The sequence below is a fragment of the Hippoglossus stenolepis genome, chromosome 4 (assembly GCF_022539355.2).
Source record: "Hippoglossus stenolepis isolate QCI-W04-F060 chromosome 4, HSTE1.2, whole genome shotgun sequence".
Lineage (NCBI taxonomy): Eukaryota > Metazoa > Chordata > Actinopteri > Pleuronectiformes > Pleuronectidae > Hippoglossus > Hippoglossus stenolepis.
Window position 1 is genome coordinate 16,927,042 of NC_061486.1, and position 144,179 is coordinate 17,071,220.

Sequence of the window (144,179 nt, forward strand, 5' to 3'; positions counted from 1 at the left end):
TCCATAAAGGATTAGTAGTATGGATGGATGGATGGATGGATCAGATGCTGAAATAGACCTAAATACCCTCATAGAATTTTTTCCAGCATTTATAAATGTACACTAGCTGATACTCTTGAATGACATTTACTGAACAGTAGCAATAAGGCATCCAGTTTCAAAACAATTTCAGTTATACTTTGATCTGGTTCCTTTCAGAATTTAACACACATTACTAACTTTAACTTACCCTCAATTGTTTCAATCTTTGTTTCAATTATTTGATTATTTTTATATCAGAGATATCAACTGATAACTTATCTTGCAAGTTTTCTTCATTAGGCACTAGTCTGTTTCTATTTGTTTCAGTGTATCTGATTCAAAAACAGGTAGAAGAAACTTATGCTAAATATAACCACAGAGGGAGAGTTACTTTAAAGCTTGAATCTATATCTTATCTACACATTGATGGTGTCAACAGTAAAAAAGCTAGCGTATCTACAGTAACTGTCTTACCTCTGTGGTGTGCAACCAGCCTAATGTCCTTGTCCAATGTTTTTTTTCCATAACTGCTGAAGTGGTTAAAACAAAATATAGAATGGACTAGTCAGCATATATTCATGAATGTAAGTTCCAGTCAAGATAGTTCAAATAGGCATTTGCTTGCATCTTCATTTAGAAAAGATTGATAAATGCAGTTCTACATGAATGTGCCAATTTTAACCTCTGTCAATGGTTGAATTATGCAACTGTAAAAAATGTGTTTTTAATTTACTGATACTAAAGGTAAAAAGAGAAGATGAATTAGTCTGAGAGCGGGAGAGAAAAGCCAGAGATGGGTGGATCATCACATGAGTAGGGAGGAAAAGAGATGGCGAGATGAAGGCAGAGGTTTGTGACCGCTACATTAGCCTCTGTGCTCGTCTCCTTCCAGCGCCATTAGCATATCATTAGAAAGCATCTGAACTCACAGATGTTGGACTCTTAGCCTGGCAGGCTTGCTGAAAAGCCAACACACACGCACACAGGCTCGCCGCAATTCTAGCACGCTCTCAGTGTGCACACACAAACACACACAGACACTCGCTGTGTGAACTCCCAGATGTTTTATGTTGGCCCATGGCAGGATCAGAGGAGAGGAGAATGGAGCTGGCACAGATCTGAATAAGAGAACTGGCTGAGAGATGCACAGAGAGATTCTGCATCCAGCATGTTTAAATGCAATATATTAAAAGTTGCGTCTGCAACAGCAACACATGCCAAAGTCTGTCCACTTATATTTTCCTGTTTGCACAAATTCCAAGCGCTCGTGTTTAGATCTGTATTTATGTGCATAGGTAGGCATACATTGGCATCAGCGCACATTTGAGTGTCAGTGTGCATATGTGAAACACTTTCATATTATCGAGGAAGTGTACAGCCATCTGCCAGCCTGTGGGGTCGGTGCTGTCTATGATCTGTCAAACAGTTTGTATTTAGTCTGCAGTGCCAGAACCTGGGCAGACCATTTAGACAAGGTGTGTGGAGACGCAGGGCCGTCGCACAAGAGGGTAATCATTATCTGACAGGCACCTGGGGATGGCGTTTTTAATGGTTTTGGCAACAGGCCCGGCTAAATCATCTGCCTGTCGGCATCTCCACGGGGTTTATCAAAGACAAAGCAATAAGAACAACATTTTTGACACAGATTGTGTAAAGCCATAAGAAAATACTTGTCCTCTTCATAAAGTATGTTGACAAAAAATGCCAGAGTAACTTACTTAATACAAGAGCGAAAGCAGAGGATTCTGGGATTTGTTGTAGAAGTTTAGAAATTTCATCTATAAACAGAAGAATCTTGGAAATGAGACGTGCTCTGGGCAAAATGTACAGGTAATTTCCTAACATAGTTTTATTTATGGATAAAATATATTCAAAACTGATTTTGGTAGATTGATTGCACAGTGCTACCGCGTAAACCTATATTTTTTATATTATACAGACAACGTAGGAGCACAGACTAAGTTGTAAGGCAGGTGTTTGGCAGTAAAGACCTCTCATTAGGAGTTGAGTGCAGGTTGCTGAGTGTATGCTGCTGTACTTTGAAATTGTTCATTGCCATGGACAGAGGTCCTTGTACTAACATATATCATTAGAGATTGTACAAATACAAATAATGCATATTTACAGCAAACAACACGCTCTTACCATGAAGGACATTGGGAGCATTCAGTGGGATTTTGTGTGTGCAATTTTGTGTGTGTGCATATTTTGGTGTTGAGAGATCATTTCAGGTACAAGCTCTATAGACGCAACACATTCGCTACAGGTAAACACTCCAGTAGTTATTGAAAAACTCTATGCCTTTACTTGCAAAGAAAAAAGGTGGTTACAAAACCTACTGCTCATCCACTATATCAATACCTATAAACTGATACATTTTTCCATTCCATACAATTTAATATACATGTCCAAATCCTCTGTGATTATAATGTACAAAGAATTTTACTGTTTGTAAGGTAATATAATCCTATGAAAATTTACAGAAAACACAACTAAGCATTTTATTCATTGGCAGCTTAGTTGCTTAAATTACTATATAGTATATTACCCCCCCAACACCTCGGTTTAGTGTAGAGATTTTGATCAGGGTTAAAACAAAAAGGTCAGAACAATTGTAATCCGTCAGGAGAATCCACGTTTAAATATTATTTGTGCATTTTTAGTAAGAATATAGTTTTTATTCAACACATGAGACAATGACAGTCTTAACAAATTAAAAGCATCTTGTCAAAACAACAATGAGCACAACTTCACTGGCTTAAATTGTGAATTACTCTCTACTTCGCAAAACCGGCTTCTCAGCCTGACGTTAATTCTCGCCACTATTTATATAGATGCAGCACACTGTCACTGTGTCACTGAATCAAACCATAATACCATTTATTTACAAGTCACTGTTTATCGGCACTGAGGGCGGTGGTGTGACAGGTGCGGGAGACTGAGTGGAGCCTGTGAGCGTAATGCGCACGCTCATTCAGTCAATCATCCCTGCGTTCTATGAAGACCTTCAAAGTTCCTCAAAGGTTTGTGGAATTGCATTGATATTGCTCCAGCCTCGCACTGCTAAGAACCAGCGGCAAAGAAATATTCAATGACACTTTGTCACCCTTTTATTTGCGCTGAAATGTTTAATGGTCAGAAACACAGGGGCCATTAACGTCCACTTTTAATAGAAATGCTTGTTTTTTGAAAATAAAGCTGTATTTTATCCAAGTCCAGGAAAGTTGCAGAATAATTAAAAATGTTTCCAACAAGGAGAGACATGGATTTGCATAACAATGAGAAAAACAACACCCATGACTCTGTTGTATGCCCACTGCCTTCTGTTCATTACTGCTGAAATATTCCATCCATCCTTTCAGTGACAAAATCAAACTGAAGTGGCTGAACGGTTGCTGGCGCATGTTACAAATGCACTGTTCACCATTGACTTGCATTGATCCTCACCTTACTTAGAGTAATGCGATGAGTCCCCAGCTGCAACCTCACAATGTAAAACCATCAATTGATTTGTATCTGCTAATGTTCTTTTTGTCTGTTTCCAATAAGATACAAGATAGCTGCTGGGGTTATGGGGAGGGAGAGAGAACGATAGGATTGGCTGTTGAGGGTATGGCAAAAAAAGAGATGTACTTTGAAGATATAAGGAGAAATGAAATTTTGCCTGATGCGGTGGGTTAAGTTGGACGGAAAGAAAGACTGGGGGCAAAAAAGACATGAGAAAATAAAGGTGAAGAAGGCCTGGTGGATACTGATATTGCGCTAATGATGCGCAGAAGGAAACGCAGGAGGGTTAAAGGAAGGATGTTAAGTGGGGGTGGGGGGGTGGAGGGGAGGGTGTCAGAGCAGGAATCATAGAGCGCACGGCTGAGGTGGAGGATTGAGCGGTAGGAGGAGGATGAGGAGGGTGGGGAAGGAGGAGGTGATGGCGAGAAGGACATTTAGATTGATGAGTCATCACACGCTGGGGATGGAGAAAGAAAAAGAGAAGAATGGATGGATGAATAACCAGAGATGAAAGTGGAGGGGGAGGAGGGCTTCTCTTGTAACCTTTCAAGCAGAAGTGATGACAAGTTGCCAGGATGAGAACTGGCATCGACACAACAACACATCCGCAGCACAATCTGTAATGACTTGTTAAGACTTGAGACAGACAGACAGACAGACGGACAGACAGACAGACAGACAGACAGATATATAGATAGATAGATAGATGGGCGGACGAAGGGGTGATAGATAGATGGATGGATGAAAGATAAGTGGATGGATGGATGGATGGATGGATGGATGGATGGATACATTGTTTATTTTCTTTTCTCTTTTTACCCCTCTCCGTCTTTTTTTTAAATCACTGACTCTTTATCTCATCTCCAAGGTCTCAGGCTGTTGATGAAAGATTCAGATAGGCAGTAATAGTGATGTTGTGTAGATTGAATAACAGTGCTGAATGTGTGTTGTTGCATTGTGCTGTGACCAACAATACAACAACACACATTCATAATGCCATGGATAGATTCACAGGCACAAAATGTGTGATCTTCAATTCTTTGAAATCTGATTCTTAAATCTTCAAATTTAAATATAATGTTACAAAAAGTACAAATAGACTAAAGCTCTCTTTGGGTCAATTGGGTGATATCATACCACATGTTGACTCAAACAAAAAAAAACTAAAAGTATAAAAATGGTTAACATATTGAGTAACAGAGTCTCAACCATGCTCGTATTCATTATCTTGGATTTTTGTTAGCATGTCAATTGCTAATTAGAATGTGATTAGTGGGTTGTCTGGTAATGGCAGGGCTGGCAGTTCAATTCAAATGTTAAAGTATCAATTGGAAAATTCAAACCTCAAATGCTCTCTTGTGTGTGTGTGTGTGTGTGTGTGTGTGTGTGTGTGTGTGTGTGTGTGTGTGTGTGTGTGTGTGTGTGTGTGTGTGAGAGAGAGAGCGAGAGAGAGAGTCAGAATGAGTGAATGTACTGTAAATGCAGTCCATTTACTCGGCACAAACAACAACATAACAAACACAAAGTACGACGATGATGATTCATTTTGATGATGTATTTAGTCACAAAACACAGCATTAACAAATTAAAAATTTGACCTGAAGGGGCCAAGTCGAAAGGTCTGGGGTTCACAATTCATCTTGAGTGAAACATGAACATCTGTAGAAAAATATCATGACAATCCAAGTTACTGACAGCCTGCCCAATATCAGCATTGGATTAACTTCTATCAAAGCTTGTGAGTTTTTCCAATTCCTGACTGTGGTGAAACGTGCTGTAGCTGTTTGAGTCACGATCCAACCAGTTTTGGCAAAGTCTTAAAGGCAGTCTAGATGCAGGCAATGGGCCCGATAGACCCATGTCATGTTTAAATTCTGACCAGAAGAGATTTGGCATTAGTGCGTTACTGCTGCAGTGCCATCTGGACTATAATCTTATTCTGATTAGAGACATTTTGCACCATGTAATTGGTCAAAAGAGAAAATTGGACAGTTTGTGGGTATCATCAAGTAAGATCCAAAAGAGAGGGAGTGATTTCCTCTTTAATACCACTGTCGTGATTTTCACTCAATATGGTTTGAGTGAGAGTAGAAAACATCACACTGTCAATTACCATATTCCTATAGGACTCTTCTGATGGGTCTTTATTACCAAGGTGGTATATTGACTGTGAACCAAGTAATTGACTTTGGTCAATTCAGCAGACAAAGTGAATGCCCAGGAGCCAATGGCTGTATGGATGAATTGATTAACATATATTGAATATAGATCTATTGATCAAAGTTGCTGTGAGATATTGGAAGACAAACAATATTTTTTTATGGTGGCATTATCCATGCGCAATCAGCGGAACGGAAAGGTGTGTGTGTGTGTGTGTGTGTGTGTGTGTGTGTGTGTGTGTGTGTGTGTGTGTGTGTGTGTGTGTGTGTGTGTGTGTGTGTGTGTGTGTGTGTGTTGGTAGTTACTTGCACAATTGCCCGAATCTGTCATTTCATCCCTCACAATCCTTGACTTTGGAAAAATCCTCGCAAGGACAAATATGGATTCAATTTGTACTTTTTTTCCCAACAGACGTCCTGTGATGCATTATCCTTAAGATACAGTAGACATTGGTTCATTCCATCAGCTGGGCTTCACAAGCTAATAATCTGGTAGTTTTATATTTTCAGTTTAATTGATTAGTTTGCTTTGATGGTTTCGTCTACGGCTGGGTTTACTCTGGAACTGGACTCTGGAAACATAAAAATGGGGAAGATCCTATTACAAACCTGGGGGAAGGTCGAGGACAAGATCCACTATCATGATCATCTTCCTTTGAGGTATACTAAAATACTGTATAATCATTTTCTACGTTCTTCTGGGGCGCCTGTAGCTCAAGAGGGTTGTCTGCTAACCAGAAGGCCGGCGGTTCAATCCCTGTCTTCCTCATTCTGAATACCAAAGTGTCCTTGGGCAAGATACTGAACTGCGAAAAATGCCCCTTATGGCTGTTCGGGTAGTGTGAGTGATGTATGATAAAGAAAGTGCTGCACATAGATGCACTTTATGAATATGTTTGTGAATGGATGAATGGCAAAACTGTCCGGTAAAGACTGGTCATCAAGTCTTGAAAGGTACTATTTGAATATATATTGTTTAAATTTTTTCTTTGCTCTTGCTATGTTGGTATGATCGCGTGTTTGTCACAGATCCTTCAAAAATAATCATAAGGAACAATGTTGAAAATTGACCCTCTAAATGTTTGGCCTTGAAAGACTATGATGGGAAATAGTATATTCACTTGGGTAAACGTTTTTTTTAAATGGAACACCTTGAGAGATATGTATTCTGTAATATATATTGTGTTGCTTGCTATTGTATAATTTGTTTCATGATTATGTATATATACTGCTGTTGTAGGAAAATGCTGGATGAGATATACTGTATCCCTTTAAAGATGCTTTTAAACACCCAAAAGTTAACCCTCAGTAGAAGGAAATCATTCCCATGGGGAGATCTCAGAAAAAGTGCTGTGTGAGTACCATCGTGGAGGCAGAGCAATAATTCATTAACATAACTGTTATGTACAAGTAGCTGCTTTTAATTAAGTTAATTCTGAATCACCAGTAATGCCGTTTAAATCTTATTTTGTAATTTCGATTATTTTGTGGCTGAATGGCTGAGACTAAGTTTAAATACACTGACAGTCACGGTTAGTGGTTTTATTGCTCTGGCTGATCTGTGTATACCTATATACTGTTTGTTGCACGTACTAATTAAGCTTGTGTAGTTCTCTTGAGAATAAAAAGTGTAACTGTACCACAACCCACAGCACCATGATAAAACCCACTCAGTAAAAACCTCAGGTCCCAAGTTGGGCTGTATGAGACTGAAAAACCTCAGAGCCAACACACAGTACAAAGTACTTTTCACATTCAGCGAGCGTTCATAAATAAGTAAGAGAGCTGAGTCAATGAACTCCCCTTATGAGACATTTTGTTTCAAAAATCTACATTTGCAGTAATTGTGAGCCAGAAATAAACTCCAATGAATCACCATTAACAAAACAAACAGTCAAACAGATGACAGTGAAGATGGCTTACCTGGTCTACTCTGACAAATTCAAGAAAATGACTATAGATGAACTGGCTGTTGTAAAGATTCAGCACAAGGGACAGCATTTTTTTTTGAAGTTGTAACCAGCAAAAAACTCTCATCATGTTCCTACTGTGAGTTATGGTGTATAATTAATCAGGGATGAGACATTTAAACATGCGTATGTGACGAGACTGGAAGAACTCAGGCTGTGTTGCTGCTGGTTTTGTCTTTTATCATTTCTTTCTCCTGTTTGCAACATGATTAGAATAAAGAATAAAGTTCTACCATGCATTAAATAGTGAGGAAGCCCGGGCTCTGTAATAACAGCATGATGGCATAGGGACAACCATACTTTATTTCCTTGATAATCAGAAGCTGTTCCACTTTTCAATTCAGCCACTCAAGGTTGTAAAGTCTGTACCCATGGTTCAGTCTATATGAGGCGTTATTGCTTCACATGATTACGCCGCAGCCAAGGAGGTTGTGTTTTCGTCTAGGTTTGTTTGTCTGTTAGCAAAATTACGCAAAAAACAATTTCCATGAATTTTGTGGAGGAGTGGGGCGTGACCCATAGAAGAACCCATTACATTTTAGATTCAGGATTTTTTTTTTCACTTCCTTTAACATTGTGAGCATTTTCCAACATTTTCCTTCATTTCTCAGTGAATAATTCATGGATCTTGATGAAAATCAGGCATGTTTAGGGGACTGATATGTTTGTGTGTAATTTGGTGCACATCACAATAATAAAATCTGGAAGTAGTGAATTTAAATTCACAAGCGGACTGTTGGGCCTCAGTAGAGGAATACATTCTAATGAGGATTATTATTAACCCAAATAAATGTATTTAAAACTATTGACTTTGCTAAATTAGTATTTCAAAAGTTAAATTTCAGAAACTAAAAATCACAATATGCATGGTAAGTTTTTGATGTTCCTGCACACATATTATTCTCCCATGGTGGCTGGTTAGACGCCACCATCTGCAAAGATGATTTTGCCAATTAGCACATTGTCAAACTAGAGGCAAGTTAGGAATCAGTGAGATCTCCTGGTGTGGTGTTTGTTTGGAGCGGTACCTGCAGACTGCGTTCTCTCTGTGTAACACGGTATGAGAACAGTGAGGACATGTTCCCCTCCTCATCCTGCAGCCTGCATGGAACAGTGGGGTTTCAGCACCATGGACAGTGTCCGTCAGTCTGCAGACAGCGAGGAGTTGAAACGTGCTGCGTTGGATCAGTGCATTTAAAGTTCATCTGAATAGGGATGCAAAAATTCAATTAGTAACTGACTATTAAATTAATTGCTTGCTATTTCGATAATCGGTCTATCATTTTATTATTGAAACAGGCTAAAGTAGAAACTCCATTATTTCAGCTAGTTAAATGTTAATATTTTCTGGTTGTGATGTGAAGTGGAAATCTTTGGTTTGTGGACAACACAGGACATTTGAGGACATTTTTGGGGTTTGAGAAACACTTTTTTTTACACGATTTTCTGACACTGTATCGACCAATCAATTACTTGATTAATCCAGAAAATAATCAACAAATTAATCGATAATTAAACATAATAATTGATTGTAGCCCTTATTTCAACACAACGTTTAAGTATCCCCTTTAAGTACCATGTTCACACTGATCAATTCAACCAAGCCCATGAAAGCGGATCTATCTATAGCCACGGGGCATCAATAACTATAAGACACGCTCTTTGGTTGGCTGTATTATCTGTTTGGTTCATAAACACAACTTCAAAATGGAATTGGAGACCATCCCTGAGTGTGATGTGATCTCATTCTAAGTAGTTTAATGAACACCCAGTCTGTATAGCAAACAAAATGCTGTGTGAAATGTAAGAAACGTTGAACTCGCCTCCAGCCTATTTGATTTATGCTCTGCAGTCGACCGGGAAAACCCCTCAGAGATGGACAGAGCGCATCTTTCACTGGGACAACCGTGAAGCATCCCTTTCGTTTTGCCATCTGGAGAAATGAGACTGTGCTCTGCACCGTGTAACTGCGCGATCCCAGACCGTCTGTCAGTTTTATACCGACCTGCTACCGGGCAGGATAAGATAAAACCCCCTCTGACTGGGATACAACATAATGAACTCTAGTCCAGTCCATTTTCCCAATTTTATGTTACCGTTTAAAACCGTTAATTTCTGGCTTTGTGCTGTGCTGTTATGGCACTATACTTGTGCTATCCCCGTGGCCAGACGTTTGTGCTCACGAGGTCGTGACGTTGAAATAACGATGGTTTTAGCGGGTCCCCAGGGCGCCATCAGCGTCCTGCAGCTGTAGACGGCTCGAGGTTATACCCTCTGTGTCAGCTGGCCTGCATGATGCTGCTGCTGCTGCTGCTGCTGCTGTGGTGGGACAGTCAGAGTCAGGTTTGGCTGCACAGTGGACCCATGCGTCAGGGTGGATAATGTTTATAATGCAATCAGCTGGGTGCGCAGGCAGAACATCTCTCTTTCTCACAGAACTCTGCCTCAGCATTCAAGACACAACACACCTGGAGTCTCTGAAACACTCTCACATCCCTGCTGTCTCTCTGTCCTGTGCGCAGACACGTGGATTTATGTTGCGATGTGGGGGGTGGGCAGGGACACGGTTTGGTTCAATGCTGTCAAGTGCGCACGGAGACCAGCACTGAGCGCGCAAAGACGCACGCACACTCGCTCAGACCCCCCCTTTTACGCACAAGTCGACCAAGCCTTACCCATAAGACTACAGTTATGAATTTAGTATTACAGCAAGTTGAAGACGGCAGAGAGGGAAGGGAGATCGAGAGAGGGAGACAGGCACCATCTCGTAGAGAGAGAGAGAGAGAGAGAGAGAGAGAGAGAGAGAGAGAGAGAGAGAGAGAGAGAGAGAGAGAGAGAGAGAGAGAGAGAGAGAGAGAGAGACGGGTGCGCGCATGTCCAGTTCCTCCATGCAGACTCTTCTCCCAGCTCGCCAATCATTCTAGCGAGTTTCCTCCTCTCTCCTCGTCTCTACATGTGCACCGGGCGCGCAGCTCTCCTCTCCTGAGCGGACACTGCAGGGGGAACAGAAAACGAACGAACCCCACAATGGAATAGGAATACTTCCGGACAACACGAGGGGGAAGACAACCTCTCTCTCATCTTTCTTCTTTATTCCTTTTTCCCCCCTTCTGACACCTTTTTTCTCTCTGTCTCTCTCTTTCGCACTCTCCCTCTCCGTCTCCCTCGATGTCTCTCAACAGTTTCTGAAAGGGATTGGAGGAACGAAAGAAAGAAAAGAAACATGAGGATTAAAATTTTTGCTTGGCACTTTCTCGGGGTGTTTTCCGCCCTTTGGGGGCTGGCGACGGGGGCTTTCCCGAGCTCAGTGCAGATAGGTGAGTTGGGAGGTTTTGCTGGTTTTTACGCACGGACACTCACATCTGACACACTGCGCCTTTTATTAGTGGGGTTTAGTCGCTGTAGGAAGGGGGGAGTGCACCGGGACCCTTCAGGAACCAAAATACACAAAAATATCACTGTCAATAAATGCATGCAGGGTTTATGTGACAGAAAACACGGGATTATAGACACATGTTTCCCTCGCTCCATCCTCATACCCTGTCTTTAGCCTTCTTGTTCTGTGTCTCAGATGTGTTGCACCTCTGCTGTGACTCATAAGGTTTATAAATGCACTCGAACTCTTTCACTCCATCCATTCTGTATTACATAGACGCCTTTATTTTAAAGGTTGTTGCGTTCATGAATGTTTCAGCAAGCTTTGTTCCCTTCTAGTCTTCTTTTCTTCACTGTTTAGACACTGCAGTACTCTTGCTCTCTCCCTCTCTCCCCCTCTGTCTATCTCATTTCCTCCGTCTCTCTCTCTCATTCTGTATCTCTCTCTCTCTCCCTCTCTCCCCCTTTTTATCTCCCTTCCTCATGTCAGTGCAGGAAAATCCTGTTTTTGATTCATAAAGTTAACAAAATTCAAAATCAGCATCATCAGTGGTTTGCTTAGTGCATATAGACCACACATGCATGGGATCTCTCTCTCTCTCTCTCTCTCTCTCTCTCTCTCTCTCTCTCTCTCTCTCTCTCTCTCTCTATATATATATATATATATATATATACATAGAGAGAGAGAATAGGAATATATTTATATATGTATCTTTCTCTCTCTCTAATGTACACACACACACACACACACACACACACACACACACACACACATTCCTGCAAGCATGTGTGTGTGTGTGTGATAATGAATGCACTGCATCACTCCTTGTGGGGGGCAGCTAGGAGGTCCTATAATGAGATTCAGCTCCTTGACTCTGTCTCCCTACAGCTGCCAATAAACTTAATACGCTAAATATTTTCTGCTTGGCAAACACACACACACTACACACTCCCACTGTTTTTGAAGCATGCATGTGTGCATGAAGAGTGTGCACATGCATTCATAAAAATCCACCCATATCTGCTATGCATACAGCTGCAAATATGCCTCTACATGCATGTACGCCATGTGACTACACACTATTACATTTAAGCATGCCTACATATGTGCACGCGGGGAACATGTATGCATGCACATACATAATATACTGTATAAAGCGTATGTGGTCATGCAGAAGAACACATCCATCCACGCTTCCCATCTTGCCCACTGACCGCCCCCCATAAAACGCTTAAATGTACTTGATCACTCACTTGGCTTCCCAGCAGTTCACTTGAGGAGTCATTTGCATATCTCTGCATTGCACACAAGTCTAATATCAGTGGAGGCACAAGCAGTTGCCTTTTTGTCTATGTGTGCGCGTAGGAGAAAGAGAGTGATAGAGGCAGACACTGACACAGACGAGGGTGTTTGGGAAATTTATTTGAACAACTGGTGCAATACCGAGTCATGTTGGGACACAGGCATGGCCGTGAATGTGTGTGTGTTTGTGTGTGTGTGTGTGTGCGTGCGTGTGCACGCTCTAATGTGAAAATCCAACCCTAAAACAAAAACATGTTTTACTGCAATCCAAGTTCGTACCTATAAACATGAGACTTTGCTGTTAACTAATCAGTAAGTGCAAGACATGCTTTGCACATTACCCACACATATGCAACATATGTTTGTGTGTACATGTGTGTGTGCTCAGTGTCTGGCCTCTGTGAGGTGCATAGAGATGTTTCAGAGAGACACACATAAAGCAAGGAGGAACTCTGCATGAATGAGACACATGCAGACAGACAGGTGAGTGACAGGTTATGTATTGACGAATGCTTCAGTCAATATGTCCTGCCCCCCAACTCCAGCCTGGTTGTCTTTCGTCCCCTCCCTCACTTTCGCCCCTCTCTTGATGCAATGCCAAGGCTTCACAGTCTGCAGGGTGATCCAGCAGAGTCTGATTCACTTCAACTTAAGTCACATCAGACATCGTTTCACTTCCGTCCTAAGTACTGCAGGGAGTATGTGGAAGTGCATGTGGAAGTGTGTTGTTAGCGTTACAAACGAACATCATTCTTTTTCACATACATCGCTTTTTCACTCAACAGTTCCTTTTAGTTTATGAAAGAGCTTTTCTAGTGTTGATGACCACTCAAAGGTCTTTTCAGTACAGTTTTGCCAGTCGCCCATTCACACGCACATTCATACAGAGCATCTATCATACATCAAACTGCTGAGGCAATATGCAGTTCAGTATCTTGCCCAAAGACTATTCTGCACGCGGAATGGCATCGAACTGCCGACCCTCTGGTTAGTGGGAAACCCATTCACCACCTGAACCACAGGCAACCTTGCCAATTGCCTGAATTAATTTTGCATGTTTTGCTATTTTATATTTTCTTTTACTGATGTCAGCTCCAACTACATTGAAATCATTGATTGGGCCTGAGATGATTCCAAAATGTGTAAAAGCGTTTCTCAAACTGTGGCATTGATCTGCCACTCTTTACCAAGGACACCAGATCTCTCTCTTTTTCTTTCAAGTTTTACCTCTCCTAACCTCATCCTCTTAAAACCTCTAACGTCACCTTCACTATTTCTTATCATCTCTTTTCTCCCCTCTCATTCTTATTCTGTCAGATGGACCATATTGATGTATATTCTCATTTTTAAAGGCCAACTGACACTTAGCACTCACCTCCCTTTCCCTTTCTTTTTTTTATGGCCCGGCGCTACTCCTTTATTTAGCTGACACTTTTTGATCTGGCCTTCCTCCTCTGATTTCTTTTATATTCTCCCCTACTCATTATCTCTTTGACTGCCTTCCTGTCGGCTTAGTTGTTTCTCTTCTCTTCTCTTCTCTCTCTCTCTATCTCTGTCTTTTTCTTCAGTTTCATCAGTGAAATGCACAGTGTGGGTATCTGCAAGTGTGTCTCCACTCATGTTTATATGCGTGCGTGTGTGTGTGTGTGTGTGTGTGTGTGTGTGTGTGTGTGTGTGAGAGTGAGGATGTGCTGAAAGACAAATTACCTTTTGTGACAAAGCTAATGAAGATCTTGGCATTCTTCTCTCCCTCCCCCTCCTCTGTTTTCCTCTGCCCTCCCTCCCAATCTGTCTTTCTCTCCCCGCATTACTCTTCTTCCCCCTGTCCGTCTCTCCATCTCTCGCCACGCTCCCACCCCACCCCTCTCTGCCCTACAATAACTCACTTCCTCTCCTCTCCGTCATGCTCATCTCCTCCTTGCCCCTTCTCTCTTTGTCCCTCTCTCCAGGCGGGTTGTTCATTAGGAATACTGATCAGGAGTATACAGCGTTTCGACTTGCTATCTTCCTTCACAACACCAGCCCAAATGCTACGGAAGCGCCCTTTAACCTGGTCCCGCATGTCGACAACATAGAGACCGCCAACAGCTTCGCCGTCACCAACGCATGTAAGTTTTCAAAGTGAGAATTAAACAAATATGTACCTCTTTCTTTCTCTCTACCTCTGTGGGACTACCTCTCCATATTTGTTTCTCAGTCTCTATCTATTCTACTCTCACAACGCTGCTGGATAAAGATTGGTCTAACGAGGAATCCAAGTTATTTAAGTGATAAGATTACGATTTCATTATCTTTGTCACGCACAATACAGCAGCTGAGTTTTCTGTGTCATGTCGCTGTAATGTTCAGGCGATGTCACTGATTAAGTTTGCCAACAATTATGGCCCCACACTGTTTTTTATTCATACTTTTTGCCCGTCCATATGTTATTCTCATTTATTTCCACTTAGCACCATCCATCCCATCTGCAAAAAAGATAATGTGGCCCATCACAAAATGCTGCAGCTTATTACAACTATAAAATTAGTCTCAGAAACTGTTGCAGGCAGCGGTGAAAATGAGTCCTTTGTGTTCAGAGCGGAGGGGAACAGTTGGTACTTGTGTCCTGGCTGATCTTTTGAAGGATGACTGTCCCCGTCTGTTGTTTGGGGCTCGAGATCCAATCCTTCACACGTCCTCTCGATCTGGAAGCCTGCGAGAGGGACTGTTTGTACTAGCAAGTCAGTGTTTACAAGGCTGCTGTGGGCAGCCAAGAGATGAACAGAAGTTTGAAAAATGTTATAATAAACAAAAATGTATATTATGAGATAATAATCCATCCATGCGTCATCTATACCACTTAACCTTTCGAGGGTTGTGGGGAGAGCTGGAGCCAATCCCAGCTGACATTGGGTGAGAGGCAGGGTTTACACTGGACAGGTCGCCAGTGTATCACAGGACCGACATACAAATAACCATTCACACTCACACGGTCAATATAGAGTCTCCAATTAAACTATCCCCAGTCTGCATATCTTTGGACAGTGGGAGGAAGTTAGAGCACCTGGAGAAAACCCACACAGACACAAGGAGAACATTCAAACTCACAGAAAGACCACGGTAGAACCAAGATCAGATACGGAAACCCTCTTGCTTTTAGGCGACAGTGCTAAAAAACACACCACCCTGCCGCCTGAGATGATAATATTTGTCACATTATATATGAATTCCTGTTAAATAATTAATGTTAGTGATGTCATAGAAAACCGCATCGGGTTTCTCATGATGCCTCAAAAACATTTCACGGACTAGAATGGCACCTAATAGAGAGTATTCTTCTGCCAAGGCCCAACAGTCCCCTTAAATTGAATCACGCCGCACCAAATTGCACACACTCATAAATATCAGTTTCCTTAATATGCCTGATATTGTCATCACGATTCATGAATTATTCCCTGGGAAATCATTGAGAATGTAAAAAAACGTCCATCTCGCAGTGATAAAACATCAGCCCCCATTGTTCATGTTCCTTGGCCCGTACCCCACTTTTTCACCAAGTTTCAAGAAAATTGGTTCAATTGTTTCCGTGCATCCTGCTTAGAGACAAACAGCAAAAAAAACAACATGTCCTTGGTGGAGGTCAACTAGTTGGAGGAGTTGAACTAGTTGAGAAGTCTTTGGCCCATTTAGACTTTGAATACTTAGTTTCAACTTGCTTTGACACATTGTACAACAGACATTGGTCTGTTTTGTGTTAGAATATTAATGAATGAAAGAATAAGAACTAACAAACATGACACGCTGGGACATTTTTTCGTCAACAACATTATCTCAAATAGATTTTATGCTTATTTAATATTCTTTCTCAGCGCTCTCTGCTTTCAGCTCATCCCACACTTGCACTTTTCTTACACTGTAGTGTGAATTTCTTCACAGGGATTATGGTCATTTGTTTTCCATAGTAACACACATGGCTGGTGGAAGCAGGTTACAATAACTCTATTCTAACAGTCTGGTGGTTTGGGTGCCACTTGTGTGCCACTTGGGTGCCACTTGCACCAGCACTTGTTGAAAGCTGCACACTTTACTGAAAATGATCATCTGATTATATTTTGTAATCACAAAGAAGATTATTCATTATTCTTTTATCTTCCAGGACTGTGACATGTTCAGTTTCTTGCCTTTTAATTACAGTCTAACAGTTATTTGCAACTGTCTGTGTCCTCACGTGACAGAAGAGAATTGATTATTTGTTTTCTGACATCTGCCGAGTGACACTGGTGAAAGCCACTATAATCTAAATGCCTTAAAAGTGGTTAGCTGTATCTCTCTCTGTGTGTGTGTGTGTGTGTGTGTGTGTGTGTGTGGGTGTGTGCGCTCCCAAGTGTTTTCCCCTTTTTGTTTATGTTTATGGTGGCAACAATCTCTACAGGATGCCCTCTGCGTAACTCTCTTGCTCATCTGCTTCCTGGTGAGAGAAGTGCTGCATGAGGGGAGATGAATGATCACTGTGTGGTGGCAGAGACAACAGGTGCTGTGCCAAAAAGTGATCGTCTGCCAGACAGTGATGGCCATTCTGTGGGAAACTGACTTTAGTGAGAAGTATTGTTGCCTTTAAACTGGTACAAAGAACATTAAACTGAAGATGAAATAATGCCAATGTCAAAAGGATAATTACAAAGAAGTAATTGCTTTATTTTATATATGTAACCCATCTGGAAATCATGTTAATTACAGCCCTACCCTCAAGTATAAAAGATATAGACTATCAAACACATATACACCTCAGAAACAATAGTATTGCCTATTTTCAATGTAATGCCTGATGACTGAAAACACTTCTTTGGCCACTGATGTAATTATTTGGTTACATACATAGATTTATCAGAGACATAGAGTTAAGTGTGTGTACAGGCTTTGACAGTTATATCCAGATAAAAGCAGCTGTAGACGTTTACAAACTGGGCAACACAAGTGAAAGAGACTGCAAAATCACCTGTCCTTCCTGTGTGCGCATTACGCATGGGAGGGAGATCAAGGTCAGCTCTGTGAGGGGGTTATGTTGATTAAAGAAAATAGCATGAGGACATGAAAATCTGTTTGTCCTTTGCTGGGAAAAAATTCAAGTTGTTCAGTGGTTTTCATCATTGTAGGGTGTGTGTGGCAAAGGGCTTTTTGTTCTGTGCTGACAAGCTGAATTTCACATTGTATTGTATCGCATCATATTGTGTTATCGTGTCCTTCAGACCATACGACTGCACCGCATCCCCTCGTCAACACTGTCATATGGTTGGTCTTACTTTTTCCTATCTTGCTTTTGTGAAAGTGATTACACTCTGATGTTTTACCTCCATATCTCATCAAACTTTAACAACTCAATGTCAATGTCAAGTACAGAGCAGGAACAGAATCAATACAGTATATCACAACAGTGCAGTCCTTCTCCTTATGGTATAGTATCAGTGTGTTAGACAGGATACTTCAATTTCCTCCAAGTTGTATAGGAAAGCGGACACAAGTCGCTCTACTGTCAAACAAGGCTACTGAAAAGAACAAGAAACGGTTCACCTCAAAGGGCCTCGAAGTCCACAAGACTTTAAATATCACGTGGCTGTTGATTTGTGTTGTTTTATGTATTATTAAAATGAATTTAGGGATCTTACATCCCTGGAAGGTCTGGTTAGAGGATTTTAATGCAGCCAAATGCAAGTCACAAACAATCATAAATCAAATCAAACAGCGTAGTGATATTTCCATGTTTGTTGTCTCCCACCCACTGCCCTGTCGGGCCACATGAATGAACCTTCAATGGTTGGAGTTAATAGACCGTGCGCCTCCTCCCACTCAAAAAGAACCCTTCCATGCTGCATCCCGTGGATCAGTGTGTGAGGGAAGGTTGACATCAGGTGGCTTTCTTGTAACGTCAGGGGAAGGGGATGAATTTTCACTTGTGATGAGGGAAGGGCTGTGCCGAGGGGAAAAGGTTAGACACAATCATTTCTGTGAGTAAAAAACAATCCAGCAGGTGTTTTATAATCATGCGCCCACACCTTTAGCTGAATGAGATATGTTACAATGGACGACAGAAACTTTGCCCTCTCTTTCTTCTCTCAACCTTATTTCTATTACAGTCTATCCACTTAAACCGCAGGGACCTGTCAGTGGCTTAGTTAGAAAGAAATCATGCTTTACCATGTGCAAGATATTGTGAATGTTTTTACGGTGCAGCCATAAAAACATTTGGCAGGTCTTGGGTTTTAAGATTTAAGCAAGAGTAAACAACAAGGCTCCTATGAAGAGTTGGAACAACATGTTACAGAATTAGTATGTGACACTGTGTGTGAGGAATATATTTTCTTAAGCTACTCTGAAGGAAAGATGCAGAAAGGACAAGGTCAGCAATAATTTGTTAGTGTCCGCAAATCACATTAACAGGCCAACATCAACATGGCCTGTTGTGTTTATTTGCCTACCAGTATCCCAGTTATGAGGCTTATCCCGGTTTTATGCCCTGTATATCCTGGTTATTTTTAACTGTGTGCTGATTGCGCAGTTCGTGGTCAGAAACCGGGATAAGATGTATACATGCATTATGTATTATTATTATTATTATTATTATTATTACATGCACCAGTATCCCACAATATATTTGGCCACTGTGGTTTTCTGAGTCACTCTCATATACGACGTCCTGCTGTTGTAAATACTCAAGAATCAATGCACCGAATGTGGATGAAATATAAAGACAATTTATCCCTGTTGGAGTAAAGTTTGCTAAAAGCCAAAGTGCCTTGTATGTTTGAGGAAATTAGATATCCTGTTTAAAATGTATTCATGACCCAGTTTTAAAGATTTATGTCTTCATTTGAAACACATGAGGGCTTAGAGCCAAAGGTGAGTGACGTCAGAGAGCACTGAGAGACTAATAGATTGTTGGCTCATGTTGAAATCAGTCCAATTTACTGTAAATGATCGAACTGATTGTCATAGCTAAGATTGTTGGACCAATCATCGTTATTCTTTTGTCTTCCAGGACTGTGAGATGTGTCTTGAGTCTGACTTAACGTCTCTTGTTGTAACTGTCAGTCTTCACACTGGTGAAAGCCCCACTAATCTAAATGCTTTTTATGTGGTTAGCTGTAGCTTTGTGTGTTTATCTGTGAGTGCTAACACTTCCCTCTCCCTCTATTTCTCTCTTTTCCCTCTGTCCGTCATACCTGTACATGTCATAGTCTGGAAATAAAGATGGACAACAAGATTGTTCCCCAAAAGTGAACGTGAAGCATGGCTGGCTAAAGTATAGGTCATAAATCCAGCCTCCTCTTTGTTAGTGGATGGGACATAGACCAAATTATTCAATCCATATGCATTAGATGGAGACGCGTCATCCATCTTTATGTACAGCCTTTTGGCCGGTTAAGGTTTAGGGTCAAGCATTTAGTTGTGATGTATAAAGTTCGTGTAATACGCTAGGGAATGCCTTATGCCAATGAGTGTCCTCACTAAGAAGCAGTGCAAGAATATGTGTGTGTGTGTGTGTGTTTTCTCGTTTTACTTTAACTTTCTTTTATTTGTCCTTTTCCAGAGATTCTACTTTCTTATATATTGTCTGTTTACCTTTCTCTCGTACCTTATACACACACACACACACACACACACACACACACACACACACACACACACACACACACACACACACACACACACACACACACACACACAGAGTTACTGGACCACCAGAGAGGTATTGTGAAAATGAAGCTCTTCCATGTGAACCTCCTGCTCTCTCTCTGCAGGAGACTATATCTTTCTCCATTTCTCTGTCTTTCACCCTCTCCCGTGTCGCCCTCATCTCTACGGACTCTGTCTCCTTCCTCTGCTCTCCTATCCTTTGTCATATTTTACTGTCCATCTTCTCCTCACAGGCGTGGTGAATGGATCTCTAAATTAATCCCTGACTCTTGCTCTGGGTGCTGAGCAACGCTCCGAATTAGAATAGGGAATTCTGCCTCTGACCTTGGCCAGTTCCTCTCTATTCTAGTATTCAGGAAGCGTGAACGGATCATAAAAATCCCTGGTCCTCTTTGCTTTTTCCTATTCACTGAGGAATACAACCTTTTTCTCTCCCAGGGTCACACATCCATAAATCCGCTGCCGCTGTCTATCTTCCTTTGTTGCTTCCTGTGTGCACGTGGATACCCCTGTGTCTTTATGTTTTGTAGTATATAGATATCTGTGCGCTGTAGATGTGTACGTCTGTGTATGTGTGTGTGACTGTTTGATGTACCTCTGCCAGAGAAGCACAGTATTCCACTGGGCTCACGACTGTTACTCTATTCACTGGCTCATAGAAAATAAGGCACATGAATCTGCACCATCAAAAGCTGCAGTGAATGTGTGTGTGTGTGTGTGCGCGTGTGTTTGTCTGTTTGTGCGTGTGTGCATGTGCAGTGACATTTATGTCCATGCGTGTGTCACTGAGGTGCATGGGTGATGAGTGTGATGAAGAAAGTGATATGGGGAATAAGGGACGGAGGAGAAAAAAATGGAGAGAAAAGCAATTCAAACAAAGAGGTGGTTTGTGGTGCCAGAGAGACTGGAGGAGGATGATGATGATGATGATGATGATGATGATGATGATGATGATGATGTGCTACGGCTGTAGGATGATATGTTATTTTACTTTTTAAAGCCACACTAACGAGAGAAAAATGTTTAATAACCTTAAAATATTTCAATTGGCAACACACAAATGAAAGTTTTTTTTAAATTTAGAGTCAATTGTGTAAAAAAACTTTTTAGTTGAGCAAACTTATTATCATTACCAGTTGAAATTATTTTTTTTAATTTGATTTTCTTTTTTCAATGTAAGACAAATGATAAATTCTATTCTATTGTGGACTGTGCTGCACAGCCATGCCTATAATAATGATGATGTGTGGTGTGGTGGTTTAGAAGCTTGATTATTGCGGTGATGCATAACCTCATTTGTCATCTAGAGGTAGAATAGATTGTGCCAATAGTGAATCATTCACAAATCTATACCGTTTATGTATTATTGACTGCCACAGATTGCATCTAGATGTAGGCTGCACCTGATTATCTGACTGAGTGAAGCTGTTGGAGTCAGAATCTCCTGGAGCGTTCAGTCTTTTCTTGTCCTTCTGTTGTTTGGAGTTAAGGGCAAAATCTACTTGGAGATATGTTGGAGATAAAGAGTCTGAATAAATTTTAGACCCAGTTGTGGACACCCCAACCTTCAGGTAATAGAGTATGTTATTACACATTTCCCCTTTTAAGAAGTTTCCACATAGCTCTGTGTCGGTGTGCGGGTCAACTGGATGTGTATCTATTCCTGTGGTCACCTCCGTGATCTCTGACATGTTACTCCCCTCTTGTTTCTTTTGGTTCAGACTTTGCCTCCATGTACGTTGAAAAATATTTTCGGTGGATTTTGGTCACTTTGTTTGCACTTTGGAAGTACAGGTAGACAGGAAGTGAGCCTAAAAAGTCATTAGCGAAGCGGCTATTTTATTTAATTCAGTTGTTTGATGTTGTTCATAGTCAAACTGTGTAATTGTATTATTAAATATAAATAATATAAAAAAATGTTCAGCCAGTTTAACACGTTGTTCAGTTCAATCATATTATTTTTCTCGCAAATATTTAACCGTTGTGGGAGAATTTATTATTACATCATTCACATTCATTCATGTGATAATATAATCGACATTAGCAATTTGCTTTAACTTACCGATATTGCTCAAGGTGCATATTCCACAAAACAGATCTATCTATCTGTAAAAGAAATGCATTCTGTGCGTTGAACACAGGGGGGCAGAGTCCTTGTGTGAAACAGAATTACGGGAAACAAGTGAAGCCTTAGACTCTCAGATGAATTGTCGTACAATTACTTCCATTTACACACTGACCAATCACAATTTGAGTTTGTCGACATTATCGTTTCCTACAGCTCTGTTGTCTTGTTTGTGTTGTGTTGTTTTTTCAGGGGATTCTTCATCTTTGATGTCTCTTAGCACTTTGCTGTGTGTTAAAGATGCCAAGTAGAAAAACACTCACACAACTCTATTTCTGTGTTGACAAGTAAATGGATGCCTCTGTGGTGATTTAGTTGTTAATTAAAAAAGGTGTTAATGACTCTAAAGACACACACGCACACACACACACACACACACACACACACACACACACACACACACACACACACACACACACACACACAAACACATTTTCACATCCTCCCTACATGTCCACGCTTTGAGCTTTGATCAAATAGATTTGTTGTACACCCTGCTACAAATCTGTGGTACCCACCCACCCACACACAAACACAAATACAATTCATTTGACATCCCTCCCTCTCTCTCTCTCTCTTTCACATGTGTACATTAATTTGCCAACCTGTCCATATATATTTCCGACTTCCCTACATGCAGCATTCCTCTGTACCCTTTCCGAGGCCACTACTTTCATTAAACAGCTCAGTCATCTTGTAGATGGTTTGAGACGCTCGATAATAGCACTGTACCGTCATCTTTATCGCTGACGTTTTGCATGGTCATACGTCTTTTTAATGGCCACACTGGGGGAAATAGAATGAAATGATATCTGAAACCGTGGCAAAGGAACAGAGATTTACATCGCGGCGAGCCTTCGTTTATTCATGTTACCGTCCTGCGGAAAGTGCTGGGTGACTCCGACTAGGCCCTCAAGGCTTTTCCTGGCATCAAGACGCATCAGGGTATATGTTTCAGAGTAATAGAGAGGTAATAATGGATTGATTTCAAACTGCCTGTTCACAGATGCCTTTACTGGAGCCTTATTTTCTGTCACCAGTTAGTGATAACACTGTGTTTTGATCGCTTTATTATATGATCAAATTCAGTGGTGAATTTTATCACATGAAACACATGTGGTAAAGAGCAACAGTACATACAGAGAAGCACTGCAGCTCGGTAGATATATTTCTATGCACATCGCATCTCACATCGTGTCGTGAATCCTGCGCCTACAAGCTGCAGAGATGGCAGCTCCACTGAGGAAGAGGTTCAAAGCTGCCTCTTGAATTAAACGGCTCTTATTTCATCCAGTCAATTTAACCACTTCAAAACTAGCAGTTTTACAGAGTATCTGGACTCGACTTCGCAGCAGTGTTGTTGTTTTACTTGTAGGAGTTCGTCTGACGTCCTAGTTGTCAGAGCTGCACAGACAGGACAAACAATACGGAGAGGATGAAAGGAAGGAAACAGAAAATGCTGTAATTCGGCTACTGCAAGTTATGAAATCAGTGAGAGTCTGACTTCTCTCTCTCTTTCTCTCTCTCTCTCTCTCAAATGCACACACACACACACAAACTTGCAAAGCTGTAGAGGTCATACACATGTAAATGCTGCAAAATTAGCTTTCAAATGCTTAAGGACTGAAAGTGAATGTGTTGGCTTGACTACAGCCACTGCACCTCTAGTTTCCCAAGAATGTATTCCCCCTGAACTGCCTCCTAAATGTTCTTTAAACATCTTAGAATCGAATTGTGAAGACTGATAAAGCTATTGCTTTCAGATCTTTCTCATAATTAGTTTAATTCATTGTGTGGAGTACTGTAGCAGAGTAAAGCTGTAGTAAGGAAAACCCAACTGTATTGGCAATGAAGGATTTGTTTCTGCAGAGAAATATCTGGACGTTGTCATGAAATATTCGAGTTACTCACGGATTGTGTTTCAGCAGTACCGAAACCCTTCACTTGAAGGCCAAGTGTTCACAAACGCAACCCGCAACTACTAGGAGCAATGTAAAAAACCCAGGACTCTATTTAAATATAGAAAACATGCTTACTATACAAACCAGAGATAGACTGTTGATTTTTCTTTACTAGCCCCATAACATTGGCTGTTGCCCAAGATTGAGTCTTTATTAACGCTAAATGTACTTTAGCTTAATATGTGGCATTAGTGGTTGAGTATCTCACCACAGTATTCGTTTTCACTCCTTATTTTTATTCCTTTGATCACTAGTGACGACCGACATGCTATTTCCAGTGCGTGCGCGTGTATATTACTGCTCATGTGGAGTCCTGTAAATGCTCCCTGAAGAATCGCTCTGTTGTGTCGTTTCATTCTAGCCTCAGCGGTAATGACCAAATATCAAGCAGTACTGTTAGACCATGTCCAAATGAATAGGTTTGCTCCAGGTAATCAGATTTAATTTAGTGGTGTGATAAAACCGACTGATTCTCAGTGCGTCTCACTTCTTTCATTAAAATCTCCGCTGCCACTACTAGTGCTGAGGGCTGCGATGCATCGGCAGCATTAGACTATTGTATTCAATAATATTTGTCAACAGCATGTTTTGTTCTTTATTAACGATTGTGTGTCCTTTTTTCACAATATGTGAGACCTAGTTGTTGCTGAGCGTACACAGTATTCCCCATGTTTTGTTCTTTAAACACAGTGCTACTTACAGTGTGATACTTAAATGTGCTTTTTGAGCTGTGAACTAATTGTAATTTAAAAAAAATCTTTGACGGAATAAATAAATGTTGGTTTTAATATTACATTTAATACCACATTTATTAAAATAAAATTCTACATTTGCCACCCACTGTTTTGAACCGTCTTGGACCCTTCAGGGCCAAAGCTTATGTAGAGTTAATCATTTGGGACATCTCTCCGTCGTGACATTTATAAATTAAAAAAAAGTTAAACACCGTCTAATCAAACAGGGGTCTTGTATAGTTATGAATCAAAAGTACATTCTCACCTGTCTCTGCAGATCCCCTCAGTTCTGCATAGCTTTTGTCTTTTACTTCATTGTTTCGGAAACAGTCATCGCTCTCCCTGCATCAGTTTTGCCCACCAGTTTCTTTCAGCTCTAACACCACAACGTGCACTCCACCACCAAACAACCTCGCTTAGCAACTAGCTGCATGTGGAGGATTTAGCAGGTCAAGAGCCAGATAGTCCCCTGATAAAACAATGGAGAGCTAAAAAGAGAATGAATATTGAACTTATGTTCATCAGGTCGGCAGAAACACAACTCAAATTTAATAATTGTTCTGCTGCAGATCTGAATCTTAAAAGCTGACAATAGGCCAGTGTTGTGTTTTCAGCTTGAAATTACACGGAGCCCAAGTGGCCACCACATATGACATAAGCCTACATATATGCCTCCAATTACATTTAAACCTCCAATAAACCTCCATATATGCCTCCAATTACATTTAAACCAAACAATTGTGGTACATTAACATGGATCTAACATCCCAAATATGTTTCTACAGCAGATATCAGCTCGTAATATTTGTTCATAAACTGTAGACGCACAAAAACCATCACTTGTTATAGTGACGCCAATGAAGCCATTTAGAGACTAATGCTTATACTAAAACTGCACTGAACGTCATTAATGAATTCTTTTTTGTGATTCTGCAGTTCCTTGAGGCGAGAGGAGACAGAGTGAGTCTTTTCGCAGGTTTTATAGACGACCTACGCCTGAAGCTGGCTGAGTTGAATCCTCCCACAACCTGCTGTGGTGCTTTGTCTGGTTCATAGAGAAAACACTTTTATTAACCGGCTGTGGTCAAACAGGAAGAATTTTTTTCAATCTACATATAAATTTCAGGTCAGGCTGCTTCCTCTACAGCTGTTTGTTCAGCCCTCCGTACTAATGAAGAGTGAATGATATTATTAGCGCATGCAGTACAACTCAGTGAATACCACTGTTCCCTCAAGGTAATGCAACTTCACTTGGATAAAAAGGCAGACTGTGTGTCTTTAACACACAAGCTGACCCACACCTACACACTTGCACGCACACACCCCCACACATAAGAGCCTCAGCCTGTCTAATGTGTTTCATTAAGACCTCTATTTCCCCACTGGGTATGATAGCTGCGCCGTAAACAGAAAAAGGAAAAAAAAGGTCTGTTTCCTCCTTGTTTGTTTTTCACGCTCTGGAGTTTGGGAGATGAAAAGCATGAGAAGAGATGACAGTGGATTTTAAGTGTTACGCATCGCCGTAGCAAAACACAGGGATGCTTATAGTGAATGGAGCGCTGTTCGCAGTAATTGTCTGCGACGTCTTTTTGTTGTTCTTCACTGTCTCGGCTTAGCTGCCATTGTTTTCATGTCCTGATCAAAGCGTTTCCACTTGCTCGACTTTTTTCTCTTTCATTCCCCGCTCTTTGCTTTTTTACACCCAGAAGCACATGCATGCACTTGCACATAATCACAAACACAATATTGCGCTTTGCTGTTGTCTCACTTGTCTGCCCACCGCTTTCTGAATAATATATTTGAAAAAGCAGTTTTCTGCTTTTTACTTGACATTTCTTCTTAATTATAATGGTCACCTCTCTCTCTCTCTCTCTCTCTCTCTGTAATACGTAGACACACACACACACACACACAAATTCTTATCCCTATATCCTCGTATGTGTTCGTATCCATGGATTTATGATGCGGATGAAAGGAAGGGCATTAGTTAATATTGATGAGTGCTGCCACTCAGTCTTTCTCACAGAGGCTCACTTAGAGATGAGAGGTGTGACCTTTACACACACACAAACACGCACACGCACGCACGCACACACACACACACACACACACACACACACACACACAACCAAACTGACAATTGCAAACAAAAAATACCCAAAAACCACCCACACAGGTTCAGGTCATCCGTTGCTGAATTATTATCACAATAATTGTATGCGTGTGTGTATTTCAAACCTTAAAGCCAGTGTTGGCCTTGAACCAATTCATTTTTTCAATGGCCCATTGGTATTCATTGTGTTGGATTCCTTTGTAACCAAGAGGTAATTCATCACACTTACAAATAGGAAGAGACAGAGCAGGAAATAAAGCAGCTACTAAAGAGATCACAGCTGTAAGAGGCCTCGTATGACTGGAGAGAAACACTCATTAAGAAGAAGGAAGGTATTCATGAATGTATGAACACACACACATACAATTCTTACCTGACAGCATTTGTATTCTTAAGCTCACCAGTTTACCTTCTGTGTTCATGCCAGTGTGTGTGTGTGTGTGTGTGTGTGTGTGTGTGTGTGTGTGTGTGTGTGTGTGTGTGTGTGTGTGTGTGTGTGTGTGTGTGTGTGTGAGAATGACTGAGTGAGAGAGAGAGAGAGAGAGTGTGTTTCTGTGTTTCAAAAGTCACATCACGGTTTGCCCACTCACATTCTGGCTCGTCTTGCTGAGGTAGTGGAGTGCATCAAATAACACACACGTACACAAAGACACACACATGCACATATACACACGCACCACAATCGATCTGGGTCTTCAGACAGACAGTGATGGATGGACAATCCCTTGCTTCTATTTTTACCTCTGACACTCTGTGTGTGTGTGTGTGTGTGTGTGTGTGTGTGTGTGTGTGTGTGTGTGTGTGTGTGTGTGTGTGTCTGCCTTCTCATCTTCACAAGTATAGAGACATGAAGAAAATCCCTTTATCACAACACAAACCGCAGACGAGTCTGTACGTCTGTGCCAGGAGGATATTTGCAATAGTCTGTGTTCCATGACTAGTGTGTGTTTTACACACCCAGCAGGTTTTTCCTGGCTGAGCCACGTCTCTCTTGTTCGGCCTCATGACTCTGGTACATCTGAGACAGCAGTGAGACACAGCACCGCTCGCTGCCTCACAAGGAGGCTCCTGAGTGTTTTACTCTTTTTTTTTTTAAACTTCTGTGATCAAACAGAAACACGTCGAAGCACAACACGGTGAAGGGTGACAGAAGGCTGGGTCCTGCTTCAGAAGCGTGTGGCTCTTGGTGCTTGGATATGCAATGTTAACGTTCCACAGTGTGTCTCGTTGGGATTTCTCTTCAGCATATGAGCGTAGGCACGGCATGTTTGTTTTCCTGAGGGTTGCCTGAAACATGAATAAAAAAACATTGGTTGTGCAGGGGCCTAATGATTTCACATACTTACTGAATATACTGTATGATCGCTTTGTCAAATATCAAGTATTATTTTAGATTTAAACTTAAACAGTGCAGTAACTGATTAGACAGTAACTGTGCCTTGTCCAGCAAAAACATGAAATATACTTTAATACTTTAAAAAACAATAAGGTATAAAGAATATATCACTAAGCGTGCACTCTCAGTATGGATAAGAGATCATTTTTATAATCATTTTGCTTATTTTCATTAGTAATATGTGTGATTTTATACAGTGGTTTTACTACTTTTGGTATTAGTATTATGGAGATTCAGTGCAACGTGTTACTCGTGTATAGAGAAAAATGGTCTGTTGATATATGGCATAAAACTAAATTACCAAAACTTATTGTCCCATAAAGAATATCTGATCCTCATGTACAGCTACATTCAGGACCCAGTAGCCCTGGAGACTGGCTCCACTCCAGAGGAACACAGACTGTGTTTTGATGAGTGAGCTCAGCGAAGTTGAGAATGAGGTTGAATTTTGTTTTAGTGTCCTGTGTATAAGGACTTAAGTGATGTTCTGTTTTTAGTAAAATTTCCTCCAAGTGTGCTGATGTTTTGGTTGGATGATTTTGAAAGGCTTGATTTGTGCTTCAGGAAGGGAAGTTTTGTTTTTTTGCAGATTTTATTTGCGAGGCTCCGGGAAAAAAGGCTGAATATTTTACTTTAGACCGAGCTGTAAAATAATTGATGGACTTCTGCAACTTTACTGTTGTTTTCGTATAAACCCATGAGGGTTGGGCTCTGTGTGCAAGTCAAAAAAGAAGAAAACAAATAAAAGTTAAGTTAAGTGAAGTTGCTGAATTCTTCTTCGACCAGTGGTAATGGTCACCCTGCTCATGATCTGGGGGCTTACATTCGTTTCCAGTCACCGATTCTCCAGCTCCTTCTTTTAATGCTGAGAATTGTAATTCTGAAACTTATCATAAGCCAGTCACAGTGAATAAAGTTTTTTTATAACGTGATTGAGGACTATCATATAAAATAAACTGAAGTGTGACTCCAATGACTCCATTTAGAGAGAGTTGGGAAATGTAAACTAGCTGAGCAGCCACATTACCTCTTGGCAGTGCAGACTGAGTTCAGAACAAGGTCAAAGTCTTCCCATCTGGGGCCTTTTTAGTTGGACGAGTCACCAGAGGGGGCGTGCTAAATGGGATCACCAACTGCCCGCAGGACTCCACTGCTGTTGTTTGGTTTTTTTCCCTTCTCCCTCTGAATTCCTCAAGGTAGAGGGCACTGCTCACTGTCCGCTCCACATTAATCTGCTGGCTCTCTAATTATCTAAAATATCACAAGAAGAGGAATTTGTATGTCTAGGATTCTGCCTCTGTTTATAGCCTGTTTATAGCCTGATTCTGTTTATAGCCTGTGTCCATCCATCCATCTGTCTGCTGTCCATTAAACTGTGGTTTAATTCAAGAAGTTGAACACCGTTCATTAGCAGCTATTATTGTCTGTGTCGGTTGGGCAGCTGGAGGGAGACACTCTGCTCTCAAGCCCTTGATTGAAAAAGCTTTCAAAATACAGTTTGTAATTACACATATAGAGCTCCCATAGGTAAACGTGAAAATGGGTGTGATAGCGTGTTCAGTGTGTAAAAGACGGAGCCCATTACTTTTCTTTGTTTAATTTAGCTCTGCAGCCTCTTTCTTTCTTTCTTTACCACAAAGTATTAAGGCTATGTTGAAGAAAAAAGACATTTGGAAAAAATTATATTACGAAAGTAAAGTCAAAATATTACGTCAATAAAGGTGACATTTTAAAGAATACATTTGTAGTATTACAAGAATAAAATCATGATATTACGAGAAAAAAGGTGCAAGATTAAGTTCCGAATTTTCTGAGGATCAATGAAACAAAAACATCTTTAGGAAATAAGAAGAACCTGTGATAGTTTCACTCACGTGGTTTGTGAAAATTGTGATTAAGTATAACTAAACAAGACGCTCCACAATCCTTATTTAACATATCTTCTTTCTTGAAATATTCTGACTTTGTTCCCGAAATATTCTGACTTTATTACATAATTATGTATTTATTGATTTTATTCATTTTTTTCTGTTTTGTCATGCATTGATTGCTGGCTGTACAAATTGCGCCTAAGGTATAATAAAGATTTCCTGACCAGTTGACATGACTGACATTACAACTTTTTTTCTCCTAATGTTACAACTTTTCTCGTAACAAAACCTCTTTTTTTCTGGAAATAGTATTTATAAGTTTGTTTGTTTGTTGCTTTCTTTCTTTCCTTTCTTTCCCTAAGAGAAATATTGAGGAATATCATCTCAGACAGCTTTGTTGGTGTTTGTAAGGCAGTAGGTGAGGGTAGACGGCAGAAGATTTGGGTCAGGGATGTGTTTGGTGTCTGCTTGAAAGGGAGGGAGGGTTGTGATAGAGAGAGAAAGAAGAAAAGAAAGATAACAGCTCATGGCGCTTTGTGTGTGTGTGTGTGTGTGTGTGCGTACAGTTCTTTGTCGCCATTATAATCGCATCTATTTTCTCAGTGAAAAGCAAACAATGTTTACCTGCTGTGTGATGTAACACACTGTTCTGTGCATGCTTCTCAGCAGTATATGTATATGCATGATATGATAATTGTGTTTGTGAGTCATGAAAAGGAGCATTAACCACACCTATCAGCTCTGAGTTGGTAGGGTACACTGTGTTTTATCATGGCAGTGATACAGACTGTGAATTACTGGCACTGATTAAACTCTCACTCATTCACATAAGTATAGACATGCACAAACACACACACACACACACACACGCACACACATATCTCTCTTTGCTCATTCTCCCACAGGCTCTAGTCCTCACACACATACTCAAACACAGACACACAGACACACACAAACACACACACACTCACACACATGGTCATACGCTCAAGGGGATGATAGGGTGATAGTACAGATGGCATACTGGAGTAATATTCTCCATATGGGAAGGTAATTTCGTCAGAGCAGTCTAGTGGGGAGAAGGAGAGAGGGAGATTAGATCTGCAGAGGGAGAGAGAGGCTTCATTTCTGTAGTACATGGCCACAGGATCATACAGGACTTAATTTAGTAATTTAAGATAATTGCTCTTTATTTTATAGCAAGAAGATGGTAGTAAATTAAGTATTAAAAATAAAGCTAACACAGCTGTAGGTATCCATTTAGCTATGTTATGTTTAATCTGTATAATATTCATATCCTGCTGCATAGTGACATGTAGCAAATATCTTTTAAATAACAGACGCAGAAACATGTTTTGAAGTTGTTCATCAAGGTCAAAGCCTTAAACAATAAACAAGAAACTAATAATAAATATGAACTCTATACATACAGTGCTCTCAAAGTCAAACAATGACTTTCATGGTGATTAGTTCTGTGTTGTTCCAGTGGGGCATCTCAAGATTAAGGAGACGGTAGAGAAAGCACAAGTGATGAAATAATGCACATTGAAGCTTTGTCTCCACTACTGCAGATATTTCTTTGAACAGATGTTTTCCCCTCTGTTTAAAAAAAATCACTGTCCACACGACCTTCATTTGACAAAATATCTCTTTCCAGACGAGAACACAAATACGACTAAAAAGGCTCTAACAAGAATGCCGGGCCAGTAGGTGGCGTCTACATCATTGATCCGTCAAGTACCAGAGAGGTGGTGCAGTGATGCTTAATATAGCTGCAAACTTCTAATCAGACCTAGCAGTGCTAGAACATAGAGAAACCGGAATAAAGCTGCCATTGTTTTTGCTGTTTCTGGCACGCGCTTAAGCATTAGTGGGCATGTGTAAAGTTAGTTCTGACATCATCGTTTCCCATATGCTCCCTTTTATATAATCTGCACTTTGGATGGCGTTTGTAAAAATCTCTATGTTAGGGACTTAAATTGCCGTTAGCGTGTGGATGAGAGGCCCAAACGCAAAGGAACAAGTTTGTTTGGCAAAATATCTGCATTAGTCTGGACAGGGCATTAAATGCACACATACGAACAATACATGAATACAAGCTAAAAAGGAACAAGTGCTACAAGTACAACCCTCCCGAAACACAAGCTAAAAGCCTATTCAGAGAGCTACAGTTTGATCATGGCTTGGAGGTAAGAAGGTGCTGCTCCTTCCATTAGCCTGTAGACCAGCAGCAGAGTCTTGAACTGGATGTGAGCTGCACAGGGGGAACGTAAACATGCTACGACTGATGACCTCAGACCGGGTGGTGGCTTACGGGTTAGCACAGTCACAAATACCTGCGAGAACACAGGTACATTCCTGAGCATGTGCCTCTTTAAGGTTGATTTCAGAGTCAGCACCGTGGAGAGCTCCTCCACTGGACTGTACTATTCAGTCAGGCTCACAGGAACTCTGCTAAAGTAACTGAGCCAAAGATAGACTTTGTTGTCCCAGTGGAAAGTTTGCTTCAGACATCACAGTGTCTGCAGTTATAAAAAAACAACAAATACATTCATCACACTTTCATCTACACAAATAAAATGTACAAATAGTGCAATATAAAGCAGTGATGAATGACATCATTCACATATTTCAGCTTAGGTGGTATTTGGGGCTTTGATAGACAGAGGGCAAAGGAGTGTTTCACACCTTGGTGCCTGCGGAGGGGAACCCTGTACTGTCTGCCTGACGGGAGGAGCATGACATGACAAAGGTCTTCTATTCTATTCTGTTTCAAAGGAGAGGTATTATCAAATTTAACATCTTCATATGGTTTTGGTTCACAGGTATTCTTATAAAGTATTATTATATGATACTGTCCCCACATATTTCCAAGCTAAAATGAATCCAAATCCTCTGTTCGACAAAAACTTCATTAGACATTTTGTTTTGAGAAACCGTCGGGTTATACCTCCTCCCCGAGCTTACTAGATAAAGATTATTTTGTGATATTTTTTATCATGTGGCTGTTGGATATATTGTAATTACTTTGAGGATCTTTTACTGAAAAACCTGGCCACTCTGCTGCTTCTCCCACTAAATATATCAGGAAATATGTGTCTGTATTTCTGTGTGTCCCTCAATTTTCTCAACAACCGCTCAGCTGATTAACTTCAGACTTGGCGTGTGGATTGCTGACGACCCATGAAAGTGCAGTATCAACTGTGAAGTGTTTTGGACGAGCGCTTCTTGAGACTCCAATCACCATTGTTTTGCCTCTTATTTTCACAACATAAATGCATGTTTCTGATTGGCTGCATAGTGTTTCAGCGTGGAAATGAAAACACTTGTGTTTTTGACTGGTACGTTTCTTTTAAAACCACTAAACTTAGATTTTGCCCCGACCACATTTTGCTGAAAAAATCTTCTTTAATGCATTTGTTGTTTGTTACAAGTCTATCTTGCAGTCTGTGTAACCACTCCAACAATATGAAACATAGCTTTATAGTCTCTTTTTTAAGGTATAAAACATTCGATAAAAAATGTGCAGACCCTCTCCTACATGTCAGATAGTAATAGAGACACTGAGTGTCATTACTCTGCATACTCATCCAAATCACTTCCACTTTTGTAGAAACAACTCAAAAAGACTGGAGGCTATAGATTGTCGGATCTTTTTATAGAGCAAATCTATTTTTCATGAGAAGACTTCCGCGTTTCGAGCTCCAAAGACCTTTTGAGTGTTTGCCTGCTGTGGATGTTACATACAGAACAATGCTGCCAACTGAGAGGCAATGAGAGGCGCAGTCACTGAATACACACATGACACTAACTACACTTTAAGCTGGGAAACATGTCCTTCGATTTTTTGTGTGACATGATGGGATTTTTTTTTCTCTCCGGCAGAATATAGGCGGCAAACCCCAGCATTAACTGAACCTCCTGCGTTTGTGCTCATCCGACCATCCATCTAAACGCGTGTCATGTCCTGCACACGTCTTTGCACATTTGTCTCCATATTTCATGTCGTGCGTTCAATTATGTGCCCTCTTTGTTTGTGGTTATCTGCATACAAACAGCTTAGCCTGAAGAAAGCGAGAGACTCAGTCATAATCGAAACACGGCTCCTGAAAGCCTGATGTGCAGATTAGGCTGTGAATGTGTGTCTGCACATGTGTGATGATGTGTGTATATTGTTGAAGCCCAGTGGTGTGTGTAAATAGCATGGTTTCTGCTATAGGGGAAATACTGAGGCTGACCTATCTCAGTGCATGAATGTTAGATGGAAACACTTTGTATCTGCTAGAAATGAACAATTCATTAATTGAGCCCTGCAATTAAGACGCAGAAAGATATGAGCACTTTATTTCAAAATGGGGAAAAAACGTTGTTGATGCTGGTTTGTTTGTTTATCTGTTTATATGTTACATCCGACATTTCCGCCAGAGTTTCAAAAGGCCTAACCTGAAATACCAAGAGGCTTTTCTTTCAATCCTGCACAAGCTTTAACTGCTCATTATTTCTCTATATCTTGTTGTGTCATCAAGCGATTGATAACTCCTGTAAATACTGTAAAAACTCCTATTGGACGTTATAATGTAATATATGTCAATGTAATGCGACCTGATGGACAGAATTCGCCAAAGCCTGTTTGATGTGGTTTTGGTATATTTAATTTAAAGTTAGGAAGTTTGCGCTGTTATGTTGTTTGCACTGTTAAGGGGTTTGTTCTGTTGCCTGCACCTTTAAGGAGCTGAGTGGCTACCATGGGGCAGGAAGCATCAGGGGGGTTGGAGGCGGATGTTTTGATGAGACCAGGAGGTTCTGTTGCCAGTAAAAGGTCATAGGAATAAATACACACCGGGAGGTGCAGCAAAAGAGAAAGTTCCAGACTAGTTCATCCCAACGGCTACAACACACATGTGTTCGTTCAATTATTGCTTCCTATGAGTATAGTCTGGTGGATGTCAGAATGTTGTTGTCCATGTAAACATGTCTTTTGTCATGACTTTAAAAACTGTGAGTATATCGAGTTTATGGTTTGTGTAGCCCTCGTAAAAAGGCAGAGCCGCAGCACTTAGGACAAGTGTCTTTGTTCTCTCCCCTCACTTTAAGTTCATGAACACTGAAGAAGCTGCTCCGACACGGTATATGCATTACTGTCATTCACTGTTATTTTCATCATTGTCTGTGTCTTTGCTCATATCCATTATGTCAGGAGCTCATAGAATTTATCCTTTTTTGTTATCATGACTGAAAGCTTACTTTTTCCAACATTATACAGAATTGAAATTAGATTTGGATTTTCAGGACCTTGCACTTTTTGACAGTGTTCTCCGTTCTCTTTCGACAGCTTTCAGTACTTTTTATGCAGACTTGTAAACTTTCTCATCGCTGTGATGCCCTTTTCTGTCCATTCTATCCTACTTTATTATAAAGGTTTCAGCCGTGATCACTTGAAAACACATTTTTTAATTATTACATTTGCGTTCACTCTATGTTTTGCATTACTTTTGCGTGACCTCACTATGAAACTATGATAACATACTGTAGTTAAAACACATATTTGTTTTCAGGCTTAATCAGTACTTCAAGAAACACCCAATTGAAAAAGACATAGCAGTGGAACAGATGCTTTAAAAAGTGAACTTCAGCAGCTCTCTAGTGCGATTCTCAGCGAAGCAGTGAATTGTTGCAAACTAATGTACAGATCTTATATACTGGATATAAATATACACTCAATTTTCCTCAAATTTTTTTCTCTATAGGAATTAAGCCAGGAATTCCCTTATTTTGAATCATGTAGCTGCACTCCTTCATCCATTGGAGACCTTTCTGCACAACCTCTTCTACATTTAATCTTCATCCAGTGAACAGCTTCACTGGAGCACTACAGATCGCGTCAGTGCCTTGTTCAGGGGCACCTCAGCAGTATCGATGTTGAGAGAATTAAAAACACCATCTATTTCTTTTGCCTACAGCCACACTTGCACCAGTCATCCTCCGTGCTGGGTTTAGTTTGACATTTAAACATGTTTTGCATGGTTAATTCTCTTGAGTTTCTGCAGCCTTTTAAATGACTGTTCAGTAATAACAACCCCGGGTTTGCAGTGTGTTGTCGGTGGGAGTGTTTGACCATCGCGCTGAAACTCCGCTTGTTGAATTCTCTGGATGAAAGGCCCCAGTAAAAAAAAGTCTAAAATATGAATTGAGATATTTTGTAAAGGAAAAGGGGGACTGAAGAGCGTGCAGCAACCTTTAGAGACATTTGGAGCCAATTCATTATTCCTTCACCGAGAAAGGGCAAGATAAAAATTGCACACATAAACCAAAGACAACTTACAAAATAGATTAGACTCTCAGTCATGTTTTAGAGGTCAGTTTAAATACTTATGTGGGATGTGAAAGTTTTGGAAAGATTTCTGCAGAAAGCTGAGGAGCAGAGTTTGTCCTTTATGTGCAGTCCTGTCCAGTATAAGGCTGAGACGCAGGAAAGCCCTTAGAACCATGACCACCACATGTTTCCAGACCTCATAGAGCTTGTGTGTTTTATTATGACTTTTGTGGTTGTGTTTGCAGTGTTTCACTGACGCTGTGAATTATTAGTAGGTGCATCTGAGGTTATGATGGTCTGTTGCAGTGGAAGAAGGGAAACTAACAGGCACAAATCAATGGTGACTTAGATATTAATGATAATGATAATAGGAACGTGTGTGTGTGTAGTGTGTGTGGTCCAGGTATTAGTCATGTTGTGGGGACCTAAATCTGTCTTCCTAATGTGGACAAAAACCAAGTCCCTATAATGTCAATCATTACTTTTTAAGGTGAACATATATTTAAAGGTTAGGTTAAGTTTAGGTGAAGGCAAGTAGTAATTATGTTTAAGGTTAGAACAAGCCTCCAGGACATCAATGTAAGTTCATGTTAAGTCCTCAAGACACGACTGTGTGTGTGTGTGTGTGTGTGTGTGTGTGTGTGTGTGTGTGTGTGTGTGTGTGTGTGTGTGTGTGTGTGTTCGTGCATGTGTGTGTTTAACTTTCATCTGCAGAGGTTGACTGTGCTTGGGGACACGGACTGCTCACTGGGCTGCTTCCCTGTGTGTGTGTGTGTGTGTGTGTGTGTGTGTGTGTGTGTGTGTGTGTGTGTGTGTGTGTGTGTGTGTGTGTGTGTGTGTGTGTGTGTGTGTGTGTGTGTGTGTGTGTGTGTGTGTGTGTGTGTGTGTGTGTGTGTGTGTGTGTGTACCCAGGGGGACGAAGTGTAGTTAGACTCAGAGGAAAAAGAGGGGGAAAGGTTCTGTTCTCTAACACAGTCCCATGTCTCGTCACTGCTTCCTCTCTCATTTTACTTTTTTAAATTCAGGTGCTTTAAGCCTTGTGAGCCAAAATGGTTTCTAAACATTCCAGGGATATGAATGGAGCAGAAGACATATCTTGCCGTGTTGCCTCTGATGATTTGAATTTGGTATGTTGCTGATTACATCATGCTAATCACTCAGTGTGTCTAGTTTATAAAGTGCAAACCAATTAAAAATCAAGGCAATCACAATGTTTGGCAAACAGACAAGCGCCCTGTAAAATACCAATACTAAACAATATTGACACCAATGATCTTTGGTTTTTCCTTCATGCCTTCTCACAGCTCCCTGCAGTATGAGCATGTATTCATTAAAGGTAAAAAGAAAAGCAGTATATTATTATAATAGATTAACATGTTCCATCTGATGTAGTTACAAGTGAGCAATGGTAATTCAGGGCCCGTAGAAGAGCAATCCCCAAACGTAATGATCATGGCACATTACTTCACGAAATCTAACTCCCTCTCCAGCAGGGATGTGGCAGTTTGACACAAATAAAAACACCAAATAAATACTTATTACTTTCCAGATAACGACCCCATTATCCCAACCAGGTTGCCTGGTTGACCTGCTGAAACATGAGGCTCTATTTTAACAACGTAAGCTCCCGATATAAAGCACAAGTGTATTTAATCTCCAAATCCATGTTTGCTAGTTTGACAGCAGGAAAAAAAGGTAGCTGCAGGCTTGTACTTAGTTTCTTGATGATTAATTAAGAAAGTGTGGTCTCTTAATTAATCATTTTGGGAATAGCATTCAATAAACCAATTGATTGATATGATAAGGGTTGAGCTGCCTGGTAGTCAGAGGAAATGTTTTTCTGCAGAGGACACACCATCTGTGTGTGACAAACAGAGTATACGTTAGGTAGGTCTCTATCACAATCTTCACAGTGATCCATAAAATAACAGGCTTTTGTTGAGCGATGGTTTTACTCAGAATAGCAATGCACCAACATACAACTGAGCACAACTCGTTGTAAGACGCTGAGATGGGTGCAAGTGCATTTGCTATTTAAATGAGTTAAATATCCTGACAGGAAAATGACAACTTTCTGAAACTAATAACGACACTTGCATCGCACCACGTTGCACCAGGTGTGAGATAGAGCCCAAGATGTTTCAACATACTGTAGATCTGACCAAACAATTCTAATGGTGACTTGCACTCCTCTATTTCCTAAAATGTTTTTTGAGATAGAATCTCTCTGACCGTCGCTCTCCTCTAAATAAAAATCACTAGTGTGTTTTCTATCATTTCAGGGGAGAAAACATTGCTTTTCCACTTAATTGGTACATTCTTTTATCTCAGGTTTACCAGTTGCATCAACCTGAAATATTATCAAGCAGGCTAATTACTGAACATCAACTCTCCACCCTATAATTCAGCACATTACACAACATTATTCAGTGATAACTTTTTAATTAACGTCATCTGTTGTACTAAGCAACATTTTTAAACCACTTTCCCAAATTGTTCTCTGGAGTTCACTTTAGTCCTGCACAGCTTCATTAGCATTGTCATAACCAGACAAGTTTTGTTCACTCGTTGTCTTTAATGATTAATGTTTTGTTTGTGGATTCCCAAACCTTCTGTCTAAGACAAGCTGTGTTTACCCAGACTGGGAGCTCAGCACACACACTAACACTAGCCACAGTCAGATGATGTAATGAGTGTGTCAGTGGATACTTATAAACCTGTGCACATAATTTCAGCCTATCCCTAATGGTGCTATATATTTTTATGTCTTATTATATCTTATTGTGGCTGTGTACGTACCTGCTATTTTGTTTTGTTTGCTATAGAGCAGAAGTTTCTGACCTTTTAGCCCCCGACTCCCATATAACTGTACCGGGGACATACGACCCCATTATCCCAAAGGATATTGATTTGAGTGAGTTCGCAAACAATCATCTACCTGCAACCTTTACTGTGGAGCTGTAAAGAAAAACCTGCTGCAACTTTGCAGATAGTCGTTAGTTCGTTTTTGAGTTAGTTTTAGTTTTTCAGTCTCGTTGTTCCGATACCGATACTACCAGAAATGCTGGGTCTGGCATCAGCTAGTATGCAATATTAGTAGCATATATTAGCTTCACTCAGATAAAAATCTCAGTTTTCTTTTCTTGGAAGTTGGCAAGTGCTGCTTTTAGAGCGGCGAAGAAGAAGTGTTTTCCGGTACTGTAGCGTTAGTGAGAGCTGGATAAAATGTCACCAATTTGGCAAAAGTCCCTCAGGTAAGATGTGGAGACAAAGGAACCTAGAAGACTGATGATTATTTGCATGATTTTATTTTCATTCTAACTGGTCTGTTAAGTTAAATATGATAATGATTATAGTTTTTGAATCATTTTTTATCTCTGTGTCTATGTATGTTTCTCTCATACATTTGAGTAAGAAAACATGAAGGAGAACATGTAGAATTGATCCAGATTCATAGAACGACAGTGATGTTAAACTGAAGGTTGGAGAAGCAGAGTCAGCTGAGGAGCAACACTCCAGAGTTAGTGTGTGGGAGCAGGAGGCTCATCATTGAATAAATACAAACAAATAAGATTTGGTTCTTTTAATTAAATAGCTGCCTATGAGACTCTTAGGGCTTGTGTCCACCAAGCACCTTTTTTTTTTAAAAGCTAGCAGCAACACTCAAGATGCTCGGGGAAAGTGCGAGTCACGGTTCCTACTGTTGCTATGCGACGATGTGAGACTCCTGGAAGCACAGACCTCTTTGGGTAAAATTGTTTTTTTTTAACTTTAATCACACTTGCACATTGGGAAAAAAAATATGCTCAGCTCTTAGCACTTTGAGAAGCATCTTTTTTTTTCTTTGCAAGCAAGGAGGAAATGAGGCCAGTGAGGACGGCTTCAGATGATGGGCTGAATTGTACTGCAAACCTCATACATCACGGAAATACATTTTCAAAAAATATGGCGTGGATGTTTGGAGAGTGAAGCCGTTTATACTGCACCTTATGCATTTTATAAAGACCAGGAGCAGTGTAGCATTATTCGGTAATATAATTTCTTTTTTTCTGTTTTTGAGTCAGTTTTATTTTATTTTTTTTCCTTTGAGTTTTGATTAGTACTAGCATCACAAATGCCAAAAATGCAAACTCCACCATCAGAGACTATGCAAATCTATGTACCAGTCTGATACCCTGTCTTTCAAGTAGATTTGTTTCAAACAGATAAAACTGCAATTGTCTTTTCCCGGAAATCACTTCTGCACTGTGATGTACGGCCACTACTTAGTACTGTTTTTAGAATGGCGAAGAAGAAGTGATCTCCGGTAGTGTAGCATTAGCCAGAGCTAACTAAAATATCAGCAATCTGTCAATATTCCACGCTGGCAAGTTCCACAAGTATAACTGTGACATGCACCATATGCAAAACTTCCGTTTCAAGCTAGTTAAAAGAAGTAATTTTTGTGCATTCATTTATTTATTTGTGTTCTTTTTCAGATATGACTGTCAAACTAGATAATAAAAGAGGTTTTATGGCATTCATTGTTTTCAAAGGGTTTAACCTGTGCCAGGTCGTACAACAATGATCGCAATCATCACTCCTATAAAGGGTTATCAACATACAAAATAGTATCAAAATCGGTATCAGGGAGAGAAAACTGGTATCGGAACATCTCTCTTTTTGATTTGAGTAGCCTGAAAGTGGAAAAGCAAACCACAGTTTTAAAGCACTTTTCTACCAGATAAAGTGATTTACAGTTTGCCTCTCAGTCAGCTGCAGATTGCAGTGCAGTTGCTGTGTAATACCTGGCAATCAGAAACAATCTGGGGTTCAGTGACTTCAGCTAAATGACACTTCAACACGAGGACACAAGGTCAAATCACCAATCAAAGTTTGTTTTATTGTATTGTTTCTGTGGTCTGAGAAATCAGTTGGAATTGAGTTGAACTGAAAAGCAAACAAGTAGAATTTAAAAAGAGATGTACTAATGAGCAGATAGAGGAAAAGGAAGGATGGAGAAGACAGAGGAGACAAGCGGGAGAGTGAGATGGATGGACTGAAAGAAGAATGAGGAACAGCGAGGTGAGGAGTGAGACAGCAGGAGAAATGGGTGGCGGGGTGTCATTTCCTCTGTTAAATTACTGCTCTGTTTATCTTGGGAGCACATTCAATCACTGCAGACCTGCTGAGCTCGAAGGGAACACACACACACACACACACACACACACACACACACACACACAACACACACACACGGACAGGAACCATATTTATTACTTTTTAGGACATTCCATCTAGTAATATTCTTCCCTTCATCGTGGTTGTGAGGATGAAAAGGGATACACGTAAAGTGCACACACACACACACACTTGTAAATATGCATACACTTGTAAATATAACGACCTTGTTTAGTCTGGACCCTCTGACTTTTTGGTTTAGTCTGAACCAAAATATCAGGTGTAAAGGTGCCTCGGACCATGGTCCTGACCAACGGATCAAAATTCAGTCCGACCCAACGAGGCAGTCTCGATCTGAATCAATCTGAACCTTTCTTTGATTTGTTTGCAGTGTGAAAACCCTTTTTTGGATAGTATGGACTTTCGCACCAACTGCAGGAAGTTTAGACAACATTAAACAATAGAAGAAGAGAAGGAAGTGGAAGTCTCTCAGAGTCAGAACAGAGTCAGAAAGAGTCAGAGTCACCCAGACTTGCAGGACTAAGTTTTTTGCTTCAATTATATGTTTAAATGACAAGGACGTTCATATGTCGCAAAGACATGAACCTTGGTTCGGACTCAGTATCTCTCTCTCTCTCTCTCTCTCTCTCTCTCTCTCTCTCTCCCTTCTCTCTCTTTCTCTCTGACCATACAATATTTTATCATCAAAGAGACAAGGTCAGAAATAAAACGAAACCTTGAGCAACAGAGCCATTTAGTCAAGAAACAGAGGGCAACAGTGGTTTCAATGTAAGAGAAGGTTAAATACAATTTTCTCTGACAGATTCTCTTTCTGTTGCACTGTCGCCATCATTATAAATCAGTCAGTAGCAAAACTTTGTTCAGAAGTACTGCAAAAAGTAAAAAATAAATCAAGGTTGGACAGATGTGCGATCCAACAATTCCTGTGCCAACAATGAAAATGGGACAGATAACCTTCATTGTCTCTGAGTTACTTCTCTTACTTGCTGTTTCCTAAGCTATACAACTGAGCTATTGTTTCCTCCGGGGAAAACACCAGATGCAACACTACCTCTGACATTGGACACTAATCCAAATCCTCACTGCTGCCTTCAACGTTTTAAATTAGTAGGAATTTGGCCCAAATTGCAGCTAATGTTTCCAGACATCTGCACCAGTTGAATCAGCAAATGCTCATAAATGAACTTTGTTCCTGTTCAAGTGACTAACACACCTCAGGAATTAGAACTAATGTCCATCTTGAGGAATAACACACAAGGTCATGCACACAAGAGAGAACTGGATGTTTTCCATTTTAATCAATTTATAAATGTGAAGGACAACTTTGATAAGTGTCTTAGAGGGTGGATCTTGACTCGAGCCCGACAGACTGCGTTTATACATACATTTTGAAATGATATTCGGGTTCAGGACAGGCTTTTTCAGGTTATTTGGGCTATCTACTGGATTTTCTACGCTGCATGTGACTGTAATCAGGGAAAGCAAATACATCAAATATGTATTTTTAATTTTTAAACCCTGACTCTGAATCTTTTGTCCATCATTAAAGTTTTTGGAACAGGTTCTTTGGAACAGTGTTCCTTGTAGCATATTAAAACTGAACCACTGACATCCTGTAGTAGATCCTATGGACTAAGAAGCAATCGGAATAATTTCACAACTCCTTGATGAGAAGATTCAATTCTCTTTGCTCCTGACCGCTTCTCAGGATTTGATGGACCCAATGTTTTTTTTTTCTTTCTTTGTGAAGGAACCACAAAATCATCCTCCCTGCTTGAGTCCACTTTTTCAGAAGGGATGTTTATTTATATTTTTATTGGATGACGGATTTAAAAAATACATATGGACTTGGTGTGCAAAGACCTTAAGACTGAAGAACTGTGCTTTATGATATTTATAGCATCTGGTGCTAAGTAACATCTTTATGCTCCCAGCCCTCCTGCTACGTGCCTGTTTTTGTATGATGTATCTGACATGGCCTACAGTTAGTAATCTGTGGAATCCCAGAACAGAACACTTCCCATGTTTAGGCGCAGCAATCACAGAGGCATTTCGAAACAGAGGCATCCGTTTCAAAAAGGCCTGTGCGCAAACCATGTCGAGCAAAATGGCTCTATGCACCTGGGGCTGTCGGGCCCGAGTGTGGAATTGACAAGTGGAGAATATTTGAAGGGTTATGCACGGCTACAAAACTGCAAGGAAAATAAAAGGCACATCACAAGAGAGGAGTGCATGCCAAGTGTGCCGTACCAGAGGAAAAGTAGGTTTCTCTGTGTGAAGGCAGATGAAAGCACGGTACTTACATACAGTATGAGTCAAGCATAGTGAGCGAGTTTCTCCTCCCCTCCTCGCTTTCTTCTCTTCTCCTCCTTCCCCCCCTGTCTGCTGTGATGAATGGTTTTGATATTGGCCGTGTGTGCCTTTCTTTTCTTGCTCTGTGTGTGTATGTGTGTGTGTGAGGGTGTGGGTGTGGGTGTGTGTGTGATGAATGACTGTGTTCCTACCGGACAGGCCCGCAGGGCTTTAGCTACTGTTAGTAGTGCTTAAAGATGACTGGAGTAAAAAGGCTCTCTGTCACATCTTTCTCTCTTTCTCGCTCTCTCCCCCTCTCTCTCTTTCTCCCCCTCTCTCTCTCACACACACACACACACACACAGATTAGCCCTGTTTAAAGGGCTGTGTCCTAGGGGTATGCAGCACAGCACTATGACAGGTGACATGTAGTTTCCCTCTATCGCTCTTATCTCGCTCTTCCCTCCCTCTCTTCCTCCATCTATCTTTTATCTCTATGGCTGCAGACCTCATTGGAGAGGCAATGCAGCACATTGTCAATATAATATATGCTGCTTCAAACGTGTGTGTGTGTGTGTGTGTGTGTGTGTGTGTGTGTGTGTGTGTGTGTGTGTGTGTGTGTGTGTGTGTGTGTGTGTGTGTGTGTGTGTGTGTGTGTGTGTGTGTGTGTGTGTGTGTGTGCATGTGCATGTTTGAGTGCATGTTTAACTGGTATATCATGTTGTGAGCAGATATACTGTGAGCCACATTTTTGCCGTGAGCCTTTTTGTGCCAGGTTCAGTATTACAAGATTTATAAGACACCTCAGTGAACACAGGTCCTCAGGACATTTTTTAATAATGTTGCCATGATAACGAGCCTTGTTTTATTCCTAGAAAGGCCATGAGAGTTAGAACGTTGGGATGTTTATTGTAACTGCAGCTTGAATGTTTTTCTTCCATGATGACACATTGATTTACTGGAACCGGCCTAACAGACCCAAATTAATATTTACATAACAATGCCATTGAAAACCTCTGTCAGCAAACTTATCATTCAAGGTTCCAGATCAGGGACACTCCATCCATTTGATTAAAGTGAGTTGTAAATACAGCAGAAAAACCGCTGTTAATGGTCTGTAGGCCAGAGCTTTTTTGGTGCATTTTGTTGAACATATCAAGGAACAATAGGGACTTAGTATTTTTATTCCTTCATAATCTGACAGACATGCAGTCTGTCTATTGTAGGTGCTATATGAGAGCTGTAGTCCAAGGCTTTTCTGCTTGTGGTTAATTAGTTGAAATCATCTGAAAATCTTATGACAGCTGTTTGTGCTTAGTATGCAATAGATTGATTTAGCCCTTCACGCAGCTCAGGGCTTACGGGACCACTACTGGTTATAGCAATTTATATACTGAAAGCAGTGGCATTCATAAGGCCACTTTCTAAGGGTTTCCACAGGGTCTTTAAAAGTCTCAGATTTAATAATCTGAATTTTAAGCCTTAAAAAGTCTTAAATATGTTAAAATATCTATGTAAAATATCCCATGTATATACTGTCTCTGACTGTAGATAGATAACGTTGCATTCGGAGAGTTATTCTCACTTATGGGGAAATGTAAGTTATTCTGGGACTCTTTACATAGGTCTTCAATTAAACTGGTTGAAACGTGCAAGCATTTGTATACATACCGCTTTCACTCATCCCATTCACACTGGGGCAGTGTCTTGCCCAATTGGTGGACAGAAATTGAACCATCGGCAATCAACCTGCCAATAAGCGGATGACCTGCTGGACTTCTTGAGCCGCCCCCACACTCACTACAAATCCAGGAAATATAGAGAAACTCTTGACTTCAGCAGTTTTGTGGGTAGTAACTTTTTTGTCTCTTTGTAAAAGCAATGACTGAGCCCAACTCTTGTCACTGTGTGTGATTGTCTGTGGAAGATGAGCCTGATGTTCCAACTAATGTGCTGAGCGAAGAGATATGAACTCCAGACGCTAATGAGACGTCACCGCACTGTGTTCATTTCCCAATGTCTTTACAGAAAAGAGAATTGCTGATTGGCCGTATGCATGGCTCATTGGACTGAGATGGTGCTAGCTACAACCAACATCAATGTTCAATCGCTTTTGCATGTAATTCCCTCTCCCCCCATCTTCTCGTCATACTCCATTTTCACTGTTGACTAATGCAGAGAAATGCAACAAACTTAATAATAGGATGTGATATTTGAAGCTTGAGATTTCCCTAATGTGCAGGCCTTCACACCACATCACAACAGGTTATTAAAATATACAGAGAAATCCCAAAATGGCTATTTACGAAATGTCAATTTCACAGTCTTGCCACCAATTTGGTATTTACAAAGCAATGGGCTTTTTGCTTTTTTCCAAAATATGACTTTCACTTAAATGATATTGGGCAGAAGTCATGAATGTTTTTAAATTATCAGTCTCACTGCTCATACAAGCAGAAAATAAAAGACAATGGATTCTACATCCATTCTTTTGTGATATCACAAGGCTGGAGTATTTCCGAGTATAAATTTTCTCTATCACGTTAGAACATACAAAATAAAAAAGACATTCACGCCTAAGCACAAATGGAAGTAGTTATTTCATGTGAGATGCAAGTCTCTGGACTGCGAGAAAACAAGTTTCTATTCCACCAATACATTGTCTAAGAAATAAGGAATTGTTGCTCTTGTGGAAATATGTCTTTGACAGGGCGAAGTGCTTGTTTATAGTAGTCAGGGTGAACAGTGGGAGAACGAAACACAACACCATGACAGCAGAGAGCGGGGTTCAAATCATGCAAAGTCATGCTGGCAAATACAGCACTTTGTGTAAGGTTATAAAAATATCAGCCAAATAATCATTTCTTTCATGCTTATCTCAATCTTGCACCTTTTCCAGATTTATGTGCAGCATTGCATATAATTGAAAAAGAGATTTGGTTTTGCTGCTTTGTAGTATATAAACACATCGACAAGACAGATTGGGACACACATTTTATCTATTTTATATAACTGTAGGAAAATATCAAAATATAAATTTAATCAAATATTGATAGTTATAATGGGTTCATCAATCACTACAGGAGATGAAATGCTAGGGGTCCTAGAGTTTCTATGCTACTGTGTTAAGTTTCTTACGGTTTCTGGTCCATTTATTTAGAAATTCTCTGGCATTTCTGTTTACTCCAGAACAGTGGCGAGTGTTATCATGTTGGAGTTGGAGCTGATAGATGTTGAACAGCAATGACTTTTTCTTAAAGAATTGCAATGAAGAAAAGAAAGACGCCGGAAAAGATGGTCTGTATGACCATTAAACCAAGTGAGGCTAAGCAGGAGATTCCAGAAATACTGTCTGCGGGAAATGCAATGCTACCAAGTGGACCAATCACAGCTTCAATGTGTAGTTACATTTTTGGGGAGGTGCACGTCAGGGTATGGCCTAGGGTTCTTTGTAGGGTACACATCTACGCGTCGGCTTAGATTAAAACTTTTGGAATTGGTAGTGTAGATCGCTGTCCCTCCTCTGCTTATAACATCATTCTCTCTCCATGTTCGAGCTTCAATTTGTAGGAGCTCGTTGTCCGTATACTCCTGCTTTAACAGGTAGAGATGGCCATCACAATGAAATGCTTCATTGTCCACATCAGAAAAAGTTTCAACCATAATAGTTATTTTCAGTAAAATTCAAACTCTTCTCTTCAACTCTCTCTTTCTCCCTCACATTTCCATCCCCTTCTTCCTGCAACAAGTCTCACAAGACTTGAGAGTGAGACATCTCGTTGAGCGAGACATGTTACGTTTCCAGACTCTTAGCAAAGACCCAGAATAACAATTTGAGCCTTTTATTGGTGAAAAAATATATATTTAATTGACTGTCGCAGTTGCCCTGTAAGATTAAACTGTTGCTACTGCCTCCATGTCATTCATGGCTGCCAGCGGAGGTCATCTACTAAATGAATTCCAAAAGTTATTGTATACCAACATTTATCAAAATAGGGCCCAAGTATTAAAAAAAACGAGATTTCACTTTTAAATTTTCATTTATATAATTTTAAACTGTAAAAATGTAATTTGTTAAAATCATCCTCAAATGGGAAATACGTTGTAGTCGATTGCCAGTGAGGTTTTTCTTGCTTGACTAGAGTTCAGAAGAGAGGAAGCCATATTAGCATATTCACTAACTGCAACCCCCACCCACCTCTTGGGCACCTGCCCTCATTTTACCCAATCACTTCTCTTTTTCTAAGATGCTCTATTCATTCAGCCTGAGGGACAGGGCCTGGAGGAGCAGAGAAGAAGAACAGGTGCAGAGTAGTGGAAAGATGTAATCAAAGAGAATAAACAAGTGACAGTGGAGTGTGGCAGTCTCACCCAGGAGCCTTTCCTCCCACCGTCCCTCCACCTCTGACCTCATATTCAGCCCTATATTCCCCACCCAAAAAAATATATATCCTGGATGGCCTTTGAGGCAGATCTGTGCAGTTTGATACTAAATGTGTGTATTTGCTGTTTTCATCTCCACACACACACACAAACACATAGAGCTGTTAGAGCACTTAACGACTAATTTCCAGCCTTTGCTGACGTGCTGGGTGGCAATTCCCTACTTTCTCACTCTGCTTCTTTGTGAATATCTACTTTCAGTAACCGATTGCTCCTGCCCGCGGTCTCTGCAGTGTCTGGCTGGCAGGAGTGCGCTCTCCCTCTCGTCAATGTCAGAGCCCCCTAGTGGGTTTTGGAACTGTTCTCCTCCTTTCTTGCTCTTTCTCTCGCTGTCCTGGTCTTTTTTCCTTCCTTCACGCAGAACAGCCCAGGCTCCCCGTCTCTGTTTTGTGAAAGAATAGAATACAGCAAAGCACACAATACCTGACCACTCTCGATAATCAGTTGCCTGCTGATGACGCTATTGCGGCTCAGTTATCTTGTAAACCTCGAGCTAGTGGAGAGGATCAGATATGAAATCCATAAGGTGGCTGAACTCCCTTGCCAGACTATTGATTGTGAAGCTGTATCTTTTATCTTGTCCTTATAATGCTGCTGATGAGCACACTTGAGGCCTGGTGCCAGTAGTAACACCTCACCAATTAAACACTGCATGCTGGCATTTTAGATATTTTAAATGCATCCCATTAAACCGGATGGAAGCCAATTACAACACCCATTAGTGTAGATATAACAAGCATATTTATTTTGGAAAGAAACAGTGTAATTCTCCAAATGTCATTCATGGATGTTGTTTTGGCTGAAAACAGCTCAAATAGCTCCAGTGTATTCTTCTTATTTTGGCCCATATTCTAATGAAACAGCGAGCATGCTCTCTGAATGAATATTGATCTTGAGGCTTATAGCTTGTCACCGTAAAATTGCCTCTGAAGATGGATGACGAGTTATTATCTGGGTTAAGAATAATTGTCTATATTTATCTGGGAATGGCTGTATTGTAGGGGCATGTGTTAAATTGTTTCAGATCTAATGAAAGGTGTTATTGAAAAGAAATGCTCAACATTTGTATGTCTGACTCTACTAGATTTATATGTTTAAGGAAAACTGTATTATCGCTGTAGTTGATAACATTTCTTCTCTTCCCTTTGAGGTGCCGGAGTTATTTTTTTGCTTTCAAGTTGCTCCATTGTTCCTTAATCCATGTTATAGCGTAGGGGAACAAATATGAAATCCATACTGTGACTGTGGTCTCTGCCAAATACAATTGATCTCCTGACTTTGTATTGTCCTTATAATCCTGTGTACTTGTGCACAGGTGCTATTGTCAGTGTAAAACTATTGTTTCACACTTTAACAAAAGGACACTCATATTGATGTGTTTTTTCTGGAGAACACAGTCACAGTTTCAACCAGAAATGCAGCGACAGGCTCCTCACACGTTGTTATAAATGATTCAAGCGAGAACAGGAAACTGCATTTGCTGTATTTTGGGGGAGCTGTTCATGTGTCCTTAAATTGCATTCTTTCTAAGATAATCTACAAAACAAAAGACTTTCAATAATTTAATTTTGCTTGTTGTAAGTCTTTAGCCAGTACTTAACTTTGTATAGGAATGTTCTCTTTGCTTTTCACAATGAAGTCTAGACATGATCTTTTGTTTTTTACAATGCCTCTGGTCTGGAGAGCTGAGAGCGGCTATCATACACTAGAGAAAATAGGTAGTACTCAGCGAGCAAGTACCATCCACCTATAGTGAGAGCAATGCCTCTGAAATTACTGAACAGAGAGAGCTCCCCATTCTTCTCCAATGAATGTTCAACTAACCAACGCTACCAAGAAACCCAAGGGCATTCAGATACATTTTAAGGGCAGTGGCTCAATTCAAAAAATGACCCCCCCACCAAAACTTTATGGAAAGATCCTGATTTTTGTTTTGTTTGGTTAACTCTCTCACAACTTCTTTCTGCCTTTGTCAACTCCTTGTGGAGGACAGTGTGGGTGTAAACAATTTGCAACACCTCTGTGGCTAAATACTTCCGCTAATCAAAGTCGGCAATTAGCTCTCTGTCTAAGTGCATTCTGGCAGCAATTAAACTTGCAGAGAATTATCAGCTGACTCTAGAGCTTTTCAGTGCCTTTTGGAAAACTGTCTATTTGCTTGAATCAATGTAGTGTGTACTGCTATATTTTTGTTAAGTAGCCAAAGTAGCATTGCAGTTTTCTTCGAATTTTGTGTATTAAAGTGCCCCCCCTCCTAGTCATTCTGTAGCAGTAGTATTTGTGCAGGAGGTTTTCAATATATCCTCTTTTGCCTCCTACGCTATTGCGTGAGACACTGTTGTATTTAGTTTTGTTAAATTGTAGACATATAACAAATAGCTGTTGTGTTTTCTTTGCAATGTAGGCCTCAGATTGTGCTAATCATTAGCTAGCTTAGCTATGGATGGAGTCTGATTTTTATTGATGTTTCCGAGTTGCGCTATTTTTGTCAATCACGTCTTAAATACACCAGAAAGGTTGTGTTGTGTTAAGTAGAGGACTTAACGCTGTGTGCTAGCATGCTCCAGTGCCTCCTTCACTCCAGGGAGCCTCGATGGAATCCAGCTGTTGCTGTTTTTTGTTCGCATGTTTTTGCTTTGCACAAGAGCAAATCGCTTCTCCTGCTTTCTTACGATCAGGAAAATCTGTTATTCTATGAACATTGGTCAAACTTTAAAGTGAATGGGAGATGACACTCTGGAGTAGTGTATGTCACACTCAGAACACACATGATCAATTGAGAGAGGAAGAAAATGCTCCCAGCGCTGTCACTTTTGTGTTCATTTCTTTAAGAGTGGATTTGGACTGTATACACTTGCTTCATGTGCTTCTGACCATGTGCTTAGGTTTTTAGGATAGAGCACTGTAAGTAATTTAATTGTCTACATTCTTTCATGTTAGCGCAATGGTTGCAAAAGTCACATTTGTAAGTAAACTTTAAATGTCGATGAAGCCATGTCGATTTTTTATTCTACGTAAGAAGATGTCTTGGTTCTAAGAGGTCCTGTAATGTAGGGGCCCTCTGGAAAGACATTTTGGGAGGTGTGGGAAAACACTTCTCTAAGAACTGAGTTACTCTTGATGAGATTCCAGTTTGAGTTTAGTATCCTTTTCAAAGGGTTTTACACACCTAGAGAGTATATACTTCTGTGAGAAAGTAAACCTGGGGATTTTTATTTTATTATTTTTAATAACTTTGCTTTTCTGTAAGCATGCTGGACAGTTTGTGTTTGATTCTGTTCAAATAGTCTGACAGAGTTATCGCCTGCTTTTCACACTCTTGATCTGTGTCAAAAATACTTTGAAGATGTTAGAATTGGCCAAAAGCTGTATTATTTTTCAGCCAACTGGCGATGGAATGCGAAATGATCCACATTCAGCACTGTGTATTTTTTGTCAGTTTGCTTCCTATACACTGGGGTATGAAGCTAAGCATCCCCCTCATTAGGAATAGTACATTCTGGGAGATTCATATAAATTTAAGAATATTCGGCTTACACTTATTATTTCTGTGGTTGGTTTTCAAGAAGCAATAAAACAGTTCTTCCTCAGAACCAGTCCTAATCAATAAAATATAGTCAATATTCCACCCCCACCATTTTTATCTGATATTTATCACTACATTTATTTTGGAAAACGAAATTCTTTTACCCATAAGCCTAAGAAAAGGCTAGCATAATAAGCAGCAAAACACATCGCCATAACAGTATCCCATTCTGTCCATTCTGCAGTGAGCTGAACAATAAACTAAAGACGAGGCAACAAGCCTATATCATTTTAATATTTATGGTCCACGTTTGTATGAATTTTATTATGAAATAGCCATCTGACTAAAATCTTTTTAACTTTGTGAAGATTGCTTTGATCTGTCTTGGCTTGAGACAAACAATCTCACCCGTTCTTAAATGCTCCATTGCAGCTTTTTTTGTGAAGTGTGAAGGTCTGAAATTTTAAACAAGCTTAAACTAAATAAACATGGGCTACTTCTCTATAAGTTACTACTGTGTATAGTTTAAATGTGAAATGCCAGTGTAAAGCACTTGGCAATGACTGTATCACTAATAATGTCGATCATAAAGCATATTAATGGCTTTTACCCTCCTTCATCCTTGGTCTGTGCTACACTGTTGGTCACCCTGAGCAATACCAGGACAAATATACAAAAAGTCTGAAAGTTGGTGTGTGTGTGTGTGTGTAGGGGGGGATTATGCTTGTTTTGTGTGTTCAGAATGTGTGACAATATCTGTATCTGTAAATATGCAACCTTTTATGTTGTGCTGCTGTTTAGTAACAATGAAATCAGGAGCAGGTTTATCTGTGAGCATCTGTTCTTGCTGTCACATGAAAATAACACCAGAGAAGCAATTAAAGAACTAAGAAATCAGTCTGTAAAGTATTGTATAACTTAAGCAACACATTTTCTTCCCCATTATGCAAGTTGGACATAAATCTCAATTTGAAAATAAAGGGGGGTAAAATGTATAAGAGGGCTTTCCAGATGAATATGAAGTGAATCAGCCAGCAGCAGGGGCAGCTGCAGAGGGAGATGCATTAAGGATGCAGGCTGGACATGCTGTGTGGAGTAATGCAGATAAAGACGGGCTGTCTGAGAAAGATTTATGAAGAAGTCTGTGCGAAGACAGAGCAGCTTGACAGACAGAGCGAGCAATTAAGAGCCCGAAAAAAAGACACAAACCTGTACACAAAAAACAATCGAACATATGGAGATGCTGAGAGAACAAGCGAGAGGAGGCAGTGAAGGGTAGAGGTAGAGGTTGTCCCTGGAGATCTATTGTGTCCGATGCTTTTACTGTGGCGATGATGCACCATGCCGCCGGTCCACTCCTCTCATTAAAGCTTTATGAAGCAAGCTTAGCGCACGTTTTATTACAATGACGCCACTGCCTGGCAAATTCAGAGCCTTGCGGCGGTGACGGCGGTGGAGGGTGTTGCGGAGAAACAAGCCCGTCGAGAGGTGCATCAGACAGAGAAACAAGGGAGATGAACAAGTCAGAGAGGCAAAGGCAGGATCAGAAGGCAGAGATAGAAAATAAGGGAATAAGGGAGTGAAGAGGCGGGGGACAGGGGGAGGCAGCGACGAAAGAACAAGCGGATAAATGAAGAACAAGACGTACATAGAGATTTTTGTTATGTGCTCTGGGCCTGTGTACTGTTGCAGATGGCTGTTTAAAAATAGAATGGTTGGGGATTAAGGCTGTCAATATTTCCTTTAGTTGTGATGGAGGCCCAGGAGGTGGGTGAGAAATACAATTTGCAGACAGTGATGTCACAAACTGCATCTAGGCCAGACGTTTTAGTTTAAAAAGTTAAAAGAATACGTCAAAGTCAAAAGTTGGCATTGGAGCAGCACATTAGACTGTTCCCCAGAATGTCAGTTCACATGTGTAATGCTTTTTGCTTCCTTCGATTTTTGCTCCATTCCCCAGAACAGCTGATCCCGCAAACACAACTTAATTTAAATCAAGTGAATTGCATTTTCCATGACACTGTTGTCAAAGAAATTCAATTGTATGTTGATTTTCTTTTTGTCCTTAGACAGTTTAATGACATAATTTCTCTCAGCCAAGAGGCGTCTTTTCTTCTCCAGTAAGCTGCCATCGTGAATAAATGCCAAGTATAATTATTCCTGCGTGTTTCCGCTGTTTGCTACAAGTGTCGTCATTTCCCTGTTATTTTGATTTTAGATAAACGTTCGCCTCTCACCTTCTGAGCACTAAATTATAACGTCAGCTCCAATGATGCAGTGTAAACATCTTTGTGCATGCTGGAGTGTTCTGGTGTCTCAGTTGAATATAGCACCTGTCATTAAGTAGTTTATCACACGCAGTCTCATCTCAATAACCATCTTTCCATCTTGTTGTGTTGGTTTATGCTCTGAAGTGTCAAATAAAAGCGGGAAAAGCCATAAAAAAAAAATCATCTCTGAGGACACTAAGTACGTTGACTTTGAGGACACCGTGACTCAGCTCCTTCTGAATGACGCATGCTAAGTGCATAGTATGCTAGTACTCTGAATTGAAGACATTTAGCTCCTGTCATAATCAGAGACTAAATCCCTGCCTTATCGCTTCCTGGGTGCAGAGGCCTCGACTTTGTTTAATTGCCACAAGCCGAACCGTCAAAAGCTGCATCTCCCTCAGTGTTTAGCCCCGCGGAGGCTTATAGCTGACAATGGAATTACTCTGAGTCCCACGAGGAGGGAGAGAGGGAGGATGAGGATGAGGATGAGGAAAAGGAGGCAGTCGTAACGGAGGAGACGCAGAAATGTGGATGGTGGGAGCAGAAAGAGTAGGGATGGATGCAGAGTCTTCCCCTGAAAACGAGAAGCGAGAGAGGAAATGGCCTGAAATGAGGTGATTCACAAGAGAGAGGGAGAAAGAGAGAAAAGGTTAAGCTGTGATTCCCAGGCTGTTGCCCAAAGCAATGTCTGTCTTAATGGTTACGCCAGTGTGAGATATTACATGTGGGCCGGACGGTGAACTATGACGCAGGAGAGGAATCACACTCAAAACATACCTGTCTGAAAGAATCTCGCTGAAAGGATGAATGGAGGGGTGGGAATAACAGGATGAAAGAGCATGGAGGCTAACAAAGAGATGCTGTGAAATGAAAAATGTCATTTGCTTAATTCTTGGAAAGTTTTGTGCACATTTTGGTTGATTTACCAGCTTTTTTTCCCCTTTTATTTTTTGTTCAAACACATTTTGGGTGAACCAGTGCAGATAAATGTCAAACCAAAGCAGCCGACAATTTTTGTTGAAGTAAGATAGTGCAGGACGTCAGTGCCTCTCTGTCATGGATGAAAGCTTCAGGGTGTTTGAAGACTGAGTTGCAATGTTGCTGTGGAAATGACCGGAGCTCGCAACTCAGTCAAGGGTTTTTTATCTTTTTGTGTGTGTGGGTGTGTGCGTGCGTATGTGTGTGTGTGTCCATGCATAGATGAATCTTAAGGATGTTAAACTTTAAGCAGGTGGGGTTATTTGACTGTAATTTCCTTCACAGCTGTATAAGCAGCCGTGCCAGTTTTGGCCAGTGGGAATGATTTTATGCTACTAAGAAAAATTTTAAATTGCTTGCCGTGGGCTCGAAGTATAGTTCTACTGTAGACTGTGTATAAAGATGGACGACACGTCTGCACTTCCTCCCACTATCTAGAAATGAAGCTGAAATGTTGCGGGTCGAAAGCTGCCTTCTTGCAAATTTACAGCCTGAGTCTTACTGTGGGGATCTGGAGATGGATCCGCAGTATCGAGATACACCCACTTGACCAATCGCTAGTCGGTCTCAGCTGTCAATCTTGGCGTTACACCCTGTTTTTGTATCATCGTATAACTATTTAAAATCACCTTTACTGGAAAAATTTGCATTTGAACAAACATCAGTAAATGACAGACGCCATTCAAATTTGTGACATGTATTTTGGATTTATTCTGCTCCATGTCCCTTCCACTAACATGGAGGAGGCAGGCTTCAAGACCTATAATGCAGCCAACCACCAGGTGGCGATTGAGACGCTTTGGCTTCACTCTTGTGGTGCTGACATGTCGTCCATCTTTATATGCAGTCCATGATTTCTCCACATCTGCGTGCAAATGTGTGGGCTCATGCTTCATACCTACATATGAGTTTTATTGTTTCGGATAAAATATAAGTTGTCTTGTTTGTGGGTCTAATTTGGAATGAAATGTTAAAGCTGACACATGGTGGAGCTGTCATTCATGTCAAGTGGTTGACATGTTTAACCAGATTCCACAGATAAAAGGAGTCATTTACAAATTCAATACAAAGCTTCGAAAAACTTTAGATGTCTGCTTCTGATTTACTTTAATTGAATCTCCTTTTTTTTTTTCTTCTTCCATCCTGATCCCTCTATCTCCAACACCATCTCTCCTCGTCCCCACATCAGTCTGTTCTCAGTATTCAAGGGGGGTATTTGCCATCTTCGGCCTTTACGACAAGCGCTCGGTGAACACGCTGACGTCGTTCTGTGGGGCCCTGCACATCAGCCTGGTGACACCCAGCTTCCCCACCGAAGGAGAGGGCCAGTTCACCCTGCAGCTCCGGCCGTCCATCAGAGGGGCTTTGCTCTCACTGCTGGACCACTACGACTGGAGCCGCTTTGTCTTCCTCTACGACACAGACAGAGGTAAATTCATATTTTATCAAAGAGCTGCTGATACAGAATTAAAATGCCGAAGAATTTGACTGCTTTGCACCCAAGGCTAGGCTTATAAAGATCCAGTGAATCCAACTGAGGCTGGTTGGTCCTTAAATTATATAAAAGTGCCAAATTAAAAAAATATGTTATGCTGCCTGTCCGTATGAGAAGAGATACGACCATTTCAAACGATGAAGCCATCACTGCCCATAAACTTTCACGCATCTTTTATGCTTGCGTACATGCAAGCAATACATCAACTAGAGGTCAGCATTGAGTCAAGAGTTTCAGACAACAACATACATGACGATGGTAAAGGAGGATGCGATAATGTACCTTTATTTAGATGCCTGTAGTTTTCTTACCCACTCTCCTCAAAAGGTTCTGCCATAGTAATAATTTTTTCCTCGTGTACTATGGCCGTCTCGCTTGAACTATTAGCTACACTGCCCCCCCAACAATTTACGATGGTACTGCTCCGTTTTGTCTGTTCCATCCATATCCATTAGCTTTCGGAAGACATGCACAAATACAGACAAAATAAACGCAGAACACAAGGCTCTGCTCATTTCCATATAGTTATCTAATGTTGAGCCTAAATGAGCCTTTAATCAGTGAGTTCTGTGGCCGAGGGACAGAAATGCATGAGTGGAAAAGTTTAACTAGTGTTGTTGTCACTAAGACCTAACCTTAAATTATCTGTTTTCTACCCCATTTCTCTTCCTTGTTGGCTTTAAAGAGAGACGTCAGAGAGGGATTTGGGGGAAATATCCTAAAAGAGGCTGTAATTTAGGGTATTACAGTCTACGGTCATTGTAATCGAACTGTTAAATTGAGTAAAAGTGCAGCAGCATTGTGTTGTGATGGCACTGCCAGAGATTCATGAGCTCTGCTGTGATAACAAGAGCTAACTGGGTAGATCTGCTGTCTTCAATCCCTGGGCCTAAATTCAAAACTCTGTTACAGAAGATTAAAATAGATTTCCAAATTAGTCTGGTTCAAAACACTTTCTTTGCATGAAGAGTTGGCCCTTAATTTGGGCTCGTAGGGAAGCGGCACGCGGAGAACAATATTAGAATATCATCGAGTTGTGATCATCTTGTAAAAAGTCTGTTTCCCAGGGATTGTTTTGGCCTTGATTTAACTCCCAAATGAAGCCTTGTTTTCTCACAGATTAAAACACAAAGGCAAGAGCTGCAATATTTCCTGATGGAAAGATACAGCTGCAGAAACAAAGGTGTAATTTGGCACTTTTTAGTGAGAATCTTGGGGTCGGCCTCAACTCGTATAGTTTTAACCTGCCTTTCATTTAACTATCCCACGTACCATGTGAGGCAGGCACAGCTGAGTCTCAGCCTCTAACTGCTCTCATGGGAATTCTTGGCACGTTATCTCTCTCTCTTAGTTTCTCCATCCCCCCCACACACACACACACACACACACACACACACACACCCCATCTCTCTCTCTCTTCTCTCTCTGCCACGCACATATGCAGACACACAAACAGAGTCTAATTTCCAGCCACAGGGAGAGACACACAGGTCAAACATGACGCAGCGTCCCCAGACCACAGAATAGTGGCGTGTCCGGGAATCAGTGAGCAGCACAGTGTATGTGTGTGTGTGTGTGTGTGTGTGTGTGTGTGTGTGTGTGTGTGTGTGTGTGTGTGTGTGTGTGTAGTTCAGTGTGCTTTGTCTGTGCCTCTGCCAGCCTCCCTCTGGTCCAGGTTGTCTGGGTTAGTACCCAGGGGGGAGACGAGGGAGCAAGAGAAGGAGAGAGGGGGAGCAAGGGAGACAGGTAAGGTGAGCGGAGCTGGTGGAACTGCCAAAAGGAGAGGAAGTAAAGACAGCATGCGAAACGAAGGGAGGAGGAGACAAGCAAGGTGGAGGGGGGATGAGACAAGAAGAGGAGATTGGAAAGGTAGATGGGAGGCAGTGAAGGGGGAGAAAGGGTGAAATTACAGAAAGGGGGAGAAAGAGGACAGACAGGATCACAAACCTCTGGGGATATACAGTCGTGTATAGCAGGGAGAGGAAGAAGATTGAGAGAAAGGGGGGGAAAAGAAAAAGGAGAAGGGAAATGGAGCGAAGGACGGATGCATAGAGTTTGGGCTGTGCTCACCCGTGACTTGGCCGAGGCAGGGCCCTTCATTATAGGCTCCCATCAGGCCCCGCTGCCGGTAATGTGGTGGAAAATGGGCAGTAACTTTGTGATCTGTTTTATGCTCCCTGCTCTGCTGTGCTCCACACACACACACACACACACACACACACACACACACACACACACACACACACACACACATATACATATCCAGATGTGCATAAATTCACATCCAGTAGATAAATGTATGTGCGTGCCTGAATGAATGTAAGCACAGATGGTACAAACAAAACACATAAACAGCTCACCGGCAAGTTCAACCCTTGACACAAATACAGTCATTTAAACTTGTGTATTTTATCACTGGGAAGACTGGGAAGGTAAAAACACAATCACACAACACAAAGAATAACAGGCTCCAATTCTTTACTATGTCAAACACAATAAAACACACATCCACTTCCACACCATGATTACTGAGGCTTCAGATGTGCTCTTTGCTTCATTTTGTACTGTTGCACTGTGTGTGTGAGAGAGAGATATTGTGTTGTTGTACACGTGTGTCACTGTGTTTTATGCAGACGTTTGCTCTGTCGATCTGGGAATTTCTCTTCACGCGGATGTGACTTTGGGTGAATTGTGACATTTTATGTCCTTTTTATCCAATTCGCATAATATCTCATGGCGCATGTTTCGGATTACAATCATTATTGTGATAAAAAAATACACTGTGTGCCAATACTATGAATAAATAATGCTGTAATAGTGAGTTATCTTTCATTGTCATATTTTTCCCCCTTGATTTGACCTATAAATCCTCTCTGGCCCAATATAGCCTTCACCTAGTACAGCACTAACTCTTTCTTTCTCTTTTTCTCTTCCTTTCTTCCCTGTTGTCTAGGTTATGCAATACTGCAGGCAATTATGGAGAGAGCAGGGCAGAACGGATGGCAGGTCAGGACACACACAAACACGTGCATTTTTGGAAACAGACCAAACAAACACAAAATCGCTCATAATCTCCTGCAGCATACATATGCAATTGACCCAAACCACACACGCTGCATACACATTATTCCATTTAGTTTTTTGTGGTTGCTTGCTCGCATTGCTGTATTCCTACATGCCGTTTGCATGTATATGTATATACACGCATTCATTCATGTATGTTCACTCAGGTGAGCGCAATCTGTGTGGAGAGTTTCAATGAGGCAGCGTATCGCCGGCTCCTCGAGGACCTGGATCGACGTCAAGAGAGGAAATATGTCATCGATCTGGAGCCTGAGAGACTACAGAACATCCTAGAACAGGTAATGGTGTAAAAATATTAACCAAGCTAAGTTAGCTCACAACGTTAACCATACAGCTGCAATCTAATTTCCATGTGACACAATTTTTTTTGTCAAAATAACAATTCAGCTTTAATACATCAAACAGTGGGACAAAAGCAATAGTTTAACTACATCCATCTGATCATTGTTTTAAGTGCTAACAAACAAACCATTGATCCTCACATTCAAACCTATGCCCAAGAACCCAGAAAAACCCACAGGGGTTCAAACCCAGAACACTCTGTGAGGAGACAGTGCCAACCACTGCACCACTGTGCCGCCTGTAACTATATCACGCTGTTAATGCTTGCTATAGTGGTAGTACTTTCACTTAAGGAGTATTTTACAATGTTGTAGTGGTACTTGCACCACTTATATAAACAATGCCAATCAATCAAACAAAGAAAAGACATGGTTGAAATTAATTAAAAGCAAAACCATAAGAATATGTAATATAATCAGAGTTTGTTCTAAATCTTTGGTGCATAACTACACCTCAATCAAAATGAAGAGGCCCAAACTGATTGATATTTAAATCAGGTACAGATGATTAGTTTTCATTAACTGATAAGAGCAGGAAACGTCAAGCTTCCTCCACTTGGTTCTGGCAAAAAAAACTCCCCACTTCTTATTACTGATACGAATATGTTAGTGTTTCTTATTCTTATTAAATAAGACATTAGAAAATGTTATTTCAATATTCTTTCAGTATTTTTACCATAACTTCATGAATGTTCCAAATGAATCAGGTGGGAGTTGTAGCTCCTCAAAAGATTCACAGAAAGGCAGCATTGCATGAAAGCGTTCATAGACTGTCTGTACTGTTCACTCAAAAAGACCCAGTGAAGAAGGTGTGGCGCACTGGAGGCGAGCCTGCAGCAGGAACTGGCTCAGAGAGAACAAAAAGAGCAGCAGGATGAGATTCAAAAGCAACTAGAGGAGATCAAGAATTGACCGAAATGCATCGGCTATCATCAGCTTTTTAATGTATCTGCATTCATATTGGCCAAAATGACCTAAAACACTTGCTAAAGGTGTTGCTGTTTGTGCTCGGACTGTAAACAGTGCACAGTGAATGGAAGGTGCAAACTTGGTCCAGATATCTGGTGTCTACACCTAAAGCCCAAAAATATTGGCTGTTAATTCTTTGTCAAACGATCGGCAGTGGGCTCCGAGATTGCAACCACACAGTGACACATTATTACCACCTTCACCCACAGTCAACCGGCTGTGGTTAGTAATGAACATGAGAGGAGATTTGGTAGCATTTAGAGTCAGTATTATATCACTAATTGTTGTAGTATAGCATTGGTTTGTATTTTCCACTGTGTTACTGGTGCGTGTCTGCCTGCTGTCGGCTCCGGTCAGCGAGCTGCAACACAAGTCCTGATGCTTTCTGACATCTGGAAAGAAAACAAGGTTTGAGATTTCCCCTGCAGTTGTGAAATGAAAAATGTGGCTTCCCCAGCAGCCACATCAGTGTGTTATTGCAGTAAACACACCATACTGTCCACTTCAGATTTTGAGCCCGTATGAACACACACACACACACACACAGCATATGCACACACTCTGACAATTTATGCTTGTCCAAGTTCATTAGATTATCTGTCTTTTTTTGATGGTTAAGGCTCGAGCTCTGACAGGTGCTGCAGATGTGTGTGCATGTGTGTGTGTGTGTGTGTGTTTGTTTGAGTGTGTGTGCCCTTTGACTCAGGTTTCAGTGTGACATCCCATTGGTTCTGCCACCTGTCATAACATCTGATCCTGTCTGCACATCGGACAAACTCAATGTCACAAACATTTACACACATGCAAGAAAACACGTACACACACATGTTCAAGCTTCTATCATTGTGAGGACATTCATTGATTTGAATAATCCCTAAGGATCTAACACTAACTTCAACAATCACAACTACTTAACCCGACTTTAAACCTACTTGGAAACATAACAGCGGTTTGAATGTGTGTCAGAAAGTGGGGACTGGTCAAAACATCCTCACTGTTCCAATGTCTAAAACTCAATCTGGTCCTCACAATGCTGGCACATACAAGCACACACACACACAATGTACCCTGACCTTAACACAGTGTTTTTCTCTAATTGGACAAGACGTCATAACTTTCACCATAAGTCTGAAAATTAAACGTAACCTGATAGACATGCAGACATACACTCATACACACACACAAAAACATTCTAATCATGCAATCATAAAACACTAATACTACTTATACATAAACGTATTAGTACATGCTACAAGCTAGAGACAAACAAGCATGACAATCACACAAACACAGAAGCTTCTGCAGTACATGCACATACAGCTACACAATCACACATCAGCAGCAGCATCCTAGACACAGACTGACAGACTGTTTTTTAATTGGCTTCCGTGGTGACTGAACAGACAGACGGACACACACGCACATCCACGCGCACACACACACACACAAGTGTATACTGAGAGGCGTACAGACACAAACACACACTCCCATCACAGTGGGCTCTGCTGTGCTGGCATTGGCTAGTGTTCCTGCTCTGAGACAGACACTGCTCTGTTTGTCTCGCCCTGCCAGCTGCGATCTGAGTGGATTGGTGTGTGCGTGCATCTGTCTGTATCAGTATATAGCTGTTGATATGTGTGGGTGGAGGAAAGAAAAATCCAACGTGAGGAAGTTATTGATTAGGTTTATGCACCATGTTAATACACAATGCGCCATATTTCACTCTATCCCAACTGTATAACCGGATAAAATGATGAAACCAAAAACATCACCCATTTCAGTTTGACTTCATGATGGCGCCAATGTAACACAAACACAGCAGCAGGAGCAGCACACGAGACAGAGAGGCCGTAGTAATTGTGCTTTACAGGGAGCATGTATTGACAGTGCATGAAGTGGAACAGAAAAGGTGTTAAGGTCAAGGCTGTGTCAAGTGCCACTGACTTCGTGGACTCTTTTATGGTTTTAGTTATCTGAGATTCACCACATACTCACCAGGCTTTAGTGGCAAAGGTTAAAGGGAAACCTGAAAATGTATTTTTCTAAGTGTTCCCCCCCAACAGTATTTGCTAATACATAAGTGTAGATATTTTTATTCTCAATTTGTATTAGACATTGATTGGTTTGTAGACTGGCATCTGACATTGGCACGTTGTCAGTTCGACTATTGTATTCGCAAACTTTTCCGATCAAAGTGAGAAAAGAGAAAACGTTGTTTTTCAGTTTGAATAAGGAGAAAATGAATTGTGACCAGCAAAATTAACATGCTCTTCATTCAAACATATCAATATTAGGTGAAGGCTGCAAGCATTCCTCTGAGCCGCTTCTCCATCTTTCTCTTCTTCTATTGTTGAACGCTGTCTCAACATCCTGCAATTGGTCTGAAAGTGAAGCACTTTAGATATTCCAAGAAACAAATGCATATGAGTCAAAATGGTCCCAACAACCGATGAGGTCACTGCAGGCTCATCTCTACCTCTGCTTTTAATCATGATAACCATATTAACAAAGCAACGGAGCCAGAGATTGGTGCAAATCTCCTTCTTCTGCCCTGTGAATTTCCTACCTTGGACCCTAAAAACTTTAAAACGGCTATTAATTGATCATGAATCCTGAATCTCCGTGGTTTGTTAAACTACATGCATGTCATTGAACTGAACACCATATATCTCTCCCTGTGTTTCTTCCAGGCTGTCAGTGTGGGGAAACATGTGAAAGGTTACCACTACATCATGGCAAACCTGGTAAGAACCCTAAATGTCGTTGCTGTCAGCTGATATTTTGAGATGGATGTGAGACTGTGCTTAAACATGAAATCCGACAGCAGTTGTTTGAATCTAAAAAAGGCTGATAAATATTATAAATGTGAAGCTTTAAACCAACTAGAATCTGCCATGATACAAAGTCAAGACCCTACTTACCCCTGCTGCAACATTGGATTTGTCCTAAAGCTGTAAATTGTTCTTAAGCTCCTAGCAGAAAAAGCAAACCATGTTGCCAAGCACCGTGTTTTTAATATTCCCACCAAATTGCAAATTTCCCTTCTACGTCAGAATTTGCATATTACCATTAGTCTCTCCTTGACAGAGCCTCAGCTGTAGGACACCATGAAACCATGTCAGTAGATGAAGTATTGCTACAACCTTAATCCCTGAAATCTGTTGAACAGCGGGTCGCTCAGGGACTGTGAAAAAAGGGGCCACTGCGCTCAGGCCAAGCTACCCAGGCTCTCAGAGCTTTTAGCAATTAGCATCCATCAACCCAGGATAACCCTCACATGTCTTTACTCCCTGCCTGCCTCTGTCTCTGGCCATTTCCCAAATGGATCCCACTTCACGACTACTTCACTGTGAAGTGTTGCACTGCATGGAGTCACACTCACAGCTGTGCAAGTCACTCCGTATTAAGTAGGGTTATAAATAATCAGGTAAACTGTAACAATATGTGGAGTATGATAACGTCAGCAAAGGGGCACAAACTCTTCTTTCTATCTTTCTTTCTTTTTGTCTCTCTCTCTTTCCTTCTTTCTCAGGGTTTTAAGGACATATCTCTGGAGAGGTTCATGCATGGTGGGGCGAACGTGACTGGTTTCCAGCTGGTGGACTTTGGCAGGCCTATGGTCATTAAATTGATGCAGCGCTGGAACAAACTGGATCAGAGAGAGTACCCTGGATCTGACAGCCCACCTAAGGTGAGAACGCATCCTTGAATGTAAAGATTGTCATTTGGAAGAGCAGTGGTTGCAATATGGACAAATATATTAAGTGCACACACATACACTCATATTTGGTTTGGTGACACGTCTTCTACTCTATGTTCCGTCTTCTTTTACCAAATTCAGTGTCTGTTTTCTTTCATTCTCCATGTCTCTTCCTCTGTCACTTTTGTGTGCTTCTGTTTACCCTCTTTGACTCTGACCTTCTTCTCTGTATCCGTATTTGTCCCTCGTTCCTCCCTCAGCGCACCTCTATTGACTGGCTACTGATCTGCAGCCAACCGCGGTTGATTTGAGAATATATTAACTGGAAATATGTCCAGTCCACCTTCTGATTAAAAATGCATCACAATGCAGCTTTTTGTCCCTTGCTCTCTTGGCTCATGCCCACGTGCATGCAGATATTTTCAGGAGATACACACGACATAGCAACATAAAAATGTGATGATAAGGTCATATTGCATCATTACAGGTGTGACATTTGTCACCCAGGGACCTGTGTTAATGGACCAATCATTATTGTCGGATTCACCTGATGAATTCTCATTAGCAGATGTCAATTGTCCCCTAACATTTACTCAACGTTCTGTATGTTAAATGATGTAGCATTTTGAGAGTGGAAACCCAGTAGACATGTTTAGATACACAAACTCATGGCAAACACAACTGTGAGTGTTTACACCTTTCACAACAGTAAATATATTTGATAAACTGTATTCAAACATTCTTTCCTTATTGCAACCCCACAAGGTTGAGCTTTCCCTTGTGCTTTTTGCAAACAAGGAAACAATGATGAATGATTTAACACGATGACGGGAAACCAGATACCACCAGTGACAACAGCTGCCTCCAAACTGCTGTAGGCTAATTGGTGCTGTGTAAAAACTGAGCTCAGTTAGCCTAGGGCCATCTCATAGCCTCAGGCCAAGTAGAACTAATAATGTGCATTGTGAAAAGCACGGACTTGTCCCTTTTTGCATCAGAGACTGGATTTTGAGCTGTAGCTGCTTTTAGCCATCAATCAAAAATTCTTCAACCAGTGACTCTAGACTGGTGTGCCTTGAAATGAGCTCTTGTGTGCCTGGATAAATAGTTTCATGTAATGAAAATGATCAGTGACCATTTCACTTTCTACACATTTCCTCTGATTGTGCAAGTGGTTGATGTTTGTGTTAGCATACTTAATACATAATCGGGCATCTGTTATCAATAATTGTCCATGTGAAAAGCATTTAATGGTTGCCAGACAACATTGCAAAGCTCATCTTATAAGTAAGATATCCATGTCCAAATAGACCTTAAGCTACTGTCTTAATATTTAGTTTCAATTTCTCGCCTCATTTGTCAAGAAAAAATAAGGAAAGAACTTTTTTGGTATGTCATTACTCTGCCTCAGCTATGTTCCATCAGTGTATTGTGAGATTATTTATAAATCACTGCAAATATCCTGTTGAACTTAACTGAAAACACTTGCAAACTTTTGGACACAGACCAGATATGTACCAAGTTTAGTTTAGTTTTTTTTTTCTAAACTGATACACGAATACACATTCCATGAACCATAAATCTTACTGCATTGTTCATATCAATAACATTGCATGAATATGTATGACCATCCCCCTCTTTTAACTTCCTTTCATTTTACACCAGCATCATCCTCTAATAGTGCAACTTTAAACTTTTGTATCCTCATGATGATGTGACTGATAACTGCCTGATGAACCAAATTTGTATGCATTGTCCATACTTCTGTTTGAATTAAAGGGGACATAGCATGCCCATTTTACCACAAGTTGATATGGTTCCTTGGGGTCTTAATGAAATGTCTGTAACATACTTTGGTCAAAATACCACAAGGATCATTTAAAACAGCACCCTTTTTACCCTGTATAAAACAGCCCTCCACAGAGTGACCTGTTTTGAGTGCCTGTTCCTTTAAATGCTAATGAGCCAGCTCCCCCTCCCCTCTCCCCCTGATTTTAAACGATATAAATTACATATTTTATATGATATAAATTATCAAATATGCATCCCATACTTTGTATTCCCCTTCTGTTGTCCTGGAGTTTTAATTTTCCCAATCACATAATTAAATGTCCCCCTCTGCCCATCCACTACAAGCACACAAGCAGACAGACAGAGAGAAAGAGAGGGGTGGGGGCTATGAAGACCATCATTTACCCCGAACCCCGACATTCAACGGGTACAACAACAAGCGGAGAAAGCAGAATCGCGGGCTGACCTTATATATACAGTCTATGGGGCTGACCAGCGGAGAAATGCACGCCCTGCGTGAACAGCCAGGCGGCTGCGGCTGAGAACGGCGCTGCGCTGCCTCACAGCGGCGCTTCCGCGTCCGGTAAAACCGGCGTAACGAGTGGGGGCTCTGTGTGTTTGTGCCAGTGTTACAGTAGTGCTGAACACTGCGGAAGTCTTCCACACTGCTGGCTGTGTGGCGTTGACACAAATTCCAGCTCACGCATGGGAGAGCGAGCGGTCGCTCCCGAGCAGCTGCTGCAGCCTCCCAGTCCCAACGATCCAGACAAATGCCACATGTGAGTGAATCGCAGGCTGACCAGCGCGGAGAAATGCGAGTCCCGTGTGAACAGCCAGGCGGCTGCGTGCTTGGGAACGGCGCTGCGCTGCCTCGCAGCCTTGCTGCCTCCAGTGTAAACCCGGCGTAACGAGTGTGGGGGACGGGGGGGGGGCCAAGGCCATGTAGGGAGACTTCCAGTAACTTGTTACGACACAAAACCCAGGAAGCTCACTCGAGTCACTCAAGCATGACGTTTCTGACTTAGAGGAACCATAACAAAACGCGCCAGTGTTTTTTTCCCAGAGTTTTTGGGTTGGTAGACATGCCAGATACCCACATTAACGTGTAGAAGCACTAACAAAGTGGAATTTGCATGCTATGTCCCCTTTAATAATGGGGGGGACAGTGTCATAATGCAGAATTCCTACATGATTTGAAATAACACAAGTCTAAAGACATGCTAACCGCACTGTGAGGCTTTTCTTAGGTACAGTGATGCTTTGAGCTAACATCACCGTGCTAACATGCTCAAAATGGCAGTGCTAACATGCTAACGTTTAGTTGATATAAGTGCAACTGAGGCTGTCGGGAAAGTAATTAGTTTTGCAGGTTAGGTTTTGGTCATAAATACATTTTGGGGCAAATTCAAACATTGATCTGATAATGATAATAGAAGAAAAGTCAGGAGAATATCTTCTCATGAAGATTCATCCTATAAAAGTGATTACACCCACAGTGTGAAGTATGAAAAGAGGAAATCTGTTTAGACTTGGTGTATTTGAGTTGAACTTGGAGAAAAGGAACTGATCCTAGAAATGTTAAAAAATCCAAGACTGTTTTCTATGGGTTCCAAAGTGTTCCTGTCTCACCCCTGACGGAAACAGAAAACTGTATGATAGTTGGCTCAGTATTCCTATTGTTTTCTCCTCGATTTGAATTCTATAGTCATCATCTGTCAGTCGCTCGCCTAAAGGCTTCTTTAGTTTCAAAGGGGAGAGATGAAAGGAGGATGACATGGTTGCGCAGCCATCCAAAACACGCCTTGTGGGATATAAATCAAGGGATGTCAGTGAGAGAGGGAACTACCTGCAGAGGCATGGAGAGTATCAGCAGAGTTTCTCAGCTGACTTCCCTCTTTCTTTCCATTTTAATCTCGCCACTTGTTTCTGCGGTGATGTGAAGGCGGCCCGCTGTGTGTTTGACTGCCTCTGTCTGTGTGGTGCTGTGTGTGGGGTGGGCGGGGGTGTTGCTGCTGAGTGCGTGGTGCAGCTCCCCGCTGTGCCGTGTCTTCCCGATAATGAATTTGTCAAACAATCCGTCAGGTTCAACACCACTTTTAAGGGTTTCATTAAGGAACAAGGACTGATAGTCTCTTAGCCTTTTCTTTTATTGATCCTCAGTCTGTCTGTCACATTTCAAATACTTAATTTTGTGTGATTTATTCAGAATCACTTCTGATGTGCTACATTCATAAACAAGACTGTGAGATAATGGGTCCCTGGGCACAGACATGTTAAAAGCCACTACAGCCACAAAGAAACTCCTTCCATGGTCGTTCTGCGTCTCTTCCTCATTGTTGGTTTCCTTTATTTTTAGTCATTTTGCAGTTTCAAACAGAGGCACTGCCCATTGTCTGGCAGGCTTGTGCAGCCATTTTGGCTAATGAGGTAGAGTGGGTTGTCCACTCACCAGAGGGTTTGGTGTTCGATCAGCCTGTTTGCCAATGTGTCCTTGGGCAAGACACTGAACTCCATATTGCCCCTGACGGCTGTTCCGTCAGTGTGTGAATGATGTGTGATAGATAGCTGCGTATCAATGCTTGTATGAATGTGTGTGCGAATGGGTGACTGTGCCTTGTAGAGTAAAGCTGGTAAAAACTTCAGAAGATGGAGAACTTCTTCCATCGAATTAGTAATATACATACATTCAGCAGTAGAATGTGTATTTTATATACATAGACATGGAATTAAATTTAACACTCAAGGCCGATAATTGAATAATTGTGTACAAAAATCTATGCTATTTTCATTTACAGATCACAACTTTAAATTGATTTAATAAAAGTAATTTACTGTATTTTTATTTTATGTATTTTTTGGCATAGAGTTTAATAAACAAAAACAGTATGTCAGGATAAAACCAAATGAAGTCATGTTTATAAATCCTGTAATGAATGCAAATTTTATCATCTGTGGGAACTTTCTGATGAAGTGGAGTTTTTCAACAATATTTGACGTTTGATGTCTGACTTTGCCCAGAGACTGTAATTAAAAACTATAACCTGTCTAAAAGGGACACATTTACTGTGATGTTACATTTTCACAAGCTGCCTGCTCGACCTTCACGGGTGTTAACTGTGGAAGTCAAATAAAAGACAGAGTGGTGAGATGGATTAGGGCTCAGGTCAGCATGGCTAATGTGGAGTTAAGGCGGTCTGAGAGCTGCTGCAGTAGTAGAGCTGTTGTCCAAGATTAAACTGGTTCTCTCATAGGCTCACAGTATAGCTGATGCATCAGCATCTTTATCAAACATTGTATCTAAACTGATGAAGCCCTGTAGCTACCGTCATTGAGCAGATCATTTGGACGATTTTTTTTTAATGACACTGACCACAAACACATCATACATATCTTCACAATTTCTTTTGGATTCCAAGATTGTTATGAATCCCTTCTATTAATGTAATCATTTCTGCTGATGCAGTTTGGTTTTTATCAGTAAAGTCTGGGAAAACACTAATCATTTTTAATTATATATATATATACTACAAATATACTAAAAGTTTATTTTCAGTGTATAATTTAAACCTTTATGTAGGTAAACCTCAGCTCGGGATTTATCCTGGGCAAAGTTTGGATCCCATTAAATTTCCACAGGACACTTTTTAATGCTTCTCTCACATTTCAAATATTTTGCACAACCTGAGAACTACAAGTTTGAGGGGATTAATATCTGATATACCATGGACTTGGATTTACAAAGGATTTATTTATTTGCCCGTCACCAATGTTTCAAAACTCGTCAAAATGGTAAACTTTTCTCTTCCTTCTGTCTGTTTTCTCTTCTGTTCTTCAGTATACCTCGTCTCTAACGTACGATGGTGTTCTTGTGATGGCCGAGGCCTTCCGCACCCTGCGCCGTCAGAAAATTGATATCAGTCGCCGTGGCAATGCCGGTGACTGCCTGGCTAATCCAGCAGCTCCCTGGAACCAAGGAATTGATATGGAGCGAGCTCTCAAACAGGTTGGCATGAGTGTGTTGTTTTAAAGTTTAGCATGGACGGCTTGGAAATCACACACACACACACACACACACACACACACACACACACACACACACACTGCAGGGTAGCAGCAAAGTGAGCAGTTCGTGTCTCAAAGCACAAAATCAACCTCTGCAGTATAGTGGTTCTTGCTTTAGATTCCTTATGATTTTTTATCATCAATTTGAATTTAGGCTACATGATTTCCTTTGACATCTGAACATCTTATTTCAGAGAGAGAAACCCACATGATGTTTGACCAGTGATGCGTTAGTAAGAATTACAGCAGGAACAGGTTGGAACAAACAGAGGCCTGACATATGAATGTGACACAACATGTGAATGAAAGGTCTTATATATTTAACACTGATCACTGTATCAAGCACATTTATATTGAGTTATTAAAGTTTCTCTAATTAAACGGGCTCACTGGGACAATGCTAATATACTAAGGAGGTTAAATGTTCACTTTGTTCACTAGCTTGGTTTATCATGTTAGCATGCTAACATTTGCTAATTACTGCAGCCGAGGCCAATGGAAACGTCATCAGATTTGTTGTATTAAGTTTTTTTAAAAAGAGTGCGTGCGTAATATATATGATATGTGACCTGATGATGGAGCTTGATGAAAATGTGAAGTTGATGGAGCTCCCACACACTATACTTGTGGGGACATTGCATTGACGTACAATTTCTTGGACTTGGACGTAACAATAACAATTACCAATAAGCACTGCAGCTACACTGCGAAGACCAAACCAAAATGAGACGGCCTAGTCTACGGAGGATTGTCTTTTGCGCCACCAGCTTGTCACAATGCAATGATGAGGGGAACATTTCATCATATTCTCTTTTTGAAAAGTAGCTTGTCGCCAGCACTCAATGAATCGTGGGGTAAGTTGGCCTGGGAAGAATCCTCCCATTGGATCCTTCATTACTCAGGAATGGGAGGACGCGTTTCTTGCATTTGGAGGAGCCTTTGAAATTGGACAGCCTTGTCGCGCCACTGTGACGCAATCTGTCTTCAAATGCAGCCTCTGAAAGATGCAACCCCTGACCTGGGAGACTTGCTCTAACTTTAACTTAGTTATGATTTTAAGTCTTAAGACTCTTGTTTTGTCCCCTTGTGGAGAACAGAATATATTTTTTCTGACTAATTACTTTTATTACTAGAACTACTACAGCTGACATTCTCACAGGACTCTTCATATTCATATCCTTGATGCTAATTCAAGTAAAAGATTAGAACATTTGTTGATACTTTCTGCAGTAGCCATTCAATTTATTTACATACAGAGTGTTTTGTTTCTATTTTCTCCACTCCTTACTATGACTGTTGTTATAAATCCAGGTGCGCATTCAGGGCCTGACAGGGAACATTCAGTTCGATCACTATGGCCGGAGGGTGAACTACACCATGGACGTGTTTGAATTAAAGAGCAACGGACCACGCAAGGTGAGCACTCCGCATGGATGAGGAATCGATATAAATGACCCTTTGAATTTGTGAGTCTAACACCATCGAAAAACATACCACTTTCAGCCTTTGTAAGACAATTTTGTGATTTCTCAGGAAAGTTACTTTTAACCTCCACTGACAGAACATAGTCGAAACTGACTGTTACTGTGAGAGGATGATTCCTGCAATTTTCAACGTGTGTTTGTGTTGATTTATCCCTCATGATGGTTATTTGTTTAAAAAATGTATACATTTACTGCCCAATTATCCCCATAATTTCGAACAAATAGCTGTGTTAGTGACGTATAAATATCTTTCAATAACACCAATTGCGCCGTCGCAGCTTGTGTTTTAGTAGCTTTTTGGAGAAGCTCCCAGACAGACTGGTGCAACATAAAAAAACTGCAGTGACGTCAATAAGAAAAGTTTCAACATCATCCCTCTTCATAATTGCAAAAAGTATGGAGCTAAATCTCTAGTTTAAAGTGCTCATAAATTGTCTTTACTGGAAAAAAGCATACATGTAGCACCTATAATGAAGACATAACATCATGTTCCAGCTTCTCAAGTGTTCCTTTGACAGCAATGTACGCTTATTGAAAGTTCTTGGCTCACACTCAATATCTCTCAATATCCTCTACAGTTCCAATGGGAAATTTGCTGGAGTGAGCTAGTTCTGTTGACTCTTTTTTAATGTTTCTATTCCTTTCTTTCCAGGTTCTTTTTTCTTATATCTCTTTTATTAGTTTTTTATCCTCTTGATCTTGATTTATTGTCAGCCAACAGAGTTCCAGGGCCATGTGAAGATGATCACATCTATGAGATTTAAAGAATAATGATGTAATATTAACAGAATAAAGTCCTAATTGAGAAGAAAGTCGTGACATAGCAAGAAATCAATTGTAGTTGAACAAGAAAAATAATTATAATCGAGAATAGAGACAAAATTTGTAATTTAATTAGAAAAAACTCATAGCATTACAAGAATAAAGAAAAAAAAACATTTTCTCAGATATAACCAGGAAGGAGGACCTACTCTTGCTGGAGTACAACTATTTCTGAATCCAAAATATTGAACAGTCTCATTGTTTCTTAAGAAACAAAGATGATAACCTCATGGTTGACCAATACCAAACATTATACATTCTCGAAATGTACGACTTTTTTATTACAACTTTACTCTAATGTTACGATTTAATTATTGTAATATTGCGACTTTATTCCTGTAAATGTAAAACTTTTTTCTCATGATATTACAACTTTATTCTTGTTAAATTATGAAGTTTTTCTTATAATGGCCTGAATAAGACGGATTGACTGAATTATATTTTCCTCTTATCACTCTTATTAACACGCTTCCGCTCCCTTTTCCCCTCTTGTTTCTCTCAGATCGGCTACTGGAACGATATAGACAAACTTGTGTTGGTCCAGAATGAAAACACTTTGTCCAATGACAGCTCAGCGATGGAGAACCGCACCGTGGTCGTGACCACAATCATGGTAAAGTACCTTCTGACTGCTTTGATCTCAGTTTGGTTGTTACTGTTAAAGGGAAGCTTCACCCAAATCTCTGTCTCTCCAATTAATTCCAATAAATCACGCTGATGAAAATCTAGAGTTAATTTGCCTCGATGGCCTCACAAGATATATTCAGTGTCAGAAATCATGGGAGTGTAAAAAAGGGAGCCGGAATTTGAAAAATCAGGTTGTACTTGATGAGCTGTACAAGTTGAAGGGAGCTCTCAGAGCACACCCAGGAGGGAGTGGCACTTATCCAGCTGGAAGATTGCACTAATGTCTCATTAGAAGGCAAAACTAAAACTGACCTCAGATCACCATTTAGAAGTGACCTCAGTCCAGTCTCCTCTAATGGCTTCCCCATAGACACCGGTCTGAGGCCCAGTAATTATTCCTCCTTCCTCAAACAAGGATACAAGAAGGCTAATCGCTGGATTTGTGCACATCCTCTGCTTACATTTGATTTCACTTCACCCATCTGCAGCCTTTTTATGGTGGCCATCCCCTTCCTGTAAATGTAATCAGTCTAATTCAATTGGGCATGCAAAGTGATGCAAGTGAAAGCAACTCAAAAGACTAATTTGAGCCCAGAGATAAAAACAAGCCACAGATGCTTGAGCTTCAGCAGCTTAGCATTTTGTTTCGAGGCACATTGATTCATCCAGCAAACACATAAGTACGAACAAAATATCTAGTTGTGCTCCCTTCGGTGCCGAGACATGAACAAATATCTGAAAGATTGTTCGAAGACTTTGCTGTGTTCATAAATCAATAGACTTGAGCGCCCCTAGTGGCTAGACATGGTCAGGTGAGCACAGGGAGGAAGCATAGAGCCAGACCCAAGATGAGCAATTACAAACACTGTCAAATTTATTATTTTGTGACAAAAACCTCTTTTGAATACATGCACATTGAGTCAATACACAATACCTGTTAGAACACACGTATATGTGGCTATTTAATTTGTGTTATATTAATTTTGTGTGGTTGTAAAAGCTGAGTGTGCGAAACAATCTGACTTCGCTGTTGACATATTTCGAAGTTTGTTCCTTCCCTGTTGCTCCCCTCCCGTGTCCGTCCGTTTGTCATCTGACTTTTTTCCAACGCCGCTATGCTGTCTCTCTCTCTCTCTCTCTCACCATGTCTTGCTGTCTGTCTTTAATTCCACCCATCTCTTCAATCCCCCGCCCGCCCATCTCCCTGTTTCCCCCTCCACCTGCACATTTCTCTGTGGATGGTGACCTCAGCAGGCCTTGGCTAATGTTAGCTCAGCCGCCTCCTCCTCTTTGCAGCCTCTGATGATGAGGAAGCCTCTGCTGCGACACTGACGCCGGGGTCTGCAGACAGAGCAGAGCAACAGCCTGAAACGCAGACTCACCTGAGTCGTAAACCCTCGGGAAAGACAGAGGACAGACAGTGATAGGCTGAGTGTCTCTAAAGCGCAGAACAAGGACACTCTGTGCTCTGAGTCTTTTTTTTTTTCTTTCTCTCATAACTGCCTTTCTTTTTTTCTTGATGTATATTTTATTTGAAAAGATTATTTAAATAATTTCTCTGTTTAGAAGTGGTTTGCCATGTATTAAAACAGAATGACAATGGCACTGGGATGCCTTCCTCTCTGCGCTCAAGTCTTCAGCTCATAACTAAAGCACAGCTGGACGAGAGCTCTGCGTGGGATGCTGTGGCAAAATCACCGGACCATTGGACATCCCTGTTCATTCATATTGTACTCTTTCTGAGGACACCGCAATCACCACAATATTCTCTGGCACTCTACAGAACACCTACAGGAGAAATGACCTCACCAACATTTATATTGTGTCTTCTGGTCAGTCCTGCAGCCCTCACTTTACTGCTCTCCCTCCTCCTTTATCTTTCTGCTCCGTCACCCTGTAAATTTGCTCCATCATGTCTACTCAGTCAACTTTTCTCTGCACTGTGTTTCAGCCTCTCTGAGAGGTTTTCTAAATGCAAACATCTGGATGGAAGGGTATAATTGAAGAAGTTCTTTTATTTTCAGTTATTAAACACTAGTGCCATCACTCTAAAGCATAATCACAGCCTGCATCAGGAAGATTTGAATTTTGACATTAAAATGACACAATTTAACACTGACATTGTCATTTTATAAACATTAAAGGTATGAAAGTTAAGTTATGTTCAAAAACCCTCCTGAAATACACATTGATGTGACAGTCTCACCCAAATGTAGGTCGTTCATGCAGGCAGGCTCTTAAGCCTTCATTCAATAAGTCATCTACACATGTACAGCACATTACACACACATGCACACTCACACAAGTGAAGCCAGTGTGAGCAAATTGCATTGACAGGAATTGGTTGTTAAGCCCTTGGACATTTACCTTCACTGACGTACACTTGCTGGTCTTGTTAACGCTCAACAAAGCCCCCCCGAGGATTTGACAATCTTTTGTTTATTTTACTCTGGTCTTAGTTTGCTGCCTCTTAAAAATGCTCCTTTATTATTGTGTTTAATTGGCTTAGGTAATATTAAATTAAACCTATTGACCTTAGCTCAATCAGTTGGATTAGTCTTTAAACTTGCCCCCCTGGTGTATTTATAAACGAGGGGTCAATGTTTATCCTCCTCAAAGCTCTTCATGAGGATCAGGACAAAAGGTTCAGATGTGATACAGGAATGTGAGAGTTTAGCCCATCCAGACCTGGTATTAACATCCATCCTGAGAGATCCGATCAAAAGTGATCAGCTGAGTAGACACTTCTTCACAATGATCGTAAACTACAGGCCTGACATATGAATGTAGGAGCAGAGATATGACACAAAATGTGAATGAAAGATCAGAATATAATTAACAGTGTATCAAGTGTGAATTACTGTAAAAATACACATAAAATATGAGGAGCACTGAAATCATAATGATAAAATTGTTAGTGAAGCTCTTTCGAGCGACATGTGACATTGTGGCCTTGGACGCATTTGTATTTGCACATCAAAAAGAAAGAGGCCAGATGTTTCCACCAGACCACCTTCAGATGTGGGTGTCTGACTGACACTTCAACTTCCTGTGGCCAATAACGGATTAGCTATACCTACTTCAGATTGTAAATATCTTATCTTATCGTCCAAATTGCATAATCCTTTTATTGAGCTTACAAAATATTGCACAATCCCTTTTCTAGTGTTAATTATTTTTTTTATTTTTTTCTTTATGCTTGCACAAAACCGACCACAGTAAATTCCTTGTATGTGTAAACCTATTTGGCAAAAAACCCTGATTTTGATTCTGAGTGATCGGCTCTCAGGACCCATTTGGGTGCGTTCAGACCTGCACTTAGCTCTGACCACTTCAGGACACATTTTAACATGTGAAAGCGGTCAAAATGAACAATTCTTCTGGAAATGTTGGCTTTGGAAAAGATATTTATCAAATCCAACTTGAATTGTGACTAACACAAATTATTGTAGATGCTGGTTTACTGGTTGATCGATTGAGCAGGTGCAGACTCTCTCAAATCATTGGCTAAACTGCCATCCAGGCGTGTTTTTGGTCGGCTGGTTCGTTACCTGGTTCGCTGACTTGCTCAGCAGCTAACTGGCCTGTTACTGGCTTTGTGTCTGTGTAGCTGGGTGTAATTGGCAGGTTGACTCAGTGACCAGCAGACTGTGCAGTGAACTGCCTGACTGACTTGTTGACTGACTGACCTTTACGGCTGAGTAGGCCACACGTGTGACTGGATACGATGATGTACTGTAATTTGCAGTAATTAGTGAATGAATGAAGTGATTGACCGACTAAAACATGGCCGTGACTAACCGACTGCCTGGCGGGCCTCTCCGGCCATCTCGAAGAATGCTCGCAGGCTGATTAAACGTCTCGGTGGCTGGCACACTCGTCCTGTGACGGTCTGGCTTTTTAAACGCTACACTGATTGAGTGATGGCAGCCTGAATCAATGACTGGACCATGAGGTGACTGCCCAGTTGGATGCCTGTCCTTTTTTCACTGGCTCACTTATTGGCTTACATAGCAAGTCCTGTCTGCCTCTTTGGCTCCAGTGTGAAGTGTTTCATGTCTTATCAGCTCCAACCATTTGCTTCTACAAAGCTGTTCTCCCTCTTCCACCCACCCATTTCCCCTCTTTTCAGCCCCTCTCTCTCCCTTTCTCTCCATTTTAAGTTCTCTCCATCCCTTTATCTCTCCTTCTCACCCCTCCCTTTTTACTGTTTCTATCTACTATTCAGCCTGTAGCTATCTCTGTCTGTATTCTGATCTGCTCCTTCAGTGTTCTTCTATAGTTTCACGCTGCCAAACCGCCATGCATCCCTCTCGCCAGTTGATTTTCCACCTTTCCTTCCCTTTCTTTTCCTTTCAACTACCTGATCTTGCTCCTATTTTCTCTCCCCTTTTCACCTTCCATTTTTCTGCAATGCCCAGACTCATGATTCATGATTATCATGATGCTTTCTTTACCAGCAGTAACATCAGGCACTATCATCCAGTGCACACACGCACACGCACACAAACACTATATTGGCATTACTACCACCACACTGAGGCAAAAGCGTCTGGGGCAAACTGATAACACACCTTAAGAAGGCTCTAAAGGGAAACCGTGCCACTGTTGGCTGAGTTCCCATTGGTATGTGTGTGTTTGTGTGTGTCTGTTTAGTTGCTTACATAATACTAAATTAAGTCAACAAAGCAGGCGGCTCTGATTTCAAACACTTGACCTTATAAGACGATAAACCAGAGGGTAATTTAATGGAGGAGGAGGAGGGAGTGGAGTTGGCTACATTGTCCTTGTTAACAGAAATTAAGGAAATGATTCCCCGTGAGAATTAGTGCTTTAAGATGAAAAATTAAGTAAAAAAAAAAGCACTTACAAATTTTAATGGCATAGTCCCTGATATGACAACCTCCCGCTGTAGGATCCAGTCAGGTAGTTAGAATGTGTGGAAGTAAATAATCAATACACAACAGCTGTTTGTGCTTCTTAACAGGAGCTTGACAAAATGTCATCATCGGGGTTCATGAGTGATCATCTAAAGGAATCATTCAACAGTTTAGTTATTCACATTCTTGCCAAGGGTTTAATGAGCAGATCAATACCACTGTCACATCTGTCTATTTAGTAAGAAGCCATCAGTTGGTTAGCTTAGCTCTGCCAGAAGACTGGAAACAGGCGGGCTCCGACCAAATGCAAACAACAATCTTCTATTTTGTATTATTGTATACGCTGAAATATACATCAAACCTATCTTAATGTGGAGAAGGGATATCATGCAGACTTATTGCAAAACCTCACAACGGTGCAAAGATATTCCATACAAAAGTTTTTGATTAATCTTCATCTATGAAACCAATCAGAGAAACGCCAAAATCAGAGAGGTGGGAGTTCAGGGCTGTCAGTCAATATGTGAACACACTTTCAGTCCATACTGCTCTCGTATAAGATAGGAGCAAAGACTTCAGATGTTTGTCTGTTAAGACTGATTCATGCTGCCTTCATGTACAAAAAGAGATGTGTCCGTTTCAATCGATGTGATTGTCACTACCATACCTCTATGAGTCCTTTACGTTGGCATGGTTGTTGAGCAATACATCCAGTAGAGGGCAGTGCAGAGTTTCTGACACCAACAAACATCGCGACAGTGAAATAAAAGGTAAAAGCGATCCAACTTACCCACTCGCAAAGTGTCCCTTCTGAACATTCAGCCATTGTAGACATTTCTTCCTTGTGTCCTGCGATTGTCTTGCTTGAACTGTTGGATACACTGCCCCCCCATGATTACCAGTGGTACTGCTCCGTTTTGTCCGTCGGTATTGACACAAAGCGCCGTGTGTTTGAGTGATAAACTAAGATAAACATCTCAGAGACAAATCTCAGAGAAGTATTGATCTTCTCATTTACCACCCAGAAATTATTATCATGCACCCTATATTATGTATTGTATATTTTAAAGGGTGAGAATTTTTGAATTAATTTACAGTGAATGAGATGATTGAATAAAGTGCTGATCTTCTCTATCCATCTTATGGGTTGATAAAAATGTCTGTACAAAGTTGGATTAAAGTCTCTGTTTAAAATGGCACCAGATTCTTGAATTTCTATTTCACTGGATCCAAAACGCACCTGCACTGTACCGCAGCATTTTAATCAGTTTCAGTAATTGTAATCTTGTCCATCTGGTTACAGTTCATTCTTTTTGTAATCTAAGAGTTTTAATTTACTTTTATTTTGTGGCAGGTTTCTGTATAACCTTTGACTTTGTGTCTAAATGGAGTTATTTCCATATAAGCATGCGACAGATATTACAGGCAGCTTGGTGTTATTCATCTGAAGCAATGCACCAAATGATCTCTGCCATAAATGAAGCCTTCAGGCATATTTCCACACACATTGTAACGTCACATTTCTATCAATAATATGTGTTGTGTCCCTCAGCAGCTGAGTTTATGATTGCAAAAAATAACACAGATGATGATTAAAAACGAAAGAGGTGTATATGTACAATGTTGAGGTTACAACTCATCTCATCTGTATTGTACTTTAAGGCTATTATTATTACAATCTTAATGTCTTTAGTTTGTATCTCTGCTACAGAGAAGTCTTGGTGACTGTGTTAACAGAGTGAATTTACTTGAAACTGTTTTGCTGTTCATTAACACTATGATTCATGTTGAGTCAATGTAACGAGCCCCCCGGGACCTGCTAATGTCTCTGATAATGACATTTTTAAAGGAAATGCTCTTTATTTTCTGACAGTAAAAACATTTCTTTTTTTTTTTGCATTTGATGACGATGATGATGATGATTGTTCTGTGCAGCATAAATTAAGAGCTGAACTATTATTTGTATTTATAATATAGTGAGACATTTGCATGTTTTTGTTTGTTTTGAAATTTGTCTGTTTCTTTGACATGTAAATGTATGATTTTCTTTTGCACTTAACAAATAAATGTTTTACCACTGCTGGGATTGCGGACTAACACTTAAAAATGGTTCACTGCAGCTAACAAACCATTTAAATGAGGAAAAGTACATTTGTTGAAAAATAATGCTGCACTTTTTTATGATTTTGAAACTAGAATTAGCCATGTACATCAGGTATAATGTGTACCATGTTCACGTCTTAGTTTGTTGTCAGCATGCTAAAATATGAGTAAAAGTACATTAGTAGAAGTTTAGTAGTAGAAGTACCTCTATGTGATTAAATCATCTTACATCTGGGTACATGTAAATCTATTGAATAATGATGTAGATGTTGAAGAAAATTCTCCACATTTATCTATTAGTCATACACGAGTAGGAAGGAAATTGTTTTATTTGAAGATCTTTGTTTACTACAGAAAATAGATCAATTCCTAAATCCAGCTTCCCTCTGTAGGTCTTGTTTGTATTGATCACATTCCATTGTATGGCTTTTTAATCCGTCTGCCTGTCTCTGCCAATCGACACATGCTTTCAGTGTGATTCACTTTGGAGGTTTACCGTTACCTCTGTGAGAGTAACGTTAATACTCACCTGACACCTTTTAAAACACGTCAGTGTAAAAATCCTCTTTGATTCCACTGTCCACTTTCAAATGTGAACCAATTTCCCTACACGAAGAATTCATTACAAAATATGTTATCGTTTTTATTGTGTTTCATGATCTTCATAAACAGTTTCATAGCTTGGGAGGGTTTGATGATATAAATAAAGCCTGCTTGATTAATTAGATGAGATTAGTCTTTGATTAAAAAGGGTTTGAAAGCATTTTAATGGGCTTGGTTTCAGTTGGATTACAGGGTGAGCAGCTTCAGGCATAATACCATAACTCACTGCGGCGGATGGATACGCTGTCACTCAAAGCGCTTTCTCCTTTTCCTCTTTTTCCTCCCGCTGCTGTAATGTGTGGGCATGATTCTCTGTCATCGTGCACATGCTTGTGTCTTTGTGTGTCATCATTAATGCACTCACCGTTTCACTAGACAGCATTAAAGCCTTTCTTTGCTTTCATCCCATGCACAGATTTCATTCTAAATCATTCTACCTCTTGCCACACGTTTCCATAGCAGTAGTCCTCCTTACATTTTCTTTCATGTTTTTCCTCTCTCTCTTGTACATTTTTCTCTTTTCAGCGTGTCAGGTGAAGGTCCCAGTGGAGCCATGTTGAGTCAGACAAAGGCATTGGCCCTGGAAGTCAGAAATACAGGATATAAAACTAAATCTACCCCAGACTTGTTCTCTTAAAAATCAGCTTTAATATTTGTTTCCCCATTTTATAAACTGTGCAACTGTTTCTATCAAGTTTTCGTGGCTGTTTTCCTGACAAGATAATTCACCTAAAGAGACCTATCTCCTTTAACAGCTTAAAACATTGGAAACGTAATGTATAATGTGTGACCTTTAGATTATCTCCTGATAATGTACATGTGTATTTTTGAGTTGTAATGTTTATTGTTTGGTTTCCTGTTTCATTTCCCTCTTTTTCTCTTGAATTCCATCTGCAAGAAACTGAGCTCCTCTTGATAAGTTGTTTTCTTTTAATAATTGCTGTCATGTTCCTCCAAACAGATATGTCTTTCTCCCCTTATGCTGCTTTTGTAGGAGGGTCCCTACGTGATGCTGAAGAAGAACTGGGAGCTTTACGAAGGCAACGACCAGTTCGAGGGATACTGCGTGGACTTGGCTTCGGAGATCGCCAAACACATCGGAATCAAATACAAGATCTCGATCGTACCAGACGGGAAATATGGAGCCAGAGATCCGGAGACGAAGATATGGAACGGCATGGTTGGGGAGCTTGTGTATGGGGTAAGTTTGGATGGAAAACATTTGGACTTATATTGTATATACTATTCTACAAATTTGTCTCTCACTCAAATGTTAATCATTCATTATTTATCTAATCCAGACTACTTATATATAATTATATCAGGAGCTCTCAAATCCCAATATGATGCCTTCAAATTCCTTATTTATGTATTTTAATTCAACTCAGCCTCAGTTTATTTATAGTGCACATCAACCAAAGAGTTCCTGGCAGACTTAACAGGATAATGTTCATTACAAACATTGTACACAACTTAAGAACCTCTCATGTCTCAGTACACACGCAGACAGAATTCCAAACCCACAGGTAAGAATGTCACTGGACACCAAGATTACGACATTAACCCGATTACGACAATAGTCTGAATAAGAAACTGTCACAGAGTTTCCTGATTACCTTAACCTGAATAAGGTCATACTTGGAATATAGTATTCTGACCTTAGTCGCATTATGCAGACATGTATGCGTCTTACTCACAATATGCCTTTGGTTTAATTGTCTGACGTAATGTTGACATGAGCCAGACGATGCTCTTGTAACATAAAAACTAATATGAAAACACAACATTTAGCTTGAGGTTACACATTAAGAAATTGAATACAACAACAACAATAACAGAATTTATGTTAATAGTTGTCATTGAGCATTAATCAGTTGAATGTTCTTCAGCTCAGTTAAAAAAAAGTATTTCATCATCAAAATAGTCTTATTTCAGTGAACTTCAGTTGTCTTAAAGATGAATCCAGCTATTTTTTCGGCATTGTTGATTTGGTAAACCCAATTTGTTTCTAAATGTTGTTGCCGCCCCACCTGAAAATTGGTCAAATCTGTAGTTAAATTAGCAGGCCTACTATATGGGCAGTTGTGGACCAAGGGGTTGAGAGGGTTGTCCACTAAACAGAACGTCAGCAGTCCGATCCTCAGTTCCTGGGCTGACAGTGAATGATGTGTGATTGAAAAAGCACTGCGTATAGAAGAGTTGTATGAATGTGTGTAAATAGGTGAATGTTCTTTGCACTTAAAGCCCTTTGAGTCACGGATAAGACTGAAAAATCTCTATACAGATAATTTATTGTAGTGTAAGAGAGGATAACTGGTTCATATGACCAAACACTGTTATGTTCTCCTTTACAGACACATCACACATTTCTGGGCAAAAATATCAGTTAGGCTCAAAATTTCGCACTTAGACCATAAACCTATCTGGAGCTCTGCGTCTCCTTAGTTCCCACGTCAGTCTCCTTCTGAGTGGCTCTATCTAGACGCCTACTCTTTATTTCTTGAGAATTTGGCGAGCTTGCTAATTATGCCGCCGTTGACGTCCCATGCACGTCCTGCAGATTTCACATCGCTGTCTCGATGCAAACTTTATCAACATGCAGAGGGCAGCATCAGTCTGCGTTTAGCGGGAAGCTGAAAGCGGAGACGCTGCTGCAGAACAGACCGAAGCGACAGAATCAATTAGCCTCCAGAATGTGTGTAGTGGAAGGTGACACAGCAGAACCGCTGCATTGACTAATCAGGTTTGATTTGTTCCAAACACCCGCAGCCCTTTGCAACGACTCCTGCCACAGTGAGGAGATCTCTGCTCTTTATCCTTTGCATCTCTTCACAGTCGCTTTTATGTATTTGTCCCTTTCTCTCTGTTTATCTTTGTGGCTTTCTTCTCCTTCTCTTTCAAGTTGAGTAACATTCGCCTCTCGCTTTGCAACTCAAATTTATTTCATCTATTTCTCTCGTGCATTGTGGATTTTTTTCCTATATCTTCCTCTGCCTTCTCCTTCCCTTTTTCTTTTCCATATCTCTTCTGATTTCCTTGTCATTCTTATGTTGTTTATCCTCCTTGCATCTTCACTTGTAGCGGAGGATGTTATTTGATATGCTGTTTGTGCACCCTCTTTTACCGATAACACTACAGACGTTGTTTAGACACACTTAGCTACTCAGAAACAGATACTCAGTCTGCTGAATGAATAATGTTTTGGACTTGCAGATTTTTGCTAGTGTGTGCGCACACATGCAAATGCTGACTGATTGATATTCAGGCCATGTCCTACTACGTATGAATTACTTCCCTCTCATTCTACTGGTTTTCACTGCTGCTTCGCTCTCTCTTTCAACAAGTCCAAATTTCAATAATCTCCCCCTTGTTCTCTCACCCCCATGCACCAATCCGCTTTCTTTGCCTCCCCTCTTTCTTCCCCTCTGTCGCTCCTGCTTTAAACTCCACTCATCCTATAGTGATCCTGTCTACTATACCTGCCCTTTTGTGTTTCAATTTCCTCCTCCTTCCTTTATCTTTCTCCCCAGACTCTCACCTTGTTCAGAAAAAAAAGAGTTCACACACAGTTCCCGCTCACCTGTTTTACATGAAGTTGCTGCAAATTTACTGCACTTAAAATAATGTGCATACTTTCCTCCCTTCTTGTTATTTGCAGAAAGCAGAAATCGCTGTTGCCCCGCTGACCATCACTCTGGTGAGAGAAGAAGTGATTGACTTCTCGAAGCCCTTCATGTCTCTGGGTATATCCATCATGATCAAGAAGCCCCAAAAGTCCAAACCGGGTGTTTTCTCCTTCCTGGACCCGCTGGCCTACGAGATCTGGATGTGCATAGTGTTCGCATACATTGGAGTCAGTGTTGTGCTGTTTTTGGTGAGTGATCATTCAAAACCGAGGTCCGAGGTCGAGCTGGGTTGTGGGATTGTGACATGTGGAAGAAGTTTGTTATTAAAAGCTTGTCTTTCCCTGGAATTCCAAAAGTGTTTTTTAAATGCAGTGCTGGGAGGCGGAGCTAAGACACTCCTTAACCCCCAAATGTCCCCATAAATGTCGTAATGTAAAAACATCCCAAACGGTTGACTCTATGTAAGCATTGGCCCTGCAAGGTCCGAGACGGTTTGAAACACTAGATGGCATTATTAGCCATATTCAACCCGTAAATGTAAATTTATTTATAGATTTAGTTGTAAATATTATTTTAAAACCAGGAACTTATATATTTCCTCAAATAGCACTCATATAATATAGGTTACAACTCAGAAAACACATTTAAATGTACAGTTTCACTTTAACTTCCAGGGTAAACAATTATACAGAGCCAGTGAACTACATCATGTGAACATTTCTGAGACTTTTCTGGTGCTATAATAACTTAGTGCTGATAAATCTTGATCTGATAAAACACTGCCTGTATGTAGGAAATATTAAAACCTCCAATTATGCATTTAAAGCAGTTAACATCTTTTCAAGCATGGTGGCATTGTCTTGATCCCCCCAGCCGACAGAGAGTGTCGGCATATTCAAGATTCAAACACTACTTATCTACAGCACTAACAAGAAATTTACCCTCTGTGGGTTTCTTTGCATTATTAAGCTGTTACGATTATTGCTGAGATAATGTCTCCCACTGTTTTTATGCTTCTCTCAGTATAAGATGTTAAATTGATTTCAATTTGCTTTCTATACACCTGCACATGTCTTTTTTACTCTTATAGACTTCTAAATGGTCCAAATCCTTTTTATTTAAATGTTCTTTTCCATCCCAGGTGAGTCGTTTCAGTCCATACGAATGGCATGCGGAGGAACCAGAGGAGGGTGCCACCGAGCAGGGCCCCACAGACCAGCCTCCCAACGAGTTCGGCATCTTCAACTCCCTGTGGTTCTCACTGGGAGCTTTCATGCAACAGGGCTGCGACATCTCACCACGGTGAGGGGAGGGAAATGGAGTGTGTGAGACGAACAGAGAGCATTTGTGAATGTGTGTCCGACAGACAGAATGAAAGTGTGTGAGTCAGTCGGCAGGATGTGTTCATAAGAGTGTGTGGGCTGGGAATAGCCTGTGTGAGTATGTGTGCGTGTCTCACTGTCTGCAGTGCTGTAGTATGAGGCTCTTGTGATTCAGACCGTTGACAATGTGAATCACCTCTTAGCACTTTGATAGTTTTCACTGAACTGGACTGATACTCCAACACAATGTTACAGAACATTAAGATGTCATGCAAAAGCACACACAGACACCAACATGCACACACACACACACATCACAAAAGTGATGGTGCACACCATTCAGCGGTCATGTCCGTATGGATGTGCAATGCTGGGAGACTTAGCAGTTTTCTAGGTGTATATGAATTTTTAAAGCACCACAGAAGAGGCAGAGTCCAGCAGTATTTTTAGAATATTTAAAGAAATATGGCATTTTATTATTGATAAGCTGAGAATGCAGTTTAGTGAAATATTCATGGACGTCATCCTCCAGACCTTTAGGGAGCAAATCTAAGGAGAGAAGGAGCAGTGAGGGAGAGCGTCAGACCAGACCACAGGAGAGAAAGAGTGATAGATGATGAGCTGAAAGAAGGAAAGGTGAAGTGAATACCCCTCACCTCACCCTCCCCTCCCAAACATGAAAAATAACCTGTGGTAGCCTTCAGTTGTCATAAAAACGGTGTTTAGTTTGTCCAGTCTGGGCTACTGTAAAAAAGATGGCGGCCTCCATAGAGTGGACCCACTCCCTGTAAATATAAAGTAATTGAATATAAAGGGTCTATTCAAGGTTAAAGAAAACACTTCGTACAATTTAGATGAAACACACCAGTGAAAACATCACGAGGATTATTTATATTCAATTTCTGCCAATAGATCACTTTCATCTAAATTGTACACACTGGACCTTTAAGGGAATGTCTTCAAAGTTGGTAAAAAAGGGTCAGTTCGACTTAAGGATGAACTGATTCGATTTTGTTGATCAAGGTCATGACCTGACAAAAACACGTATTTGATCTTGTGAATGCAACATTTTAGGAACACCATGAGGAAATCTCTTCAAATATGGCACAAACATTCAGTTGGACTCACGGATACAAATATTAGAATATGGGGGTCAAAGGTCAAGGTCAGTCTGACCTTGCAAAACCCTTTTTTTGCCTAGGGTAAGTAGTGTAAGAACACTTCAAGAGAATCCTTTCAACTTCGGCAGATGTTTAAAAAATGCTGGTTGTTGGGGGCAAACAACAGCACGGCAGTAATTCTAATTGATTCGATATCCATGACAAGATGTATGATTTTTTAACAGTATGTTTTGGTGACATACTAAGTGAGCAGCAGTCATGTGCACAGTCATGTGATCATTTGTCTTTACATCACACTTCAACGTGTAATGAAAACGATCTCAGTGTAAACAGAAGCTTCATACACCAAGAAAAGAACGCTCAAGAAAAGAACTAAACTTGTGCATCACCTGACCAAACTTCACTTTCTTCCTCCTCCTCCTGTTTCGCTCCTCTGCCTTTCTCTTTCGCTCTTTCGCTCTTTCACTCTCCCTCTCTTCCTCTCTCCTCCCAACACCTGTCGTCTCCCACTCCTCCCCACTTTAGTGTGACTGACAGGCCAATTCTAGCCCCAACTCACAGAATGGGAGAACGCTCTCACCAGCTGCACACTGCCACACTCACGCCAACACACAGGACGAGCACATAAAAACACTGACACTGCACACACACACACACACACACACACACACACACACACACACACACACACACACACACACACACACACACATAAACAGACAACAATGCAACACCCACATGCAGGCCCTGTTACAGATGTGTGCGCATAAGCTACAGCTGTCACAGAGATAATGTGATACTTAACATGAAGCCAGTGTTCGTCATATAAATCACCATACCCTGTCGCTTCCACTACAGTACAACTCCTCCACAGGCCAGGATTACTACAGTCATAAACACCAGATTATATTCTTACAACGGGAAATCTGTCACTTATAGACTCTGCTTGTTCTTCCTGTTTTGTTTACTGGAGTTCTCACACAAGAGAAGCAGTTTCAGTAAACTTGAGCCTGAGATACTGTTCTAGAGGCAGCTCAGTTAAAAGTGATAACAGCACAGTAATAATGTATGATGTAGATTTAAAGACTGGTGTATTTAGTGGTGCTGCTTTGTGACCAGGATGACCAGGGAGTAAATAAATGGAGACATTTATTTGAAACGAGGAATTAAAAGCACTGGTGTGTGCCGAACAGATATACTAAGAAACAGCAGCTAAAAAGAGGATGAGAGAGTGAAAAGCCAAAAAATACAACTTAGACATTGACTCAACGACGCAAATTAAATCCACAACATTGCAATCCAAATTCTTTTAAATAAAAGTGTTGTGAGGAGTCGGTAAACAGGCCTTATTTTTACACTCGTGTTATGAACATGATTGACACTTTCTTGCTAATGTAGTTTAGGCCATAACAAGCAGCAGACCACGGGACCGTAAAAGGTTTAGTTTGCTTGAAACAAACTTATTTTAGGCAGCTATGGTTCAGGGCTTAGAGTGGGTCGTTGGAAGGTCAGTGGTTTGATTTCCGCCTCATCTGGTCCACAAGTTGAAGTGTCCTTGAGCAAGACACTGAACCCTAAAAGTATACCTGATGGCTGTGTGAGTGAAAGACAATTCACCAGGTTTACATGTATGTGTGTGTATGTATGAAAGTATATGCGAATGCATGAATGTGATCTGTGATGTAAAGCACTTTGAGTAGTTGTGAAGACTAGAAATACATGCAGTCCATTCTGTTGAAAGCATATAGCATTTCGGTCTGACTTTGACTTTAAACATCTGGATGCTCTATGCAGGATGTAGTATTGAGATTGATAGTTTATAGTTCATGTTCATCAACTACCAAGTTATTCGTCATTGTCCTAGTTACACTTTCTGAGACAAATGTAAAAAACACATCTGTGTTACACATACTGCTCTTTGCACCACTATTTCAACATCACCATCATCGTCTTTATCATCATGCTGCTGAGGTATATATATCTCACCTCACCTCCACTCCAGACCTGACCTGCAGCCACTGATTGTAAAGAAAGGAGGTTAAATGTGTGATTGTCCCTCCCTGTATGCTGCGGGGAGTGATGACGCTCACCTGACTTGCCCAGACATCAAACATTCACTGTAATTGTACTCACATAAAACCCCTCCACAACTGGCTGAGGGCGATACCTAAGTAGTGACGCAATCCATGATTATGTAAGAGGGAGAGGTGGGAAACTAAAAATAGGTAATGATCAAAGAGTTAACTAGTTCATTAAATCCATTGATGAAGAAATTAAATAAGCCTGCCGGCCAGAGTTTCTGCTGGAAAAATGAGGTGATGGATGAGCCTCCGCTGTTCCGCCATGCTCTGCAGTAACACTAGATCACGTCCTTGGAAAAAAGGACACGTGTCATGCATATCATCACGTCCGATCGCCGTCCCTTCACTAGAGATCTTATTTCCTTTGACATACCGCTCTTTTGTTCACCTTAGCAAGGAGGCAAAGTCATGATGCTAATGTAACCCAACGGACATATATTCAATTATATAACTATACATTTTATATATTCAATTAGACAACTTATCAAATCACAAGTCTCGATCCCGCTGCCCATGCATCCCCTTCAAGTTTCCTCCGATCAGAATTATTCATATTTACATGTAAAAAAACACAATAACCTGTTCACTCATTCACTTTCTCAGTCTACCTTCCTTGTAGTAGCTGCACACCAACGTCTACAAACAACACACTGAACTAATTGCTCATAAAGGAGAATACATAACAGAACTGGATAACATTTCTTTGTAGTGTCTCGACTCGCCCAGAGATTCACTTTAGTCCATTGGGTCCCAATTACTGAGCAGAACTCTCCTCTGTGCTGATGTAGGGAAAAAAAGGCATGTGCTCTTTTACATGGAAATCAGGGTCTTTTATTTATGTTTTATCACATCAGGCCTGTGATAGACTGGTGACATTAATTAATATCTACAACTCTACAGCTCGTCAACTTGTTTTGAGGTGGACTTGTACTGTGAAAGTAGGGATATAAAGAAGGAGCCAGCTTCACCAGAAGAGATTTTCTTCTACCTTTCCGACTATTGATTATGTTTATTTCAAAATGTGTCTGTATGCGTATTGTTTGCTGTCAGCATTGTTGGCTTTCCAAAGTCTCCTCTTTCATTATCTGTCATCTCAGTCTGTCTTTCACATGCATGAGCAGCAGACGTCTGGTCCAAGTGTCGACACTTGTTGTATGACTTTATACACTAAATGTGCATGTTTGTGTGAGAGTGAGTGTGAGTGAGACTGTGTTTCTTATGTATTGTGTATTGAGCTGGGATAGTAGGTCCATTGGTATTCAGTGTGGGTCCCTCTCTCCCTGCTGCAGTCATCTTTGCAGTCTGAGAGACACAGTGTACCACACACTCCTCCTCAACTCTCTCACTCATCTATCTATCTATCTATCTATCTATCTATCTATCTTATCTGCCTGCCTGCCTGCCTGCCTGCCTGCCTGTCTGTCTGTCTGTCTGTCTGTCTGTCTGTCTGTCTGTCTGTCTGTCTGTCTGTCTGTCTGTCTGTCTGTCTATCTATCTATCTATCCGTATCTATCTAGCTATCTATCTATCTATCTATCTATCTGTCCTCCTATCTATCTGTCTTTTTTTAGTTACTTTATTTTCAACATGATGTCATTTCCTGCTACTTTGCAGTGTAAAAGAATGGACATTTCCACTAGCAGAAGTTACAGTGAACATCTTGCCCATGACACACGTACATTTTCTTTCCCCAAGACACATAAGGTACATGCACTGTCTCATACAAACCCACTGCCTTGTGTTTTCCATCGCCTTTTCAGTCAAGCAGAAGGTAATGGCAGAGAGCAGAAGCAAACACATTCATACACACACACATGGATTGTCAGTGACCTTGAGGTGGCACTTTGCACCACCCACCTGTCATCTTTTCATCCTAGCCATTTGGCTTTCTAATATCGCCGATTGACCTGGTCACCGCCCAGAGGGGGGGTGGGAACATAAAGTGACGGACACTTGAGGCGACGGGGCTTGAATTTTTAAAAAACTGTCTGTGAATAGGTGGCAGAGACAAATGACAGTGTGTGCGTGGAGAAAAGACCAAGAGCAAGCAGGAGAGATTGAGAGAGAGGTAAACCTGATCACCAGAGAACATCCCAGGGGGGGTTGGATCCGTCTCTGTCAATAAACGTCTGAAATTACAGCTCTCTGCTCTTTTCTCCTCCACTTTCTCGCTCTGTGTGTGTGTGTGTGTGTGTGTGTGTGTGTGTGTGTGTGTGTGTGTGTTGTGAGTGTCATGTGTATGTATTGACTAAAGGGCCGTGGGTGTGTTTAATAGTTAATGGCAGCAACAGATCCAGCTAATGGCATGACCAACTAACACTGAAGCTCCCTGACTAATTAATGATTACTGTCAAGGTCACTTATTAGAACCATGTGAATCCTGTGTTTATGAACTTTACCAGTTGTTTTTTTCCTCGTATATAAATCCCATGAACAATCTTCTCTCTGATCCACTCTCTCTTGGTGTCTTGTAGCTTTTCTGCATGACTTTTTTTGATTATACCTTTCATTATCCGCCTGCTGCACTTAATCTTTAATCTGATTCCCCCTCATGTGTGTCCGTTTGCCTTCACCCCCTTTGTTCCGCCTCCATTTACTGTAGAGCCCCTCTGACTGTTTCAATCAATCACTCAATTCACTTTATTTCTCACCTCTGGTCCGTGAAAGAGAGCAAGGAAGATAAAAACATTTTCACCGCCCTTCATTGTGTCCTAATCAAACATTCATGTCTAACTTTCACCCAACATCAGACACTAACTGACAATCTCCACATTTGTTAACATGTCCGTCACCAGCACTTGTCAGAACACATCTTGCTCCCTGATCAGAAAGCAAAGCAACAAAGTGTTGCATTTCCCTGTTGGCATGTCTTAGCCAACAGGGAAATGAGTTTTTAACAAGCTCCTGATTTACATAATCAACTGCAGAGCATGACATCCTCCATGTCTGGTGTGTCCGACGTCGTTTGAAAACATGATCACTTTATTTCTCATGGATAAAAGAAAACTTGATGGACGACAAGATAGGTTGACTTTCTTCTCCGTTAACAGTAATTGCTACTTGTACATAGAACTGCTTTAGAATGTCTGGGATTATTTCCAAACTGAATGAAACAGCCATGTCATTCACTCACAGTGACACGTTGAACCCAATGCTATTGCTAACATGGTAGCACTATGGCATTCTACCACAGGGATATTACAATTCAGAGAGGTCCGCATTCAGGACCGTTTAAGTAAAGGTAAAAGTTAAGGACATCATAATGTCTAACTACAGTTATGATTCAGTGAAATATATATTGAAATATGAAATCTATAAAAATCTGTGTGAGATCAACAACTGACTGTCAAACCAAAGAACAAAGTGCAATGCAATCATGTATTAACAATATTTATTGTTTTCACATTGAACTGGAGGGATTGTAAATAAGTACTATAGTAAAATCTTAAAATAAAGTGCTTGATTTTAGAGAAAAAGTGTAAATAAAGTGGCCCTTTTTTTGTATTACTAATTTTCGTTGAACAATCTTAAACTGTTTTCGAACAAGTTCAACATATGTTATCTCAATAACTAACAGCTTTAACACCTGCTTTATTTTCCTCTTATAACCCCCCCCCACACACACACACACACACACACACACAGTTTTTTGTTCAGTGAGGGACGGGAATGCTACTGTGTCCTGTCAGGATTTGAAACCTGGGCTTTAATGGTGTAGTATATTGAATCATCATTTTGTCTTTCATTAATTCTCATTAAAAAAGAAAACACTTGTAGAATAAAATGCAAACACGCAGCCAAAATTTGTCTTTACACTTTTACTTTGAAAAATCTATATGCATTCTTTAGCTCAGAGCTGTGTGTGCGTGTGGGCGTGCATGTGTGTGTGTAGTTTGTGTTTGTGGGAGTAGGAAAGAGGAACAGCATGCCATTAATCTTTCACACAGAGGATTGCAAAGGCAATCTGTTGGCTATCATAGATGATACATGACCTGCTATAGAAGGACTCTCCTGTTGCATACCAACACACACACACACACACACACACACACACACACTCCATACAACTACAAGCACAGGCTGCACTGCCTCAAACACACATGCACACTCACACAGCATTAAAAATCAAGGACGTCACTTCAGAAGCTCATCCACGTACACTGAAATGCATGTGTGATGTGCAACAGCAAAATATATGTGCACATACGCACACAATCATACACATGCATGCCTCCATGCTGCTCTCACGTGTGGGCTCGTGTGATTCAAACATGCTGCATCGGCCTCGGTTAGCATGTTCTCCGACTTCGCTGCAAGGCCAAACACCCACGTCTCTTATTTTCATTCACACTCACACACACACTCACACAGACACACACAAATCAAGGACTGCACATTCAGAAGTAGACATGCTGTTCATCATGTTGTCCTCAACCAATCCATCTTCCTGTTCTCTGTAGAATAGTCGTCTTTCATGCGTCTGACACACGCAGGAGCTTTTTAACTGCTCAGTCTTAGATAAAAAGCTCCAATCAGCCACGTACAATATGATCTCCCCTAATGAGCACATCAGCTTTTATTCACACCACGATTTATTCAGTCAGGATTCATTTCTGCTCTGAAATCCTTACGTGAACTTACATTGAAACATGTAGTTTTGTGTTTTGAAAGCGTTTTGAGGGGAATTCATGTCGGGTTAAGTTGGTCTAATGTAATGTTGTCCTAATTGTTTTGTTTTAAAATGCACTGTATGCCTTCAGCTGCTATAGGTTTATGACCTAATTAGTCATGGGTCAAGCTAGAAACAAACAGTGTTTACTTTTCATATGAAGTAATTTATTCTGTTCATCCTTTACACTTAATCAGGTTTGTTAAAAGATTTGTTTCCAGTGGGTGTCTACATACCGACAATATTCATATGTTCTTACAGTCAAACTTCAAATTCTGAGTCATCTCTACAAATTCAGGGGCTACTACTATTATATTCACTATTGAACAGTTAGAAAATTCAGTGTGATTTCCTCCTACTGCATCCATCCAAACGGGAAATTCAAAAACAAAAATTATTGTTGTATTCATGTGAGAGTCCTTCTGGACACTTGCATTATATGTAGTTGTATTCAGATGTATTAATTTACAGTGTTTACAGGTGATCTATAAAGGTATGTCTAATTTAACTACTACTATTATCAATCAATCATTGATCAAATTTTATTTGTAGATATTCACAAATCACAGTTTCACACAATTTGTACAAAGTGTGACATCCTCTGCTCTTAACCCTGGAGAAGGGTGAGGGGAAATCTGCCAAAAATACTTTTAACAGTGGGAAAAAACTTGGAAACCTCAGGCAGAGTCACAGTCCCAGGACAGGCAGGAATGAAACTCAGACATACAGTATATGACAGTGTTTTACCATACTATGTCCACTTATCTGTGTATATTAGCTAGTAAATAAATTGTTGTTTTATGTTGTTTATGACTACGAAAAATAGACGCGTAAAAGTGTTTCAACTCTTATCACTGAACAAAGAAACAGGGATGGTCCCCAGACTCTGCACTGTAGCTGCCTAATGCTCCTATAGTGTTTTAATGGGTCAAATACACAAGACAGATCTCACTTGATTAGTGATCTATAAGCTGATCAACTTCAGCAGATTTGCTTCATGTTACAGACATTTTAAGTGGCACTCCTTCACTGTTATGTACACAAATAACTGCAAGTTCTCAGCAGTCTCTCCATCTCTTTCTTTTTCTTCCTCTGTTCTGTCTACACTCTCAACGTCCTCTTTTGCTTTGCTTTGCATCCCCCCCCCCTTCTCTTTCTCTGTAAATGTCCACTCAAATCCCACTCTCACTCCATCAGGTCAGATTAAAATGCTGCCACAGCGTGTTTACCAACTAACCAATCAGCACGCCCCTCTAGAACCTATGAAAATGAGTTTCTCAATATGCCGATCTTTAAATTCTTCCTCCTCTAATTCCTCTTCTTCTTGGTCCTCCTCCTCATCTTTTACATTATATATATATTTTTAAATGTCATTAGCATTGTTATTATTACCGTAATATTCATCAAAAACACAAACAAATCTATAATTAAATTAATGGTTTTAATCTATCAATCCATCACAAATTTTCACTCGGTGGAAAAAAAATTATTGCACTGTCTCCTAATAAGTATAAAACTTCACCTCACAACTGCATCCATCACAGTGTACGCCAGTTTCATTAGTTCAGGTAAACAGATCAATACTTCAAGGACAAACGCTATCAATTCATATTTACGTGCGTGTTTGTGTGTGTGTGTGTGTGTGTGTGTGTGTGTGTGTGTGTGTGTGTGTGTGTGTGTGTGTGTGTGTGTGTGTGTGTTAGAGAGAGAGAGAGGATTAAGAGGTGTACCAGCTTTTGAAGAGCAGCAGAATGAGTTGCTCCAAAGGGCGACAATTTATGCGGAGTCAGGCGTCGCTGCACCTCTCTCTCTCTCTCTCTCTCTCTCTCTCTCTGCTCTCTCCAGCACACACTCCTTAAAACCCAGGCCCTCATAAAAGTTACTCACGTATCACTGCTTTCACAGCCGAGTGGACGTATCACCGAACCAGCTTCCTGTCCGAAAAACGTTTATGCCTAATTTTCTGAATGAAAGGAGTCACATGTAGAGACTAGAATGCCACTCAGTAGCATACTGTATACCTCCACCAAGGCCAAACAGTCCCCTGATGAAACCGCATTTAAATTCACTAGATCCAGATCCACACCCAAAATTGAATGGGTTCTCTCCTGACACATAATCCAAACAAACCAACAAACAAATGAACAGGGCTGAAACGATAAGGTACTTAGCTACCAAATAGATAATTATCACATGGTTCTCCAGTTTACTTGTTTGAGCATCTTTTAGCTTATCATTTCCTCTGTCTCACACTGTCACTGTCTTGGTTCAATCTCATAGCCGTCATAGCATCAACAATCACCATGGAATCCCACTTTATACCACCACCAGCCCAACAGCACCATTTAGTGGCTAAATAGACTGATATTTCCCTCAGGACCTGGTGGAGACATAAAATAAAAATAAAAAACAAGATACAAGAAAGTGAACTTTGGAGTAAAGTTTGCCAGGTAGCCAGAAACAATAATCCAGATTAAACCTAGGTTTGGTAATACTGTAGAAGATAGAAAGAGCAGGCTACACTTTGAGAAACATACATCCAACCCTCTCCCATCAGCCCTTGTGTCTTCTTCTTACTTATTGTTTTCATTTTAACACCCTACTTTTTATTATCATTTCTTTATTATTTTCATCTTTCTCTACCTGCCTTTGGTCTTTCTCAGTTCCTGTTCATATTGTCTTGCTCTCTATGTGGATGGGGTGAGTGAATGGGTGGTGGGAATTGTTTGTTTGGCTTTTTTTGTAAAGCATTTTGTGTTACATTGTTTGTAAGAGAGGTGTTTTACAAATATAGTAAATACTAAACCTTGAAGATGACAATATGTCAATGTTGTGTTTCCAGCTCGTTTCTGTTTCGGTCAAGTAGCCACAGAATGTATTAAACTTTGACTTTCTGGACCTAGAGTGGAAAATTAAGTTAAATGAAACATTTCCAAAAAGCAGGTTTTTATGAGGAACATGACCAACACATGTTTATTCATACTCTGAATAAATTGTGAATGAAAACTTTGTTCACTCTCTGCGACTCTTTTACATTTTAATACTTAAAAGAAAACGGATGAGCTGTTAGCATATGTTTGGCCCGATATCCCTCTTCACAGTCTTTCTCCTTTTCTAAAGCCTGGTTGTTTTATGTCGCTCTTTGTGTCCATTAGAATTTCATGGCCTTTTATTGACTGCGGCACTTAGGAAAAGAAAACTTTACATTTTGCCACCTTCTCCAATCATCCACTCCTTTTCCTCTAATGTGCTCAATGTTGCTCGCTCTCCTCCCTTTTACTCAGTGAAAACAAGTTCATGTAAACAGAATGAATTGCCACTTACTCTGCTGCTTCTGCTCACAATTGGTAGATAAAGAGAGTAAACACGGAGAAAAAAGGGAAAGAGAGATTGAGGTTGGAGGAGCGTCCCGATTACAATCTGTTTCATGTTATTGTTGGTGCTGAATTGGTTGTTGAAAGACAATTGCTTTGGCAGAGCTGTCGTTTTCACAGTCATACACACAGTGGTGTGGAAAATGCTTTGTGAAACTACAATGTATTGTGCTGCATATCTCTGATTCAGGAACTAACCTCAACTACGTTTTCTTCCCTCTGTTTTTTCCCCTGCTGTCTACCCTTGATTTTCTTTTTATCCCTGTAATCTTCACTCTCATCTTTCACTTCATTCTCTACTGCTAATTTCTCATCTGCAATTCCTTCCCTCCTAAATCTTCTCATCTCTCCTGTTCTCTCAAACCACTTCCCTCTAACCTTCCGTCTCTCTCCACCTCTGACTCCCCTCTTCGCTCTGTCTTCTCTCCAGGTCTTTGTCTGGACGGATCGTTGGAGGCGTGTGGTGGTTCTTCACCCTCATCATCATCTCCTCCTACACGGCCAACCTGGCAGCCTTCCTCACCGTGGAGAGGATGGTCTCACCCATAGAGAGTGCCGAGGATTTGGCCAAACAGACAGAGATAGCCTACGGGACACTGGACTCAGGCTCCACCAAGGAGTTCTTCAGGGTAGGGACTCATCACATTCTGCTCATTTACCTGATTCCTCTAGAGATTACAGGCTTTCACTAAGTCAAGTTAATTTGCTTCTGAGCTCAGGCTACAGAAAAAGCAGAAAAGTCTCAGAAGACCAGGGAGAGAAGTAGTTTTATCCCTGTTGGTGTCTTTGGCTGTTTTCATACATGCACTATATGGATTGTGTTAAAAATGTCATGGTACACAATGATTTTGCCAGAGAATGCCTCTTCCGTCTCTTCCCCATTTTCATAATTGCATTATTATCCACGCGCTGGATAATATTATTAAATAAGTGGTTGTTGCCATTAAGATGAAGCAAATATAAAGGGAGATGCTGTCTCCTCTATTGAAGCCAGTAAAAAGGCCAAGCAGCAGAATTCAGCTCAGACTCTAGGTGAGACAAGGACGAGAGACTAATGTTCACTAATTCACAATTGTCCAGGTGGGAGGTGGGGATTGAATGAATGACTCTTCTCTTTAAATTTGAAAGACAGGACATTTGAAAATGATGCAAAGCTTAAAAGTCTGCCCTTGACTTCTTTTGATGACTCTATGAGAGTTTACAATAAGATAATATTGAGGAGTATACCGAATAGTAAGGAGGACCCTTCTGGGACTTTATTGCTTTTGATGACAATTCTCCACACTAGATCGACAGTTGTTTACCATACTCCATTTAGTTTCACTACTGCCCTGTCAAATAATAATAACTATAATAATAATGCTAAACTTTATTGCACACTTAAAACACTTTTACAAGGTGCTTTACAAGTACCACATGATTATATAGTCAAATAGTAGGACACATTTAAAATCAAATTGAAGATAATAGAGCAAAGATGCTAAAATATAAAGTGTTTCAGATGAGAAAAATAGTAAAAGCTAGATAAAATAAAACATCATAAAATTTATAAAAATAGAGTATACAATCAGAACTAGGAGAAAGCTCACCTATAAAGAGATTTAAAAGAGGAGTTTGCCTGATGGATCTCCTTGCAGAGATTGTGCCCTAGAGTGGGAGCCCTGACAGAAAAGGGCCACTTGCCTCTTAAAATCAATTCAATGAATTACTGGAAGTAAAATAAAGCAATCATGATCATGACAGAAAGTGTAGAGCAGTGAAGTAGTGGTGGTCTACAGAGGTGCAGCAGAATACAGCTACTACAGGGGGATGTCAACAATTAAGTGTCGAGCAGGAAATGATGGCAGAGTGGATGGAAGTGGTCCAGAGGAGACCTGGAGTGACTTCACCCAGTGACCTCTTCACCCATGTGGATTGCAATTACATAAGTTACCAATAAACAAATGCAGACATACAGACACACACACACACACACACACACACACACACGAACGCACAGTGCTGATGAAGACAGAATTTTCTGCAGACACCGGCAAAACACCAGCATCATTACTTGCTCACAGACAAATCTGCTCCACCACATAGTCATGCTTTGTAGGACTATTCAGAATCAATTGTGTGCTCATGCATCCTGTGTGTATATTTACCAATTTACAGTTATGCTTTGTGAACACGTGCGCGCTTGTGTGTGCGTATCTGGGGACGCAGGGGGCTGCAGAGGGGGGAGGAGGGACGTTTTAGCAGACAGTTTGTGCTTCTGTGAGCGGCTCTGGCATCATCAACATAACGAGCGGGCTGAAATCTGTGGAGGGTGAAAAAGCAATTTACTCTCCCTCAGCTGAGAGGGCTTCGCCACCGCCATTAATTATCTGTGTGTGTGTGTGTGTGTGTGTGTGTGTGTGTGTGTGTGTGTGTGTGTGTGTGTGTGTGTGTGTGTGTGTGTGTGTGTGTGTGTGTGAGGATGCAAGCATTTATGTATGCACATTTAGCCACATATGCACCGTGTGTTTGCATTTGTGACACAAGTCACAAATGCAAGTTCACGTATATGTAAGTGTTCGGATGCCTGAAGGTGACTTGCAGCATCCATTTCCTCCTTCACAGCCTCACTCATTTTGAAAGAATCTGGAGATTGTCACACGTCCATCCCTACGAGGCCAGATGCTGCTATATATGCTTTATGTGCGCACAGCCATGGTCGTCTCTCTCACTCTCACGCAGACACACATACACAGGAGGATATATACACAGAATGCACAAAGCAACACTCAAACAAGCATGCATATTTTGAAGGATGTAAAAAAAAATGAAGAAAATACGAGGTGATGGATGGATGGATGGATGGATGGATGGATGGATGGATGGATGGATGGATTTGATCAATGAGAATGATGTTGAGGCTGTGAGTGAAGAAGGGGATGGTGAGAAGGGATTTGATGACGGACAGAAAAAATAAAAAAGAGAAAGAAAGGACAGAGAGAGATGGGCCCGATGGTCCTCTTAGATATGAGTTACAATTTTATGGGATAGGTGTCCGTCACGCAATAGCGACACACACCCCTTCCCCGGGTGCTGGTATCAGTGGCTGAGGCCATGGCTTGTCGCTCGCAGAGACAGAATAACACTTTATCACCAGGAGAGAAGGGGAAACAGGACGCTTGTGGAGGATGACAGTTTGACTCCTCTACTTGTTATTTTCACTCTTGAGTACACACACACACACACACACACACACACACACACACACACACACACACACACACACACACAAACACACACATTGTCGCACATCACTTTCAGGGACATTACATACTTCTGGAGATTTACCTGAACCTAACTAACCTTAACAGCTGACACCAAAATCTGTATGTGTCCCCAATTGGACAATCCAATCCCCAATTAAAGATGGGGTAAGTAATTCTGGGGAATGGCAGTTGGTATTTGAACTAAAACAATTAAAAAAAATAAAACAGCCCTCTCTTCACTGCTCCTTCAAAGGCTCAACCCCCACATCTCAAAAAGTTGGAATTAGCCACCACAAACATTAGCAAATGGGACGACACAATACTGACCAAATGTGAACAGCAGAAAATGAAGGGCAACATTTCCATTAGCAAAGAGTAGCCGTTACATTGGTAAACAGCTATGGTGGTGTTTGTTATCTGAGGCCACTGTTTCATGTCGTGGTCAGGCAGAGGAATCATCACATTATCTCATTTGAGATGTTACAGGTGGTGTTTCCACATGTTTTATTCATAAATCCCTCCAAGAAAGAGGATTAGTATACCATCAGCGTAAACCGTTTAGGTCTGTTCCCATAGAAATGGCTGTTTCTGGTTCAGAGACCTCCCTTTAGCTCCCATTGCCCCTTCACCCTAAACGTGCAGCTGGCGCTGCCTGAGGAGATTTTATCAGATTTTGACAAAAAGTCTATTGGATTAAAACTGCTTACCCCAGCTTTAACTGCAAAGGGGACACAAACACGCACAAACACCTCAGTTCACTCACTCACATGTAAACATTAGCACAGAACTGTATATACACAAACTCTAACAAAATGTATTACTGACTATGTATTTCAGTTGCATATTAAATTTCCATGTAACTTTATTACATAAGTTCCATGTATAGGGTCACATTAATGAAGTGTTTTTCTATCATGTTGAGTTAGTGTGAATAAATCATATAACGTGAGTGATTTCACTTAATAAATTGTGCGTTTAATGTATATATTTATTTAACATTATTTAATCAAATCATTCTCAAGTTATTGTAATTGAAATACATAAAGTCACTGTTTAGGCATAATTATTTTTTACTCACATAGTACACATACACATTTCATGGTATACACACAATATAACACAATCTATTGCATCATGCTAAACAGATTGTCCTCTGGAGAACAGGTGACCAAATTCATAGCTGCACACACATTGTTCCAGTCATAAGCTCCTTTAAAGTGAAGGCAAACTTAGTGGTACATTTTAATTGTGGTTAAAAATGCCAGTATATGAGGATCAAAATGGAAGATGGACAACACAACCCTCCATCAGCGCTGTAATATTCAAAAGCCTCAGCGGTTTGCTCTTCATCATGAAGATCACGGTACTGGACTGTTGATTCTATCCACAGAAAGAATACAAGTGTCTAATCAATAAGCAGCCTTAAGTGTCATTGTCATTGTGTCAACATAATGAATAGGCCGCTTTGTTTTCATCTCCTCCTATTTGTCTCAGCAGAGATGATTTGAATAATCAAATCTGTGGTTAGAGAACCTGCTGTGGGAACCAGTGAGGTGTGAATGTCCTTCCATAATTCTACACACAGAATGGATGCGTCAACAATAACAGGCCAGACCTAGTTGTGTATTATTCTTAGGGTCAGCAAATCCCACCAAAAAAGCCCAAAATGCCCTAGTTTATTTCTTAACATTTTAAAATGTCCCTTTCCTGTCTGTGGCCTTCAGCCACGCAAGCTCATTTCTTCCTACTGAAGACACCAATCTTTTCAAGCAGGCCACGTATATAAATGCTTTGCTTCTAAGCTCTGTACTTAAACAGCTGGAGTTTTAATTTATTCACTCAGGAATAAACACTTGATTTGGCTGGATTTGTCAGTAGCGGATTGATCCACGTTTAGATGTTGAGCATTCACAGCAGCAGGACAGTGCACAGAACCTGGGACACAGTGGTAGTGTTCAGGGAAATGAGTTGATGTGTTTTTAAAAGAATGCTCCTGTCACAGATGAATAAGATACTTGGCTACATATAGAAATAGTTGATTATCGTGCTATATGATTAGTGTGATTGTCCTAACACTCAAATTGGGTTTTTGTAAGACCAAAGCCCACAATTAGAATTTTATATTTATATGTTATATTTTTATAACATCATCATTTTTTATTCATATCAAATTGTATACTTGTGAATTTATACGTGTACATCTTTATAAATTGTATACTATATTAAGTGCAAAATTACACCCAATTATTAATTTGTATACTCATAATCATTGTGTATTGTGTAGTCATTTTATATTGTGTACCATACCTCGCTATTCCAAATATTCCCACCTGTAGTGAAGGTGTATATTGTGAACATATTATCTTTATTTTTATTCAATTTACTTTTAAATTTATTATTTATCGGTTATTATTTATCTTATCTTGTATGTGAGCAAATGAGGCCCATTCATTCCAAAATTAACGTCCCCCTCTTTCCTCTCTGCCACCCCAGAGGTCCAAAATAGCCGTATACGAGAAGATGTGGTCATACATGAAATCCGCCGAGCCGACTGTCTTCACCAAGACCACGGCAGAGGGCGTGGCGAGGGTCCGCAAGTCCAAGGGGAAGTACGCCTTCCTCCTGGAGTCCACCATGAACGAGTACACGGAGCAGCGCAAGCCCTGCGACACCATGAAAGTCGGGGGCAACCTGGACTCCAAAGGATATGGCATTGCCACACCGAAAGGCTCACAGTTAAGGTGGGTGGAATAGTGTAACAATAGGCGACAGTAACAAAGCTGATGCTGTTGCCACTATTGCTGCGATATTCCACCTACCCTGCTGTGCCTTTAATACTGCACCTAGATTAACCCGTCACTGCTGTCAGGTGAAAACATCTCGTGTTCAATTTGAGAATTTGAGAATTTCGGTTTTGATATTTGACAACTATTAAGCGCTTGAGGCTCTAAAGACAACTAAAAAAGAAAATACAATTTGTTTTTAATTCGTCGGATGATTTCACCCTGCAGCAGCGACTTCCAGAGACAAATGTGTTGAGTGATTGATGCAGATTATGTTTTACATCATATCATCTTCCCTTTTTATTTCATTAGCTTTTTCTTTCTGGCTCTCTTTTCCTTTCTGACTCCATCTTTTCTCCTGTTAATTTAGCTCCATCCCTGTGTCCTGTGTCAGTGTCATGTGTCCATCCCTATGTGCTCGTATCCGTCCTCTCTCCCCTGTAGCTCTATCTATCACTCTCTCTCTCCACAGGGCCACCACACAGGTAACTCTGTCCATTTGCCTGTTGTCTCGTCCCTTTGTTCCTCTCATCCTCAGAAATGTTAGTCATGATGGTGATAATGATGATGATGATGATGGTGATGATGATGATAATGATGATAGTGATGATGCTTATTATAGGGGAGATTTATTAAATGAATATGGCTGCAAGGAGGGGCAGAACCTCAGACTGCTGCCACTACATCCAAGGCCACGAGGGGGAATTTATAGACGGAGCAGGAAACTAAAAGTAAGAGATGGGAAGTAGAGGGGCCTGGACGATGGGGGGACTAGGAAGTAATCAGATTACAGGATCCCACACCAAAAATACTCACAACTGTAAAAGGATCATGCTACGTTTTTGTTACATTTGTTGGTAATTGAGTAAAACCAAATTAAAACCCAAATCAAGGAGTAGTTTTATAAAAATACATGACAGTGCGTGTGTGTCTTAATAAAGACAGTGGAAGGTGGAGGAAAAAAATGAGAAAGTGAATAATGGTACTAAAGTTGGTCCTTATATTTAGACTTTCTTTCAGCAGACACTTGTTTATCTGCCTTGTTAACGTGACAGTGCCTATAGGTTTCACAGAGGTATACTAACAGTGAATATAATAAATTTTTCAAGTGCCTGTGACAACAGCACTCGAGACTTTGTCTTCTCGGTGTGACAGGTGCCTGCCGAGCTAAAATAATTGGGTAAATTCGGTAAAGCCGGACCACTTGCTCTCTCTTCCCTGCCCCCACCTCTCGCTGCCTCATGAAAGGCAAAACAAACAAAAAACTGCAAATCAGCCTCACATCCTGTTCCTATAACTTCCCCGTGTGTGGTGCAAACACGCCCCTCGAAACCACAGTCACTGTAGTTTATCCCTTGTTCCTTACTTTCAAAAAAGAAAAGGGTTTTTCCGTTCAAGGGGGAAAAGTGACAGACAGCGGGTGGATAGGTCCCTTTTAAGCCCCCACCCACCCCCAGAACACATTTCTTGGACTATCCACGGTTGTCTCTGGCTTCTCTCAATCAGTGGAAACCTGATCTCTACCACGCGTGTGGCTGGAAGTGTGCACGTCAGGTGAGCCTGCCTCTCCTTTCACCGCTCTAATCATGATGCTAATTTACCTTTGTGATGTTGATGAGGAGGATGAATACCCTGATGATTGAAATGAGCGTGAGGAATGTATGCTTTCAGAAGTACTGCTACTTTTGACATGATTAATGATTTGTGATCTTTATGATGACTCACAGATATGTTTGAACTGCTTTCATACATATACCTCTTATGTTGATGAGATTAGTCATGGCCTGTAGCTTAGATCACCCCAGAGAACTCTCTCTCTCTCTCTCTCTCTCTCTCTCTCTCTCTCTCAATCTCTTGATGATCTTTACTGAGAGAGCTAAACCTGCAGTGTGCCTTTTAATTTACTGTTTTACCTTCCTAATTTCCTAAAAAGAATCCTGACCTGATGACCTTTCTGTGACGAGCGTGTCTTACATGCAGGCACATCACACTCTGAGGTGAAGCAGGACTTCCAAATAGGCTTGGCATGGCACAGACAAAGGTGCAGATTAACAAACAAGCAGGCAGCGACAGCAGTGACCTTTTTGTAGAGATTAGCCGGCCTGATTACACTATCTCACACACAAAAGAGTTATCAGCAGAGGGTGGGAGCAGAAGAATAAAAAAACGATAGTCACAGGTTGCTGTAAAAACAAGCAGAGATGTGGCAAAAGAAAGAGGGACGGGACAAAATGTATTTATTTAGGACATCCTGGGAATACAATGACAAAATCATTCAGCTCCTGCAGCCACGTTTTGTGGATGTTCTTGAGGGATTATAGTAAAGGAGCAGGCTACATATCGAGGCATTCAGGAGACACTTGCAGGAGAAGTGCAGTGGTGAAAATTGTGGCAGATTAACAGTGACCATCAAAGTGGTTGGTGAATATCACATCACCACAATATATTGTCAGCAAGCAGAGAGTTTCATTCTAAATGGCACATCGTTCACAAGGAACAGCATGAGGACGGCTTCCTTATGAGCAGAATTTAAGCAGAAAAATGCATTAAAAAATCCATATTTTCAACTTTTTTAACTGCACATAGAAATATACGAAATATTTTAAGTGGGATTCAAATATTAGCAAGTTGGTTATTTTGATAATATGCTTAAAATAATGAAATAATTAAGATGAATACATGTAAACAAGCTGCAGTAATGCCCAAAAATTAGCCCTGTGTCCCTGAAAATTGTTTGGAGGTCAATCCCCCTCAGGGGTGTGAGCAGGACGGCTGTAGGGAACTAGAGCTACACGACCTCACTGACACACACATGCACACACACATGTACAGAGAGCAGGAGGGGGCCAGAGCACCAACAGCAGGCTGCAGAGACCTGGTTAACACAATTCATAGCAGCAATCTGACAGTCGCTGTGAGCATCCTCTGTTCGTGCCACCCAGCAGCAACAGGGGAGAGGTACATAGAGAAAACCAATGTGAGATGAACAGAATTAGATGTAAAAACAAAAAAGTATCTGAAGTAGAAAGTCAAAGAGAAAGAGTAGAAGATAATGTTGTCTGGGGTGCATCCTTCCCCACTAACCCACCTTTGTCCATTCAACCCCTCTGATTTCTCCTCCCTCTGCTCCCCCTCCCCCCTCCCTCCTTCCTCCTGGCTGTGGTCCCCACATCCATCTTGTCTGTCCCTCCATCCTCCACTCTGACCAAACTATTTTCCCTCCTTTTTTACTTAAAGAAATGCGGTCAACCTGGCCGTGCTAAAGCTCAACGAGCAGGGCCTGTTGGACAAATTGAAAAACAAGTGGTGGTATGACAAAGGAGAATGTGGCAGCGGGGGAGGGGATTCCAAGGTTAGCCCTCTCTGTCTGCCAACCCCACCACTCGGGGGACGGGGGCCGTCGCGGGCTGCCCAGCCGGTGAACGGCCTCCGTGGGAGAGTAGCGCACGCATCTGCCCTGGCAAAGAGTCAGGAAGTGACACCCTAAAATCTCCTAAGACACCCTGCAGCTCCAAAAATAGGCACAGTGTTGCATATGTTGTCAAGGGTGTGTGTGCCTTTTTTATATAAAAGGTTCAGACTCAGTGACAAAGGTACAACACTGTGCTTTTTGAGACACAGAATAAGTGAATATTATTTCCTGGTAAAGAAAAGTTTTAAAACATACAACAATTTTCTGTTGGCTGTGTCTTTTACAGACCCACATGTGAACCAAACCACCTTAAAAAAAAATCTATTTACGCCCTTAATAAAATTTTATGTTGAATTATCAGAGAAATGTAACATGTCCTCTGTGCAGAAGAGGGTCTGCCAAGATAAATAAATCACTCTTCATAATAATCATTTTCAATTGTGTTTAGCGAAGATCTGGTAGCGTCCCTCTGAGAGGACAGAGTGCCAGGTAATGGGACAACAGTTCAGTGATGGATTTGTGTCAAAAGGAAACAGAGCAGTTACTGCCAAGACAGGAATATTTGCCCCCTAGTGGCAGCTCTGGGGAGAGAAGAGATAAGATGTGAGTCTGGAGTCAAATAGCATGAATGAAAGAAAGACTTCACATTGATCCTCATCGTTTCTTCAGGAGAAACTCATTTGCTCGAGTACATGGCTAATAAAAAAAACAGGTTATAAAACGTTTAATGGAGAATGAGACTCAAGTGAAATCATTGCTCTCAGATTCTTTTAGACTCTTTGATGAATAATTGATTGAAGCAGAACGATGTTACGAGGTTAAGTTTGCTACATCTACTGTTCATTTGTAGAGTTTCAATGGTTCTTTTCAGGGTTTTTTCTTCTGTTCACTTTCCTTCATTGTATTTAAAGAATCAAAGATTTACTCGACTCTTGTTACCATTAGGTCCTGAATATATTCCTATTATCACATGTGTGTTTTTGGCAAAGCTGTAATTCAACTTGTTCAAATTCTATATCCCACTTATTTTATTCAACAAGAGTTAAAGTTTAGTCAAATATACCAATCATGGAATAAAGTCATTTCTCAATACATCCAGCAATCTACAACCATGCTAACAGCTGCATGAAGATAATCGCAAGCTAACATGCTCACAATGGCATCGCTAACATGCTGATGTTTGGCAGACCATTTATGCTAATTTCACCTAGCATGTCCTATTTAGCACAAAACAGAAGATTGAAGTCGTTAGTTTTCAATTAGACATTTGAAGTATTGGACAAATTTGAATTCTGACCAGTTGATGGCGCTAAAGGAAAAGTTTGGGTTTGTCTGTTTGCATCTTTAAGTGGACTTTGTATATAATGTTAGCGAAAGATTTGCTTTGCGTTTAGTGTGAATGCACCATAAGATAGGAGCTCTCTCTCCCAGTTGTAGCACGGAGCTAGCCTGATGCCAATAGTCCTGGTTTAACAGTACTTGGCTCTGTTCAGTGCAGGACCAGCTGGGGCAGTATGGGTGTGTTACCTGATGTGACAAAGGTGGGTCCCACTCATATGTCTGTAGCTCGCCTTAGCTCCTCGCTCCCCCCAGCCCCTCCTCAACGAGCATACACACATGTACTCAGTGGGATCCATGCTAGGTCACTTGATTTGAACAAAAAAAGTTTTAATGTGACTGAGCTGTGCAATGCAAATGTGAATTACCCTAATAACATAAAATAACATGACCTATGATGTTATTTATGTTATTTTTACACGCGAAGAACCCCGGTAAACCTTGCAGTATTGAAACTGAGCGAAGCAGGCGTCTTAGACAAACTGAAAAACAAATGGTGGTATGACAAGGGAGAGTGTGGACCCAAGGACTCTGGAAGTAAGGTCAGTCTCACGCTGCTGCGGCCCACAGATCGCTAGTCTGAAACTCTCATCCTGAATACGCTCCAGATTACTGCAACTACTGTCTTAGAAATAGCATTTGAAACAGCTTCTCACTTAGCCTGAAACATATGTGCTCCAAAGTAGACTTTTTCTATTTTAATGGTGGACCACATTTATCGAAATTTGCATCAGATTAAAATCAGTTTCTTGTTCAGTCTCTGTAGCAATCTGTGGCAATCCCATCCTCATTACAGTCAGTCCTCATTAGGACTCTTAAGGCAATTTTCACTCTCATGTTTTTGTTTTGATATCATACACTATAGCTCATTTTTGGTCGACTATAACTCATCCACCAGACGAGAATACCACTGTGTCTGTAGTCATTTGTTAGCAATATTGACTTTTACCAATATATCTTGTTTGATATTTAATCAGGATTAGGTTATATTAATTTATTTCCATAACTTAAATTATTGCTTTATTTTACAGGTAAATATTTCTTAAATAATATCCAAGGTTATTTTGTGCAAGAACCCTATTATTTGGTACTAATTATAGCTCAAATATTACATATGTGCACTTGCGATAAATATTTAGGCCAGTTTAAATTAATCACCAGTGTATGAAGACCTGAGTGCACATGAGGTCAACTTAACATTCAGAAAACTGGACTTTTGTCCACAGGTTAGGAAACAATTTAACGAATATGGAGGATAGAGTTGTAAATAATAAATGACAATTTTTTTATTAATTACATGGGTCAAGTTGAGCCGGTTAGCAGCATATAAGCTCAACACAACTTCCTCACTTATAAGTTAAATAACTGACTAGTTTCCCTGCAATTAGAACCAAATGATAACATTCTTGTTCAGTTTCTTACAAAAATATTTGGAAATGACAGACCTGTGAAATAAAGCATTACCATATTTTATATTAGCTTTGCTGCTAATTCATACACTTTTCATTTCAATAGAAGACAGGAAGATTTTACAATGTAGAACATGGGAGTTGCAGTTTAGAGCTGGCGACTGGAGCCTTTAAATCTCATTAAAACCACAGTGAAATGTCATTACCGCTCAAATTAAAGCCTGCTCTGTCATATATTCAAAGTGATTGACACCATTTTTTTACTTAATTGTTAAATTATTGCTGAATAAAGCTGTTTTTGTGTTGCAGTAGAAATGTAGATTGTTCGTAGTAATGATTGTGACAGCTTTGTAATATATGTATGTAGTAGCTGTGGTGCTGACAATAGTTATAGTTGTAGAAGTAGAATGTAATAATGTCATAATTCATAATAACACAGTAATGTAAAGTAGTACATGTAGAATAGTACTGCAGTGACAATTTAATACTGGAATTTGTGTCTGAATATTTTTATTTCTCTGACAATCTCTATTTCTTTGTCTCTTTCTGCTTTTTCCTGCCTCTTTATTCACGGCCACCTCCCTTCTCTTACTCTTTTTTATTTTCTGCTCCTCATCAACCTCTTTCGTTCTCACTCTTCTCTGTCATTCTTCTCCCTTTCTTCAATCTTTCAATTTTTACTCCACCTCTTCTCGTTGTTCCCACTAACCTGTTTTTCATCGAAACTAACCCGACCACCTCCTCTTGCCTTCACCCAACACCCGCTCGTCAACTCCACCATTACTCGGCCTGAACTCGACCCTCCCCTCCTCCCCCACTACGACTCCCTCTTCCTCCCCCACTACGACTCCCTCTCTCCAGGACAAGTCGTCCCAGGCTCTCAGCCTGTCCAACGTGGCCGGGGTCTTCTACATCCTTGTGGGCGGCCTTGGCCTGGCCATGCTGGTGGCCCTGGTCGAGTTCTGCTACAAGTCTCGGGCCGAAGCCAAGCGCATGAAGGTGGACCTTAGCCCCCCCCACTGCCCCAGCCCCTCCCCCAGCACCCAGAATCTAGCCACTTATAGGGAGGGGTACAACGTGTACGGCTCCGAGGGGGTCAAGATATAGGGGTAGGACTTAGAGGCTCCCATATATAGGTGGGGTTATGGTGGTGTTGATCATGGTGGTGGTGCTGTAGATTATTGTATTGTCGATGTGGAGGCTGTCGCAGCAGCTCCAGTGTCGTTCTTCATGTGGTGATGAGGATGTGGTCAAGCATTGTGGAACCAATTTAGCTTTTTATGTTTTATTTTGCTTCTTTTATTTCATATATTGGCCGAATATTTTGTTTTTTTCATTTGTTATGTTTCATTCTTTAGCAGCTCGCCCCGAGCAAGAATGGGGTTAGATGTGTGTGACTACAGTTTTGGTTCCATCGTCTTTGGCTGCATATCATGATGATGATGATGATGATGATGATGATGATGATGCCGACAGTGATGGTGATGCTCTTTGCCGATGACCTGATTAGGCACCTGCATTGTAATTTAGCTATCAACAAAATCTTGATCTAGCAGGGATGTACAACTCCAGCCTCAGTATTTTTTTTATATGTGTATAGGGCTTCAAATTAGAATTCATATCTGAATACATTTTTATAATCACTAAATCTGAATTTTCTCTCATTATTAGGTCATAAAATATCAAAAAATAGTTAAAATGCCCATTGTTGTCTTCAGAAGCCTGAAAGGAAAGTTTCACATAACTAGTTTTATCTGACCTCTAAAAACCTCTAAATACTCCATTAACAATTATAATATATAATATTTGCTCATTCATGTGCTCGATCATTTGCTGTAACTAGTTTGTATTGATGGCAAAAACGTAATAATGGGCTGATAGGGATAACAGGGCTAATTTAAAGAACAGCATTCACTATAAAAAAATGTATTCATCCTAATACCTCAAAACTTTAAGTCTAAATTTTCATAAACTCAAAAGGTTCAGTATTTTCTTGGCTCAACTATTATAATTTTTGTAGGGTCTTCTCACCCTGCTGTCATAAAAGTTTGTTAGTGTGGAGTTCCTCATTAAAATCTATGACTGCTTCCAGCTACAAATTAATTAGCTAACACATGGACACCAGTCATTGTGGATTTGGGTCTAGCCAAGTTATTTTCGCCCATAATGTGATAGATATCTCAGGAAGAAAAACACTGCAAGACATTTTATACGATGTCTAGACTTTCACCTCAATTTCCAAAACTAGACAGAACTTGTGAGGTGAAGAAAATACACTGTGTTTTTCAGGTTGAGACTGGATTCTTGTCAGCTCAAGTTTCTGCTGCACAACATTTTCTTGAAATACTGGTTTAATCGTGTCCATTCACGTAACATTTGCCCCATAGCAGTTTTTGGTTGCTTTTACTTGTTGTCCATAGGTAATATTCGACCTGCAGCTACCAGCTGATTGAGTAGTAGCTAATTTTTTATTATCAATCTCTAATTTTCATCCCATATTGGGATAATGTGTACTAATCTATAATTCATCACACCAGCTTATCAAAATGTGTGGTGGTTTAATTTGGAATACCCAAGATGTCTGCCTTTTCAAGCTTTGAATTTTTTTATTTTAAAAGTAACATGTTCGAAAAGATAGAGAGACCAGACATAGTTGTGTTAATGTCTTATTTAAGCTCAGTCTGACTGGTTGTTATAATAATAATTATAAAGCGACACTTATAGATGTGTTATTAATGATAGCAGCTTAATCGTCATTAACAACAACAGAAATAATAATAATAATTTACTATATAAATGTGAGAATAATGTTCAAACAACAGTGAAAATACATAAAACATGAATTGCTGCTGAGCCGACCTTTCCCAGCTCTGGTGGCTTGTTTCCTGTATTCGTCATCCATAAAGTTGGAGTTGTGCACCCCTGCTCTGGACCCTCCAAACAGGCATTTTGACTTACTCCAGCCCCGACATCTTCAAAACAGCCCAGTTACTTAGTGTTAATGCAGAGGAATAATTGATGAAACACTTCATATAGAATGGCTACTTAGTGATGTCGTTGTAAAAAACATGAGACATGTTTATCGATGTACACGGGCCATTAACCAAAGGAAAAAAAGAAACAGTGGATTTCATTTTGATGATCTGCTGAGCAAACCACTCCGAGGCCTTATACAGTCCTGTTTGATTATCACCTTGAGATAATTAGCAGGATCAATACAGGGGGTGTAAAAATAAGGACAGCTAAATGTGGTGCACTAAATATTGGCAATTATCTGTTTGAAGGTAACGGTACCCAATTTAAAATGAAGTATAAAGTTTGCCACAAATAAACCATTGTGGGAGTGGAAGCGTTTTGGACTGAACTCAGAAGCAATAACACGGATCTCTACCCTCAGGAACCGAATTTAATTCTGACTTGATTCATCCCAAGTCGCTTTAAGATACAATAATATCGTCCAAGCATCTAAAACAATATAGGTTCCAGATGAAATGGTCTGAGGTGTTTCTTTAGAGTAGATACTTAAATTTTTCCATTTAGTTTGTAACCGAGCTGTACATCAAACTGACGGTACTCAGTGAAAGCGGAGTGTTTCAGTTTCTGGCAGCGAAACTTGAAAAGTTTTAGATGAAAAACAGCTAAACATCAAATTGCTTTTCTTTTAGAAATCAAAGATGAAACCAAAATTTGTTCTTGCCAAGCTTCTTTTACAAAGTCTTTAGATTGGTAACGTTGATTGTGTAAAACCCTGTAACTTTCCCCTAAAGTCCCGACAGGTGATTTTACTTTGTGCACACAAGATAATACTCGCGTTTGCACAAGATATTGACTTGTGAACGATAAAAGAAGTAACATCTGTCGGGACTTTAGGGGTTTCATAAAAACTTGAGTTATGGTAGAGACTTTTAAAGTAGTGCCCCAGTCGCACCACATGAACACCATCTATGTGAGAATAAAGCTCTTTTGCTGTCCGTGGTATGAGGTTCTCGTCCAACAGCAGCGACTGAACAGAAACAAAACAATCACAGTAGCCCGTCTGTGTGAAGTGTCACCCTACTCTGAGCAGTATAGTCAGTCACTCCCTCTCTATAAATCGGACACCTTGAAAGCAAACTCACTCCTTCACGTTTTCCTCTTTCCAAAGTCCTCACCTTCCAAAATCCCTTTCAAATCCTCACCTCAATCTGTGATCACTCAAACCCAGAACCCAGTGATGCATGGTCACCTATAAAATGCAGATGTCTACAACCAGAACCCGCTTGTCCACGTTGTCCATGTTTGTTGATTGTTGCCTGCTTTTGCATTTACCTTTTCCTTTCTGTAGGACTGTGCTAGTGTTTTGACAGTGTGTTAGCCTTAGTAATATTTGAATGTGTATCTGTTTGGAGATGCATTCACACCACGCACTCCCCTAATCAACAGTAGGTGGTAGTAAAGCACTAACAGATGCAGTATTGCACCAACAAAAAAGACTTCCAGCAAGTAAACATAAACTGTGTCTCAATTCAGGGGCAGCATCATTTGGTGGACACGCTCTACGGTCGAACTGAAATTAGACAGTCGTGTCTACTGAGTTTTCAATGATCGACATCAAAGCTTGTCCCGCCGCTATTGCTGTTGCAATGGAGCTGAAAATTGGACACATCGAGAAAGTTTTAACATGTGTACCTTTAGCTGTTTGGTTGAGATGAAGCCTGATGCTCATGCATTGGACATCTAGTTGCATGCCACAGCCATTACCTTTTTAAAAAAACAGTTTGTCACCCAAGGGCAATGCATTCTGGGATAGGTTGGGCCGGAAAGGGTCCACCTTTTGGAAACTTTGATGCTCTGGGATGAAAGGACGCACTCGAAGGTGCATTTGAAAGAGCATTCGAAATGGGACAGCCTAGTCGCACGGCTGTGACACAATTGGTTTTCATACTCAGCCTCTGAAGGATGAAGCTCCTGAATTGAGACACCGCTTCCATAGAAATGCATTCAACACATTTGTTAGAAACACACACACTGTGATTTCATGAGAATCACTGAACGGAAATAACAAGAAAACTCCACTCCACTACAACCCACATGATTTACAAAACATCTTTGCATATTCAAATACTCAATTTGTTTGTAATTAAATAGTGGAATGGAGAAATCAAACTTTTCACAGAATCGTCTTAACTGGATGAATGCACCCTCCGACTTTTCTATTTGTTGAGGTAATTGTGTGTTTGTACCGGCACATGCATGTAGAAGTGTTTTCGTTGCATGTGCAGAGATCTCCGTTTTTACACGCGTTGAATTTACTGCCCAATTTCATTTTTTTTTTTTTTTTAAACGAGCTCTCCACTCTGCCATCTCCACCCCCTCCTCCGTCCTCTCCTCCTTTTCTCCTTATGTAGCTGTCATTTTCTGAAGCCATGCGGAACAAGGCCCGTCTATCCATCACAGGAAGTGTGGGGGAGAATGGCCGCGTCCTGACGCCAGACTGCCCCAAAGCCGTGCATGCTGGCCACGCCTCCTTCCGACACCCCGGCCTTGCAGTGGTCTCCTCCGGACTGCCCTGAAAACCAAAAACACCTGTTGTGCCTTAACGACACACACAAACACACACACAGTGACTTTGACAAGGACACACACGGGCATACAGTACAATCTCTCACATCCTAACATATCACATATAACACACACACACACACATAAAGCTACAGAAGCTCAAATACAAATACACAGAACACACAGTTTTACACACTTGAATACACAAACACACATTGCTCATCATCATCTCACTTTCCTGTTGCCATTGACTTATTTTACAAGAGACAAGTGAAATACAGCTGTGTATTGAACAGCGGAGAAAAAAGAAAAAACAAAGGACAAGTTACAGCTATCACACTTGCCTGCAGCGTTCATTCTTTTTTTCCTTTGTTTTTGGGAGGATACCATCCTGATATCAACGAACCAACAGGAAAGCCAGCAAAGACATGACATGAAATATGAGCTGTGAACTTGACGACAGAACTGATCATGATGATGATCGTGATAAAGATGATGACGGTGACGAGAACAAAAGACAACCAAACGACTCTGCTCCTGCTCCGTCTTCATTGGACATCGCTGGCCAATAAGCCACACCCCCTTGACAACGCCTTACTGAGACTACAAACCTTGTTTTCATCATCATCATCGTCGTCATCATCATCATGGTCGCCAATCATCTTATCTTGCCTGCAAAGACTGAGTGCCAGGTATTATCACCCTTAGAAGACCAGAAAACTGTAAAGCTTGAACGTTCGGACTGTGCAAACCCTACTTTGCCATGGACTGTTCCAACTGAATGAAAACGCTTTCTTACCACACATTTACGATGATTCTCTCGTCCCAAAGCAGCGAGATAATCAGCCGACATAGAACAGAAGTAACCTCGACACACATACGTTTGGCTGAATCTCGGCCAATGAATTCACAGGGGTTTGTAAAAGAAGAAAAAAAAGAATAAATAAACATTAGTAATTAATGAAGTCAGTTATCAACAGCATTATCATGACAGTAGAAATGCTAAATAGTGATGATGAGGTTCAAGCTGTATATTCAGTGGTGGAAAGGATCAAATTAAACATGTAGGAGGATCTAAAATGGCCACCTAACAAATTGCATCTCAACAGAAGCACTGGGCGCTTGTAGAAGTCTGAACGATTGGAGGGAAATGGAATGATGTTTAAAACATGTGGAATAAAAACATTCAAGTTCAGCCTTCGTGAAAAATTCATCCAAATAGAAAATGGAAAAGGCAAATCAGCTCATTGTTCTGTGCAAGCTTGCCAACAGAGCGGTGGCCCAACGAGAATAACTGGTCTGTGCTGGTGCACCTCATTTAAACTGAACTATATGGATCTATAGGTACAAATTCCTATTTCTCGAAAAGTACAGACACTAATGAACAGTTTGGTTGCCATTTAAGATCCTTCGTGTTTTCCAGTGGCCGGAGGGAAGGTTCCATATCAGAGAGCTTGCTTTTTAAAACTGTTGTAAATAACTGCGTAGCAAAACAGAACTCACATGTCTTTTTTAAATCATCTTAGATAACAATTCATTGCAATAATGAATATAAGAAGAAAATGCCACTACTTGTAATTAAGATACAAATCTTTTTTTATAAATCTACATATTATATATAATACAAATAAATATATATCTATAGAGAGCTATAGAAAAAACATTGATCACTGATTGTCAGAGGCCGTGGCATACATTCTGTTATATGGCTCTTTTTTTTTTTTGATAACCTGAGAATATGACTATGCCACAGTCTGTGTGTCCTACTCAACACTGAATGTCCAGCTGGTACTCACACGGACACACACACACACACTAACACGTAGAAACGCACGCACGCACACCGCTGCATACACAGGGTCAACTCAGAGTGATCACTACAGCACCATGAGGGGGTTTGGATGATTTTGTTTTTGCCTGTTTGTCTGTTCAGTTATTCACTTCTTTTTCATTGTCTAACAGTGTTTTTTATCCCCGAGTATTTGTGTTGGTGGCCTGAAAAGGCCCCTGATACAGTTTGTACTCACCAGTATTCAACACTGAAGGCCGTACAAAGAGACACAGGCCTCACGAGAGGATGGGCCTCTGTCGGTTACTGCACTGTAGGTACAAAATGCTGTCTGACATTTTAAAAGTGTAGCATTTGTCTTGCGTTGCATATCACCTCAGTGCTTTTTGTTGTTCGTCTTCTCGCCAAATGTGAGTCAGGTCCAGTTTGAAAGCCAGAGTTCAGGAGGTTTGCACTTTGTTGATTCATCGTGCCAGACATGAGCAATCAATCGAATATACATTTTTACAACCTGTATGGCAGCCTTCAGATCTACTTACTGTCGACCTTAGGAATAAGAACATTTACACGATGCTTGCATAGGAACTGTGTCTCTTGTCCGTGGGGAGGAAACATTACGTTCTGTCCTCGTTTTTCCTTTGACTTACGTCCCAACTTTCAAATGTTACTTATTTTGTGTCCTCTTCCTCTCTCCCTCTGCTTTCATCTCCCTTCCTGTCCCACCGCAAGAAATAACTCTTTGTTCAAAGTGCAAATGATTTCTGCCCAGATACAAAGCATAATAATGGGCTAGAGATGAACTGTACAACTCAAGAGACTAGTTGACAATCTGAGTTTCATTGCATAACACATACGTCATGCATCAAATGTACTCAAGTCAGACTCCGCAGATAAAGAAATAAATAAAATAAGATTATAACACAAGTATTTCAAACAGCATATTGAATCTTTATGTCTGAAGCAAACATGATGGACAGTTTCCACAGTTTCACCTGCTCTCAGTGCAGCAACACTGCAGCACATCCAGCTTGTAAGAAATAGTGGGTTTCTGTAATGGGTACATTTGTGAGAGACAGCGAACACTGATCACTAGACCAGACACAGGCAGTTTAACAGTACATGTCACGGTTGTGTTGTTTTTTTCTTTGCCACCTCCAGCACATAAGATTTCATGCATTGACAGCAAGAAGCTGACTGCTGGCTTTAACACTGTTCCTTTCTTCCTTTATTTCTCTCTTTCCATTTTGTTTCTTTTTCTAGTAAAACATCGATGCTGAACCTGTGTGTGAACCTGTGTGGTCATTTATTCACTGAGTCCAGTGCTGCCTCCGGGCTGTGTGCCGTGTTTACAGCCAAATTCCTGAAAGGTTTTCTGGGTGTTTTGTTTTATTTATTACCACAATGTGTGCATAAAAGGGCAGGATGTCAGGCACCTGATGATGGTGCTGGACAAAACGTTAACCATATGAAATAATGTCAACCCCATGATGGCGCTAGAGGAGTCAGAGGATGATCAACATCAACAGCTCACATCCTCTGGGGACCATGAATATCCAATCCTTTCATTATTTCATAATTCGTCAGGACCAAAGTGATGAACTGACATTGTCATCCCCAACATGGCCAGATATGATATTTCAGTAATTAATAATCAGCCTTGTTTTCACAATATTTCCCCTCATCATGGTCTTTAAAAAATATATATATATTACAACACAGCCCCTGTGGAGGATTGAACAGGAGGATAAATTCAAACCACAGCCAGAATTGGAATCGATTACTTCTTGGCTTTGAAATATCTTCAAGGACAGTCGGCTTTTTCAGCTTCTCCAGAGTTTCTTATACGCAGCTCTGTGTCTGTGAAGAATCTCGGCTCTCCTGTAGATCAGCAGCTGCAGGGTTAAAGATTCCCTGCTGTGATTTTATCATTTGGGCTCCTTTTTTCAATCCGTGGAGACCTAACACTCCTAATGCAGAGCCATCACTGACAAGCATTTCCCATTATTTCCCATCTCACTCCCACTCCCACACACTTACATACCATGCTGGGCTATTACTGACAAGTATTTCCCATTTACCCAAAGATGAAGCAAAATAACAATTTTGAGGCGGTTTTGCCCCTTATAACCTTGCACCTTCGCTTGCAAATGCGCATGTATACGCACACACACACACACACACACACTTTCAATCTGTCTCTTTTATCGTCACTGCAAATTGTGAAAACGGCCTTTCCAGCTTTTTATTTTATTGGCTCATTTCATCTCCTCTTACTCATTCTCTTGTCTTTCCTTCTCTCAGCACTGACACAGTATATCCCCTGATCTTTTCAGCCCCTCCTCATTCCCCCTCCCTTCTCACTCTACGCCTCTCGTCATCCTCCCTCATCCCATCTCTCCATTTCTGCATCCCTCTCTCATGGGAATCAATCTCAGACCCTGATTTCTCATTCACAGCCCCTCCTCTGTCATGACCACCTTCCTGTTCTTGTCTTTTATGATCCCAGAGAAAACAACACTCACGTCACATAAGCAGCTCATCTCATATGTTGTTTTGTTGTGTTGTTGCTGCTGGTACAGTGGTCAACTTAATACAATAGACCACTGCTGTGAATTGCGGTACACAATGAATATTTTCATTTCAGATTGAAGAGTGAATCAAATGGAACTAATAACAAGTTGTGAAAAACCAGGATAGATTTCGGGATGATTAATGTCAATATTTTCCATCACAGTGAAAAATAGTTTCTGCTTTTCCACTGACCCTCGGCTCAGGTCAAGTACGTGTCACCTTCACTTTCCTGAGAAAAATGCAGAGAGGAAGAAATATTTTTGCACTTTCTTAAATGCACATTGAGTACATCTTTTGAAGCAGGGTGTAAAAAGCAACATATCCCCAGTGTGTCTCTTTCAGACAACCCGTTTTAATCCATTACTGCATGGATTTTTTTGTGCCATGCAGATGACGTACAACTATATGTGCAACATATGCTTATGTTAACAAATTACATTTTATAATTACTACTGATGATCCTGATGAATGCAGACTTATCACATCTGAACATGCATGAACAAAACGAAAAAAGAGTTGTTTTCTTTCTTTTTTGCACTTTTTTTGCCTTTGGACCTGATGACAAGGATTGTAGTCTCTGTACAAATAGAAAGCATTTTATTATTTTTATTGATAATAATAATAACAATACATTTTATTTGTCTGGTGCTTTTAACAATGCTCATAGTCACTTTAAATAGTATCAAAATTTAAATTTAAATTCTGCAGCACGTCTGCTCAGAACGACCTGTGGGATCCATTTACTGCTTTTCAAATCTCAGACAGGTGGGTCTACTGAATATCAGGGATATTAGACACCATAGATCCTTGGGCACCGACCATTAAACTACCAGCAGTCAGATCTGTGACTAATGGGCAACCAGATTGTAGTTTTTATCATCACCCCCTGTGGAACAGTCTGCCAGAAGACCTGAAGGCCTCTCAGTCTGCGGACAATGTTTGAGCCTGGTATATTCTGTCCCTCCTCTGATGGGTTTGAGTTATAAAACCCAAGCTTTCTGTTTATATGTTCCTGCATTGATCTGGGAAATCATATCGGTTTCCTGTAGAACATCAATACAGCACAGAGAAAATGAACTGAAATCTTATTCTAAATCTCTTTTGCCATCATTCTTCAAATACAATGCTGAGAACAGAAAGGCATGACAGGGACCACGGAAGCAGCACTTTCGGGCTTGAATCTGAAATTCTGATTTTATTCTCCTCTGATCATCACAAAGATTATCTGGAAGTCACATTTATTTTACTTAACAAAGATCATTTATAAACTCAGTAACATGGGACTGTAAGAAAAAAAGTTGTATAAATACATATACATGCTGATCAGGGATGGAACCATGTAGTAAATAGAATGAGAAGAAAATAATAAAATTGGAATGCTACTCAGGTCATGAGTTCTTTAAAGAGACAAACTGGGACATACGTGTAAAAAAGAATAGTTTGTCAAGACATAAACAACAGAATACAGTTTACAGTAGCCAGTAAAAGTACAATATGTTTATGACACAACAAATCTTTTAATTAAGCAATTCTCTGCTTTAATGTCCCATCATGCAAAGCAAACATCCTGCAGCTGCTCACCACAGATCTTCAGGCTCTTTTCCAAGTCCGTATATACTCATGTCAAAAGCATCAAACCTCAATAGGCCTTTTTCACAGAAGAGATTTCCACACATGTTACATACAGTAAGTAAGAAAAGCACCGGTGTAAATAATACAATTATTAACTGTCACAAAGTCTTAAAACTGTTGGACAAAAGTAAACTATTTCCATGTAAATTATAATTCAACACAAGAACTTGAAATACATAAAAAGCATTAAAATCTCTATGTACAAGTAACAGTGTTGGGATCTAATTTATATGGTCGACTTGAGCACCAATACAGTAGATACATTTAACATCATGATCCCTTTCTTTCATATAATATGTACCATTTAAAACATTCCTCGCTAGAAATGTTGTGCTGCAATGATATAACCAGCATTTCATGTTCTACACTGCACATTTTGTGCATCAGTGTATCTGGATGGGGCACTGAACATCTGCTCAAACTTGGGTGAGATGCTGATCTAATAAGCAGCTGCGTGTGCCAGACAAATCCATCTTTTCTGTCCCGTCGCCCCTTTAATGAAGACATCATAAGGCACTGCTTCATTGTGATGGTCATAAATAAACCAGCCATCTCTGTCTTCTCCTCGGCCAAACTCTAAACGGCAATAATCATTAAAGTGGCTCACACCATCTTTAAGGATATATGTGTGTAGGGCCCATTAAGGAGCCGTCGCTGACGCAAATGCTGCGTTATTGTCAGTATTTTCAGTTTCACCCTCCACTTTCTCTCCCATCAGTCTTGTCCTCAGTGGCTCTGATGATCTTTGTGCAGCTGCATTCTCTCTTTCTCCACCTGGAGGCGTTCTCTCTCTATCTGCAGTCTGCCCGCCTCGAATTTGAAGAACTGCAGTCTCTCTTTCTCCAGGTGCAGTCTCTCCTTCTCCAGTTTGAGCCTCTCCATGTCCAGATCCACCACTGTCCTCCACCCTTTGCCCTCCCGCTCTCTCTCCCTCTGTCCTTCATGAGCGCAGGATAAGGAAGGCGTGGAGGACGAGGGCGGGCCTTGCTGTGGCGGGAGGTTAAAAGAGGAGTTGGCGGGCTCTGACTTGCTGAGGATCAAAAGCCTCAGCCGCTCCCTCTCCACCTGCAACCTCTCTCTCTCCAGCTGCACTCGTTCCCGATCCACATCTGTCTGACGAAGCCGCTCCTTCTCCACCACCAGCCGCTCTTTCTCCACACCCAGGCGTTCGGTTTCCACGGCCAGTCGTTGTTTCTCCAGCTCCAGTCGCTGCTTCTCAACAGCAGCCAGGAACCCTGCACCCATGTTTTCATGACTGGTGAGACCTCCCAGTGCATGAGGTGGCATCCCCAAGAAGGCGGCAGCCAGGGGCAGGTCTCTGTTGGTGGTGGAGGTCGGGGCCTTGGAGGAGCTGAGTGTGCCTAAGACGTTGTGGGAATAGGCATCGCCGACATGCCCCTCGCCACGTGACTCAATGTCGCTGAGGAGGGAGGGAATGTCATCTTCATCTAATTCTCCTTCTCCATCTCCCACATCACCATCGCCATCCAGCTAGAGAAGGAGAGAGGGACACCATTAAAGGGACACAGCTAATTTTACATGTTGAGTTTAACTCATGTCTCAAGTGTTGAAAATCATCTTGGGGGCACAAGTGTATTGTCCTGCTGTCCTGCCATAGACTGTTCATTAAGACGGATGACGCGACTCTAATCCCTCCCGCTGTACAAAGCTAAAATATCCTGAATACGGGGGACGCTTTTGACATAATTTGTTGTAAGCACGATCGCGATTGTGGATAGAGCCGTGGTATCGAGGTCCTGCTGATACACACGCTCGACCAATCACAAGTCAGTCTCAGTTGTCGATGATGACGTTTCACATCGCTCTTATTGCATCAAACAAATAATTAAAACCACATTTACCCAAATAATTATCATTTAGTTTGGTCTATGTCCCTTCCTCTAACATGGAGGAGGCAAGGTTTACGAGCTATACTGTAGCCAGCCACCAGGATGCGATAGAGATGGTTTGGCCTGACTTTCGGGAGCTGTCGTGCCATCCATTTTTATATAAAGTCTATAGCTCTGACACACAAAAACACCTCTAATACTACTGCACATTGTCTGACTGAGGATATGAAAAATTTGAATAGGTTATAATAGAAAATATTGTAAATCAAAACTGGGAAAATAACAAGGACAAAAGGACAAATAACACAAAAAGTCAAGATAACTGTTGACTTTAAACATAACATGTTAAGGGTTAATGTTAGAACTAAATCCTAATTAATTAACAAGCACTAAATGTGTCTCCGTCTCTACCTTGTGAACCGATGAGCCCAATCAAAAGGCCAGATTAACAAGAGCCACTTGAGCGACATGTGTTGCATAATCACTGTGATATATTAAACATAACTACCTCTGCTGATGAGGACATTCATTAAGCTAATTAACACATTAGCAAATACTTGCATGTCAATACCGGCTACTTATCTCTTCACAACAGGAGTGGCCTTAACACGAGCTCCGTATCTAAAAAAGCATGAAGGTGTTTGAGAAAATCATGTTGTCCTTCGATTTAGTTCACTCAGAGGTTTAATCAGAATAAATAAGATACAGAGGGAATCTGTGGTGTAAGGACAAACCTTCTGTTTTGTGTTGCTATAGTAAACACACACACACGCAGGCATTATGTTTCTTACTCTGTATTCACTGACATCGTCCTCCATCTTCATGTCCGGCGGTGCCATCATGGCCTGACCGCTCGGCTCGCTGAGACCCACCAGCTCCGGCCAGTCGCAGTGACAGTCCTTTGGAAAGCCAGAAAGGTCCAGCAGCTGGTCGCACCCCGACCCCAGAGAGGCTGCCTCGTGCTCGGGGGAGGACTGATCGTACTCTGTCTTCAGGGCCAGAGACGAGGATGAGGAGGAGGAGAGACAGAGCTCTGCCTGAAGCTGCTTCCGCTTCATCAGGGCGCGGCAATCCAGGTAACGTCGCTTCACCTGCAAGGCGAGGTGTGGGAGTTAAAGAACCAAAAGTCAAGAGATAAGAAAGGAGGAGTAAGTATTTAAAGATGTGATTTGAACACAGAAAGAAACACACCTCAGCAGCAGTTCGTAGCTCACCCTCCCCTAGTGAATTGACTCCTCGAGCCACTTCCTCCCATGCCTGTCTCTTCAGCTCATTAATGGCTGTGTTCTGCTCAGACACAGAGAAGAGGAACAAGAATGTAATGATGGTGGTGAAGTGTGGTGATGAAGGAAGAAGTTGCTGTGGGACTGTAGTGTAGAGTGAGAAACACAGGCTCCTTAAAAAATAATGGAAATGAGAAATGTGCTTAATGTAAAACACAGGACATTTTGTATTTGAAAAAGGAACTGTCAGTGCTTGATGTTGGACATGCTTCTTCCTAATTATATTTAGGTATTTAGGTAGTACTCCAGCTTTATTACTTATCGGCCAATATGCGTTAATATCTGTTAATATTGACCAATATATTGACCTGGGCAGTTGAGCGGTATAGCTTTACTCTTTCTCTGGCTTATCTTACTTATATCTTTATGCTATTATATTGTAATATATTATATTATATTATGTTGTATAATATATCTTTTAGTTGTGACTTGCTTTTTAGATTGGACATCAGCTTACCCCCTCAGACATATATCTTGAATACTGTTCATATTATACCTCTGCAGTTCTTGTTTCAGTAATTACTGTGTACCCTCATTAATCTGTTTACATAGACGTATATTAAAAAGCTAGTTCAAATACTTGCTACTTGAATAAGACAGGAATTCATTTGTCTGTGAGGACACACATCCCAGAAAATCCACACCTGCTGTCTGGAGAACAGCACATCCCTCCTCTTGTGGATCTCCCTGATGAGAGTCTGCGTTTCTCTCACACTGTAGTTGCTCTTCCTCTTCCTCTTCAGATGTTTCACCTGCAGGAAATCCAGCTTGGCAGCAGGGAAGGGGAAAGACACCCCCGGAAATGTAGGGAGGAGAACGGAGAGAAGATGAGAGCTAACTGGGGGAGAAAAAATAGAGATAGAGTGGAAAGGAATGGTATCAGAAGAGAGAGGGGGGGAAATGGGCCACAATAGGTCAGAGGTCAGAGTAAATGAGAACAACAGAATCTGCCATTTCTGTTATAAAGGTTCATCCATGTTTAACAGTGACACGTCCTTTCAAAAGCACATCGTTGATCAGGGAGGAATTCCTCTGTGGCTCCATCAGTCCCTGATTCTTTGGGAGGCCAATCCCAGCTGTTACACTAGAGGTTGACTCTCTATAACGACATGTTAAACTAGGAGCTTTGGAAATACAAAGCTGCAGATGCCGCCCCAAAGTAAATAATGAAAATCCTCTCTGTTTTTTAGGAGGGGGGTTGACTTAATATCTCTGCAGTCCGGCAAAACATCCATCCAACAGGAGCAGAAGTAGTCTAATTACAACATAGATAAATATGCCAGTACAAAGTAAATAAGTGGAAAAGTGTTGACATATGATTTGTTTCAGTTATAGTAGAAACTTAATTTGAGGTGGATCACTGATGCCACAGAGATGTCTCTGAGATCGCAACATATGGGAATATTTTTTTATAATTTATGAATGTATTCATCTCAATACTATAACCACAAATGCAGATTTGTAGGTTGTATGTAAATATGATAAATTAGCAGATGCTGCAGCAAAGACATATTGCTGATGTACCAATTTTTCTCTGCAGCACATTATAGCAACACAGTTGTTACATCTCCAGTACAACAGCCAACGATTCATCAATGTCTTATATAATATAGAATATTTCATAGAACACACTGTGTTATATTACATTCAGTGTACACAGACACATTAATTGCCAGTATATTTGGCTTATTGATCCACGTTTTTTATTTATTTACATGCAGACAAAATACCTGCATATGCAATCTGGGCTTCTAGGTTGTGTCCAAATGTATATTCCTAATATCTCTGATTAAAACGTGTTTTTTTCCGACTGATGTTGCACTGTGAGATTTTTGTTTCTCAGCGGACAAACACAACACGTTTTCTACTCCACGATCAGAAATGAAACCTGTGGTGTGTTGTCTATCCTCCCACCACCTGCATTGAAGCCATAGCTTTGATATACAGAGAAAACAACTCACCTTGAGCACACAGATGAACCGAAATCAAAACAAAAACGGAGAATAGCAATTTTCATGCTGCTTTCACGGACACCACAAAACAAATCGAGATTCCCGACGTTCTAGTTGTACAAGCGGTTAAAACGCAACTTTAAGAAAGACTTAAGTTGATTGACTCCTGCGTTAGAAAAGTAATATTTGTGTCTTTTAATTCAGTGATTCACTACCTTTGAATATTGATTCCATTAGGAAGGGTGGGTACGAAAAGTCATTGGGGTATGCAAGTTGCTAACTTTAAAGTAGCCCTAGTGGGGTACGACAAGTTTAACGTTTTCGGATAACAAAATAAATTATCTAAACAACTATCAAATGTCTCAGTTGTGTTTTCGGTGCAGTGTATGTTCAGAAATCCTCACTACTTTAACGCGACTTTATGTTTTTTACAATAATCCTGAGCGCATTTGAAGGCATCGTCAGTCAACTGCTCCTATTGGCCAATCCTCCACCGCGCCCACTTATGACGTCATTGGATCTCGCCGGGCTCTTCCTGGTTTGTGTGCTGTCACTTTTTTTATAAACAGTCTGTGGTTGTCACATGTAAACACAGAGTTTAGACTTTATGAATGGTGACTCGTCTCTTCTCCGCCGCTGTGTCGCCTCCAGGTGAAACCCTGAAACCTTTACAGGCTTTTAAAAACTCCTACATGCTAACGCACGATGCTAACGCTAGCCGCCGGTGAAGTCGGATCTGAGTCGTGAGGAGATGGGGTCTGTCCGCTGGGCTTTCCTCTGCGGGTCGTGGACCCCGAGCCGGGCCGAGTGGCTGCTCGCGGCCCGCTGCGTCCAGAGGGAGGAGAAGGACAGGATCGGACAGTTCGTATTCGCCAAGGATGCGAAGTCAGCCATGGTGAGTCCCGCTGTGAACTTCATCTGTAAACTTTCTGTCTCCAGTGCTTCTTGTCTTTCCCTTTTTGTTGGTGTAAATTTAACTCAAATAAATCTATTATGAGTATTTGTATTTACAGGTTCAGTGTGTAAGATTTAGGTAAATGGATCTATTGGCAGAAATTTAATATAAAATAATCCTAGTGATGTTTTCACTGGTGTGTAATTATGTAAATTGAACAAATTGTTGTTTTCATTACACTTGAATGGGCCCTTTATTATTTAGATAGTTTATATTTACAGGGAGCGGGTCCTCTCTACCGAGGCTGCCATCTTTTTTACAGTAGCCCAGACTGGACAAACTAAACACCTTTGGACTTTTTATGACAACTGAAGTTTACCACAGGTTCTCCGTCATGTTTGGAAGGGGAGGGTGAGGTGAGGGGGTTCAGCTGCAACTTCACCACTAGATGCCACTAAATTCTACACACTGAACCTTTAATTTGACTTATTTCACCCCCTTATTATTATTATTATTATTATTATTATTATTATTCTGTAGAGACAGTTTTCCATATAATATTGAAACTAATTTGTATGCAGGATAAACCTTTTACTTTGCATTTATCGCTATGTTTTTTCCACTTCATATCTCTGGTTACAGTGTGTTAATATATGATGCAAAGAAATATTTAGTTTGTTCGTGTGAAGTTGTGATTGTGCTCTGTTCTTGTGTTTAATGTCGAGATCGTGCTTGTGTCATGTCTGATGTCTGTTTGTTACTAACTCTGTCTCCGCTTCCCCTCACCACATCATGATATCTGTGAGTCATTCTCCCTCTGTGTGTGTGGTTGTCTGTTGTCAGGCTGGCAGGTTGTTGCTCCGGAGGTTTGTCTGTGAGAGGATGGGGATCCCCTGGTCACAGATCAGACTGGAGAGATCTCCCAAAGGGAAGCCTTACCTGGCAACACCGCTGAAGGTTCTTCAAAGTTAAATCCTCATATTCCTATGAAACATCTCCTGATCATGTCTCTTCTATTTGACTGTATCAGTCAACTGCACTGTAGGAATGGTTAAAGGTCTGAATGATCTTTATAACGTTTTCCTAGTCCTGATGACCTCTCAAAGCTTGTTACAGCCATACAATCATTGACACCCACATTCATACAGGGCATCTATGTGCAGCACACATCCCTCACACACTGTCGGCAATTCATGGTTCAGTATCTTGAAAAAGGTCACTCCAACACATGTAATGGGGGGGACCTGGCATTGAACTGTCATCCGTCTGGTTAGTGGACGACTGTCTCCACCTTCCTGAGCCACAGCCACCTCAGGAAGGAAGAGATGTTTAGTGTGTATGTATGTAACCATATTATTCACACTTACACTTAACTTCTCATCCCCCTATATATATATATATATGTTTAACTATCTTTTTAATTGCCCATTAACAGCTTTCTTAGTATTTTAAATGGGGAAATATATCTTAAACCCACTGAACTGGTGGTTTTATTTACTTGCTCAGCACTGAGGACCTTGATGCTTACAATTTAAGTTCAATACATAGATACTTTCCATTTTATTAAGGTAGGCCAGACTGTTAGTAGAATAAATTAGAGATGTTATGTACTTAGTATCTCTTAGTATACAGTATATAGTTAGTTTTGCTATATAATAGAAATATAATAGATCTCCCTTCTTCCTGTCTGAACTCCAGGTCGGTTCAGATTCAGGTGGTGTCTGGAGTTTCAACCTCTCCCACCAGGGAGACTACGCCGTGCTCGCTGCAGATCAGGGGGTGCAGGTGGGAGTGGATATCATGAAGACCACCATGCCAGGTAAATACATACAGTGGTTAATAGTTATGTGTTTGCGGATACATCTGCTTATATTTCATAAAAAAATATTTTGTGTGTATCTACAAAAGCAAAAAACTTTTTATTTTCCCCAGTCACTGAGAATCACATTAACCTCAAAATGAGTTAGGTGATTTTCTCCTTAGATCTGAATGAACAGGCACATGATAGATTTACTAAATAAATTTCACTTCATGTCTGTTTTCTTTCTTCAAAGACACTCTTCATCTAAATTACTTCCATTAACAGAAATCTATTAAAAATAACAATGAGGTCAACTATGGAAAAAAATAGAGACAAGGGCTGACAATGAAATAGAACACTACATAAACACTTTCTCTCTGTCGCTGGTATTGTGTCTCAGACAGACACACAGAAAAATACGATTTTCACATTGAGCTCTAGCTGTGACTCTTTGTAATATTAAAGCCACAAATACAGATAAATAAATAAATGTAATAATATTGCTGCTCTTTGGATCATGGCAAAAACATGACGATCAATCTATGGCCACGTGCGTCAGTTTAACATTTCAACCATCTCATCCACACTAGTGCTAATAAACCCATAACAATCAGATCTGTCAGTAGAAGGCAGATATTATTTTGCTAGTGTAATTCCCAACTTGACCACAAAGGTTCACTGTTGTATTATGGATGGAAGCTGTTTGGCCAAGGCAGCTTGTGTACAACTGTTAGGACCTCTGTGTGTGTGTGTCTGTGTCTGTGTGCGTGCATGTGTGTGTACAGTCTATGGTGTGGATAGGTAGGTGGTGGGTGTTAAACATACTTACCATTTTTTTATTCTTAAGAACACTTGTGTTTGGAAACTATGCATGACGCCTTCTTCCAGCTTCTCACCACACTTCTCTTCTGTCCCCCCCCGCCCCTTTTCCCTTCCTCCAGGTAGCAAGTCTGTGCCGGAGTTTTTCCGCATCATGACTCGTCAGTTTACAGCGTACGAGTGGGGCATCATCCAATCAGCTGGCTCGGAGCACCAGCAACTCGCTGCGGTCTACCGCCACTGGGTAACCATGGCAACCATACTACCTTGTCGTCACATTGCATCACTGCGGGCGGTGTTGTTGTTGTTTTCTCTGTGTGTGTGTGTGTGTAAATTGTTAAATCAATCAATCGATCACATTTTATTTGTACAGCCCATATTCACAAATCACAATTTGTCTCATAGGGCTTAACAAGGTGCGACACCCTCTGTCCTTAACCCTCAACAAGAGTAAGGAAATGTCCTTTAGAAGACACAGACACACAAACACATATTTGTACATTGTGCACATTCGTCTGCACAAGTCAAGTCTGTCTTTTCTTCACTATATGTCATCGCTCTGCATTTCATCCTTAAAGACACAAAATTCTGCACACACACACACAGATGGACAGCGACAGCATTGGTGGTGCTAAGTAAAGATGTTGTGAGATTGAGAGGGTGGCACAGAGACGTCAAGCTCTGATATCATCACCACCCTGTTGACTAATGGCAGAGCTCGATGGTTGCCATAGCGATTAGCCTTGTAATACTGTTATTGTGGCTCATTGGCTGTGGAGCAGGGCTGGTTTTGGTTGGACGCACAAAGTCCCCATTTTGTATACACACACACACACACACACACACACACACTGTTATTCATGTATGCATCGTTTCCCATCTGTTGTGGTTTTAGTCTGAGATTCTCAGATTTTTGGACCCCACTTAACAACAACACACACTCACACACTCTCACCAACACACAATGAAGCAGAAGCACTCAAATAGAATGTCCTTCTCAGCTCTAACCTATCCCTTTTTTTTCTGCATGGGCCTGTGCTGATTTGCTGCGTTTAACTGATCACGTTCACTCCGTCTCCACCAAGGCCCTGAAGGAGAGCTTCATCAAAGCCATCGGCACAGGTCTCGGCTTAGACCTGCAGAGGGTGGAGTTTCACCTGTCCTCTGAACCGCTCACCCAGAACCAGCCGCTACGTCAGACCAAGATGCATCTGGATGAGGAAGAAAAGGAGGACTGGATATTTGAAGTGAGTCTGTTCGACGAGTGCAATTTGACACAAAAACTCCCCAGATTCCTAAAAAGCTCGACATTGTCTTTGTTGTGCATGTTATGACAAATGACAAACTGAAAACAGAGTAAAGACTGATGCAATGGTTTGGTCACTACATTTCATAAAAAGTGTGGGCATGCACACATCCCAGAGAGAAACAGCAACATGTCTGTGTTGGAAGCAGTCTGCTGTGTTTCCTCCTACTGATCAGGTGCCAGTTTTCAAAAGGCATTCTGCCAAGCTGTTTTATTTTTTTGTGTTTTCTATTTGTGTCGTAGCTTGTTTCAAATGCAGTGGGCTTTCTCCACATTTTAGATATTACATTTGGGTTGTTTGTTCAGTAGTGTTTAAAATAGGCTCTGAATTCTTCCAAATGTTGACTTTCAATATGAAGTCAGAACAAAAAGTTAAATTTCCGTGCTTGTAGGACAGGGAGGAGATTTCTAAGGTTTTATATCCTCACCTACTGTTACATGCACAAGACAAACCATGGACGAGAAGGCCTGTAAGTGAGGAGTAGAAATCTGAACATCTACTTCTTTTAATGTCAACTGGGCAACTCCATCTTCTGAGGACAATCATGCAATACAGAAATTCTAAGGCTAAACACTACTGTGTTTTAGATTTAAAAAATGGCATTTACAAATAATAGCTTGTCTCCTACACATGAAAGAAGTTGGATCATGGTGAGATGCACAGGTGAAAGCAAAGAGAACAGGAACGCTTCTAATTCATGATCCATGTTGGGTTCCACACTCGTAGCTGAGGCTGCTGCTGGTTGTTATCTTTTGGAAAAGGGTCATGTGATAGCAACCTGACAAATCAGCAAAGGCTACGTCATGACTGAAAAAAGCAGTGGCGGCGTGGAGTCCTCGCTGCTCGGCTCCACAGTGGCTGTCCCCTGGAACTCATGTGCGAAGTGAATCACAGGTGGCCCTACAGAGAAACACACACACACACAAGAGATTGCTCTTGGGGGCCTCTCGAGTGGCCCTTCACCCCTCCTAGCACCACCAGGAGAGATTAGAGGAGTGCACCTCCCTGTCAGAGCAGAAGAATCATTGTGTTGCCATCACTCCTCTCCCTGTCTACTCCCCATTTCATCTCATCTCGTCTTCTCTTCTCACCTCTTCCTCTCCACTTCTCCCTTTGATGTTTTCTCCAATATCTCCTCCACTTTCTTCTCCCTCTTCAGCCTCTCCCTTCCTTTTACTGTACCTGCCTCCTCTCCCCTTTCCGCCCTGTGCTTTTTCTCCCTTTTCCCCCTCCTCTCCCTCCACCTCTCACTCCTCTCCTTCATGCCCAGTGTAAGAGGGATTAGCAAGTGACTGCTAAAAGGTTACCACTGGTTTGAAAAGGCTGATCCACTCCTCTCGCCTCTCGTGGACGTCTAATGCGTTTTTTGTGTCCGTGTTTTCACACCAGGGACAAACAGCTCGCTTGCATCGATCACAGTTTGATGGTAATGTGTCCTTGTTTTAACTATAAATTGTCAGGAAAAAAAGAAGTGATGGCAACATGCTGTACAGTATGTAGGATGTGTAAAGGGTGCAAATGATGGAGAGATGCAGGTTGTTGGGAATGGAGTGGAGAGAGAGAAGTAGCTGAAAAACTCCCACACTGTCTCACTGTACCGCTGCTTTATTTTTTATTCATTTAATATGACATTTCGGTTTAAAGGCCTTCATCAGATGGATGAACGAGCAGATAGATTTTTTTTTTCCAATTGGAGATCCACATAAAACAATAGGCCAAAATTATAGAATAAAAAACCTTGATAAAATAAACAGATATTTGATACATTAAGTTGTCAAACAGCAACAATGTTGTTATGCAGGTATTTTGATAAACGAATAATTGTCACTTCCCAAGCAAAAATAGCTTTTTCTGACACCAGAATGTGTTCCGTCATTGCAAATTAGTTAGTTGCAGCCCTCTATCTTAATTAATCTTAATTATATCACATAAGAGATTAACTCCAGCTTCTTTCACTAAAATAGAATCATCCATGAATAAATCTTTGAGAAAAAAAGAAAGTATCCGGGCTTTAATGGGTTCTATCCCACATCCTTCTACCAGGTTTCATGGTAATCTGTTCAGTTGTTTCTGTGTAATCCCGCTCACAAACCAACAAAGAAACAAACAGGGGTTGGCAATATCAACCTCATTCATGCATATCATCAATGAAATATCTGCCAATATTTTCCAAAAGATGAGAGTAAAATATTACAGGTCACGTGTTCACGCATTAACAAAATGTAATATTTTACATCCAAGTGTCATAACACAAAGACACCTGCACCCGACTGCAGCAACAACACGTCCTGAAGAACAGTAACACATAGTTATTTGTGATCAGTGAATGATTGCAGTGACCTCGACAGGTCAAATGAAGTCAAAATGAATCGACTTCTCTGATTTTTCTCATCAACAAACAGACACACACTCAGGTCTGAGGTTGACCAGAGACGTGAGACGAGCAGCAGTGTTGTTGACCTCACGTCCTCTTGCTCGCTGCGTGCCAATTCGCTGTATCAGAGAGCCGCTATGAGACTAATTACTTCCTGTTGACCTGTGGTGATGTCACCACCACAGGATTTTAGACACAGATGCTGAGGGACATAATAAACTGGACACACACACACACACACCGATACACTTATATTCAAAACAGTATATTATATATATATATATATATATATATATACAGTATAAACACCAATACATGATGATACAAATCTATTTTAATGCATTTCATAGTGATTTTTCTCTACCTACTTTCTACAAACACACACAGACATTCAAACAGTATTTCTTTCTGAATTAAAGGCAGAAAACGTCCTTTTAATAAAAAAAAACCCACCATTGGTATTTGAAGTAGACGTTACAGAGTAGAAACATTGACTGTATACAAAGATGGATGACATAAAAGTAAAGCCAAAGTTTCACGATTGCCACCTGCTCCATGTTAGTGGAATGAACATGGACCAAAATAAAAAGTCAAATAAAGTCTTCTTAAAGATGGTTTCTTATCACACTGATGTTTGTTCAATTGTTGATTTTTCTGATAAGTTTGGTTTTAATTTGATGCTGCAAAAACAGGGTGAAAGGCCATGATTGACAGCTCCCTGCGACTGAGTCACGATTGGTCGAGCATGCTCTAGGCTCCAAATGTGTAAGAAGGCAGCATTGATTTCCAGGATATTTTGGCCTAAATTATGGATAGCGGGAGAAAATAGTCCATCTGTCACCAAACCCCCAAAAACAGTGACTAGAGAATGTACAATTCAACAGGATTGTATTTACAGTGGGTGTGTGCATGTGGACATTTTTTTGTTTTTAAAAAATGTAACCTTGAGATACAAATGCAAATGATTTATGTTAAAGAAATGATGATAAAATCCACACAAGCAGAGCTTTTTTGTCACGTGTATCAATCATAAATCTGATGGATTTATTTCTACGACCCCTAAAGTGACATTTTTCAGGGGTTCACTGGCTTCACATGCACAGGTTTTTTCTCTGAAGTGACGTGCGACTCGTCAACGCAGCGGTTTTCTAACTGCACCTTCACTCACTCTTCTTAGAAATCATGCAAACAGCTTCTGCATGTAGATATTCACATGGCTGTCTTCAAGATGTTATGCACGAGTGGACGCATGCCGGGTTAATGTTTGACTGACCATCTGATAAGTACGCACATATGCAGTGTTTGTCATACATTGTGTGTTTGCTATGAATTTGAATTAGATCAAAGGTGATTTTTCTATTCAGTGTGATATGCCAGCTATACTCTGTATTTATGCATATGCTGACGTGTGTGTGCGTGTGTGTGATTCTGCAGGAGAGCTTGCTGGATGTTGACCATCATGTTGCTGTTGCACTCGGACCAACAGACAAACCAGACTCTCCAGTAAGCACACATGATGTTAACATGTTCATTATTTGAAGTCCGAGTGGCTTTTTCATTTTGTCATGATTAAAAAGAAAGTGTCGTAATAGTGTTACTTTATTCTTATAAAATAAGAACTTAATTCTTGTTAAATCACTATTGTATAATTGTAAATTTACAACTTTTTTCTTGTAATTTTCAGACTTTATTTATATAATAATACATCTTCATTCCTATAAAATATTATACAACTCTATTCTTCCCATATTACAAATTTATTTTCGAAATCTCTGATTTTGTTTCCCTTCAAGTGGCCCTAACACTAAACAGACTTTATAATAATATAATCAACAACATTCTTTCTTCTATTTCCCCCTCAGCCTCGTCCTTCATCTCTCCCTCCTCCCACCACATTTACGCTGCTGTCGTTCAGTGACCTCACTGCCTCCGCCTCACCTCTGACGGAGGAAGACCCCACCTACTGGGACAGCTTCAAGACAAAGGCTGAGGGTCCACAGAGACAGAGAGAGACACACACGTCCAGACAAGCTGCTGTCTCAGACTGACACTGAAGCTGCTACTTCATTCAACATGAGTCCAGTCTAGTTTATTTATGAGCAGAAAACTCACAGGTTTGACTCAGACTCAGAAGACATCTTCTATTTTTAGATCCTCACGATACTGGACAGTACATCCAAATATTTAGTTTTGATTCATAGAATAACATGCTCTGAATTTCATAAGCTGCCTCCTAATGTTTCGAGTTTGTTCAAAGCTGTCTTTCACTCATTAAAAGTAATATAATAATAATAATGGTATTACAATACACACTGTGCTCATTATTGATTGTTGCATGCCCCAACAGCTCTTTTCAAAGATTGAAACACAGTAAGAATTAAAAAAGGGTCATTTCTATTCCTGGTGTGGGTAAAGGAAACTTTAATATTCACTTTTATATCTGTATGACTCCGAACAAAGTTACTATTATTAATTCAAATTATTATGCTTCTGGGTTTTCAACAGCCAGTGGCCGGAGTCATTTTGTTTTTGTTTTGTCCGTCCTTTCTAAATGTAATTTAGAACACGATATCTCAAGAATCCCTTGAGGGAATTTCCTCAAATCTGGTGCAAATATTCACTTGGACTCAAGAATGATCTGGTTTTGGTGGTCCAAGGTCACGGTGGCCTCACAAAGTATTTTTATGTTTTTCTTGAACATGATATCTTAAGATCAGCTTAAGGGAATGTACAAAAGTTCATTTTGACTCAAAGATTAACTGATTAGAATTTGGTGGCTGGGGGTCAAAGGTCACAGTGACTTCATGTTACTGTGAATGTGCCTAATTAGAAAAGCCTTGAAAACCCTTGTGCAATTATGTTAGCACAGCTGAAAACTATTTTGCTGGTGAGAGAAGCTATAAAACTGGCCTTCCTTTGAGCTAGTTGAGTATCTGGAGCATCACATTTGTGGGTTCGATTATACTCTCAAAATGGCCAGAAAAAGAGAACTTTCATGTGAAACTCGCCAGTCTATTCTTGTTCTTAGAAATGAAGGCTATTCCATGCGAGAAATTGTGAAGAAACTGAAAATTTCCTACAACGGTGTGTACTACTCCCTTCAGAGAACAGCACAAACGGGCTCTAACCAGAGTAGAAAGAGAAGTGGGAGGCCCCGGTGCACAACTCAGCAAGAAGACAAGTATATTAGAGTCTCTAGTTTGAGAAATAGACGCCTCACAGGTCCTCAACTGGCAGCTTCTTTAAATGGTACCCGCAAAACGCCAGTGTCAACGTCCACAGTGAAGAGGCGACTACGGGATGCTGGCCTTCTAGGCAGAGTGGCAAAGAAAAAGCCATATCTGAGACTGGCCAATAAAAAGAAAAGATTGATATGGGCAAAAGAACACAGACAGCTTGACCGTATGGTACGCAAGAAGTGCCCATCAAGCCAATCCAACTTGTGGGAGGTGCTTCAGGAAGCGTGGGGTGAAATTTCTACAGATTACCTCAACAAATTAACAGCTAGAATGCCAAAGGTCTGCAATGCTGTAATTGCTGCAAATGGAGCATTTTTTGACGAAAGCAAAGTTTGAAGAACAAAATTAATATTTCAAATAAAAATCATTATTTCTAACCTTGTCAATGTCTTGACTATATTTTCTATTCATTTTGCAACTCATTTGATAAATAAAAGTGTGAGTTTTCATGGAAAACACGAAATTGTCTGGGTGACCCCAAACTTTTGAACGGTAGTGTATGTACAGTATATATGTGCTTTTTTCAAAAAGTGTGTGTGTTTTTGTGTTATAGATTCTGTCAGTACATTTCCATAGATATGTTCCCTGCACTAATAGTTTGTTTTAATGGTGTAGTTCATTTGTGCATCGCTCCAGAGAACGAAGTTGCCCTGTGAACTTCAGGAAGCCATAATGAAATGGGAGAAGTTAAAGCCTCCGGAGCCAGATGATCCCATGTGCTGCTGCGAGTGTGATATCTACCAGTACGGATGCTGCTGTGACTGTGAAGATCTGGACGAGGCCTTTAACAGGTTAGAAGAAGTATGACCTTTAATGAGACACAAAAGGGTCACAAGGTGATTTACAGACATCAAATACAATTTAGATGCAATTCTCAATATCATATTTTAGCCATAATTGTTCCAAAAGCTAAAAAAAGTACTTGTTAGAATAAAACCATGTAAATAACCATGCATGGTGATTATGACAGATGAGTGACAGCATCAGTTGCAGCAGGTCAGTTTACAGCACCACAGGAAACATTGCACATGGGAGATTTTTTGTGAACAAGCTCAGCTAAAATATCCTTTGGGATAATGGGGGTCACATATCTCTGACTCGGTTATTTTGGGCATCAAGGACTCAAAGGTTTTGGAATCCCTGCTTTAGTACAATAAAATTCAGGCCGAGTGAAGAAATGTCCCAGGGCCTCAGATCCTTCTGAGACTTCATGACTTCATGTAATTTAATCATAAATTCATTTTATTTTATCCATTTATTTATCTTTTTACAGTTTATTTAAAACCAAACACGTGTGACATCACACCAAAGCACAATATTAAAATTACAGGGTCTGACCCTTCTAATAAGAAAACAACATGTGATTTTTCCTCATATCATCTTATTAGTTTGATCAATGAGCATCATTCCTAATTAAGTTTTTTTATTTTCAAGTGTTTGTAACTCTGCCTGAATGTGTGCGCTGCAGGTGGCTGAGACACAAACCCCCTCACAGCGGATGTCACTCTCCTGTTCTCGGGGCCCTGATTGACAACCTGGAGATCTCCATGATCCCGCCCTGGTGCTGCTGCCTCTGCTGCTCGGGCCGCAGCGCTGCACTACCTGCTGGGCATCATCATCCTGACAGCTCTGCCCAGCCTGGTCCTCTGGTACTACTACACCACGCACCGCAAGAGGAGACGCACCCTCTTCTTCCTTACTCTGGCGCTGTTCTACATGTATGACCATCACAGAGATTCTACCGCGTGGGGACGTCAGCCATCTGCAGCTGTGCACTGTGACTGCTGGGATGATCCTCACCATCGGATCTCTCATTCACACCAAGAGAGGCCCAGGGTTTCACACCACCTCCTATCACAGCCAGAGTGAGGAGGTTAACAAGGACTCTACACATCTTAATGGATCCATCCAATCAGCGGCCTCCTCCTCTCTCCTCCTGCCCTGACAGAAAAGTAGAGCAGATGCTCTGTGTGCAAAACAATGCGACCCCTCGGGCGCGATGACTGTCGAACTTGTGGATCCTGCGTCAGCGCCTGGACCACCACTGTGTCTGGTGGGTTGGATTTGATATTATAACATCTTTATACTTCTTTGAATTGTACATTCACACCACATCATGAAAGTGAATATTGAATTATGACAGATTAGATAACTGCCCAGTAATTACACAACAACGTTCATGTCTTAAGCAAAGACTCCTACTGTACCCACTGGTTTCCTCAGGGCCGTGCACAGACATTTTGGGAAGCGGGGGCTCAAGTGAAAAACTCTTTGCATCCAAAGATTGATTTTTAAATGGAAACTGCTCCCAGCAAAAATGTCTTGAAATGTAAACTTGAACTAGAAAACTGGTAAACTGGGATCTGTCTCAGGCCAACCAGGAAGACAGGGTGTCTATTTGTTTGTGAGCTTTATCAGACACTTTCCTGAACTGCACACTGCCAAGAACATTAAAGATGATGATGTCAGTTTTATAAATCTCTTTATACCTCATGCACAGTTTCTGAATTGTTTCATTGTCTGCAATAGACTTACAACCTCAAAGACAAAAGAATAAAATGTATATATGATGTTAATCTTCCTGTTTATTATTCACATTTACTATATAGATAGAAACTCCAGAACCAACCATGATATACTGTACTGGATCTATTACCACCAAACTAGAATAACCCACATGATAGTCTGACCAGGAAATATTCAATAGTCTTTCAAATGTAAACTTCAAATACTACATCTACTGAGTTATTTTAAATACAGCAGGTATATGGAGCCAACATATCCAGGTCAGCTTGGGTCTCACAGATCTTTGTCTTGTGGGTCTGTGTTGTGTTGAGGTGTTGCAGGATAAACAGCTGTGTCGGACAGGCAAACCACCGCAGTTTCCTGCTGACCCTCTTGGTGTTCGTGCTGACCTCTCTGTATGGGATCAGTTTGGTGCTTTGCAGCATCTGTCCTCGGCAGTATGTCATGACGGCTCTCTTCTACTGCCCCGATGTCTACAGCCAGTCCAGGTACAGCACTCTATATATCATAAATACATGTTTATGTATCATATCTCATATGTAACGTAACCCGACGTGACGTGACGTAAAGTTACGTAGCGTGACGTAAAGTTACGTAACGCGACGTGACGTAAAGTTACGTAACGCGACGCAACGAGACGTAACGTAACGCAACGTAACGTAACGCGACGTACAGTAACGTACAGTAAAGTTACGTAACTTTACTTTACGTCACGTCGGGTTACGTGACGTACAGTGACGTGACGTGACGTAAAGTAAAGTGATGTGACGTAACGTAAAGTTACGTGACGGACGCAGTGGCGACGTGACGTACAGTTACGAATCGCGACGCGTAGCACAGTAATGAGAAGTTACGTAACGTGATGCGACGCAACGTAACGTACAGTAATGTGACGTGACGCGACGTGACGTAAAGTTACGTAACGTGACGCGGCGCAACGTAACGAACAGTAACGCATGCAACGCGACGCCGACGCAGACGCATAGCCACGCACGCAACGTAACGTACAGTAGCGTGACTTAACGTGACGTAACGTAACGTAAAATAACATGAAGTAACGTAAAGTAACGTGAAGTAACGTAACGTAACGTAAAATAACGTGAAGTAACAATGTAACTAAAAGTAACAAAGTAACCAAAAGTGATGTGACGCGATGTAAAGTGACGTGACGCGACGTGACGTTACGTGGCGTAAAGTGACGTGACGAAGTTACGTAACGTAACCCGACGTGACGTAAAGTAAAGTAAAGTTACGTAACGTGACGCGACGCGACGCGATGCAACGTAACGTACAGTAACGTGACGTAACGTGCCGTGACGCGACGCAACGTAACGTACAGTAACGCGACGTACAGTAGCGTACAGCACGACACAAAGCGCGACGCGGATGCAACGACACGCAGTAACGCAACGTAACATACAGTAATGTGACGTGACGTGACGGGACGCGACGCGATGCAACGTAACGTACAGTAACGTGACACGACGCAACGTAACGTACAGTAATCTGACGGAGCATCGCCGAATGCAACGAAGTAACGGGACGCTGCCGTAACGCAGTAATGTGACGCGGACGCGACGTGACGTAAAGTTACGTAACGTAACGCGACGCAACGTATCGCGTTGCGACGCCGGACAGCGTCACGTAACGCCGACGAACGAACGCACAGTCAGCGTGACTTAACGCGGACGCCGACGTGACGTAAAGTTACGTAACGTAAAATAACATGAAGTAACGTAAAGTAACGTGAAGTAACGTAACGTAAAATAACACGTTATTTTAATATAAGTACCAATGTAACTAAAAGTAACAAAGTAACGAAAAGTGATGTGACGCGATGTAAAGTGAAGCGACGTTACGTTACGTGGCGTAAAGTGACGTGACGTAAAGTTACGTAACGTAACCCGACGTGACGTAAAGTAAAGTTAAGTTACATGCACCGACGCGACGCAACGCATTAACGTGATTACGCACGTGATGGATGCCGTACGCAACTAACGTACAGTAGCGTGACGTAAAGTTACGTAACATAACGCTGAAACAGTAACGCGCCGCGGAGCGCGGGCGGAAGTTACGTAACATAACGCGACGCACAGTAGCGGACGAACGCGGCGACGCGACGCGGACGCGAGCAGTTCGTGACGTAAAGTAAAGTTACGTGACGTAACGCGACGTACAGTAGCGTGACGTAACGTGCCATGACGCGACGTGACGTAAAGTAAAGTTACGTGACGTAGTAAGCATGGACGTAACGAAGTTACGAAGCGACGTGGCGGGACGAAAGTTACGTGGCGGACATGACGAAAGTTACGTAACATAACGCCACGGCGGTAGCGCGGACGTAACGTGCCATGACGCCGACGCGGACGAAGTAAAGTTACGCGGACGAAGTAAAGTTACGCGGACGTAACGCCGCGGCAAAGCGCGGGACGTAACGCGTGCGACGCCGACGCGGACGTAAAGTAAAGTTACGTGACGTAAAGTAAAGTTACGTGACGTTACGTAAAGCGACGTGACGTAAAGTTACGTGACGTGACATGACGTAAAGTTACGTAACGCAGCGTGACGTAAAGTTACGTGACGTGACATGACGTAAAGTTACGTAACGCAGCGTGACGTAAAGTTACGTAACGTGACGCAACGTAACGTACAGTAATGTACAGTAGCATGACGTAATGTGCCGTGACGTGACGTAAAGTTACGTAACGTAACGCGACGTGACGCGACATAAAGTAACGTAAAGTAACTAAAAGTACAAAAGTAACTAAAAGTACGAAAGTAACTAAAAAGTAACTAAAAGTACAAAAGTAACTAAAAGTACAAAGTAACTAAAAGTAACTAAAGGAATAAAAGTAACTAAAAAGTAACTAAAAGTACAAAAGTAACTAAAAGTAACTAAAAGTACAAAAGTAACTAAAAGTACAAAAGTAACTAAAAGTAACTAAAAGTACAAAAGTAACTAAAAGTACAAAAGTAACTAAAAGTAACTAAAAGTACAAAAGTAACTAAAACTACAAAAGTAACTAAAAGTAACTAAAAGTACAAAAGTAACTAAAAGTACAAAAGTAACTAAAAGTACAAAAGTAACGAAAAAGTAACTAAAAGTACAAAAGTAACTAAAAGTCAAAAGTAACTAAAAGTAAAAAGTAACTAAAAGTACAAAAGTAACGAAAAGTAACTAAAAGTACAAAAGTAACTAAAAGTACAAAAGTAACTAAAAGTATAAAAGTAACTAAAAGTACAAAAGTAACTAAAAGTAACTAAAAGTACAAAAGTAACTAAAAAGTAACTAAAAGTACAAAAGTAAAAAAGTAACTAAAAGTACAAAAGTAACTAAAAGTACAAAAGTAACTAAAAGTAACAAATAAAAGTAACTACAAAAGTAACCAAAAGTAACTAAAAGTACAAAAGTAACTAAAAGTAACTAAAAGTACAAAAGTAACTAAAAGTACTAAAGTAACTAAAAAGTAACTAAAAGTACAAAAGTAACTAAAAAGTAACTAAAAGTACAAAAGTAACTAAAAGTACAAAAGTAACTAAAAAGTAACTAAAAGTACAAAAGTAACTAAAAAGTAACTAAAAGTACAAAAGTAACTAAAAAGTAACTAAAAGTACAAAAGTAACTAAAAGTACAAAAGTAACTAAAAAGTAACTAAAAGTACAAAAGTAACTAAAAGTACAAAAGTAACTAAAAAGTAACTAAAAGTACAAAAGTAACTAAAAGTACAAAAGTAACTAAAAGTAACTAAAAGCAATAACTAAAAGTACAAAAGTAACTAAAAGTACAAAAAACTAAAAAGTAACTAAAAGTACAAAAGTAACTAAAGTACAAAAGTAACTAAAAGTACAAAAGTAACTAAAAGTACAGAATAACTAAAAGTAACACAAAGTAACTAAAAGCAAGTACAAAAGTAACTAAAAGTAAAAAGTAACTAAAAGTACAAAAGTAACTAAAAGTACAAAAGTAACTAAAAAGTAATCAAAGTACAAAAGTAACAAAAAGTAACTAAAAGTACAAAAGTAACTAAAAGTAAATAAAAAAAAGTAACTAAAAGTAAGTAACTAAAAGTAACAAGTACAAAAGTAACTAAAAGTAACTAAAAGTACAAAAGTAACTAAAAGTACAAAGTAACTAAAAGTAATAAAGTAACTAAAGAGTAACTAAAAGTACAAAAGTAACCAAAAAGTAACTAAAAGTACAAAAGTAACTAAAAGTACAAAAGTAACTAAAAAGTAACTAAAAGTACAAAAGTAACTAAAAGTAACTAAAAGTACAAAAGTAACTAAAAGTACAAAAGTAACTAAAAGTAACTAAAAGTACAAAAGTAACTAAAAAGTAACTAAAAGTACAAAAGTAACTAAAAGTACAAAAGTAACAAAAAGTAACAAAAGTACAAAAGTAACTAAAAGTACAAAAGTAACTAAAAAATTAAAAAGTACAAAAGTAACTAAAAGTAACTAAAAGTACAAAAGTAACTAAAAGTACAAAAGTAACTAAAAGTACAAAAGTAACTAAAAAGTAACTAAAAGTACAAAAGTAACTAAAAGTACAAAAGTAACTAAAAAGTAACCAAAAGTAACTAAAAGTACAAAAGTAACTAAAAGTAACTGTACAAAAGTAACTAAAAGTACAAAAGTAACTAAAAGTACAAAAGTAACGAAAAGTAACTAAAAGTACAAAAGAATCAAAAGTACAAAAGTAACTAAAAGTACAAAAGTAACTAAAAAGTAACTAAAAGTACAAAAGTAACTAAAAAGTAACTAAAAGTAAAGAATAAAAGTAACTAAAAGTAAAAAAGTAACTAAAAGTACAAAAGTAACTAAAAGTACAAAAGTAACTAAAAGTAAAAAGTAACTAAAAGTACAAAAGTAACTAAAAAGTAACTAAAAGTACAAAGTAACTAAAAGTAACTAAAAGTACAAAAGTAACTAAAAGTACAAAAGACAAAGTAACTAAAAGTACAAAAGTAACTAAAAGTAACTAAAAGTACAAAAGTAACTAAAAGTAACTAAATAAAAGTAACTAAAAGTACAAAAGTAACTAAAA

At 40.6% G+C, this 144,179-nt stretch overlaps 3 protein-coding genes and 1 pseudogene across 8 annotated transcripts; 3 read left to right on the forward strand and 1 right to left on the reverse strand.

Annotated features, from left to right (window-relative positions):
* The first annotated feature begins 10,504 nt into the window (after positions 1-10,504).
* gria4a (glutamate receptor, ionotropic, AMPA 4a) lies at positions 10,505-118,161 on the forward strand. 5 transcript variants are annotated; one of them, XM_035154782.2, is made up of 18 exons: positions 10,505-10,974; positions 14,285-14,443; positions 56,402-56,641; positions 59,661-59,713; positions 59,938-60,069; positions 63,792-63,845; positions 64,634-64,792; positions 70,428-70,595; positions 71,966-72,070; positions 73,463-73,573; positions 82,168-82,374; positions 84,832-85,047; positions 85,941-86,101; positions 97,797-97,995; positions 103,105-103,352; positions 106,632-106,746; positions 110,415-110,552; positions 114,941-118,161. In XM_035154782.2, the coding sequence occupies exons 1-18, from the start codon at positions 10,881-10,883 to the stop codon at positions 115,103-115,105; spliced, it is 2,724 nt and encodes a 907-aa protein (XP_035010673.1). In that variant the 5' UTR covers positions 10,505-10,880; the 3' UTR covers positions 115,106-118,161. The 5 variants fall into 5 exon arrangements, with proteins under 5 accessions (XP_035010673.1, XP_035010674.1, XP_035010676.1 ...); XM_035154783.2 differs by lacking the exon at positions 106,632-106,746 and adding an exon at positions 108,572-108,686; XM_035154785.2 differs by having other exon boundaries at positions 110,415-110,662; positions 114,941-115,079.
* A 2,464-nt stretch (positions 118,162-120,625) lies between these two features.
* msantd4 (Myb/SANT-like DNA-binding domain containing 4 with coiled-coils) lies at positions 120,626-126,405 on the reverse strand. Its single transcript, XM_047339657.1, has 5 exons — positions 126,387-126,405; positions 124,864-125,057; positions 124,128-124,223; positions 123,728-124,027; positions 120,626-122,577 (listed from the first exon to the last, which is right to left on the reverse strand). The coding sequence occupies exons 1-5, from the start codon at positions 126,403-126,405 to the stop codon at positions 121,813-121,815; spliced, it is 1,374 nt and encodes a 457-aa protein (XP_047195613.1). The 3' UTR covers positions 120,626-121,812.
* Positions 126,406-126,672: 267 nt separating this feature from the next.
* aasdhppt (aminoadipate-semialdehyde dehydrogenase-phosphopantetheinyl transferase) lies at positions 126,673-135,675 on the forward strand. 2 transcript variants are annotated; one of them, XM_035155357.2, is made up of 7 exons: positions 126,673-127,066; positions 127,910-128,023; positions 128,765-128,885; positions 129,809-129,930; positions 130,772-130,933; positions 134,802-134,870; positions 135,230-135,675. In XM_035155357.2, the coding sequence occupies exons 1-7, from the start codon at positions 126,923-126,925 to the stop codon at positions 135,413-135,415; spliced, it is 918 nt and encodes a 305-aa protein (XP_035011248.1). In that variant the 5' UTR covers positions 126,673-126,922; the 3' UTR covers positions 135,416-135,675. The 2 variants fall into 2 exon arrangements, with proteins under 2 accessions (XP_035011248.1, XP_035011249.1); XM_035155358.2 differs by lacking the exon at positions 127,910-128,023.
* A 1,603-nt stretch (positions 135,676-137,278) lies between these two features.
* Positions 137,279-144,179, forward strand: part of LOC118105686 — a 21,169-nt pseudogene continuing 14,268 nt past the window's right edge.

What these genes read in the sequence shown, in the direction of transcription:
- gria4a (XM_035154782.2), top strand. Translation starts at nt 10,881, where the DNA reads ATGAGGATTAAAATTTTTGCTTGGCACTTTCTCGGGGTGTTTTCCGCC. An exon ending in TACAGAACATCCTAGAACAG is followed by an intron (nt 60,070 to 63,791) that starts GTAATGGTGTAA and finishes TGTTTCTTCCAG; the next exon opens with GCTGTCAGTGTGGGGAAACA. An exon ending in AGAGCAACGGACCACGCAAG is followed by an intron (nt 72,071 to 73,462) that starts GTGAGCACTCCG and finishes TGTTTCTCTCAG; the next exon opens with ATCGGCTACTGGAACGATAT.
- msantd4 (XM_047339657.1), bottom strand. An exon ending in AGCTACGAACTGCTGCTGAG is followed by an intron (nt 124,028 to 124,127) that starts GTGTGTTTCTTT and finishes CTCGCCTTGCAG; the next exon opens with GTGAAGCGACGTTACCTGGA. An exon ending in ACGATGTCAGTGAATACAGA is followed by an intron (nt 122,578 to 123,727) that starts GTAAGAAACATA and finishes CTCCTTCTCTAG; the next exon opens with CTGGATGGCGATGGTGATGT.
- aasdhppt (XM_035155357.2), top strand. Translation starts at nt 126,923, where the DNA reads ATGGGGTCTGTCCGCTGGGCTTTCCTCTGCGGGTCGTGGACCCCGAGC. An exon ending in CATGAAGACCACCATGCCAG is followed by an intron (nt 128,886 to 129,808) that starts GTAAATACATAC and finishes CCCTTCCTCCAG; the next exon opens with GTAGCAAGTCTGTGCCGGAG. An exon ending in CTGCGGTCTACCGCCACTGG is followed by an intron (nt 129,931 to 130,771) that starts GTAACCATGGCA and finishes GTCTCCACCAAG; the next exon opens with GCCCTGAAGGAGAGCTTCAT.